The sequence below is a fragment of the Lutra lutra genome, chromosome 14, assembly GCF_902655055.1.
Source record: "Lutra lutra chromosome 14, mLutLut1.2, whole genome shotgun sequence".
Taxonomy (NCBI): domain Eukaryota; kingdom Metazoa; phylum Chordata; class Mammalia; order Carnivora; family Mustelidae; genus Lutra; species Lutra lutra.
In genome coordinates this window covers 9,273,100-9,417,278 of record NC_062291.1, presented here as the reverse complement: position 1 = coordinate 9,417,278, position 144,179 = coordinate 9,273,100, and the positions used below count along the sequence as shown (strand labels likewise).

The following is a 144,179-nucleotide window of genomic DNA, read 5'->3' as shown; positions in this document are numbered from 1 at the left end:
ATCAAATTCATTGTATACTGGCCTCTCAGTAGACTAGGTGCTGGCTCTTTGAGAGGAACTCTCCTCCCTAACGTTGACTCCTTACAGAAGTCTTACAACTTTGAAGTCTGGAAGAAATCAGAAGCAGAACATTCTGGTGTTATGGGAGATAGGAGGTACTACTTTGTGGTTTCTTATGTTTTTGACCCAGCAAAACTATATAGATCTCAACCAACAGTAATATGCATATATTTGCAAGGTCCTTAACTCAGCAGCCAATAAACTCACACCTTTCTACGAATACCATCCAAGGGCATAAATGTCTATGTTGCTCAAGGATTCTACAGAATTTTTTAAAGAACAGGCACTTTTAGATGTCTTCACCATTGTCGGATGATGTTAATTTTTCCATCACCGCCAAGCCTAGTACACACATTTTTAAGCTAAGGGTCTGAGGGTTATTTGGGCTTCCTAGCTATATTTTTCTTAGTAAGAAACAAAACAAAAGAATTCTACATTTTTAAAATGACACTTCCTCTGGAGCGCAGTACGGGCATGGGGCTGGGGCTTCAGGTACCTGGATTTCCTCAATGCTGTGGACAATGAACATGTCCTGCAGGTCCTCCATGGCGCCCTCCATCCAATTGTTGAAAGGAGCCGCTCGCTTGGCAAACTCCAGGTGAAGCTGATCAATGGTTTCTAGCAATTTCTCAGTTCTCTGGAGAGAAGTTAAACAGAGAAGCATTATCACGGATAAATACGAAAAATTCTCTCCAAAGATGGCAACACGGGTTCCAGAACAAACAACTGTTATCTGACATTTTGTTAATCACAATGCACTCATCATCAGCATATGTATACAAAAGATTAGCCAGTGTTCCGTGATTAGACTGAGACCTACAGGTCCCTGAAGTGGCTTCTGAATAAAAAAAAAAAAGATTTAATAACATCCAGAATAGCGTTGTTTTCAAAGGAGAGTACTCTGCTCCGTGCTACTTTTCTGAAAACAGACTCCATAGTGGGGATATAGTCACTGGCTTCCGGCTGACATAGGACCCTTAAGGTCAGCTCTGATTCCCCAACCATTCTAGGCAACAACACTCAACACACTGTCCTCCTCTTATAGATAACAGTGTGCAGAGAAGACACACACCTTTCCCAGAAGTCACCAACCTAAGTGAAGACAGAGGAACTACAGCTTAATGTTCTTAAATCCTACTTCAGGATCTAACACAGAGATCCCCCCCAGCCTCTCTGGGCATGTGGAAGCACATGGTTTCGAGCCCCGTAATCACCACCTGATACAAAATGGGTTTGTACCATAATCTTACTACCTCTGGATTCCTCTTTTCTTTTTTTTTAAATTCAAAAGTACGCTTCACTGAAAAAAATAAAAAGCATGCTTCACTGAAAAAAAAAAGTATGCTTCCCTGCTCTGTGGATAAATTATGGGACAAAGCTACCAACTTCGCATCTCCCACTTTCTCCTATTTTTCATATTCTCTGTGGTGGCTCCTCTCACGAGACAACCTGTTTTGCTTTAGACACAACATGCCACAGAAAAGCAGGGAAAATTAATAACAGGGACTCTAATTCAAGAGCCTCTGTGAAAAGATCTCATGTCAACAGGTGACTGACGGGAAGTCAGGTCACCAGGCTTCACCTCCAGGGCCTCCCTCCTCTTCTGAGTAAGCGTTCCCAGTCTGTCCCACTGGTCACAGATCTTCTGGCACCGATCGTTGACATTCACGGCGTCGTGATAGTCCAGTTCGCTGGGGGGAGTGAAAACAAAGATGAACTTTCCCTGATGTTATGAGGAAAATGGACACTGGCTCAAACAGATTTTTTCATTTTTAAGATCTGAGGAAAAAGTGGCAGAGTATTTCAGGGTTTTGTTAACTGTCACCATTGCAAACATGATCATTCATCTTGGACAGATTCCAGGAAGAATGAATAAAACTCTTGCTGGTCCAACGGTTTTCTATACAGTCAAAAATCCTGTCTTCTCTGTGCCCCAAGCTGACTTCATTGTGGCCCATCCCCAGAGTATTATTTTTAAGTGTCAGTGTACCTGTAAACAAAGCCAACCATCTGACCTGGAGGACAGGCCTGTGGGCCGCCCAAAGCCACAGCTACTGGAACAGCAAAGTGAGTCAAGGGGGAGGGAGGTATCAGCTTGCACCCCATCATGTCCTTGGCTCCCCTCGAAGGGCACTGGGCTTCAGGGCTGGGGTGGAGCGCCACGTCCAGAAGGGACACTGTGGCGGCATCTAGCTCTGCAGGGACCTTGAAAAACTAGCAGACCAGAGCCCTCCCTATTCTGGACAGAACTTCTGACTTGTCTAATGCCACTGGTGTGACGCCAAGAACAACACGATGCAAACCCTCTTTCCCCTCAAGCCCGGTCTATGCATCCTAATGGGATCTTTGTAAGGTGAACTTGGCATTCAAACAAATTCCCAACTAGAAGGTTCACCTCTTATCTCTGGGGACAAAAAGTTAAGATGAAAGCGAGAGGCTCACAGACCTTTAAAGACACCTTCAGGAGAGACTTCACACACAGTCCAAAGAGACAAGGCAAACTTTAAGGAAACTCCCTCCCACCCATCCTACCAGATCCATTCCCCTGAGGCTGATGCTTATTTATTTCTTCCATTGACTCTGAATTAAGGCAATGGTTGTTTACCATGTGCTTTTCTTTTCCTCTTAAATAATACTAACTTCTCAGGTCCTAAATGTTCTGCTAAATTGCTTCTGCTACTGAACAAAGGACGCACTCTGTGGTCGTGAGCTGAGGGTTTGTGCAGGGGGTAAAGCCTGTCCAGCTTACAAGCAGCTTTCCACATGCACAGAACCCTTCATGCGACTGAGCTGCTGTTAGCTTCTTGAGCTCCTTGGTATAACACCACCACCCCCTCGAAACAAAACATACCAACAACTCGAGCAGCCTTGATATACAAAGTGAAAAGGCTATGGCTCTTCAAAATGCAAATATCATGGAGAATAAAGACTTAAAGAATTAAAAACCACCAATAAAATCTTAAAAAAAAAAAAATGGGTGCCTGGGTGGCTCAGTAGGTTAAGCCTCTGCCTTCGGCTCAGGTCATGATCCCAGGGTCCTGGGATCGAGCCCATCAGGCTCTCTGCTCAGTGGGGAGCCTGCTTCCCCCCCCCCCCCTGCCTGCCTCTCTGCCTACTTGTGATCTCTCTGTATCAAAAAAATACATAAAATCTTAAAAAAAAAAAAGAATAAAAACCACCACCTGGGGTCCTTCTATGGACCCACAATGGAGACCACAACCCTCTCTTCCCCCCATCATTGCCTTTAGGGGTACATCCATTTCTCATCTCTAATTCATACAAAGTTCACACAGAGAGTTCTACAAATAGCTGCTCTCAAGGAGGGAAGGTTTGTGGAACTGGGCATACTGGGTTTTCCGCACTTGGCGAGCAGCACAAGCACTGTGATTTATTATTTTATTATTATTATTTATTATTTTATTATTTTGTTAAAAAACAAGGAAGGAATACATTAAGATGAACACAGATTTAAGTTTTGTATGTGGTGGCTCTTTGGATGGTGTGAAGAACGGACACCAGAGATACCAGGAAGATACCACAAAACTCCTTAAATTTTACGGACAACACTTAAAGCCATTCCGAACTATTCACTGGTTATAGAGCATTAAATAGCTTGAGTTTAGTTCATCCCTTACTTTAATTGCAGCTGTTAACAAGCAGTCACACCCCCAACATTCAAGAAGCGTGCTCTTGTAAAGACCACAAATCTGGAGTACAAATTGGATTATGAAGATCTCAAATGATTAAGGGTTTATTTACCAAGGCTAATATTTACCAAGGCTAAAAAAAGAATAGGATAGTCTTAAAAGAGGCCCTGTTAGTCTATGAGTTTGCTCTACCCAAAAGTGAACAACATGGAAGTCTGAAAATCTAACATAGGAAAGTAAATGTTTATGTTTCTAAAAATTATTCTGGGACAGTTATCCTTATGTGATTTTAGGCTCCGAAACTTCTGCAGGTATGTCTGTGATTACAATGACGGGGAAGGGAGTTGGGAATGAAATCGGTACTTATCCAAAGGGGGCAAGGGTCTTGAAAAAAGGCTTCGAGAAACTGCAGGGAGGTGTCTCCCCGGATGTAGGCCAGAGCCAGATGGTGCACCCGCCACAAGTGGGACCTGAGAACGCCCCCTGGGGCTTACACCAGCCTGGACTCTATCCATGCTGGTCCCTCCCATAAAACAGAGAGCATGCAAAAGAAACTGCGTGTATCAGATGACACAGAAAAAGCAGGGCCGTGGTATGCCCTCCTGGGAGGTAAGGCAGGCATTTCTGTTTGGTGTGTAGATGTTCTGTACCCCGACCTGGGAGAGGCAGCCTTTTCAAGCTGGACCCCAGCCCTCCGTGCTCATTTCTAACCCTCTTGGAAGCAAGCTGCCTGGGGTGGGGGTGGGGTGTGCTTGTGGATGGGAGGGCCTGGGAATTCTAGCCCATCCAGGGAAGCAAAGCAGACGTCTGTCTTTTGAGCTGCTTGGAAACACAGAGGCCTCCAGCTGCGTGCTTCCTAAACTGAGTACAGGTCAGCCTTGCCCTGCCTAGAAATGCTCTGGGGAAGCTCTCCAGGGGAATCCTTGCATTGTATCCATGGCCCGGGGGCTTGGCGGGCAGAGCCAGGCAGCCACATGGGAGCAGCAGCGCCTGCGGACGGCCGACAGCACCTACTTGAGCTCCTGTGCGATGGCTGCTATCTGCTCCACTCGGTCCTGGTGGGCGGCCAGGTCGCTCTCGAAGGCCTCATGCTTCCGCAGCAGGGCCCGGACCTCGGTGAGAGACGCCGACTCATAGTCCTTCTGCAGCAAGATCTGCTCTTTGCCTGCAAGGGTTGCAGAAGGGAGTATGAATACTCTGATGTCCCACATCAGCTTCCTGGCACCTGCAAAGTTCTCGCTGATGCTTCTGATTCCCAAGAACCAAGAGAAGGGGGAAAGACACAGTGGCTCAGGTGTCATGGGTTTCCAGGCTCTAACTATGCTAACGTTGCCCGAGTCCCTCTGTGTTCTAAAAGCTCGTGTCTACACATGGCCAGGGGGAGGGGAGAAGTACGTTGAGTCCAGGCTAAATAACAGATTTGCACTCCTCATAATCCCAAGTAACAAGTACCTGATTTTCCAGTGTGATGCTCAGTTAAGTTAGTAATTATTAGTTCACAAGAATTACCTGGGCTAGTTAGACAAGACAGTTGGGACTCTCTTAGGCTGCCCTCAGTTCAACCTTGACTCCAAATATCTTTTTTCTGGAAAGTATTTTCTGTGGTTAAATACAGCCTGCGGTTTCTTTCCTGACCATACTAGAAGTTTCTCTCTCTGAACCTCCACCTATTTCCCCACAAATATTTCTTTTTTTTTTTTTTTTTTTTAAGATTTTATTCACCTATCTGACAGACAGAGATTACAAGCAGGCAGAGAGGCAGGCAGAGAGAGAGGAGGAAGCAGGCTCCCTGCGGAGCAGAGAGCCCGATGTGTGGCTCGATCCCAGGACCCTGGGATCATGACCCAAGCCGAAGGCAGAGGCTTTAACCCACTGAGCCACCCAGGCGCCCCCCCCACAAATATTTCTGAATCAAGCAACTGCTGTGATTATAAACGGACTCACGTTTCTTCCTGGTTGATGACCTTTCAGAATTTAATTTTATGAAGCTGGAAATGGAAAGCAAGTGTTCGTACATTTAACAACAACAACATAGCACTTCCTGTGTGCCACATATGGATTTAAGTGCTTTATACTGTGAACTCATTACATCTTCATCCAAAGCCTATGTGAGAGGTGTTCCCGGTGTCCTCCTTTGAAGAGGACACTGGGGCACTGACACATGAGCTCATGCAAAGCGCTTAGCTGGGAAGTGTCAGAGGTGGGCCTCCGACCTGCGTGGCTGCAGACCCGAGCCTCTTGCCCTCTCGCTGGACAATATCAACGATCAAACACCACCAAAGCAAAAAGGAACCAAAGGATGAGGGGAACCTCCCTGACCTTCCTCAAAACAGATGATGTGGTGGGGAGAATGTTATGTTTCTCTACCTCAGCAAAGAGCAGGCAGGCAAAAAAATATATATATATATAGATACACAATCATAGTATCATAGCTGTGGAAAGAGATATGTTTGCATATCTGAGAGAAGTAGATAAACCTGAGTCAAATAAGGCAGCTAAGACTGTAGAAAACGATCCCTTGCATTCCTCCTTCCAGGCAGATTTTCTACATGGGAAATTCTGTTGCTTCGTGGCATTTAATATTAAACATTCTAGTGGCAGAAGTCAGCCTCTGGGCCTGGGCTGTCTGACCGACAGGGAATAAACAGATACTTGCGGATCGAATGGAACAAGAGTGGGGAAAGACAGGGGGAGGCCAGGACTTATGTAAGTAAGTGTGGGAAGAATGCATTTCGAGTGCCGTTTTGTGAAAAAGCACATTATCTGCTCCACTGGAAAAGAAGTCTCCCCACCCACCTCCTGAAGAAATTTAGGACTGGGACTGAAGTGCGGAGAGGGACGGGGACACCTGTGCCCACAAGTTCACCGACGGGGGTGTGTGGAGGCTGCACACTGTGGCTCTGTCCACGGCTCAACCCTGATGTTCTCGGAACCCAACCCCAGGCCAGTGCACTTGCCGTAAGCCCACGTTTCGTGCGTGGACGCCTTCTGCCTGAACTTCTCCGCCAGGTGCTCCACACGCTCCAGCCTCCGAATCTCATTCAGCAGCCACTCCTCGTAGCCCTTCTCGGCCTGCTCCAGCCTCTGCCAGGCTCCGGCAATGTCCTGGGGGCATTCAAGCACACACAAAGGCAGGTTTGTTATCTCCGGCCTTGGCTTTTCTACAAATCCCCTTTGCCAGGAGTCTGACAGGTTTTCTTTTGTGTTTTCATCTCCTTGCTTTCCTCTCACCCTGCCCCCAAATAACCACTCCACTGTTTTGGCTCTGGAAGGTCTTACTTAACAGTAGGGGAAGGAAGGGAAAACTGAAGGGGAAGAAATCAGAGGGGGAGACAAACCATGAGAGACTATGGAAATGTGGGAAAAAATCTGAGGGTTCCAGAGGGGAGGGGGATAGGGGGACAGGGTAGCCCAGCAATGGGTATTAAGGAGGCACATTTTGCATGGAGCACTGGGTGTTCTACGCAAACAATGAATCATGGAACACTCCATCAAAAGCTAACGATGTACTGTATGGTGACTAACATAATATAAAAAAAAAAAAAAAAAACCCAGGAAAAAATAATGTTAAATCTGCTCTCCATATACCCTAATAAATTTCTTTAAAAAAGAAAAGAAAGGTCTTACTTATTGCCAGGGCCTTTTTTTTTTTTTAAGATTTTATTTATTTATTTGACAGAGAGAAATCACAAGTAAGCAGAGAGGCAGGCAGAGAGAAAAGAGGAAGCAGGCTCCCTGCTGAGCAGAAAGCCCGATTCGGGGATCGAACCCAGGACCTGGGATCATGACCTGAGCCGAAGGCAGCGGCTCTAACCCACTGAGCCACCCAGGCGCCCTTGCCAGGGCCTTTTTAAAACTAATATGGTTTTTCTCATCAGTCAATAAATGCCTGATACTTGTCCAGATGTGCACAAAGGCTTAGAGGCTTTAATTTTCTGGCTTGCAAAAGATGACACCTCTAAGTGACTCAATTCAAATCAACCATCCAACCAGCCCGCCATCAACAACCAATTCCTGGATGCCAGCAAGAGACTTTTTTTTATAGAAGAATAAATGATACCTTTAAGATTCCCTGCCCCTGAGAGCTTGCACGAATGTGGGGGAGAAAAGAAACAAGGACAGTTGACCTTGAACAACAGGGGTTAGGAGCGCCAACCTCCCACACAGATGAAAGTCAGTGTACAAACTTTGACCCCCCCAAAACTTAACTACTAACAGCCCACTGTTGACCAGAGGCCTCACCGGTAATGTAGACAGTTGACTAACACATATGCTGTATGTCCTATGTGTTATACACCGTATTCTTATTCTAAACAAAATGCTATCAAGAAAATCAAAAGGAAAATATGCTTATAGCACTATCCTGTATTTACTGAAAAAAGTCCACATGTAAATGGACCCGTGCAGGTCAAATTCGTGTTGTTTGAGGGTCAACTGTAATGAAACAAGGTCACCACAGACAGTGATCAGCTGTGAGGTAAAGACAAAACGGGGTCAGGTGAGGCTGAGAGCCCCGCGTGGGGGTTCCTTCAGGTAGGTCACTTGGAGAAGATGCATCCGAGTCAAGTACCCCAGTTACGTGAGGAGGTGGGAGTGAGCGCTAACGCCTAAGGGGGACTGGCCTCGTAGGTGGAGAGCAGGACCGAAGGCAGGTGAGGCCACGTGGGGGTGAGGACACAGCAGCAGAGACCATCTGCAGGGGACAGAGGGGGTCAGATCACACGGGATCCTCTAGGCCAGGTTCACGGATCTGGATCTTAGTCTAAATACTCTGGAAAGTCATGAGAGGGTTTTGAGAAGGGGAGACACACTGTGGTTTCCGTTTTAAAAAGAGCCCAGCTACTGCTGTGAAGAGAGGGAATTTTAGGGCCTGTGAGGGGGACATGGTGGGGCCAGAGGGAGAGAGGGAGGGAGGGGGTGAAGGGAGAGAGAGAGAGAGGTGGCTCAGCAGACAGCGACACGTGCAGGTAGACGGCAGGCTCAGAGTGAAGACAGAAGCTGGATGCAGAGCCACCAGGACCACTGAGGCACTGCAGGCAAGAAGGTGATGGGAAGAAAGAATGTGGATACCACCTGGGCTTGGGGCGTCCGTAACTTAGGCAATGCCATTTGCTAAGACAAGCATGCCACAGCGGGCCTCAGGGATAGGTAGGGTCTGAAAGGCTCTGAGACGGCCCTGAGGCTACGCGAACCTGGGACTCGGGAACAAGTGGGAGCTGGAGACACAGGGGTGGGGAGGCACTGGCCTTGGGGGAGATCCCCTGGGAGTACAGGGTGCAGAAGAGGGTCTGCACCACGCTCAGGAGAGGTCTTCCCACGCACTGGGGTGGGGGTGGGTGGCAGAGGGAAGGACTCTGTGGGGTCGCAAGAAAACGGCACGGTTGAGAGTAGAGTTTTAGCAAACAGCATCGTTAAGGAGGTTCAAGTGACAGAGAATATGGAAATGAAAGTGACAGCCAAAATGTCACCACATACACACCCCTCCCCCAGAGCCAAACAGGAACGGTCTCCAGGGGGTACAAGCCAGGCCGTAGAGTGAAGAGTAAAAGGAATAAAGGAGCGGTGAGCGGCTGGCAAGGGCTGCCACCGGGACTCCTCCTGGATGTTCTGCTGCGAAGGGCAGCCGAGGGCCAGGACCACACGCTGCAAGCAGTAAGACAAGGTGGCAAGGTTTGCAATTCTCGAGTCCCAGGTAGAGGCGCAAGGGAGCCTGGAGAGAAGGGGAGCCTGCCGTGCGGGGAGGGAGACCCCTGTCGCACCAGGCCCTGGAGAGGTGACTGGTTAGAGAGAGCACATGATGACAGCTGCGGGAGGGGAGGGGAGGTGAGGCGGTAAAGGCCACTCTCGGTAGGGCACCACACCAGGAGCATCTGATGGGGAGAAAACATCCCAACTGATGCGGTAACGGGGCCCTCAACCTATCCACGCACTGGAAGGAGCTGGAGAAGTCAGTGTGGGCTTCTGGGCAGCCTGTCAGGGAGGAGGCTTTGGGAACCCTCGGGCCTGGGGGCGGGCACTCACCGACACCATCTTGCCCTCGGAGGGCATGAAGGCGGGCCGGTTGCTGATCCGCAGCTTGGTCTGCAGCGTGTTGAAGTTGATCTCCAGCTGGCACTTCTCCTGCACCTTGGGTGGCTTGTGCTTGCGCCGATAGTCCCGGAAGTCCTCCAGCTTCTTCTGCATGGCCTGCATGGTCTTCTCCGGGGTCCGGTTCTCCAGCCAGGGGATCGTGCGGCGGATCCACTCCAACAGCTGCCCCCAAAAGACAGAAATGCCGCTGAAGAGGCCAGCAAGCCGCCCCCCCCACCCCCAGGTGAAAAACAGAAGCACCCGACAGTTGGAATGGATGCCACCTAACATTCCTAAAATGACAGAGTATGAATAGAATACTCCGGACTGAGGGAAGAGGATAAAAAGGCATCTCTATGCACATGCGCTGGGGCATGAATGAAAACTTCCGTGTCCCCTGGACCCCACCCCACGGCCACTGGTGAGCACCCCCACGGTCCCACACACAGGTCGAAAACTGAAAGGCAGCACGAGTCATGTTCCACAAGAATGTGACAGTTACAGGAAACTCGGGGACCAGACATTAGCAAACAAATGCCGGATGGAGCTTTCAAATGAGAAACAAAAACCTGACATGGGATGGAAACTCAGCAAAGAATCGGGTTTAACTGAAAATGTAATTATATTTCAAATAAGCTCAAATCTCATGAGTCTACTGACCGGGAAGCTGTATTGCAAATCTGGGACTGACTCAATGCCAAAGTATATTTGAATTTATCATCTAGCTTTTGAGGAAATCCACGTGACAGAATTGAAAATGGTAGTGAATTCCTAAGAATGTAGTATATATGCTCCCTTCTCTCAAATCACGGTCAAGTTGAAAAGCCACTAAAAATTGACACTCGTGATTACTTGGAAAATTAGAGCACTTAAGAATAAAAATTCACTAAAATGGTGATACACCCAGCGTTGAAGGGTTTGAGGAGGATAAATGAAGGACCAGGAAAGAAAAGGAAGGACAGAATTACTAGGTGTCTGTCCTTTGGTCCTGGTTGTGCTTCTATCCTGATGTTGGTCCCTTTAATGGCAGCATTAAACAATGCTGCCAAACTGAATTTTCCCACAGCAGCTGTATGAAAACATAAACTCAATATCATCAGATTGGATTACTAATAACCAGTCCTTTGGAAGATTTATTCCAAGTATCCCGACACTTTTCCCAGGACAGACCAAGTATCAGCTAAATCGAGTCAGAGCAAAGACCATTTGGTCACTGACACGTGTCCCTGTAACTGAGTTCAGCCCAGAGAGGGTGTGGCTGTACCCTTCGCTCAGCCCAACCCTTGTACCAGGGAAGCAATGCAGCAGCAGTGACGAGACTGCTTGGTTGCTTTTTAGCTCTAATCAGAACAAAAAGAAAAGCAACGTGAAAAGTGCTCTTTTAACCAAGAATCTGGCTGAAGAGCTGCAGAAGGCATCGTGGACATTTGTGCTCAAACGCCTTGGACAGGGAGCTCTGTCTTCCCCACATTTCCCTCTAGACATTCATAAGACACGCACTCAACACTGAGCCGTGTCTCCCAATGGGCTGGGCCAGTTCCCAGGACGCTTAGCTGCTGCATGGATCAGGGCTTCTGAGGAATGGAGGGCACACGCTAGGTGAGGTCAGTGACCAATGAAGCAGGAAAAAAAAAAGTAATGCGGTGTCCCCTGGGGGCGCCTGACCCTGGAGGTGCAGCGCTGAGCACGGAATCACATCCCAGGCCTGCAAACGTGCAAACTACCTCTATGCTTTGGGGCGGTTGGGGAGCTCATCACAATGACTTTTGTGCCAATCAATATGTCGCTACGAGACAGGTAACCTCTGAGAAAAACTGTGTTTTCCCACTTTGATTCTGTCTGAGATGAAAAATGCAAAGAAAGAAAACACTGACAGCCAGTGTGTCCCCCTCCGTGCCTCTCCCTCTGGGTGGGAATGGACAGGACTGCCAGGCACCCACTTCCTTTACCTCACTCGCTAGCCTCTCATATTCTTCCATCAGCCTCTCATTCTCTTGATTCACAGCAAGAACCTTACATATCCTGTTAGCCGCTGTCTCAGCCTGTAAAACACAATAGGTGAACAGGACAGCTCTGTGGACAGGGACGCGCATGCACAAAATGGAACGTGGTGGGGCAGGAGAGGAGACGAGGAGATGGCGTGCTGATTCAAGGTTAGGGTGAAGGAAGACTGAGGGTATGGCTGTTGAACACTAGGAGTCATTTCACACCTTTTTTACACAGACTTACACGGCAGGCTGAATGTACTGTGGGGAATAACGGGGAGATACCATTAGTCTAAAACACAAGCTTCGTAAAACATCAAGCAAGTTAGTGACAGAATAAACAGGTCAAGGAAGCCGAAATCCCCCGTCCCTGAATGTCCACCTGAGCACTCTACTGACCTTGTGACTATGGGGTCAGAACTCTCTAGAGAACTTTGGAAATCAAAGCAAAAAAACAAAAACAAATGAACAAAAAAACTGGGTCCTTAATATATCTTGCCACTGCACCGAGTTCGCTGAAGCCCTCTTGTCTTGAAATGAATACACAGAACTTGCTAGAAGGGATCTTTCCACAGAGCTAAACTTGCTTTAAAATTTGTGTGACCTCCATGAGAAGTCACAGAGGTATATGGAATTCTCGGTCATCATTTCGTGAAGGGGAACTTGGGCCAGAAGTGGCAAAGTGCCCTGAACCACGACTGCATGATGAATTAAGAAGAGCAAACAGCTCCTCCTGGCCCCCAGCCCGTCTCAAAGCCTGGCCTCTAAAGCCCCATTTGCAGTTAGTGTCATTTGCTGGTGACAGGCATAGAGAAATCACAGAAATGACACATCCTGTGTTTTCCCCCTACCCCCACCAGTCCATCTGTTTTCTCTAAGTAGATTATGTGAAGGGGCAAGAGACAGTTGAGTAAGGAGAAAGCTGAGGGCCATTTGCCCACAACGTGTGTCTTAAGAAATGTGAATTTTTCTGAGGTTTTAACATCATTATCCTTTCACTGTTTCCATTAAATTAAGATTAGTTTTGAAAGATGTTAGAACAAATCACTGAACGGTGAAGGCAGTTTCTAGGCAAAGTAGAACAAGGGGCCCTGAGAAGATGCTCATCTGTCCTTGCCCAACCTCCCTGTCACTGTTCAATGACCGTGGCACCATTTTCCAGGCATTTTCTTCCTAAAGCACCAGTGTTTCCCACAATTAACTAATGAAATCAAAGCAGTATCTTAGAAGGAAGGAAGGATTTAAACAGCAACAAAACAACACTTCAGGAACTGTCTAAAGTTAAAGTTGTTAAGAAACACGAAGGAGTCACAGTTTGGAACTGGGCGTATTAGGTCATCACAACACACTCAGGAAGATTCCAAGGTAAGATGTGAAGCGCACGGACACACACCCAGATACACACACGCACACACACGCACACACAGCTAAAACCGGTGCCCCGGGCGGCACGGGCTGAGTACCTGCTCCGCGCCCGCAAACGCGTGGTAGAAGCAGGAAACGTAAGTCATGATAGCTCTTTCATCGGGTTTGGGAGTGTTCACAATGTCTGAAGGGAGGGAAGAAATAACACAGAAAACAAACACACATACAGATGAAGAGCAGAAACCAGGGTGAACAAAGGGAAGAACAGACCGCTCTCCACCGATCCATTTTCTGGGTGTGTCTGGGGCCCCTGGTCCTAAAGCTCGGGAAGGCTCTTGGGCCCAGGCGCAGTTTGTGAACACAAGGGCTTGAATGACTTGAGCCAGCAGGTTCTCTGGTTTGGTGTTTTGTTTTTTTTTTAAATAATCGGTCTGAGGGCTTTCTGGATCCCCCACCCCGTGATGAGCTTCTAAAAGTGCAGTCAAGGCACGAATACGGGGACTGCATGCTACGTATCTGGGCTCGTTATCACGTCCTAATGACTCGTGAGGCCCACGTCCGCTCATCTGTTGACCACATCAGGCCGCCTGCCACCGGTGCTCTGGGCCACCCATGTCACCTTGCAAGATGCTGGGAACCCTGGCGGAGCCCCAGGGCCCCCTCTCTCCTGCCCCTTCCCCACCCCACCTTCCTAACTGTATACTCTGTGGTTTGGCTCCTGGTGGGGGACAAGAGTCACTGGAGAGGACGTGGTTTTTAACTCCTTCTGTGCCTACTTACCTTGACATTTACAGAAATCACCAAGGTAACAAAACCTCTAAAGAGAAGGATAGACACGGCTTGTACTTATTGTGACTCTCGCTACGGTCTGTAGTAGCTGCCGAAACCACCAACAGGAAGAGAAAACAGGACCGTGTGAACACGCAACCTTTCTCCTTCCACCTTGGCGACAACACTGTTTGCTGAATTGCTTTTTAACTTTAAACTCGGTTCGGTCACTGGATAAAACACAGTTAAAAAGAGACCTTGTACTTCCCTAAGGGCAAAACCTAGCCATCGGGTTTTCAGAGGGCATGCCCAGAAAGGATGTGGGGGTTGTGTCACGGCATGGAATCTTCTGGAAAACACACATGAACGGCATACTACTGCATGGACAGAAAGTAAGATTCAAAGAAAACTAGACTAAAAAAGACAAATGACTGCCTCCTCAGAACCAGACAGGTCTCCTTACTCAGAGGAGAGGGGGAAAGAGAAAAACAATTGGAAAAAAAAAAAATTAAGACACAGAAGGTGAAGGGTGAGTGGTGATTCATGTTTTACATCCTCACCTTCTGTGCACCAGCAAAAGCATGATAGTAACAGGAAACATAAGTCATTATGGCTCTCTCATCAGGTCTGGCAGTATATACTAAATCTGTGTGGAGAAAAGAAGGTTAACTGCCCAGATGTTCTAGCACTCGCAGCCTTCGGCCAAGTGCTGCCTTGGAGAAGTCAAAGCAATGAATCTCCCCACCCCGCACCCCTCCCACACTTAGGCGGTTAAAACTTTGGCTCTAGTCAAAGAAGTCAGACCTACAAAGTCATTACTCTCTGGGTCCTTCTGAGAACTGCTAAACAGAAGGAGATGGTAGCAGATAAGGTCCCTAAACGGGCAAGGAGGTCACATCCACGGCCAGAATCGGAGCTCCGGAAGCCCACAGGATGCACTTGACAGGACATTCCCTGAGACTTTCTCCCGCTGCACACACACAGGGGGTCAACAGAGATCCCTTCTCTGAGTCCACACAGAACCTACACACCCAGGAACTTAAGCCTGGTGCTCACCTCAAGGAAAGGTTTGTGGAGGAAAACAGAGAAACAACATTCAGAACCTTTTAAAAGCACGGCAGACGGTTAAGAGGGAGACAAGTTTCTACAGTGTTTACTACAGGTAACAGGTCACGGCAGAGCGGCCCAAGGAGCCAGTCAAAAATCCCCACTGAGGGTTCAGGCCCCAACACAATGACAGCAGGCAGGAAGGCAATGATTAAGACCCAAGGGCGGGGGAAGCGAGGATAAAGAGGGTCACACGTGGGGGGACCTGCTGGGTAGTCCTGTCACAGTAAGTAAGCCCCACACCCAAGTCAGTCAAGTTCCTGACTGCTAGAAAATTCCTGTGAGAAATTACACAGAAAATATTATAGTATGTAAGCATTTTTCTGAACCATTTAAAAGGAATTAGACAAAAAAGGCAGAAGGGAGGAGAAAATGAAGGAGTACCGCACATCTCATCAGCCTGGAAGGAATCACAGGATGGACACATGCCCAGAGCAGGACTCAGAGGCTAAGGAAAAAATCTACTAAGACGCATGTCAGCAGGCCAGAGGAATAATGATGGTGACCCTGAACTCACCCTCAACTGCAGTGTATTAGGGAGGTATTAATTTACTAAATGTCTGTTTTCTCCTCTCTTTAGTATCCTAGCTACTAATTCGAGTGGATAAACTCTAGGTAGTTATTTACTCTATGGAAAGGTCAAAGGAGATGCCACACAAATTTAAACTTAGTTTAGAGAGGACAGACAGACAAAAAGGAAAGGGAACTGTTTATTCTATGCTGCTCCTCCATTATTTTTTTTTTTAAGGATTTTATTCATTTATTTGGCAGAGATAGATCACAAGTAGGCAGAGAGGCAGGCAGAGAGAGCGGGAGAAGCAGGCTCTCCACTGAGCAGAGAGCCCAATGCAGGGCTCGATCCCAGGACCCTGGGATCATGACCTGAGCCAATGGCAGAGGCTTAACCCACTGAGCCACCCAGATGCCCCAACTCCCCCATTATTTTATTGACTCTTTCCCTTTATAGGGTTTTTGAAAACCATCAATCTATTCGGAGGAGTGTATCCAAGTGTTAATGCCCAATAATACAGGTGTTTGTTAAAATGGTTAAATTAATGAATGGGTAAAATCAGAATCCTACTTTGAAGGTCACTGTTATGAGCTTCACTGTATCCCTCAAAAGGATATGTTGGGGTCCTAACCGCCACCCTGGTACCTGTGACCATGACCTCATTTGCAAGGCCTTTGTAGACAGAATCAAGTTAAAATGAGGTCCTGCTGAGAGAGGGAGGATCCTTCATCTAACATGACTGATGTCCTTACAAGAAAGAAAGAAAGAGATGTAGAGACAGAGAGGGGAGAGCAAGGCCATCTAAAGCCAAGGACCACATGGGGCTTTCTGAAGCTGGAAGAGACAAGGAAGGAACCTCCTCTACGGGCTCTGAATGAAGCATGGCCCTGCCAACAGCTTGGTTTCAGACTTACAGCCTCCAGAATCATAAGAGAATAAATTCCTGTTGCTTCAAGCCAACGAGTTTATGATAATTTATAATACAATCACCAGCAATAAGGAGGAACAGAAGACTGACAATGGATGATAATCAAGTTCTTTGCTTTTCCCCAATAATCCCAATTAGGGGAAGAAATGGACTGTGAGGGAATCATAGTATTAACAACAAACGCAGTAACCTAAGTTCCTTGAGGGCAGGACCCTGCCTGGTACATCTCATTCCCTCCCAAGGTACCTAGCCAAGGGTCTTGCGGCAGGCACTCTGTCTATGTCTGCTGAGTGGTAAGTGACTCACGAACAAGAGAAATGAACGGATGGTCTCCACATATCTGTGCTTTCTACGGCGGTGTGCCACAGAGCGACCCACACGAGTCTGTCACATACAGAGGGCACGCAAGTTATTTGAAACCAGTCCCCAGAGTGAGGGACGCCCAGCAGCAAAATGCTTAGACATTCCTGCAAATCTAACTAAACTAAATTTAATTCAGACCCAAAATGAAATGTGGAAGTTTGAGAGGTATGTGGACAGCTGAACGCTCCGTATTCTCTGTTTCGATTCTCTACCTTCTGGTTGGAAGGAAGGATGTTTTCCCTTGTGGAGTCCTGAGCACTTCCCAAGAAGACTTATTTGCTAAGCTTGTCTCCATGTGGTAAGAAAAATAACAGTGTGTTGTTACAAAAATAAAAATAGTTTTTCTTTGCAGATCACAAACCCAAGCATTCCGTTTCTTTGCCAAAGCTGAACTTTTTTACCAAATTCTTTTACTATAGTTTTGCTGGCGTGGTTTTGAGCAGGATTTTTTTTTTTAAGATTTATTTATTTGACAGACAGAGATCACAAGTAGGGAGAGAGGTGGGGGAGTGGGGGAGAAGCAGGATCCCCGCCGAGCAGAGAGCCCGACTCGGGGCTCGATCCCAGGACCCTGGGATCATGACCTGAGCCGAAGGCAGAGGCTTTAACCCACTGAGCCACCCAGGGGCCCCTTGAGCAGGATTTTTAAAAAGAATTCATGAACATGCTACAAATGAAATGCTCTTCACACTCCTGTGGCCAATGACAGAAACGTCTTCAGATTCCTAAGTACGTCAGATGTAATCTGCCTACAAAGTCTTATAAATCCCTACACACAGCCATGGCACGACTAGGCCACAGACTTTCCGCAAGTCAATAAAACACAATTTTCCTCTCACCTTCAGCATCCAGCATTTTAGGAATATCCAGGTGCTTCTCTGCAATTTCCATGGCCAGGTTGATATTTCCTATTGGGTCATCCTGCATGAAAAACAGCACAACCAGTGTTTGAAAATATCTTTCGAATAGGAGTTACGAGTAATGTGTTTGACACACCTCATTTCTAGGAGGAGACCTTTCCATGCACATAACCATTACAGTGTAAGTAATTTCCCTTTTTATCTTTTTCCAATCATGTCAAATATTTAGAGAAACACCAAAAATGATATGAACCCCACACAATGCATGCACACTCCAACTCATAAAATGTGAGCCCAAGGTTTACGAGGACAACGCTTTGCAGACGGGGGAAAGCTGTCACATATTTTCTCATGGGCTGGAAAGAATACTTCTTAGCTAATTTTCAACCTTTAAATGATTCCAGAAGAAATCATGAAACAGAAATTTTCCAGATCTGCAAGGTGATCATGGAGAATATTTAGTACGACGTTTTTGTTTTAAATATAAGAAAGCTGAGGCATAAAGAGAAGGAAATATGCTAGCTGGTGAAACTCCTGGGTCCCCAAAGAAGGTCATAAGATGGCTACAAAGAGTGAAAATTATGCTTCTAGGATGCCAAAGACTAAAATTGTGAATGAAAACTGTGAGGAAATTTTTGTTTTTAAGATTATGTCTATCTTCACTATGAAATTGGTTAAATATATATATTATATTTACATATATATGTGTGTGTGTGTGTACATACACACACACACACACACAGAAGAATAAAATAAATTTAATAAAATAAATTTAACCAGAGGTGTATAAGTGAAACACCAAAAAATTTAAAGACTCATTTAATATTTCTTATTTTGTTCCACTTAAGACATTACAGACCTGAAATGGGATGGGGATCTTTAAGACAGAAAATCAAACTGAAAACTAGGGTTAGTCCAGGGGTGGCTTTCATGAATTTTAACATCAAAGCCATTTAAACACCGTGGAACGTGCAATGCTTTGCCATGAATACATTTGAATAGGCTGAAGCAATTTTAAAAGAGCAGACCTTAAAAACACACTCACGAGGCTCAATGAAGAAACCCAAGTAAGTTTCCTGGCCTCGGAAAGTATACATTTCAGGCAAAACATTTTTTTCAAGTAAATGTTTTAACAAAGCACATAATCATTCCAACAAAAGAAGCCCTATCGTTAAAGCTTCTTTTTTCTTTTTTTTTTTAAGATTTTATTTATTTATTTAACAGAGAGAGAGAGAGAGATCACAAGTAGGCAGAGAGGCAGGCAGATGGAGAGGGGGAAGCAGACTCCCTGCTGAGCAGAGAACCCAATGTGGGGCTCGATCCCAGGACCCTGAGATCATAACCTGAGCTGAATGCAGGGGCTTACCCTCTGAGCCACCCAGGAACCCCTAAAAGAAGCCCTATCGTAATGTGAGCCTTACCTGCATAGTTTATGCATGTGTTTACAAAGCCAAATTACTGAGTAAAATTTTCCCTTTTGTTTTAAATGTATAAGAAAAATTTCAGCATTAAAAATAGATTGATTCTCAGAGGAGATGCAACATGGGGGGGTTAAGGGGGTAGGAGAAGAGTAAATGAAACAAGATGGGATTGGGAGGGAGAGAAACCATAAGTGACTCTTAATCTCACAAAACAAACTGAGGGTTGATGAGGGGAGGGGGGTTGGGAGAGGGGGGGTGGGGTTATGGACATTGGGGAGGGTATGTGCTATGGTGATTGCTGTGAAACGTATAAACCTGGCGATTCACAGACCTGTACCCCTGGGGATAAAAATATATTATATGTTAAAAAAAAATAAAATTAGGGGCGCCTGGGTGGCTCAGTGGGTTAAGCCTCTGCCTTCGGCTCAGGTCATGATCTCAGGGTCCTGGGATCGAGTCCACATTGGGCTCTCTGCTCAGCAGGGAGCCTGCTTCCTCCTCTCTCTCTCTCTGCCTCTCGCCTACTTGTGACCTCTCTCTCTGTCGAATAAATAAATAAAAAAATAAATAAAATTAAATTAAATCAAATTAAATTAAAAAAATAGATTGATTCTGACACTTTGTGAACACTATCTCATTTATACTGAGAGAGATAAAATGTGGCAGTGAAGTATTTTCTTGGCTCAGCTACTGGCCATGTGACCTTGGGCAGATTGCTGAATTCCATACTTTGTTCATCCGTAAAAGTGGGATGATAACAGTACCTACTTCATCAGTACGTTATATTTCACTGTGCACAGCAAAGAGAGAAGGAATATGCATGTATATGTAACATACACAGAATAATATGTATATATAACAAACACATTAGAACATGTACTAATATACATATTTAATATGTGTGATATACATATGTGTCATATGCATATGAGTACATACATACATATATAACAATATATTTATTTATAACAGCCTAATCGAGAGCTATGTAAATATTAATCGCTATTGCTCATTACTATCATTTTTCGCTCATCTTTGACAGCCAATTACCACAAGTCTGTTGACTATAGGTAATAAAAATCAACCATTTTAATGTGCTAACGAAACTAGTTCGATCTAGAACAATCCCTTCATTTTGCAAATGAGACAGAGATTCATTGAGAAAACATACACCACCTCCGTGTTTGAAGCGTTTTAAAGTAAGTCCAGAATAAGAGAATATGGGCTTTGAAAAGTTGAGGACCTCTGGCAACCTTGTGTTCCGGAACTGTGGGATTCACCTTCCCTACAAGTCAATTCTCCACGAGCTCCCCTGCAGTCATGGGAGACCAGCCAGCAGACAAGCAAGGAGCAAGTAATAACAACTGAAAACGGGGCCAAAGGGACCTCTTGCAATGACCATGCATAGCACACAGGGGAGGGCAGCATGCAGAACGGATTCCACACCATGACATGGGCACTCAAGAGAGCAGCCCACTGTGCACACCAGCAACCAGAAGGACCGGGGCCCTAACCACCACATGAGGCAATGTTTTCCGGGCAGGCAATGCCTTTAGTCCTAAATCCTGAGAGCACAGACTGTCTGCCACAAGGTTTAGGAGGGGCATGGACTTCTTTTTTTCATCACAGATTACATTTTTAAACTACTTTTCTGAAGAAAGAGTTCTGAGAATATTTGAAACTTGTACACTAAAGCTTAAGCTTAAAGAGAGAATTCAAATGTAGCGCTAAATTTTCTAAAGAGACCAAAACCAAAATTAATAACAAAACCCCTTTTCTTTTAAAAAAAAAAATGTTTTTAAGGGCGCCTGGGTGGCTCAGTGCGTTGAGTCTCTGCCTTCAGCTCAGGTCATGATCTCAGGGTCCTGGGATTGAGTCCCACATCGGGCTCTCTGCTCAGCAGGGAGCCTGCTTCCCTCTCTCTCTCTGCCTGCCTCTCTGGGGCTTGAACTCACAACCCCAAGATCAAAAGTCACGTGCTCTTCAGACTGGGCCATCAGGCACCCTCAAATGCTCTTTTCTAAAACTACAACTAATATCTTCTCTCAATCGCAAGATAATGGTAAAATGTCCCTCATGTGAGAAGTAAGTTCATCAGTTCTGAGTAAAAATGTCTGCAATTAAGTCCTTCAGAAAAGGGTAAAGAGAAATTAAAAAGAAGGCTTTGAGTATTTGAACTTTTCTTTTCCCCTCCCCCAGAAAAAGCCCGTATATCTTCCCTTTTCATATTTACAACCTGGGAATGTAAAATCGCTAAGAAACATAAATAAAAACCTTCAAAGTAAATCAAGCCAAATCGACAAATGTATCTTAATTTGGGCCAAAAGGGTGACTTGGCTTTGGGTCTTGTCCCACCCTATTTAATATTAGTAATTAATTATTAATCAAAGTATTTTCCTGGCTGCCTTTCCCGTCTGCACCATGTGCCAGGTGAGCTGGGAGACTCAGCTGGCGGTAAGCTGCGTGTTTGTTTGAGTTCAGTGCTGACATGCTCACTTTCAGGGTGACATGCTGAGAGACAGAGAGGATGTGGCATGCCAGGCCCCCAGAATGACCTTGTTAAGCTTTGAGTAGTCAATGAGGTCAGGCCGATGTCTGTGGATGAGTGCACAGAGTCCAAGGCCATCCTTCCAGCTGCGCCACGGTCAGGAAGAACAGGAATACATGTTAATGGAGAGAAAGCAGCAGCTTACGTCTTGGACAGACATAATCCTACAAGTGGTCCTTCCTGTCCTTCTGTCTGTCATGCCCACCCTTGCCCTGAGACTCCTCCCTATCTACTGGCCCAGTCCCGGTTCTGGGCTGGGAGAACCAGCGACACCCTCTTCTCACCCTGCCCTCCTCCCTGGTCAGCACCCTCCTGTCCCGATCCCTCCTCCCCATCTCCCACGAGGACCCTCCTGCAGGGTCTGCCCAAAAACCACACACAAGGACGTCTATCCTTAAATGTCCAGGACATACTTCCCCCTCAAGATCCTTCGTACACTTGAAAGTCCCTATGAGCTCCCAGGGACTCCTCTGTCTTCATAAGGTTCTTCACATGTTTTCAAAAAGGCAAAGACATGGTAGCACCCGAGGGACTCAGCAAGGAGGACCCGCACTCCTGGTCTGTCTCCCCAGAGACACTCACGCTAACTGTTCTCTAGACAACCCTGGGTTTTGAGCTTGCCAGAAGCGACCAGGGGTTCACTGAGGGCTGAGAGTGGGAGTTCTGCTCCCCAAAAGGTCAGGGGAAGAAAGAAACTCCAGGGGGCTACAGAGCTGAAGTGCTTGACCCTGTCTTGGGCAAAGGAGGAAAGGCGAGAAGGTCAATGAGAGGCAAGCTGACTTCCACACCTGCCTTCTCCTTTGGGGCTCCTCCTGTCCTCAAGACAGCGTGCTGTAGGGACAGAAAAGTCCTCTTTTCCACCTTTGTACACTCAAGGCCTGGCTCAGTGCCTGACACTTGGTAGACACTCTATAATATTTGTCCACCCAGGAGAACCTCCCCCATTTTCCCTTGTGGCTCCTGCTTGCCCTTCGTTTCCCTGATAATCCATGGTGGCTGAGGACCTATTTCTATTCCTGAGTAACCCACCAAACAGAGGGTGAAAATACAGCTCTTCTACTCTCAGAAGACGTGCATGAGGAGGAACACTGGGGCAAGTGATAAAATCACGCTCTGAGATTAAATTTAGACTCCATTCACGCACATTCCAGTCATTTTACAAATACAAGTTTCCTCCTTCTCTCGAACCCCAGCATACAAAGTTGGCCGAGGAAGTGTCTTTCTCTGCAGCACAGAGGGAGGCGCTGGGATATGGACAGTACGCAGACTCCGCCTCGATGTCCTTGCTGAGAAGCCACGCCTGCCGCTCCCGACAGCAGCAGGTGAAAGTCACGGTGAGATGCATGCCCACAACCCCCAAATAGTGAAGGCCCGTTCGAGGGCTGAGCAGTACTATGCTGTTTTACCAGCCCCTCAAAGCCACTGGATGGGTTCCCCAGAGGGATCTTAAGTATCAGAGATGCTACAGCCTTAGGTCCACTGCAGACATAAAACGTGCCTCAGACAGGAGCCGGAAGATAATAGCAGACATAACCACGGCTCTCCCAGGACTCCAGGAGAATCTAAGAAGCCCAGGGCCTTCCTTGCTTACCTGGTGTGGAAGTTCTGAATGTTCACATTTCTATAAGGAGCGGTTTTCCTTTGACACCAAAGCAGCAGACCTTCTTTGGCGGAGGTTTCTGTAATGACAGCCAAGAAACAGTGTCCACATGGAAATACTCAGTACTTAAGGCACCCAACTCCCAGGCTTGATAAGAGACCTCCCAGGGGGTGGACCACCAAACATATCATCTCTTCTTGTGATCTCTGCTGGGACCCTGCTCCCAGGGGCAGACTGCTGAGGACACCGAAGGGACTTGAAAAGGCCAGCACGGGGCAACCACAAGTTATGACACGATAAACACAAAACCAGACAGCGGGGATACTGGCAAAGAATTGTTTTTTAAAGTTTCGTTTAAAAACTTTCAAGTTTCTGGGGCACACCTGGGTGGCTCAGTCGGTTAAAGCCTCTGCCTCCGGCTCAGGTCATGATCTCAGGGTCCTGGGATCGAGCTCCGCATCAGGCTCTCTGCTCTGCGGGGAGCCTGCTTCCTCCTCCCTCTCTACCTGCCTCTCTGCCTACTTGTGATCTCTGTCTGTCAAATAAATAAATAAAATCTTTTTAAAAAATAAATAATAAAAATTTTCGAGTTTCGCTTAAAAATTACTACTATGCACTAGACTATGACTTCACTAACCTGTCATTTGATTCTCTTATCATCTTGGGTCAATGGGATGCACAGAGACCACCGTGTCTCAGATTTATTCCCTTACCCGCTGATTTGTATAATACCGAAAGGTTTTTATTAGTACGTTTCAGGTTTGGCCACTTGAGTTCTGAAGAAGTAGAAACAACAGCAGGCTCCCCCTGGTAGCACAAGGCAGGCCACTGAGGTCCCAGTTCCGACCCCCGCATTCCCCAGAGGCCATTCCTCCTCAGGCCACTCCGCCCAGGACTGACAGAGGGAGAGGCACTGGAGCCAGCCATTCCTGTGTGGGTGCGGCTCCTCTGAGACCCAAGGCTGAAGGGCTCCCCATCAGACCCTTCTCCCGGCAGACCTCCCTTCCCTTCTCCAGCACAGGTGTTGGCCAGGTGCCCTGGATGGCTCTCTCTTGGCCATTTCTGGTTCTTCATAGGCATTCCCCACCCCACCCCCAAAAAATCTCTGGCATGTCTGTTCTGGACTGAATGTGTTTCCCCCACCCCCAAATTCCTATGTGTTTTTTTAAAAATATTTTACTTATTTATTTATTTGAGAGAAAGAGAGAGAGAGGAAATGAGGAGAAAGAGTGTGAGGCGGGGAGGCTCAGAGGGAGAAGCAGACTCCCTGCTGAGCAGGGAGTCCAATGCAGGACTTGATCCCAGGACTCCAGGATCATGAACTGACCCACAGGTAGTTGCTTAACCAAATGAGCAACCTAGACTCCCCCTTCCCCAAATTCCTATGTTAAAGCCCTGACCTTATTTAGAGATGGAGCCTTTGGGAGGCAATTAAGCTTAGATGAGATCATGAGGGTGGTGCTCCCAGGATGGGAGTAGAGCCCTTCTGAGAAGAGAGCTCTTCCTCTCCCTCTGCCATGAAGGATGCAGCAAGAAAGTGGCCATTTACAAGCCAAAATGAAGGTCTTTAGCCAAAACAGACCATGCTGACAGCCTGATCTTGGATTTCCACCCTCTAGAACCATGAGAAAATAAATTTCTCTTGGTCAGGCCACCTGGTCTATGGTCTTCTGTTATGGCAGCTCAAGATGGCTAAGACAGTGTCTAATACCCTTCTGGCATCAGCTTCTTGGAGGGTCCCAAATTACCTGCATCCAAACATCTCCTCAAAACTGTTCCCCAAAATCTAGGATTCTGCATGTATTTAAGTGCTAACAATTTAGAAAAGCCCTATAAACATGTGGACTCTTAACTAACATTGGGCCCTGGCCTTCCATTTTAGTAAGGACTTCAAGTTGATTTTTTTTTCTGTAAAAAGTGTTCTGTAATTATTTATCTGAATTGCCCATTCTCATTCAGACTTTCCCGTGACCCATAACCCAGCTGAAATAAACACACTCCCAAAATTTCACGTGCTAAAGGAATCACTTGAACCACTCCTATTCATGTCTCTTCTCCAGAAAATCTTATTAAGAAAAACAACTGAACATTCTAAGACTTTATTCAAATATTAACTGGTAAAAATGTTGAAAAATGGAACTCCACACTGCCTGCCTTTGGGTCCCAACCAAAGTTACTAATAAGAAAAAGTACAATGGGGCACCTGAGTGGCTCAGTCATTAAGCATCTGTCTCTGGCTCAGGTCATGATCCCAGGGTCCTGGGCTTGAGCCCTGTATATGGCTCCCTGCTCAGCGGGAAGCCTGATTCTCCTCCTCCCACTCCTCCTGCTTGTGTTCCCCCTCTTGCTATATCTCTTTCTGTCAAATAAATAAAATATTTTTTAAAAAAGGAAAAAGTACATCAGGAGGAAATAATGCACTGTATTTTAGAAAGTTTAAGTGAAATTTAGGCTAGAAAGGCAAAGAGATGTAAAGCAGATCAACAGAATCTCATAAAGTTTAAATCTGCGTAATTTCATGGAGTTTTACCTAATTTATGTCTAAATATATCTGAACACTCTTATGCGATGAACGTCAACGTTTTCTCCTTATTTCATTGGCTAACCTAATCAAAAAGGACTCTCTCCCACCCCAATGCCATTGTCAGGTTTTCCTAACCAGGCCTATTATGTCCCTGGCAGCGGTACACCTCACTCCCAGCAAGGACAGCTTAAATCTGAAACATGGCCTTTTGGCACACACAGAATCGTTGATGTGAAAAGCACATTATAAGTAGGTACTGCCATTTATCATTCCATCACAAAACATGAGAGATGCACCAAGCAAACCCCATCCACGTACAACAGGACGGCCCTCATTAGCAGGTGTGTTCATCTCTCATTTTATTTCCTGGAAGAAATCCATCATTCTTCCAAAGGACACTGGCTCCTCAAAGAATTCAATCATAATAACAATGACTTTTTGCACATGCTACACATCATGAAAACAAACTAAGATCATCTTTCTAGAGACCTCCAGAAATTGAGTGAGATTATTGAGAAATGACTCCAAAAAAGTAAAACAATAAAGAAAACAAAAATGTAAGTCAGCCAACTACCTCCTGAAAAACATCTACTTGGAAGAGATCTAGGGACTTAGCTAATCATATTCCTACCTTTGAAAGTTTAACTTCTTAGTCTTTTGAAAAGCAGGTTAATGTATCTTTTTATTATGATAACTTCACAAAATACTTTGACATCTTATTTTCGACACATCAACAATCACTCTAGGGAAAATGAATAATGGATACCACACATAGCTACATTTGAAATAGAAGTAAATTCTAAATTAAACTATCACTAATTTGACATGTGTAACCCATCAGAAAAAACCCTGTAATAACCTCTGTAATATTTGTGGGAAAAGGATTCGTTAGACTAGCAAATGCAACTATGTGAATAAGCTTTTTAAAAATAGTATTTGTTCTTTAAGGTGAGCTCAGCTGTTTAAATATTTAAATTTGGAAGTATATGAAATTGGTAAAATTATCATAAATTACTGTTTTCTTAATAAAGCAAGAACTTAGAAGAAGCATCTTGTTATTTTCACTGGAATGAAATGAATGTATCTTTAAAAAAGCACATTGTATAAAAGTTTTCAAATTCAGACTTTATAAATTCTGAGCCTGAATTATTGAGATTTTAATATCATTGTATCTCACTTGGATATTTATTTATTTATTTTTTAAAGATTCTTTATTTATTTATTTGCCAGAGAGAGAGAGAGACAGCAAGAGAAGGAACACAACAGGGGGAGTAGGAGAGTGAGATGCAGGCTTCCAGCTGAGCAGGTAGCCCAAAGTGGGGCTGAATCCCTGAATCCCTGGGATCATGACCGAGCTGAAGGCAGAAGCCCACTAAGCCACCCAGGCGCCCCACAGTTGGATTTTTAGATGACACAAATGGGGCTTCCATGCCAGAAGGGAGTAATCTAAGTGGTCAGAAATTCCTTAAGGGTAAATGCTGTAGGCTTCATGCCATCTGGCACAACAGTAAGTAAATCACTGGTTTTTAACGTTTGATGGTTGAATAGTAACTAACATCACCTAAAAAGACCCGCATCAGAGGGTACTCTGTCCTGGGCAGAACTACAAACAATGTCCCCACCCTCACCGTTCAGGTTCCTGGGTTTCTGTTGGGTGACAAAGGTACAAGAGGTTGACAATGGTTGGACAATCCAGACCACCTTTAAGTAGGTTCTGCAGCTATACATTTTGTGATTTGAGGGCTAAATAGGCAAAGTTCTAATTTTAAGAATGTCAATTTGACACTTTTCAACAGTGCTGAATTCATCAAAATATTTAGGAGTACAGTGGGCGAAAAAGACTAAAGATTTTCATCTTCTGTGGCAGTGCCAAGGACTATGGTTCTATTATAGTGATGGAACAGTTGTTAGGCCCAAAGATACAATAACAATGGAGATTTTGTTAACAGAAAGACAGAAAGCTGTAGAGACAGACACAGAGACGGAGAAGGAAAGCAGGGACAGAGGCTGAATGAATGAACTCAGATTTCAACTGATTGCTTTTTTGCACCTGCAAGTCCATAGAACTGTTAGAGTTGGGAACCTATGAATATAATAAGCAATTAAAAGCCCCCCAAATGCTCATTTTAAAAAGCGACTTCTGTTCTGAACATGTGCTCATCTTTTCCAAAATGATTCCACCCCCATGAATGAAACAGTATTGCTGGGGTCTTTCCCATACAAATATAAAACCTGTGAAAACCCAACTCCCATATCTTCCATTAAATCATGGAAATGACTATTCAATTTTACAAGGTCTTATTTAAATTCTACTTTATAAATTCAATCTAGGAATGACTCCAAGTTCCTAATACAATCAGATTTTCAGCCGTGTCTTTTACCTTCAACTGAAATATCCTGAATAGCAAAGCGAAGGATGATGGTCCAGATCATACCCAGCGTCATCTTCACGTTGCCATCCACAATTTCTTTAGGAAAGAAACAACAACAACAAATTCGCATAAAGGTGACATCATCAGTGCATATATTTTTCCCACAGCTTGTATGTTTCCCATAAGTTTTGACTTCAGAGCTACTGGAAAAAAAAAAAATATATATATATGTATATAATGGAAAGACCAGTTCATGTTTTTATGTGTCACAGTGTGTCTAGTTATACAGTATTCATAACCAAATGTCTCTGGTTTAAATGAATTCTGAGTTAATAATAAGCATATATCTTGTAAATGCATAATCACTGAAAACAACCCGAGTTTCCAAAGCCCAAAGACTAGATGGGCCAAGGTTCTGAGTAGTCAGTTTCAGAGAACACGGGCTCATCTTCACCCTGATCCTTCCAGGGTGCCCCAGGTGGGGCAAGGTCATGGTACTTAGCTGTAAAAAAAAAAAACACAAGAAGCCGAGTCGTCTCAGCTCCTGCCACACTCACTGGGGCTCCCAATCTCCCCAAGAAAGAAGAGGTCACTTCCCTCCTACTAATTAGTTCTTCATAAGAGTCACCGGGAAGGTTAAGCTCTTTCCCACCCCAATAATCAGGCTTAAGAAGACAGCATTATATTTGACTCTATTCTTTACAAATAATCCTACAGCCTGGTCTGCCATTCATGCTACCTTTTCTTCTCATCTCTGTACCCCAGACCTTAGCAGACAGCCTGACACCATAAGATGGCAAGCACCATAAGTGCCAGGAGGAATTCGCCCAGCTACAGGCCCACCCACCTTCCACTGGGAGGTCAGTGTGGCAAGCCGGGTCATTCCTATCACCCCTCATTTACCTTCAGCCCCGATGGACACCAGTTTCACGCCTTTGCTGGCTATGTAATCCAAGGCTTTGTTGACATTAGCAATTTTGTGGAACCGCATTTTTCCTCGGTCAGGTTTGGGCAGCCTTTCTCCTGTCGGATGAAGAAAGAATAGCATGGACACAGAGAAAGTAACCCCTTGACAGGGAATCGAGACACCAAAATTCAGAGTCCATCCTTCCTTAAATGGAAATAAGTATATGACTGTTTCTGATGGGTCTCTGGTTTTTGTAAACCACAAACCAAAAAAACTTTTAAGACCAATGGACCAGTGCAGAGCCATATACTTTTCAGATCTGCTTGGGAGAGTCCGGTTTGGTCTACCAGCCCAACTTACAAAGGAGTCTAGAGAAAAGCTGGTTGGTAGCCCAGGAGCCTCTGGAGTTGCTGACTATTAGAGGAAATCAGGAGAGCCTGGTCCAAATAACAGCACTGGGTGCCAGGGCTCCTGGCAGACACCCGATTATGAAGATATATGGATCGGGGCACACTTGCCACCGCCCTTCTAGTCCCACTTCTTCAAGGGTGATCCCTTCTCTCATCCAAAGTCTAAACCAGCCAACTCAAATTCAGAGCAAAACATAACCCCTCTGGGATTTGAGCTCATGTTTTCAGCCTTATGGCAACATGTATCCTGGCTTTCTGCATGGAAGACCATGCCTGGGAGAGGCACCTGCTGGGCTTAGAGCAGAGAGAGGGCAGCACCGTGGGGAGTCGCATAAATGTCATTTTTTCCTTTTCTTATTCTGTTTCAAGGTAGATGGTGCAAATATTATTTTAATAGGTCAACTTTAAACAGCATTTACTCCTTTTTCAGAGCAGAAAAATAACTCCAGGCAGATTGCTCTTTGGAAAGGTGTTCTCTGCCAATAATACCGTGTTCTGGCCCAGCCAGGGTCAAAGGGCACGTCTGAGGCAGTCGTTTCTAAATAGATGCGTATAGAGCATCTATTTAGAATAGAATAATAGAATAATCTATCTAGAGCCCACACACAGATGCGTGGGGTGCAGCAGGACACCTGTACGTCTAAGACCAACCTGAGATGACTTCCAAAAGCAGCATGAGCTTAAGGCCATTCCTGAAGTCTTCCTCGATGTTCTCAATCTGGGTGCCGGCCTTCCTTAGGTGGGAATTACACCAGGCAGTGAAAGTCTGCAACGAGAACCAAGCACTGCTTGACACAGTCCCAAACCCATCAGGGCACCCCTCCACCCCATGCGGCCGACACTCAACTTCTTGCACACTCGAGACTGGAGCTCCCGGGGCCTTCTAGGGCAAGCACACAGACTTTGATGGAAAGGATGACTCGAGGCCTACGGTAAGATTTTAGTAGTTTCCCCTTTAGGGACCAAAAAAAAATCATTTATTTGATATACCAGCCTGAGGGATTTATGCCTTCAGCTTAAAAAGGTACCATGTTCACACCTATGCCCTGACCTTCTGAAAACCTATTTCGTAGGAGATACGGACTAAATGAGAGTGTGCTTATTTCCTGCACGCAAGAAAAATAAGCTTGCTTGCAGAATGGATGAATAAAGAATGCTTAAATAATGTTCATAATGGCTTACTTCAGAGTGGAGGGTGGGCGGTATTGTGTCGTGGAGAGGAAAGGAGAGGAGGGCCCCCAAACCACTCATTATCTACATCTTAGTTTATCCTGAATACGCAACAGTGTTAAGCTAGTAACTAAATCACTTAAACAAATTTGCAGTATAGTCAATCATTAAAAATAATGATAATAATAACAGTAATAAGCACCTCCTCCTGGCATATGCCAGGTCCTGGGCTAGACCCCGGATTTCAAAGCAGTTAGATAGAACCCGGCCATGGAAGGGATCCCAGTCCCGTCATGTTAACAAATCATGAAGACAGTCTTCAGTGGAAAGGTGGGCTGTATATCAAGAGGCATCCAAAGTCATTCTGTTTATTTTTCAAGCTGCTCTTAACTTGGTTTCCACTTGTGCCCTATTTCCTGCCAAAACCATTTTAGAAGGGCTTGCGCAGCAGCTGCTGGCTAAGAATGCAAATGTCCCCTTGGGTTGCAACAGCTGTGGGGCTCCAGAACAAAGTGCCCAGCATGTTACTCTGTGCGGAGACACACAAATAGGGTCTGTGTGACAGAGGAGAAAATGAATCCCTAAAAAATAGGTGGGTTCCGTGCAAGACCACAAAAAGATACTCTTTCCATACAAATGATTTTCCTGAGAAACAGAAAATTTTCAAATCCAACAGTCACTTATTTCAACAAAGATGCGATGGCATTAAGTATCAGAGCAAAAAGAGAATGTAGGCATTTTCTTGGACTTACAATAATTCATTTCACCCTGAGAGCCTAAAGGAATAATTATTTCTCCTAAAACACCACTAAACTTGAAACCATATGCTCTAGATCTACCTCCAGTTGCCATGGTAGCCCCTAGCCATGGGTGGCTATTTAGGTATAAACTAACTAAAATGAAAGGAAATGAAAAACCTTAGTTCCTCAGTTGCATAAGCTACTTTTCAAGTACTCAAAAGCCACCTGTAGCTGGGGGTTACTGAGCTGGACGGTGCCCAGATGGATCATTCAAGCAATACAGAAAGCTCAATGGGACAGCACTGTTCTAGAGAACCAAACTTTGGTGTTTGAAGCCAAGATTGTTAGGAAGAGTCTAACATTTTTTTTTATTTCAATATCAATTTTATCTATTTGCTCTTTGAATAGGCGATACATTTCCCTGGTTCAAGATTCAAGTGCCACGAAAAGGGAATAAAGTGAAAAGCGTCCCTCTCTTCCCATTCCCGGGTACCCAGTTCCCTTCTCCAGAGGAAACAAACATTCAGTTTTGCATGTATCTCTTCAAGGATCTTTGATAAGTACACAGATACACACTCTTTTTTTTTTTTTTTTGTCCTTTAACCCATATCAGAATATAGACATTGTCCTGCACCTGGATTTTTTTTTTTTTTTACCCACGTAAGAAATATAACCTAGAGCTCTTTCCATTTCCGCATAGATCATTCCTTTTGATGGCTGCATAGTATTCCACCATAGTACATATACTGTGCTGTATGTAACCAGCTCCCTGTGGATGGACATTTTGGTTGTTTCTAGACAGTTATCTATCAGTAAAACACATCCTAGGCCCGTTTCCAGCAACCAAAACGACTTTAAATGTGTTTGGGTTTTGCTTTTTTTTTTTAAACTGACAATACTGAGACTAATCACAGACCTAAACTTTTGGGAAAGGCACAAGAAAACAGGTTGTGATTTTTTAAAATGGAATTGACAGAAAAATAGAATGATATGAAATATTTAGAGAGTTGCCTTTATTTAGATTTGAATTTAAAAATGAGCAACTACTGCTGGTGCCAATTTCCTTATCTTGTCACCGTGTCACTTAAGTCCTTCATAATAAAAGTGTCAGAAACACTTCCGAATATAATCCCAAAGGTGCAAGCTTCCTGACCCCGTGATGAAACACTGGTGAAGTCTGTTTGATACAACCTTTTTATAGGTATACTCACAATGAAGGTAATATACCATAGGTAATTATCCCTTTGTGCAAATCCGGAGAATGAATTTAATCTAAAAGGTCAATTTATTTAGGTAAGTTTAATGAAGTGTCCCTATCTTTAATGAGCCCTTCTAAGAGCCAATAAAGGTGGTAACTACCAACTATACCCGACAGCGCTGGTATAATGGCTTTGCAAAGAGGCCGGTGCACTCTGAAAAGGAATTTTAAGCTTTATTAGAATGTTTAATTTTCAGTCTATCTACAGTTTTAATTACCATAGCCTATAGAGACTGTTCTTAGGCATTTCCAGTCATCCTGGGTTTCTGTGAAAAGCCTGCTAATTATACAGGAGACAAAGCCACAACAGCAAGGGCAAGACCCCACACATTTACCCGAAGGCTTCTCTGTGGCTAGCCTTGCTACTTGACAGCAATGTGGGAACTCAATCTTGGAGGACTAGCGTGGCCAGGAGGTAGGTCCACATGGTTTTAGAGCCAGGCTCCTAGGATCAAACCAAACTACCAAGCCAGATGTCCTTCCTAAGAGAAATGGTGCCCTATGAACTGGATACGCCCACCAAGGAGAGAGGCCACGGTGTCCACATGGCTCAGTCCCAGAAGCTGCTCAGTCACATGTGAGGTCCTCCAACTTCTTCTCCTGCTTCCTCTACCTCTCTTCTGGAGAAGAGCTCATTCCCTGCTCTTCTGCACCTAGTGATAAGACCCAATGCTTTCTGAAGCTCAAAAACAGGCATGTAAAAAAAAAGAAAAAAAAACCTTTGAGAGCCATACAAAGAGAACCAAGATGGGACACCACAGACCCATCTACAGATGTTCCTGACTTACGACGGTTGGACTTACAAGTTTTTGACCTCACAGTGGTGCGAAAGCCATTCCCAGTCAGTAGGAAACATACTTAGAATTCTGAATCTGGGTATTTTCCCAAGCTAAGCTGTGTGGTACGATTCTCTCTTGTGATGCTGGGCAGGGGCAGCAGCTCCCAAGCAGCCATGGGATCACGAGGGTCAACAACTTAGAAACTTACCAATATTCTGCACCCATACACAGCCCTTCTGTTTTTCACTTTAGGTACAGTATTCAATCATGGGACAATCAACACTTTATTATGAAAAAGGCTTTGTGTTAGATGCTCTTGCCCAACTGTAGCCTAACATCAGTGTTCTGAGCACGGTTAAGGGCGGCTGGGCTGGACTATGGCGTTCGGTAGGTTACATGGAGCCAATGTGTTTCTAACTTAAGATATTTTTAACTTACCATGGGGTTATCCAGATATAACTCCAAAGTCAGTTAAAGAAGATCTGTATCTCCAGAAGAGAAAGGCTGATATTTGTGGCTCTTACCACCTTCCAAAGAAGCTCACAAGAAAACGAAGGGAAAGGGTGTTCAAGACACATGTAGAAAAGATGGAAAGGCAGCGGAAGGCACTGTCTCCACGCGTATATTCCCCAAACAACAGGAGCAAATATCAGTATCTCTTCCTGAAACATAAGGAATCACAACCCGGGAGGCACTGGCCCAGATGGGTGGTCCTGCGGGAGCAGACTGGTCTCTAAGCCCATATAGACCCAACCTGGCCATGGCACCAAAATCTCTGTAAGCAACAGGGTACAAAGGAGAAGGGCCCAGAGATTAAGGTTTAACCCTTAACCTTTAAGGCTGTGTTCCCATGGCTTGTAGGCTTATAGTATTGTGTTTTCATGCAGGAAGTCTGTTTTCATGCAGGAAGTCTGAAGGACAATCAACTATCCTCAATCCCTTCACTGTTATATTCCTTAATCTAGTGGCCAAGAAAACATTCCTCAACACCCAAAACATGGCCAGTTGAGAACAACAGCAGTAGAAGGAGTTTCCCAGGATTATCAGCAAGAAGTGTTAGTCCTGTTCACTGGAAGGTGAGGCCATCCTCTTTCCTGAAGAACTTACTGGCAAAGTCCCTAGTCCACAAGAACGGTAAGCCTACTGCCGTTCTCAAAGTTAAATTCTCTGTGCGTGCTTAAGGGCAAAAAAAGTACTGTGTCTTTACTAATATGTTGAGATAAGCCTGTGCTACTGAATGATATACATTTGCATATGGTTTCTTTTTAAGTTAATTAACCCTATAGACCTAACAGCCTACACTGCAGACTTTTCCACGGACAAAAGGGAGAAAGGGTCTTTTAATCAAAATGATTAGTAACTGAGGTTATTTACATAACACAAGTTCATATCTCTACCTGGAAAGGATTATTACCCAGAAAAAGAAAAAAAAAATCAATCTTGAGTCTGATACAGTTGTCTGAACACAAGTTGGTTTCATGCTATCAGATAATTATTAATTCTTTCAGTAATAAGGTTCTAGGCCTGGTCTGTCTCCTCTAAGACTATCTGTTCAACTTAGTATTCTATTTTCTTCAAACCAAAAATACAGCAAGACAACATCTATAAACTCCCTTTATACTTTTTAAACTAGCTTTTCCTCTGATAATAATAACATGAAATATGAATTTCAGATCCCATTTCCTGAAATGGGTACTCAGAAAAGTTTGTGGGGTTTTCCTGAACAGAAGAGAATGGGGCGTGCTGAGGGCTACGACATTCGGGCACAGCCCACAGCATGAAGCTTGGAAGGTAGGAAGGTCTGAAGCAGCTCTCAGCTTTCAGGCCCACCAATGATAACACAGCATTATCTTTCAGGTCCAAAACAGTTTGGGGCACTGTCAAAGTGTTCTGTGATTTTGAGCTTGCTTTCGTTGGTCAGTAAAGGCATTGGGAGGCTCACCGTGTGATCCTGGCCTGAATCCTATGGGGAGGGATGAATGGGCCTCAGGAAAGGGGGAGGCCGAGCCTGGTCCAGCCTGCAGTCATGGCTCAGAACTCAGATTCTATTTCTGACTCTGACACCATGAAATTATTTGTCCTTCATGTCCTGACACTTTCCCAGCTACAGAAAAAAAAGGGCGGGGGATAATAATTGTTATCATCAATTCTATGAAACAGTTCAAAAGGTTATCAGGAGGAGAAGAACTATAAAAGCTGACCGGCCAACACTACCTATCACGTTGTTTCAGAACGCACTCTCACGTACAACTAGTGGAAGCCAGTCTGTGGTTTAAAGTTGATTGTAAAAATGCTCCATTTATTTTTCTATTTATAATAATCACTTTTAAGGGTATGTTATTTTCCACCTCATAGACTCCCAATCTGACAAGATTCCTTCTAATCACTTTCCTGGGTTTTTTGTTTTTTTTTTAAATATTTGGAAAGTAAGGAGGTAGGAAGCATCTAGAAAGCTGCACCCATTTATAGACTCTCTGGTTAAGGCAGAAGAGGAGGTCAGAGCTGTTCCTGGGAAGTAAATGTGATTTCGGCTTTAGTGTTTATAAAGGAGACACTCGGGGCACCTGGGTGGCTCAGGTGTTAAGTGTCTGCCTTCAGCTCAGTTCATGATCTCAGGGTCCTGGGATCAAGCCCCGCATCAGGCTCCCTGCTTGGGGGGGAGCCTGCTTCTCCCTCTCTCACCCCCCCTGCTTGTGTTCCCTCTCTCACTGTGTCTCTCTCTGTCAAATGAATAAATAAAATCTTTAAAAAAAAATAAAAATAGGGATGCCTGGGTGGCTCAGAGGGTTAAAGCCTCTGCCTTTGGCTCAGGTCATGATCCCAGGGACCTGGGATCGAGTCCCAAATGGGGCTTCACTGCTCAGCAGGGAGCCTGCTTCCCTTCCTCTCTCTCTGCCTGCCTCTCTGCCTACTTGTGATCTCTGTCTGTCAAATGAATTAATCAACTCTTTAAAAAAAATAAAAATAAATTAAAAAATAAAAATTAAAAGGAGATATGGCCGTCACAAAGAGCAGGGAGTTCTCTGCACAGGGAGGACAGAAAGTTCTGCCCCACATGGCTGGCAGAAGCAGAACTTTCTGTTTCACTACAAAGCTTCACAATCCCAGTCCCCTCAACCGAGAGACCCTGGTCCACGCGCCAGGTGAGGACACGCACTGGGTGATGCATACAACGGGGCCATAGCAGCATGGTCTTAAATATAAATATTCAGGCACACAGCCATCTTATAAAACCTTTCAGCAAGGTCTCTGGACCCAGAAGCCACTCTCAGTGAAGACTGCTCAACCTAATCTTCTGATCTGGAAAAAAATTCCACACCTTCAAGGCTGCCAAGTGCCCAAGTACACCTTTCAACTCCTCACACGACATTTTAAAAATTCAACCAGAGAGACAGAAGTATGGAAGCATGTAAGTGTCCACTCTAAGGATCCAGCATGTGTTACAACCAATGGTAAGATGTCTTGGAAGCCCATCTGGAGGCCTCATGCTCTCGTGAGTTGCGTAAGCAGGCATCTAAGTACACAGTGGGCAGCCCTTTTGTTCTCTGCCCACAAATCTCTGCCAAGTCTCCAGTATCCTGCTAGATCCCACGGCAGGTGACGGCTCAGTGTAGCGCCCCCGAAACACAGCCGCCCTAAAATCTGAGTCCTGGCTCTGTGACCCTGAAACACAGCCACCCTAAAATCTGAGTCCTGGCTCTGTGACCCGCTGAGGGCCCGATGTGGCCAAGTCAGCCCCTCTTTCCTGTGACTTGCTGCTCGCCCCAAGGAATGCACTGTGCACTTACCCCAGCTGGCTGACCGTGATGTCTGATAAATGAAAGAGAAAGCCAACTACTTCACAATACAGATGCGACAGAAACACAAAAGAACAGCAGTCGGTGGTAGCAATTCAAAGAAACTGGAAATGCTTTGGGGTTTAAATTAAAAGGGAATTAAATCATTGCATAGAAAAAAATACATAGCCTACAGTCACGACTTAAGGCTCCTGGAGCAAAAGAATATTCCACCTCCAATAACCAAGCATAAACATGCACATTTCATAAACCGTGGCAGGGCACAGACAGAAAGAGGAGACAAGAAGGTCTGAAATCCATGAATCCAGAAAGATGCCAGGTCTTCGTCTTTTCCTGATTCTCCCCCAAGCACTTCACACCACTGTTCACAGAACAAAGAGCATCAGTAGTGTACTGTGACTTCCTCAAGGAACAAAGTGTTCAGAGCATTAATTTTCGCCCATAGAAATATATTTTGTTCCTGTATTTTTTAAAAAGAACTTATTTGCATGAGGCCATTAGTATAAAGGGCTAACTCGGTTCAAAATACACTAAGTATAAAGAGCTTCAAAATTAACTTGTAAAAAAAGCAAATCCCATTACATTCCACTGCAAATGGCAAGCCCATGACTGGTTTCTTGGGCTTTCATTAGCCTGCAAACAAGTGTACATTTTAGGAATCAAAAAGCCGAAATGACCGCAGTAGCCTCTGATCCTGTCTTGGTCACATTTCTGTCACTCAAAGAACCCAGCATCCAGCCAGCATACCTGTAATTCACAGAGAGAGAACTAGTACCCATTTAAATTTTCAATACTTCAAATGGTGACAATTTCAGTCATGAATAAGTTGGAACCTCAACAGTATCAAAATTCTGTTTTAGAAAATTTTATTTATTTATTTATTTGAGAGACAGAGAGAGAGACTGAGAGTAGGGGAGGAGTAGAGAGTGAGGGACAAGCAGACTCCATTCAGAGCGCAGAGCCAGATGCTGGCCTTGATCCCAAGACCTTGAGACTGTGATCTGAGCTGAAATCAAGAGTCAGACGCTTAACCAACTGAGCCTCTGAGGCACCCCTAAAATGCCGCTTTTCACTTAACTTCTAGGGATACTCACAAATACCAACTTAATTATTCCGAGACCAAGGAAGAGGTGAAATTTAGAAGCAGCCCTCTTCTGTTGATTCACGCCCAACAAGTTCTGTCAGCAAGCAGGGCTCGGGGTCTCTTCCTACCCAAAGTTAGGACACCTCACAATCTCAAATTGCAGGGCAGGCGAGCCCAGGAACAACTCAAGGGGAGCTGTCACCGATGGAATCCTTGAAGGACTTGGTAGGAAAGTGGGAAAAGAGTGCCTTCAGAAAGACCTGGTGGGTGACGCCACCTGCACACTTCAAACATGCTGGCATAAGTGACACAGATGGAAGCAGGGGTCTTTGCTTTGCTCTGGAGAGTGCCTGGCACACAGTGGTGCTCAATAACTCTTTGTTGACTAGGATCTGATTTGTCAGACTTTCTGGGACAGAGTAAAGAAGATAACAGTCAAATTTTTTTTTTTTACTAAAAATATAAAAAAGATTGAGGAGTTGAAAAATCTATATCTGCTTTAAAAAAATCTGTATCTGCTCAAGTTCCAGGTTTTTAAAAATTATTATCATGTCAGACTTAACTACAGAATCCTTAAATGTTAAAATACACTCTGTAATCTTGCCAAAAAAATTAAAAAAAATCCTTGTGAAAAATAAAAGACAACCTCACGGCTGAGGGCATCTAAAAATAGAACCAGGCTAATGGATGATTCTTTAAGTGGATAGGTTAAAGATGGCTCTCCAGCACTTGAAAAGATAGTTCTATCCATGTCTGGCTTTAATCAGGAATTCTGAACCCTGAATTTTAGGCATCAGTCACCAGGCTCATAAGACCAACTACCATTTAGGTCCCGGGCTGTGAAGAACACATGAAGAAAGGCACTAAAAGCTCTTCAGACTCTCTAACAGGAGAAAAAAAAAATGCTTTTCAGGTTTTTTAACAAAGCCCAATCTTGCCCAGACTGATTCTGGCTTGAGGAATGGCCTCTCCGGTAATGTGGAATCAATCTCCTCCATACCTTCCAGAAAGGACAGAAGAGATTAAGGCTAGGGAATCTGGAAAGGTGTCACAACAGTTACATAAATATAAGCAAAAGCCCGGGCTTTGATGGGAAACCTGTTCATTGTCTACAGCATGCCTTCTATGCTGTTTCAAGACTCGTAAGTCATAGATAAAGAACAGTGCAAGTAATTCTTGCCTACAGACAAGAAATGCATTCTGTTGGGTACAGGGTCAATTCCTCCTCCCAGAGGGACCTTTGTGTCATTATTGCTAATCTATAAATGTGCCGATTCTTTGGATTTTTTTTTTTTAATTGCTTGAAACCCCTCTCCAGTTTGTTCTTCGCTAGTGAGTTAAATAACATCTTTAGCATGCGACTATTTGTGTGAGAGTCATGATTTTTACCTTCATGTCAGAATTGCCTTTTAATACTTTATTAGGATCTTTTTTCTAAAGAGAGGTCAACATTTGAATATGCTAAAGTATCCATTACTCCAATCTGAATGTTACTGATTTCAGGGAAGACGGATAGTAACTGACACACAAGAATGATACGGGAACTAACTGAAGTCTATCATTTGCTGATCTTAAGTTACAGTATGCTTCCCCCGTCCTGTGAAGATGACAACTGTTTTAAGTCTCGGCTTACTGGATTCCTTTTCTATGTCAAAGCCTCCATTTAAAGTCTAATACGTGTCCCCATGTTCCCTCTTATATGCATCACCATAAATAATATTGGATTTGGGCTGAATTATTTAGCACTCTTCTCTGTTTCATAAAGATCTTACATTTATCGAGAAGAAAAAGTATTTCCATCTGTTAATTTCCTCCCTGCTCAAGAAAATTTCCCACAAACATTTTATTACCACTTATTACTCACGCTCCCGATTCTTACTTCTTAGCCGCAATTACTCATTTCTTTGTCTCTATTATTCGCGAGGCGTGTGGAGCAACACAGCAAGGACGTCAAACCCTTCTCTGATCGGCTAAGATTCTCAGTGTTAGTTGCAACTCAAGCCCCCTCTACTTTCATTCCAAGGGGTGTTTTAAAATTCTTAAAACGGCGCCTGGGTGGCTCTGTCGGTTGGACATCTGACTCTTGGCGTCAGTTCAGGTCGTGGTCTCATGGGTGGTGGGATCTAGCCACGGGGCTCTGTGCTCAGCAGGGAGTCTGCTTAAAGAACCTCTCCCTCTGCCCCTCCCCCAACTTGTGCTGCTCTCTCTCACTCTCTCTCTCTCTCTCTCAAATAAATGAAGACATCTTTTTAAAAAAATCTTTGAAACAAAATTTTTACATAAAAATTTGTAGAGCTTATTTTAAAAACTTTTTGTTAAAAAAAAAAGTTCTAGCATTCCCTCTTCTAAAGGACAGTGAGCAAAGGATCTCAATGGAACTCTCCATTTTAACTGTTAAATGGGGTGGGGGGTGGAAAGAGGTTAGAAATATGCAGATTCTTCCCAAACTATTTTTGGGCTTGGCAGCATATGTTAAACTAACCAAATCAAATATCTTCAAAGTCTCAGTCATTTTTGCTCTAAAATGTTTAAAAAAAAAAAAAAAAGGAAGAAAGGCGGTAAGCTCAAAGAACCACAGGGAAGCTCTGGGTGCTCTGTCATCCAAGCTGAGAGCCGTCTGCAGGTCGTTGAGCCTGACTTAGGCACCAGCGGGGAGTTCTTTGGGATCACACCTGCCTCCCCCACACTGGCACGAGCTACATGGAGAATTCCTTTGAGGACTTTCTGGTAAGCAAGCATTTGGCTCCCCAACAAACAGCCTTACATATGATTGATCCTGAGCTATGCTTCCCAAAATAACTTGTTCCCTTGGAGCCTGGATAATTATGAACAAGAGGTGGCTCTATGACACGGCAGACCCAACTGTGGCTTGGTTTTAAGCAATAGCAACATTGATTATACTTTCAGGATTCTCTGCTTGAGGAGGGATTCAAGCTTTTCTTTAGAAAAGCAAACTGAGGGCGCCTGGGTGGCTCAGTGGGTTAAAGCCTCTGCCTTCGGCTCAGGTCATGGTCCCAGAGTCCTGGGATCGAGGCCCGCATCGGGCTCTCTGCTCAGCGGGGAGCCTGCTTCCTCCTCTCTCTCTGACTGCCTCTCTGCCTACTTGTGATCTATCTCTCTGTCAAATAAATAAATAAAATCTTTAAAAAAAAAAAAAAAAAGAAAAGCAAACTGACGTTTCCCTCCTGGGCCCGTCTCAGCAACTGGGGAAGCAGCTTGTACGACACGGACAGCAAAATAAATATTCTTTAATTCAAGTTCACCATACTGTTACTATTTTCAGGGACCCAAATAAATGGATGCCTACACAGAGGGAGTCAAGCATTCATTTAGAATGCAGCAGCTCCCTGTAATTCACCACATTCCCTGCGTTGGTATTTTGGACCAGAACACAGTTCTAAATCGGGAACAGACCCTGTCAGGTACGTCTACAGGTTTCCTCTTCATATGGGAAAAGCTCTGGTTAACAGAAGGGGCAAAAACAGGGAAACTGGGCATTCCCAAAGTTCTTGCTCACACCACACTGGAGGGAACCAGGCTGGGATTTCCTCCTTCAGAAAGTTCTTCCCTAGGGCTCATGCTGGTTGGAGAGCAGTCACAAAAGTACAGAATGAAGTCCTCATATCCTGAGACATTTCAGATAATTACATATTATAGTACAAAATTCATCAACATATGCTTCCATACTATAGCATAAAGTGCTCTAGGAGATAATATGGCCAAATGTGAATGTGAGTTTTCTCTAGACTGTGACTTTTAAAAATTTCTTATCCGTATTTTCTACAGGGAATGTGTACGCCTGATGCAAAATGTATCTTAAAAAAGTCACTCAGGGGTGCCTGGGTGGCTCAGTAGGTTAAAGCCTCTGACTTTGGCTCAGGTCATGATCCTAGGGTCCTGGGATAGAGCCCCACATTGGGCTCTCTGCTCAGCAGAGAGCCTGCTTCCCCCTCTCTCTCTCTGCCTGCCTCTCTGCTCCCTTGTGATCTCTCTCTCTGTCAAACAAATAAATAAAAATAAATAAATAAAATCTAAAAAGTGACTCAGGCAAGTATATACAATTTGTTAGCCCACTCTTTGGTCTTGGGGGTTATCTGTGACTATGTTAGCAAGTTTTACTTCATTTAATCCTCCACATTTCTCCCTGAAAAAAGAAAAACTACTTACATTGGATATAATTAAGCCACCCTAACTTCTGAAGTTAATCAATGAGGTGCTGCTTCAGGATTTTTTAAAGTTTCCCATTAACATCCCTATTTCGACATCGCATTTCAAAACCCTAATGAAGAAGGTACACACCGTCCAAGTTCTAGGATGGCAGAATAGAAATCCTTTGGAGTCTGTAATATCCAGTTACCAGTTACAGCAATAGAACCCACGGTCACACACCAGGTATTTCTGACAGCCTTTTTCCTGCTTCCTTACCAAGTCCTTAAAGGACTCTGACAGGGACAGCCCCACCAGTATCTGATACAAGGGCAATCTTGACAGTAAACATGAATTTATCACACAGCAAATATACTTACCACCACTTCACTCCCAGATTCCCAAGGGCCTGAACATTTTATTTATTTATTTATTTATTTATTTATTTATTTATTTATTTATTTAATAGAAAAGACAACCTGCCTGAAGAACAAAGTCAGATTTGACTTTGGTGACTGGTCTGCATATTTAAATAATGTTTACCTTTCATTTTTCAGACGGGCAAAACAAACATCCTTGAAGCACAGCACATAGTAATATCAAACTGTCTTAAGGAGACATCTATACAGTATTTATAAAACCATACAGATAGCATATCAGATAACAAAAGCATATGGCGGCATGCATTTCAGATGGGAACCTGGCCCACCAATGGGGTCGGTGGCCCGATGTCCCTCCACACACAGGGCTCACTCCCACAGCTCTCTGCAGGGCTTGGTCTCCTAAAGGATTAGGGAATTAAAACACTCAGACATTACTAGACTCTGGCATTTAAAGCTGCCAAACTATAAGAAATCTCACTTCACCAATATCTGCATTTTTTAAAGCTCAGAAATAGGCAAGTACTCTGAGAAAAGGCATTACTATATTATATATAAATCATTTGGTTCTCAACATTATTTTACCATTCTCTGAGGTTGCCATGGGTATGTCCTTGGAACAGAGTGACCACTGAGTTACTGTCTAAACTGCATGACTTCTGCGAGTCGAAGGAGAAGCGGTTTCTAATTTCCAGCCACAAGTGGGACCATCCTGGGCCGACCTGGATGCAAGGTCCCTACCTCTCACTCCACCTCCTCATATCCTTTCACGAAGAACAGAGGTGCTGAGAAATGAACACAGGGCACGCCTTAAATTTACACAATGCTGTATGACAATTATATCTCAACAAAGCTGGCGGGGAAATACAAGATAAATAAAATAAAATGGAATTTTTGCAAGGAATGAGAGGTGGCCTGGAGCTGCAGTGTGCATCCGGCTTCCTCCCATCACCCCAAGGACCACCCTAGAAATGGACACATGTAAGCAGGCAGGGGCCCAATCTGTATCTAAATAAAATCCCCGGAACCAGTCTTGGCAAGACCGCCCCTAAAAATAACCTTTCCCCAAGAACCCTTTAAATGTCTGTTCTCTCCTTCCTCCGGCTGTACTCTGGGGGTGGTGGAGGAATGAAGATGTACGAGTATCAAATTCAGCATCCTCAGACATTTTTCCCACCTCCTGTCTCAAATCCAAGCTCTCCGTCCCAAGTGGCAACAGCGGTGGTCGTAGGAACGGAGAGAGAACTAGACAGATAACCCTGAAAGAGGTTACAGGGTCACTTGATCAGATCAGTTTGCAGCAGGAGAGAGATACTGCCTACACATGGCACAAACCCTATCAGTAGTGACTTCATATGTGGCCACAAACTCCTGGCATTGAACCATTCCCATTTTCACAGGATGGGAAGAGGCTTTGCCTCCACCCAAAGTGCTTCGCACACTTCCCATCCTCTTCTTGTGGACAGCCTGAAATTCACCCTGATGACGGGGGTTATGGTCTTAAAAAGGTCACCTCTAAAACACAGGTGATCTCCAGAAAGGCAGGTGTTGGGAACCTTCCGTTTTTAGGAACAGATGATTATAATGTTAAGAATATGAGAAATCCTTAGGAGACTTTGGGGGTGAGGGGAGGTATACAAGTAGGGCAGAGGAGGGAGGAGGCCCAGATGGCCAGAGGGGTAGCAGGAAGTGTGGGATTTTAGGTGAAAAGAGAGGAGCTCCGAGGGGGAAGGAGACATTGTGCTTCATGCTGCTTTCTTTCAAAGTTGTGTTTATGGAATAAATCACTTGTTGAACATAAAAACTTTGTTTTTCCTCTTAGAAGTGGACAACCTTGGTGGCCATTTCACGGTATACTCACATATCAAAACATTCTGTATAGTTGAAATATATACAATTTATTATTTGTCAATTACACCTCAATAAAGCTGGGCAGGGGTAGAAGTGGACATTCCCTGTCCATGAAACAGGTTTTCCTTGGCCAGCTGGGTTCAGAAGTATTCACTGTGTTCTATAGTCTCTCGGCTCCTGTGTATGTTTGAAACTTTCCATACAAGGAAGTTATAGAACAGAAAAGTGGGATTTTTTTTTTTTTTTAATGTAAAGGAAAGGAGTCCTTGGTACGGCCACATCAGTGTTTAGGCTGAATCTCTGTGGACCCCAAATCTTAGAGAGAGCTGCTGTCCACTAAGACATCATGCCTATCCTAGAAGATGAATCTCATCTGTGCTCATGCCTCTTGGAGTCCCATTTGCTGGTTCCAACAGGGAGCTAACTCAAGAACTTAGGCATCCTGAATGAACTCTGGCTTCTTTTGGAACTGAGCCAACCAGACCAGAAGTTAAAATTCCAAAGCTACGCCCCTAATGGCATGTCCTACTAAACTCTGTTTAGAGGTTTAGTTGGCTTTTCCTGTGGTCCCTTTCCTCCTCCTGTGGCATTTCTGTTGAACACCCCAAATGCCATACAGCTTGACCTAGAGAAAACCTCTGAGTGACAATGTTCCCCATGTCTCAAAATTTAGTTCTCTCATTTCATCAGATCCCCCAATTGTACCCATTTAGGAATGAGAAATTCACAGGCACACACCCTTCCACAGCAACGGTCGGTGAGGGATAAGTGAGAAATTAGGAATACCGAATCCCGCGCTTCAGATCCAAGGTGTAGTTTATATGTTAAGTTTGGGCAGAAAGCAACAACAACAACAAAAACCCACAAAGTGTTCCATAGTTAAAAGTGCAACCTTCAAAGATAAGCAACTTGGCTCAAATTTCAGCTCTGCCGCTTGTGGACCAGAGGATGCAATAGAATATTACCACCAGCACATTTTACAAAGTTCCTATTGAGAGATAGAGCCGTGTCTTCGTACTTTGGAATTCTGTTCCAGCCACCTTTCCCCACCCGCAACAGCTCTTGGACAAATTACTTAAATTCCCTGGCTAAAAAAAGGAGGGTAATAACACTCAGCTCTCAAGACTGTTGTGAAGAGTGAATAAAATAGTACCTTTGGTTAAAACAGTGCCTGGTAATTCTCAATAAATTAGTTGCTCTGCCCCGTTACAGTGAATAGTTTGGGATACTAAGAATAACACGCCAAATCCCCTCCCCCTCTTTTTTCTTAATCCACTAGCAAAAATTCACATATGAAAATATCACTTTCACCGTCTTGTTGGAATTCTTTTTGTTTTGGTGTTATACCAAAAAAAATTTTTTCAAGTATCCTTCTGTCTCAGAATTTAACAAAAGAGATCAAAATATGCAATGAAGGGGCGCCTGGGTGGCTCAGTGGGTTAGGCCGCTGCCTTCGGCTCAGGTCATGATCTCAGGGTCCTGGGATCGAGCCCCGCATCGGGCTCTCTGCTCAGCAGGGAGCCTGCTTCCTCCTCTCTCTCTACCTGCCTCTCTGCCTGCTTGTGATCTCTCTCTGTCAAATAAATAAATAAAAATCTTTAAAAAAAATGCAATGAAATAATCAGCCACCTCCTATTTCGTAAAATTCCACTAATTGAATAGAAATTACACGGTGTGTAAGATATAAAATGCATGACTTGCATTTTTCCAACTAATGTCTCTCTCCCCACATCCCAGCCCAATCTCACTCTTACCCCTGCTGCCACTGAAAAATTTGTTTGTCTCAAAATAGAAAAATACTATCCTCTGTGGGTCATCTTTAAAATGATTACAATTCTGTATATGTCTTCTATCATCTGCATGACTGATGCTCTCCAACACCCAAAATACCAGTCATGTTTTCTAAAAACCTTAAAACAAAACATCTAAACGACAGCAATAATTTGTTTCATCTCCTTAACTTTTTAAATGATAATATGGGGAAAAAAAGGAAACCTATCTTGGAGTTAAATTCTACATTTAGTGTAAGATGAAACAAATTCTACTGTTTTTAGTAATCCTCAAAAATTTCCAATATAGTCTTCCTCAAGAAAGCCCATCATTGGCCCTTTCAACCGCAGAAGGGTTTTATGCCCCAGACCTGAACAAATCACCATTAATAATTTCTCGCAGCTTTTCACTTCCTTTGAAAGCGTAACTTATCTCAACGGCTAAAAGATATCCCATCCCATGTCGCCAAATCCCTGGGTTTCTCTTTCAGCAGTTACCCAATTCAAATGCCAGACTCAGACTGGCAAAGTTCCAGTGGAATACCACGGTGAGATTTCTCCAGGAAGAAAATCAAAGCCATCTCAACAGTTCGAGTGGTTCCAAGTCGTTTGAGGCAAGCACATCTTCACGTAGAGAAGCAATGCGTCCATGGGCAGGTAATATCACTGCTTCCTGTGGAAGTCCTCTTCTCTGAGATCCTCCATGTTCCCCTCCCCAAAGTTTCAACCACTGCCTATGAGCAGATAGCTTCTATGCCTGAACCTCCAGCTTGACCTTTCTCCTTGATATTTCCATTGGATAGCAAGCCCTCAATCCAAACCTCACATTTTTAACTAGGACAAAACCCCACAATCCCCACGCCCTTACTTTCCTAAATGAACACCAAAAGTGTTAGAGATAAGGCTAGAAATGATTAGAATTTAGCTTTATGGTCTGGCTACTGTATTGGTACTGGTCAAGGATCTCAGACATAGTGGGACATAGCAGTACCATAGTTTTATTGGGTTGAATGTAAGAAAAGTGCAATTTTTGGAGGTGAAAATGGTCAGCATCAAAGAGTTTCACGTGGGTAAACATAATATAAAATTTCTCAAAATTCTAATAAAGACCAATGACATTACCTAACTTCTAAATAATTATTTTCACATCCTATTTGATGATCATGAAATAAAAACTCTTTATGGCTCTAAAAGGTAGGATTTCTTGATTTGCCAATCTCAATTAAAAGACTCAATCACAGGTTCATACTAAATGTGGTTCTCATTTCCTCCAAATGACCTCATATTCACCTACTTGTCCATCTGGTCCTCAAAATTACTAAAAAAGGAGGGTTTTCCCCCCCAAGATTACATGTCTTTTAGTGAAAAGACTGTCACAGATACCACTACTAAGAGTCTATTTTCAATTTGCAATTATTCCTAGGGATTATAACTAACACTTCTACCTCCTAGCAAAAACAAATGAAGATAACTCAAAGTCACACTAACTTCTCAGTTTTGGACTTGGCACTCAGGTCAACTCCTTTCCGGAAATACACACACTCTTCCGAATCACCCATGAATATCTATTCTTTATTTTCTAATTCCACTACTATGAAGTGCAACAGGTTTTCCAAAAAAATTTTTACCATATTTTGTATATAAGAATCACACATTTAAATTTACTTATGTGAATCATTAATGTAATTTTTCTTTATTAAGTGGGTAAAGATTCTCAATCTGAGAAAAAAAATGGTCATTTCAAATCAAATTTAGCTGGCTAGAAATTCTGCTCATTAATATGGTGACATGTTATAATTTAAATAAATTTGCATGAATGAATTTTTATTTCAAAAATCTCTAAATTCCAATTTTTTAAAAATTAAGCAGCTTGTCTTTGAAGGCTCCGTTTTAGAATAAGAATTAAGTCAGATAACTCCATTCATTTTGAGGACTTGAGAAAAATACTTTTTTTTAAAACCACTACGGAACAGGCATGAATTGGAGTTAATACATATATAGCTCAAGGAGTTCTAAAGACTGTAAAAAAAAGTTTCTTAATTGTTACATTTAAATTTTTTAATTGTGCTAAACTAAACACTTTTCAGAAATAGGGCTCATAATTTTCTCATTCCAAAAATGAGTACAGAGTCTGAGCAGGCTCAGAGCTGGGCCTGGGGAACCAGAGAAGAGCGTCTGCTCATAGTCCTCTCCTCAGAAAGATCATGATGGCACCAGGGGACCATGTCCTAGAAGGCTGGCCTCTTGCAGGAGGGACTGCAGAATGGGTGGAGGAGGTTGGGGCTGGGTATAAGGCAAAGGGGTGAATCAAACATGGTGAGGGCCACTCTGTGGGATTGGACCTTGATCCTGCTGGGGCGGGAAATGGAATAGCAGACAGAGCTGGGATTGGACCTTGGCCCTGCTGGGGCGGGAAATGGAATAGCAGACAGAGCTTAGCTTGGACCTGGCCTCCCAGAGCACTGCAGGAGGTCTGAATTCTCTGCTGAAGGCAATAAAGAACCACAGAGGGACTTTAAGCAGGAAATACCATGAGTAGGCTTGTGCTCCATAAAGATCACTCCTGCCAGCATCATGGAGGAAAGCCTGAAGAGAAGCATAAGCCACGGAAGGGTGACAAAGTAGGAGGCCACCACCCTAACCCAGGCAGGAAACACAGAAACTCTGAAGACCTTAAAGTACATAATGGGATGAAGGGGCAGGGTCCAGAGGATTTTGGCAGGTGGCTCCACCAGAGTTGGGAGAGAGGGAGGCACCAAGAGTAAGTCCCAGGATCCCATTTGAGTGCCAAGGAGGAAGATGTCTCCAGTACCATGATGGCAAACCACATGGGAGAAGCATTTTGGAAATACTCTCTCCTTTCCTTCACCAGCCTAGTTGAACTGGGTGGCCCTCTCTGTGCTTTGCAATGACCTTTCTGTCTCTTGAACCTGACTATAAGCTCCTTAAGGCCTAAGGTCAACTCAATTCTCTATTCCTGGTCCCTAGCAGGCCCATTATAAATGTCAAATAAAAGAATGAATGGCCATGCCTATGCCCCACTACATCTTGCTCTTCAGTAGGGTGGCAGGTCAAAGCATCTTCCGGTTTCTGGCATGGAAAACTGTGGGGAGGAGGAGGGGTGCGTGTGCCACCACCACCCACCCCGCATGCCTGCATGCGCTCAGATACGTTGTTCGCATAAAAAATGTTCCAGACTGCTTTAGAAAGACCAATTCCTTGCACTCAAGATTTTCCTGCCTTTGGAATTTGTCTAGCACAGCAGTTAGCAAACGTTCCCCTTAATCTCTGCTTTCTGTTCTTTCTGGAAGAATCAGTACGGTTCCCAGGGAAACAGCGGTACAATTCTGACTGTCCTCCAACGTATTCCGTACCAACTCCTCTGCTCATCATGGCGGCTCCCCCACCCACTCGGGTCCTGCGCCTTTTCTGTAGGTGTCTCCCAGCTGCAGCAACTGACGGCGGCGTGTGCTGACAGCTTTCTGAAGCCGAGTTCATTAAGTTTCCCAGCTAAGAATTATATGTGTCCTCCCACTCTTGGAGAATCTTTGGAGTTCAACTTTCTACCACAGTGCCCTTGGCTGGAGGGGTGAGGCATGCTCCAGGATGTACCCCAGTGCCTTGGGGAGGGTCCAAAGACAAAGAGTGACTCTTCTGCCTCACGCCCCGTGCACGTATGATCAACTACAGCAACCCAAGTGCACTTAGAACAATGGTCCCTCCGGGGGCAGAGACTACTTAGGGCTCATACTAGATTCTGTCTGTCCATGCCTACCCACCAACATCCTTCCCTGGACATCAAAGGTCCCTTGGAACTCCTGCCCTCCCTTCCAGCTGTGGCCACAGGGACACACCACCCTCCCCTCTGCCATGGAGTGCACCCTCCTCCCCTCTCCCGGGCGCTGGATGACAGACATATCCTGTAAATGTGCAGCTTTCTCTCTCCTGGCCGGTGAATAGACTCTCCGCATCAGTTTGCTCATTTCTCGTCAATACTGCTGTCTTGAGTTTCCAGTCCACGAGCTCTCAGGGTGGGATCATGTCTGCTTAACTGGATTTATGAGCAGCCTGCCGTGGAATAGCACGGGGCCATTTAATACTTTTATAATCCCTCCTGACCACTCAAAAATTGATGCCTTCCTCGCCATTGCTCCTACCAGCCCCTGGTTCTAATCCTCACCACTCTGCCCAGCGGGTCCTATCTTGGGCTCCTGCCTGGGTCTCCCGGACTCAGGTCCTCACGCATCTGATTCTTCCTGCAAACAGTCTGCTTCTTTAAACACGGACCTCTGGAGCTCCAACACCTGCAGGGCTCCGCCCTCATCCTCGTCTCAGTCCACTGTAACCTGGGCCCTCTCTCTGCATCCCAGTCTCCATCAGGAGCTTCAGCCAAGCCCGTCTCCTTCTCTTTCTCCCTCAAGCACATCACAAACAGCAGACACCTGCAAGAACATGGAGCCTGGTGTCCCAGCCTGCCCACCCTTTAGACTCTCCCTCTCTGAGCTTGTCCCCTCAGCCCTTTGTCAGAGGGTGGTAAAGAGGGGCTAGGGAAGAGGGGAGAGCGGGTGCTTTCATGGCACTAAAGAGTGATGTGAACACTTATTATGGTGACATCCCACTTATCCACGCACCTCCCTACCCCCAAGAAACACAACAGTCGCTTCACTCCATTTCTCCAGCCAGGAATACGATTTTTGTCTCCTCTCTACTCAGCTAATGTTTAGTTACTACTGAAATTAAGGTCTGGCCCGAGTCCTACTTGCTCACAAAGCTACTTCTCATTGTCCCCACCCACGACAGCTTTCCTGATTTGACCTATAATTTCTGTTCTTTACACAACAATTAATATTAAGCCATGTATTATTTCCCTCCAGAGTCCAACAGTGTAAATCCTCTCTTTACAATACATCAGGATGAAGGGAAGCTGGTGATTTAATGGACATGGAGTTTCAGGCAATGGGAAAATTCAGGAGACGGATGGGTGATAGCATGATATTGTGAATGTGTTCACGTCACTGAATCGTACACCTAAGAATGGTGACAATGGTAAATTTTATGGAAAGTCTATTTGACCACACACATGAAACAGTACAGCAAAGCCACTAAGCAACAAGTCTGTGCCTCATCATCCCTCCCCAGTCCAGGTGTAGAGCTCACTACTGTTAATAAAAGTATTTGCTGCGTGAGGATAATAACATCTGAACATTTAGACTGTATGGAGCCCCTTCCACATAAACTGGTTTAACCGTTCGATCCTGAGAAACACAATGAGGTAAGAAAGGTATCGCTTACCTTTATTTTCTAGATACATGGACACGTGAAGGCTTAGGGACTTGACAACGGTCAGAGAGTACCAGTGAGGGCTGAGAGCCCTCTAGGTTTCACGAACCTGGAAATGGTCACCCGCTTTTTAGTAACTGCTCACCTTGTTGAAACACGTACCGCTTTCTCTCCCAGGAAAAATTCACGCAAAGGCAGATTTCCTGGTGCAGAGGAGAAGAGACTTCACTTTGCTCCCTTCCTCGGCAGGTACTCGCCATGGAACACTGGGCGGGGCAACCTCAGGTTCCCCGGCTCTCTAATTAACATGGACCCTGTGGGCAGCTGCTCCCACACATGTCTTTGGATGCTGCCTGATCCGACCCGGTGACATTTTAGCCTGGGTGACAGGATGAACAGGAGGTACTCTGAGGTGAGTGGTGAATCAGTCCATCTAGCTTCTGACTATGAAGAAGAACTTGACCTTCTCTAGGACTGATTAAAACTGGGGAGAACTCCAATGGGGGAATATACTAACCACTCCCTTATTCTCCCAAAAGCTGGTAAAAAAGTGTATTGATCATCCAGCCATATACAAGTTAAGGGTGTAAGGACCCCTCGTGTCACAAAGCACACAGTCATTTATTTCCTTAAAAGGCCTGTGCTAGCCTCCCAGAGCGGTGAAGGACAGCACCCCGTGCTTACAGAGATAGCACACATAGTCAGCATTGCTGTTCTGACAAGTCACCTCCTGATTAGGCTTCAGTCAAACTGAAGGTTGAATATGTTCCTTGGTTCCAAGAGGAGCTTTCTTCTAAATACCAAAGCTCGAGAAGTTTCAAAAGTCCACTGAAGACAGCCTCATTTACGTGAATGTAAATATCCCCATCCCCATTTACTAAACACCCCTGAAAGAGAAGGGGAGCACTCTGAAATCCTTGTATGCATACTTAATGGTAAAGTCAATGTCTTCTGAATTGCCTCCTTTTGGAAAAAGCATGAAGCTTCCTCAAGAAATTGAAAATGGAATTATCACAGGAACCAGAAATTTTATTTCTGAGTACAAAACCAAAAAAATTGAAAGCAAGGTCATGAGAAGATACTGGTACGCACACACTTACACCAGCATTATTCACCGTTGACAAAAGCAACCCAAGTGTCCATCTTCGGATAAACAGATAAGTAAGTGGTATGTACATAGAGTGGAATATCATTCAGCCTTAAAACAGAAGGAAATATTGACCCATGCCATAACATGGATGGACCCTGAAAACATTATGCTAAGTGAAATAAACCAGCCACAAAAGGACAAATACAGGAGGATTTCACGTACATGAGATCCCTAGAGGAGTCACATTCATAGAGACGCGAAGTAGCAGGGCCGTTGCCAGGGGCTGGGGAGAGGGGAGAATGTAAAGTTACTCTCTAATGAGTATACAGAGTTCAGTTTTCCATGATGGAAAAAGTTCTGGAGATTGGCCGCATAACACAGCAACGTGCAGTCCTTAACCTTAAAGAACGGCACACTTAAAAATGATTAAGATGGTACATTTTTTGTTACATGGATTTTGCCAATTTTTAAAAAATCAGCATCTAAGAAAAAGAAAAAAAAAAAAAGCACTATACTTTCACTAAGTCCTTCTGTAGCAAGGAATTCCACACCAGAGAGCAAGGATTACCACAGCCTATGAGACTCTCTGAACTGTGGATATAATTAGGCACCACATCCATTAAAATGCTACGGACGTCATCATGTGTTACCAACATCTGTTGACAGATCTCATACCCAGCATATCACTGAAACAGAGTGTGGAGAAGGTAGCCCACAATAGAAACAATGGTATTTTATCCTTGCCCTGTTCCAACAGTGTGTCTCATAGGACATAAATAGAGGCCACTCACTGCTCTTACTCTGAACTCACAGTTCAATATTATTTTATTGACTTGAGTAGGTGCTATACCAAAAGTAGAAACACAGTATGTTTTAGATCTGTTCAGATCTGTGTCCTAAGGCAGTGGGGTCCCCCCCCCCCCAGCATCTACAACACTCAATCTATCTTAAGGGGGAAAAAAAAATGAATTCTCACTTTAAACTTTCTAGCATTCTTTTGAACTGGGATTGGGAAGTATATACAGTTTTTAATAAAATATGTCAAGTGCTATACAATTACAATGATATATTCACACAGGAATTCTATTCAAAAATATTGTGAACATAATAAAAAAAACAAGAGGAGATAGATGTCAATGTGGTTTTTAGAAACTGACATTAGCTCTATCCTGATATTGTACTGTAGGAAAAAACAAAAACAAAAATAACAGAAACACTGTTTCTGTGATTAGACCTAAAAATGATGGGCAGAGTACCTGTCCAATGTCTTAGCTAATTTACGGTGTCTCATAAAAAAAAAAAAAAGGCAACCTTTGAAAGGAAGACTTAGGAGTTAAAAAAAAAACAAAACGTGAAAAATGTAGTAATCAAAACTTTAAAGAAAAACACTAATGCAGAAAGTTAAACTCACTTTAACTTCTTGCTGACTGATAATGCATCACTGACCCAGACGACATATTAATAATCCTCAGGCCATGTGTTTCTCTCCTGATGTCCTTTAAAAAACAGCAGGTCTGAAATGTTATTTTCCTTTGTAGACTCAACTTATATTTATCACTTCTGTCCTCTTGTTTCCAAGAAGGTGGGGATGGTGGAACTCTTAGGAAACTAAGGTGGAGAGGGAAATGTACCCAAATGAGAGCTTGAGAATAATAGTAGTAAATGGTATTTGACCAGAGAGGGTAGCCGACAAAAGAGAGATCTTGATGTAAAAATAATGCTCTGGTATTTGATAATTATCCAAATAGGGAGAGATTCTCGCAGCCAAGGCCGTTCATGGGGACAGAAGGATGTATCGCCCCACCGTCATATGCTAATTTACAGTGTCATACAGCACACCCACTCACAGGGGCATCTAGGAGAGCATTTCCCATGCACACATATGGTGGGCAGACCTTATTCACTTAAAAGCAGGTCCTTAGCAGGGAATTTCACTTTGCCCCACCCCCCAGAAAAATAGTGGGGGGAAAGTATAGGGCACCTCACTTTTGTCCTGACACTGTCATCATAAAGTTGGGTTAGCAGGTCTGGGCTGGCACGTCTGACTCCGCCAGGCTCTGTGCCCAGTCAAACAGGAGGTGGGATTTAGCCTCCTGGTGAGCATCCCCTACTTGTTCTAGCCAAGGGGATCAAGAAGAAACCTTGAAATAATGGAATATTCCATTGGGCCCCCAGAGAGCGCCTACCAAGAAGGGCAAGGAGCTTTCAGAGCTGGCTGACTCCCTCATCCCTGGGTGCTTACCTCCATGAACCATAAATAGAGTGTGAAATAATTATTACTTTATTGGTGAGTGCCTAGTGTTCCTACAGCATCTCTCTCTTAGGAGCCCAAAACATCTAAGAAATGATTTGCAATTCCTCTTTGGGGAGCCCTGTGGAAATCCCAATGACACTGATGTTCCCCTGACATCTTTTATTTGGGGAGAGAGGGGCGAGAGGCAAACGGAAACAGTGGTACAGGTAAAGTATAACTCCCGTGGCCAAGGTCACAGACTCAAGGGGTGAGGAGCGACCCGAGAGTCTTTCAGATTCCGATCTAACGCTGATTAAAGCAGATTCACACGTACACAGCACTGTTCCTCTTTTAACATTTTTCGTTCTGTGACTCTTACGTTACTTACACACGCGCGCACACACGCACACGCGCGCGCGCACAGACTGGACGCCCAATTTCGTGCCTGTCTCTGGAAGTGTTCTCCTTCCTAACGGGGCACCCGGGCTACGATGACACAGGACAACACGAAACCTCCACCACGCGCCCTCTCGCTAGTGCCCGCAGTCGGCGAGCCCGCGGGGGCTGGGACACACAGATACCGGGGCCGAGCCCGCAGGCAGCGGACACGGGCCCCTTGCTGACCTTCCTCTGCTGCTTCTCCCAGGCGGGGTCTAGGAGCAGGTCGCGGTCCCACTCCTCTTCCTGGATCATGTACTCGTCATCGTCATAGACGTAGTTGTACTGCACGCCGGGCTCTATCTGGTTCATGGCGCTCGGGTAGCCGGGGCTGCGGCGGGGCGCGCGGGGCTCGGACGGATTGATGGACTGACGGACGGGCGGGCGGAGAAGCGGCGGGGCCGGCGGGGCGCTCGGAGCTCGGCGGAGGCGCAGGCGGCAGACTGGCGGGCGCGGGGTGACCTTCGCGCGGCTCCTCTCGGGGCGGCACGCCTAGACGCTGGGTCGCGGGCGAAGCACCAGCTCAGGCGGCGAGCAGCTGCCGAGCGGCTTAATACCCGCGCCGCCGGTCACGTGGCCGCCCGGCCGCGCCCCCGCCCCGCCCTCCGTCCGCCTCCGCTCCCGCCGCTCGGAGCACGTGCGGGTGGGCTGGGGCTGGGGCTGGGGCGCGGGGTGGCTGGGGGTCCCCGCTCGCGCCGCTGCAGCAAGCCTCTTTGGTGGTGAGCTGAGCCTGCTTGCGCCAGCCCACGCCTCTCACTTACCCTTCTGGCTCGCGGTGGGCTTGGCTTGCCGGCACCTGAGTCGATTGCGGGGTTGGGGTGGCGGCGGGCGGAGGTGGGAGGAATGGATGTATGCGGTCCTGGGGAGGCCTCCACCTGCGACGCATCCAAGTTTTCCATATATCATTTGCATATTCAATTTTCCACATATTTCCATATATAACATGCACTTAAACCCCTGAAAAGTAAAGTTTGAAAGATACAGAATCCCTTCTTGTCCTCCCCTCCCCTAGGGAAATCAAGGCAAGAGACTTGGATCAACCATATTAAAACGTCAGGAACCAAACCAAAGGCGGGAAGTGTCATCTCTCACCTGCCAGTCATAAATTTAAAAGAACTGACAATGGTGGACAAGCAGCCAGCTTCGTGTTACACTTCCATCTCGCCGTGATACGTTTCACATAAGCATTTCCATCCCTGTGGTTTCGCTTAGCTGTTCCCTGTCAGTTATGCCGGGAAGGATCCAAAGCGCGGTCCTCAGCGACCGGTAGGTTGAATTCTTTTCATCACTTTATGGATTAAGCGCCTACTGTAATCCAGACACTGCTAGGCACGGGGGAATTCAGAGGCAAACTGCTAGGCAGGGCACTTGCCTTCTGAAGTTTAAGTCCAGATTGAATAAAAGTTGCCCACAGATGCTAAACAACTGTTTGTGGTTCAAGAGCTTTCAATTTGTTGACATGTTTCAAGCTGACACTATGCCTAGATTTATCATTGTTCCTTAGAATTCTGACATCGCTTAGTTTTATTCTTTTGAGCTTTTTGCAAAAAGACGTTGACAAATTAGTACACACTCTGCATTCACATTTTTAAAAACATACTCACTAGAACATGAGCTCCATGAGAGCAGGGATTTTGTATGTTCATAGCTGTAACTCCCGGCAACTAGAAGGATGTCTACTACAAATGAGGTGCTCAAATATTTGTTGAAAGAATAAGTACTCTTGGAAATAGTGATTGAGCTCATTTACGTGAATTAAATTTAAGATTTTAAATTTATATTTTGTATTAAAATCACACTCTCTGAATAAGTTTATCACTAAACTTTAACTATTAAAAACTGTATCAACAATTTTAAAAACTGTGAATCTTGGTCTTCAGAATTAATTGTGGGGACTTCAGGTAGCAGATGAGGTGAAATAAAAGGAAACAGATTTACCTTCCTTCCTGAAATAACTGGAACCTGGGGAACAAATACATAGGAAACAAAAATTTTCAAGACGTTGGTCACCAGGCAAAGAAGGATGATGATGAAAAGAAATAAACAACATGAGTACTGTGATTGTCCTAGTTTATTGCCTGGAGAAAGTTTCCAAGATGCAACCCAGGCATAGCTCAGTGGTCTCCCTAAAGGAAGTTCAGAGAGACAAGGCAGCTAGAGTTTGCAAGGCCAATTACAGAAGAGAGAGCTGCGAAGAGAGAGAACGCTGGATTTTCAGAGACTGCCCGTCTAGTCTGATCAATGAATGCATGGGAAAAAAAGTACCTGAAGCCAAGGGAAGAACCACCCAAAAGAACTAGAAGGAATGTTCTTTGGAAGCCCTAAGGGGCCTAGAATAGTTTCTGTTTCCCTTAGCCAGAGTGAAAAACTTCATCATTCACAGAGCATCAGATGGAGTATTCAGAGGTAGGGGGACATTACCCCTAAACTAAATTATATCACTCAATTATATCATTTACTGGACCTGCCTGAAAAAGCTCAAAAGAAACTCAAAAGGACCAAATGTTTATTTCTAAGTCATTTAACCATGTTCCAGAACAAATGTCAAAAATGCCTGTAGGAAGGGCACCTGGGTGGCTCAGTGGGTTACCTGTCCGACTCTTGATTTGGCTCAGGTCTTGTCTCAGGGTGAGATCGAGCCCCACATCTGACTCCATGCTCAGCGGGGTATCTGCTTGAGATTCTCTCTCTCTCCTTCCCTCTGTCCCACCCACTCTTTCTCTCAAATAAATAAATAAATCTTTTTTTTAAATGTCTATAGGAATACAAAAACATTCAACACTTAAACCAAAGTAAAATTTGCAATTTCTGGCACTTATCAAAGATTACCAGATGTGCAAAGAAGCAGGAAAGATCCATAATGAGGATATCACACAAAACTGACCCAGAATTGACACATAAGTAGGAAAGAACATTTAAAATAATTATAACTGGGGGCGCCTGGGTGGCTCAGTGGGTTAAGCCTCTGCCTTCGGCTCAGGTCATGATCTCAGGGTCCAGGGATGGAGCCTGCTTCCCTCTCTCTCTCTCTGCCTGCCTCTCTGCCTACTTGTGATCTCTGTCAATTAAATAAATAAAATATTTTTAAAAAGTAAAATAAAAAAATAATTATAACTGTATTCCAAATAATCAAATAGCTAGAGGAAAAATGTAACACATTAAGTAGAGATATGCAAGATTTTTTTTAAAGACCTAAATTTTTTTAAAGACCTAAATTTTCATCTAGAGATGAAAAGTGTACTATCTGAGCTTAAAAATACACCAAATGGAAAAAAAATTAAAATTAAAAATTAAAAACTCAAAATATACTGAACAGGTTTAATTATGGGGTAAACATCACATAAAAGATGAATGAGCTTGAAAACATAGCAATAGAAACAATCCAATATGAAACCCAGAGAGGAAAAGTCTTTTAAGAAATAAGCAGAGAATTAGTGAAGTGTGGGAAAACTTTAAGCTGCCTACTATCTATGTAATCGGAGTTCCTGAAGTGGGAGGACAGAAAAAAATATTTGAAGAAATAATAGCTTAAGTCAAGATATTAATAAGGAGACTTCTACTTCTGGCTCAGATGGAGTAAATGAGGCCTGGGATCACCTCTTCTGAAACAATAAAAAAAAAAGACAAAATATATGAAACAGTTGTTTTCAAGACACTGGACATGAAACAGTGAAGTATAGGAATCTAAAGAGATGTGAAATAAATGGGAAGAGTCCTCAAATGGCTTCAGTTTATAGCCTTGAGAGAGCCTGTAGGCCAGAACACTGAGGTAGGGTCTAGGGGACTCCCAGAGTTGAGGAGATGAAGCTGAGCATGGGCAGAAGTACAGCTAGTGTTCACAGGACAGGGTATCAGAGGGCAGAACACCCACAGAGAGCGAGCTCTGGAGACCTTCAGTGTCCCACTGAATATTTGGCAGAGCTCAGAGCAGAGCATGATTGTGAGGAAAACACCTACGACCAGGGAGACAGCATCTGAAAGGAGTAGGGGAACAGCACACAGCAGTCACACAAGGCCACGTGAGTGTCTGAGCCAACCGCAGGACTGCAAAAAAAGAAACAAAACAAAACAAAACAAAACAAAACCTCATAGTCTGCAGAGCAGTGAGTAGAGTACTTGGGAAGTTCTTGCTTCAGCAGTGTGGATTTAATTATTCCTAGGTTACTCCTAGTATGAGCATTGCTCTAACCCAAGTTAGCAAATCATGAAACAATCATAATGTCACAAAAGCAGGACCCAAAAGGATAAAAATGTTTCCAAGTAACTTGTTTCCAAGTGACCTGTTTCTGAGAAACTTAACTACATCACAGAACAAAAGCTCAAGAAGATTTATAGGAATACAAAAATATCCAGCACCCAACAAGATAAGAACGTATGACCTGGCAAGCAATCAAAAATTCCCACACATGAGACAGGCAGAAAAACATAACCCATGATAATGAGAATAACAATCAATCAAAACTGACCCAGGGTTGACAGAGAAGTTAGTTACCAGACAAGGACATTAAAACAGTTATCACACCTGCGTTCTGTTACATTCAAAAAGTTAAACAGAAACAAACGGTTGATTTTTTTTTTGAAGACTTGAATGAAACTTTTAGAGATTAAAACTACCGTACCCGAGATGAAGAATACACTGCATGGGATTAAGTGCAGATTAGACATTGCAGAAGAAAAGATTAGTGAATTTGAAAGCATAGAAATAGAAACTGTCCAAAATACAGACAGAAAAAAATAATCCAAAAGAATGAAAAGAGCGTCAGTGATATCGTTCGAGGGGTAATTCACCGTAGGTCCTGAGGATGCCTATATATTCTTGCCAGTACCCCAAAATTGTAGGACTCTGGCAATTTACCTGGGCCATTGCTCAAGATTCTATTTGTAATGAGCAACCTTGACAGATGAGGTAATGTCTACCCTTAAACAAAGAGCAGTGTTGCTGCTGCTTGCTATTAAAGTCATGAATCCCCAAGTTCAGTGTTCCTCTCTCATGAAACCCTCTATATGAGAAGGCTTCCATTATGGGCATCACTCTTGTGAAACTGGGGGATTATAGAAAACCACCAGGAGCAACTAGATAGATCATAGGGCCATAAACCAACTCTCAATAAAGTTAAAAGGATACAAGTCTTACAAAGTATGGTTTCAGACCACAATAGAATTAAATTAGAAATCAGTAGCCAAAGGATCTCTAGAAAATCCCCATATATTTAGAAATTCAGTAACCTCTAGGTAACCCCAAAATCAAAGGAGAAATTAAAAGCTGAAACTAGCATTTTAACTGAATAAAAATGAAAACACAATAGATCAGAAGTTGTAGGGTATCACTGAAACAATACTTAAGGGAAAATTTATAGCATTAAGTGTCTGTATCAAAAAAGAACAATCTTACATTAATGACCTCAAGCTTCTACCGTGAAAAAAAAATGCAGAGTAAACCTGAAGTAAGCCAAAGAAGGAAATAATAAAGATCAAAGTAGAAATCAAGAAAATACGTAAAACAGAAACCCAATAGAAGAAAATTAATAAAATCAGTAAGCCTACACCAAAACTCTCTCTAAAGAGATCAATTAAATTGATATTTAAGGCCACACTCATTGTTTAAAAAAAAACCACACACACACAGTTATCAACATCAGGAATGAAAGAGGTGATCTCATTACAGATTTTAGAGATATTAAAAGAATAATAGGTGAGGGTGCCTGGGTGGCTCAGTGGGTTAAAGCCTCTGCCTTCAGCTCAGGTCATGATCCCAGGGTCCTGGGATCGAGTCCCGCATAGGGCTCTCTGCTCAGCAGGGAGCCTGCTTCCTCCTCTCTCTCCCTCCCTCTCTGCCTACTTGTGATCTCTGTCTGTCAAATAAATAAATAAATAAAATCTTTAAAAAAAAAGAATAATAGGTGAATACTACAAACAACTATATGCCAATAAATTCAAAAGCTTAAAGGAAATCAACAAATTCCTTTAATGACATACACTATTAAAGGTCAGTCAAGAAGGCATAAAAATTCTGAATAGCCTTATATCTATTAAAAAAAACTCAATTGGTAGTTTAAAACTTCTCCCACCCCACCCCACCCCCAACACACATAAAATCTCTTAGGGCCATCTTGCCTTAGGGGCATCTTGCCTTGTGGTAAATTTTATCAAACATTTAAGAAAGAAATAATACCAATTAGGCACAACCAGGAAATTGATGAGAAGGGCCTGCTTTCCAATTTGTGCTATAAGACCAGTATTAGTCTGATACCAAAGATAGATAAAAACATCACAAGAAAGCTACAGATCAGTATCTCTCATGAAAATGAATGCAAAAATGCTTAAAAATTTTTAGCAAATTGGATCCATGATGATGAAGTAGAATTTATTCCAGGAAATTCAGGATCAGCTTAAATATTCAAATTTATCCATTTTTATTTATTTATTTTTTAACCAAAGGATAGTCAACATGCTATAGTATATTAGTTTCAGGTGTACAACATTTACATGATGAAATATTCACCACGGTAAGTGTAGTTGACCATGTGTGAAACATACAAAGTAATTGCAATATTACTGACTATATTCCCTGTACTATCCTTTACATCCTTTGACTTATTTATTTTAAAACTGAAGTTTGGGGACACCTGGATAGCTCAGTCAGTGGAGCATGCAATCCTTGATCGTGGGGTCATGAGTTCAGGTCCCATGTTGGCATGGAGTCTATTTTTTAAAAAAATTGGGGTGCCTGGGTGGCTCAGGCAGTTGACTCCACCTCTCAGTTTCAGCTCAGATCATGAGCTCAGGGTCGTGAGAGCCTCACCTCCAGTTCCATGCTCAGCACAGAGTCTGCTTAGAATTCTCCCTCTCTCCGTCTGCTCCTCCTCCCACTTGCTCTCTCTCTCTCTCAAATAAATAAGTCTTTTAAATAAATAAATAAATAAGTAAAATAAAAGACATTAAAAAAAAGAAAACTGGAGTTTATACCTCTTAATCCCCTTCATATATTTCACCTAAACCCACCCCCTTCTGTTCAGGCAACCATCAGTTTGTTTTTTATATTTATGACTCTGTCTCTATTTTGTTTTGATTTTAGATTCCATGTGTAAGTAAAATTATATGGTATTTGTCTTTCTCTGTCTGACTTATTTCACATAGCCTGATACCCACTAGGTCCATCCATGTTGTCATGAATAACAAGACTGCATCTTTTTTATGGTTGCATAATATTCCATTATATATATACAGCAAATATATATTCTCTCTCTCTCTCTCTCTATATATATATATAATATATATATATATAATATACATTGCACATCTTTATCCATTTATCTATCAATGGATATTTGTCTATCAATGGACACAACAAGGGTTGCTTCCATATCTTGTCTACTGCAGTGAACACAAGGGTACATGTGTCTTTTCAAATCAGCATTTTCATTTTCTTAAAATAAATACCCAGAAGTGGAATTGCTGGATTGTATGGTATTTTTTTTAATCTTTTTTTTTTTAAGATTTTATTTATTTACTTTACAGAGACAGAGAGATCACAAGTAGGCAGAGAGGCAGGCAGAGAAAGAGGAAGGGAAGCAGGCTCCCTGCTGAGCAGAGAGCCCAATGCGGGGCTCCATCCCAGGACCCTGAGACCATGACCTGAGCCGAAGGCAGCGGCTTAACCCACTGAGCCACCCAGGCGCCCCATGTTATTTTTTTTAAAAGATTTGATTTCTTTATTTGAGAGAGAGAGAGCACACAAGTGGAGGAAAGGGGCAAAGGAATAGGGAGAAGCAGACTCCCCACTGAGCAGGGGCCCCGGAAGAGGCCCTCTATCTTAGGACCCTAAGATCATGACCTGAGCCAAAGGCAGATGCTGAACTGACTGAGCCACATAGGCACCACTGGTATTTCTATTTTTAATTCAAAAATGGATCAATTTAATTCACCATCTTAGCAGACTCAAAAAGAGAAACCTCAATAAATATGAAAAAACATTTGACAAAGTCCAACATCCATTACCAATAAAACTCTACGTAAAATGAATTATATAGGAGCCTCCTGAACCTAGGAAAGGGCATTGAAAACCAAAAACAAAAAATCAAAACAACCATAGCTAACATCATACTTACTGTTAAAAAATTGAATGCTTTCCACCCTAAAATCAGAAACAAATCAAGAACAAAACAATTACGCCTGCTATCACAACTGCTATTCAACATTGCACTGGTAATTCTAGCCAGGGTAATCAGTCAGGAAACAACATACCCATCCAGATTGGAAAAGAAGAGGTAAAACAAACTGTTTATTCCCAATGATCATCTATGTAGAAAATTCAGTGAGTTTTTCAAAAAAGCCATTAGACTAAGAACTGAATTAATCAGTGTCATGGGATACAAGATACAATACAATAAATTGTATTCAGAAATCTCCAGACCCAACTGACTTTTTTAGAAAATTCTAACAAAATTTAAAAAAGAAATAACTCCAATCCTTCACAATCTCTTCCAGAAAATGGAAGAGGAAGGAACATTTCCCAGTTCATCTTATGAAGCCAGCATTACCTCAGTACCAAATCCAGGCAAAACAAAACAAGAAAAGAAAAAAGATAGAAAGAAAATTACAGACCAGTTTTCCTAGTTAACACAGATGCAAAACTCCTCAACAAAATATTAGCAAATTGAACTCAGGATTGTGGCAAAATAGCAAAAGTATTTACAAATCACATATCCAACCACAAACTTATACCCAAAAGTATATTAAAAATTCTGTGCAAAAGTAAGAAAATGAGCAAATCAGTGGAAAGACAGACAAAAGCCTTGAGCAGGTAATTCATCGACTAGGATAGATTAATGCAAACTAAGGGCATGGACAGATGCCCAGCATCAGTGGTCATCAGAAAGATGAAAATTAAAACCATGATGAGATACCACTACCCACCTATAAAATTATCCAAAATTAAGAAGTCTGAACATGTCAATTGCTGGCAGGGACATGGAGAAATTTGAATTCTCATACACTGTTGGTGGGAATATCAAATGTTACAACCACTTTGGAAAACAGTTTGGCAGTTTCTTAAAAAGTTAACCATATGCCTACTTATGACTCAGCCATTCCACTGAAGGTGTTTTTTTCAAGAGAAGGGAAAGCATGTGTCCATTCCAATGCTTGGACACAAATGTTCATAGCAGCTTTATTTGCAGTAACCCCAAACTGGAACTAGCCCCAATCTGCATCCATGGGAAAATGGATAAACATTGTGGTAAATTCATACATAGAATACTATTCAGCCATAAAAAGAAAAGAACTCTCTTAAAATCATTATGCTGAATGTAAAAAGTGGACACAAAAGAGTCTATAAAAGAGTCTTTGCCTATTTATGTAAACTTCTAGAAAACACAAGCTAGGGTGGGAAGGAAGATTACCAAGGGGAATAAGAAAACTTTCTGGGTGTTCAATGTGTTCATCACCTAGACTGCAATGATTGTGTCATGAGTGTACACATATATCAAAACGTAACAAATTGTATATTTTAAATATGCATAGTTTATCTAATGCCAATTATATTTCAATAAAATTGCTTTAAAACCTAACTGTGTGTTTCTCTGTTGCCTCAACAGTCTGTAATGGTTTGGTATCTGTTGATGATAGTTCTTTCAATACCTTACATGTTTTGAGTTTAATATTTGGCCTGTGTTTGGAGGCCCATCTAATGTGCCTTTTCCTCCAGGGGCCCCTGGGTGGCTGAGTCAGTTAAACATCTGACTTTGGCTCAGGGCGTGAAGTCAGGGTCCTGGGATCGAGCCCTGGGTCAGGCTCCCCACTCAACAGGGAGTCTGCTTCTCCTTTTGCCTCTCCCCCTGCTCATACTCTTTTTCTTTTCTCTCAAATTAATACAATCTTTAAAAAAATAAAATAAAATGTCTTTTCCTCTAAAACAACTTCTGCTAACTGCAGCCCAAAATGACTCACTTCTGCATTCTAGGTAACCGTTAGATACATAACTAACAAATACCGCCTGGAATCATAAATAATTATATATAATTTTACTGGATTATATACTCTCAGAAGTCTTATCTTATATAGTTTAGAATACCAATTCCACCTGATACAAAAAAAAAAAGTATCTGGTGGGTATCCATAATGTTTAAGAAACTAAAAAATAGAGTCAACACATTTAATTGCTTTGTACCAGAAACTACAGAGAATGTTTTGAGTGCTAACTAATTAAATTTCACAAAGACCGTATGTCTGAAGTAAGTGTAATCATCCTCATTCACACAAGAGAAAACCGTGGCTTAGAGAAATTAAGTGATTTGCCCAGGATGGTATGATGAATAGTTGGTAAAACCAGAAGTTGAAACCAGGACTGTTGCTAACCACTACTAGGTGATTAAGAGACCTTTTGATATCAACTAAACAGTGACAGAGCCCGAGTTAGAGGGCCTGGTTCCGTTCTCACTGGTCCCTGCTCAGGCCTTCTTTGAGGTCAACAAGGTGAACCCACATCCACCTTTCTCTCACCTCAAGCTAACGAAAAATCCCATGGCTCAAATGTCAGTCTCTCTCCCATCTCCAAATGTCCTTGACATGCGAAAGAATCCATATAACCTGCCAAAGATATTCAAACCTTGACTGTTTGCTTCCCTGCTGCCTTCCTCCTTCCACTGTATTAATAATAGTAAAGCCCTCCTATCATCTTTTCTTGGGCCCTTCTAGCCGCCTTTCCATTTTCCTGCTGCACTATAATCACACAATCCATGCTCCCCAAAGAAACTTAAATTGCTTATTTTAAAAGATTTATTATTTATTTATTTGAGACAGAGAGAGAGAGAGAGAGAGAGAGAGCAGGAACCAGAGGGGCAGAGGGAGAGAAAGAATCCCAAGACTCCCCACTGGACATGGAGCCCAACATGGAGCTCAATCCCATGACCTTGAGATCATGACCTGAGCCAAAACCAAGAGGTGGATGCTCAACTAACAGAACCACCCAGACATCCTTAAATTGATTTTATATTGATTGTGTAAGATAATAACTGACACTGTGAATTACTTGTTCTTTCTTTGAATACATATATTGAGGACATTTTGATATGTCTTTTTTTTTTAAAGATTTTTTTATTTATTTGACAGACAGAGATCACAAGTAGGCAGAGAGGCAAGCAGAGAGAGAGGAGAGAGAGGGAAGCAGGCTCCCCGCTGAGCAGAGAGCCCGATGCGGGGCTCAATCCCAGGACCCTGGGATCATGACCTGAGCTGAAGGCAGAGGCTTTAACCCACTGAGCCACCCAGGCGCCCCCATTTTGATATGTCTTAACAACTTTTAGATTCATGGAAACTGAGGAATTTCAGATCTATTAGATGTCAGCTAGTCCACCTTCCTAGTATAGGAATTCCTAGTATTCCTAGTATAGGAATCAACTGAAGAACATCATAAAAACTGTTTTTTAACTTGCTTACTTGCATTATTTCTAGAGCTGCAGGATGGCTGGGATGACCCAGAAGATAATTTTCGACTCCTAAATGAAATATTACCTCAAAAGTGACTCGCTTGGAGGTGATTCACCGAATCTTACATTTCAGAGATCTTCGCTTGTATGACCCTTTCGAAAACGTTATACCGAATTTTAAGTTCATAATTTTGTGTTCTTTTTTCTTAAGTAAGGCCCACCAAACTAAATAATCTGTTAGCCCCCGAACTCACCTTATATTTGGAAAAAGTGAGGTAGCCTCTACCCATCAGTAAGGCAATCTGTCTTCTGGAGCTCCAGAGAAGACGTTTAATCTGATCCCACACAATCAACTTCCAAATATTTTAAGACAATCAGCAATACACAGAAAATTTGTTTCTATTATCTCATGATTATAGATTGTTTTCCAGATTTTTCCGGATTAGTAGTATCTATTAAGGGCTTTTTATAAGATAAACTCTGGGGCAGTCTTGTTACATAAACTATCTCATTTAAATCTGCACATCTACCCAGGAGGGAAGAGCTACGATTCCTATTTTACGAATGAAGAGAGTGAGATTTGAAGAGGTTGAATAACACATCCAAGGTCACACAACAAACATGAAGCCGATTATTACAAAACCCACGGATTCAACAGCTATTTCATATTAGGTTCTTCATTTTTTCCTGAACACACTCCTGCCCGTATGTGCCTGTACGCAGGTATAGGCTTCTAAAGTGTGAATTCCATGCCACCTTTTTGGAAAGGATTTGTTACTACTTATCAAAAATTGTAAATGTACACTTTGACCCAGAAATTGCGGATTGTGGATTGGATTTTGTGGATTGACCCTAAAGACATGGACAAATGTCCCCGTGTAGGCAGCGGATGAAGGAACTCTAAATTTTGATGTCTGTGATTTAGAACTGAAAAGTTATTTTCAAAAGTGATTTCTTTGTGGAAGAAAATTACACATGTCTATAAAGTGTTTTGCGTTTAGAAGAAAACACTCCAAACTGTTCCTATCAGCGAACCACAGGGAACAGGTAAGGGGGGGTGGAAAGTTGCTGGTACTTCAACTATTAATTTCTCATAGTTTTGTACTGTTTGTTTTTTTACAATGAGTAGATGTTACATTTATAATAAATGATAGCTTTTATTACTCCAGCTGTGATCTCACCAGCTCAGAGAATAATACATCACCAAGAAGGGAACAGCACATCCATTAGTCCTGCTTAACTTTGCGTTTGATGTTTTGTCCGCCTACAGTGGGTTTCTATTGAACTTGCCATCAGTTAAGACACCTAGGTCTTTTTCACAGAACCCGAAAGCGGCGCAGGTAAAATTGCAAGAGATAAAAATCCATTCCATTTATTGTTATTTATTGTTAAGAACAGACTTAAGACAACAGGAAACCTTGGCATGTTCAACATTGGTTCGTGCACCAACCCACATCCTCTTTTTCTATGGATGGTGTTTACAGTGTTCTTGAGTTGCCCAAGGTTCAGAGTCCCTCAGGGAACTGAACAAGGACACGTGGGTGGTGTGCGGATACAGATATATTCATAAGGCTTCAGGGTACTTCAATTTGTTTGTTTTTCATAAACGTACATTTATAAATGTAATGCTTTTCCCTGACCTTACAGAAAATTGGTGTCGACAGATTGTTGTGGATCCTTTCAGAGTTCTGTATGATATTCACATGAGTATTCTTTTTTAAGCTACATAAACTGATATGCAACTTCTTTCTTGTTAAGACCATTAACACCGGATCTTGCCTATCTTCCTATGTTTTTCATGCAGATCATTCTTCCTAAAGGCAGTACTGTCTTGATGTTTATTTAACCTCTTGACCATTAGTCTTTGCGTGTATGTGGAAAAGGTAGAGAGGAGAAGGATATATGCCCTCCTGGAATTTCAGAGGACAAGGAATACTGGGAGTCCATCTGCTCAAAAATGTATGTCCCAAATATTCCCTAACTGGGGTCCATTTAGATGGATAGACTCTTCATGTAGGATGTAGATTTTGTTTCTAGAGATTACCTTCACATCACAGCCCAGAATGCACCTGGGCAGCGGCAGCCCTGTCTCAAGTGCTCCTGGAGGTCCCCTCCTGTTCTCTCAGTACACCAGGTTCTCGTCTCAAGTCCAAGGCTCCCCCCGCCAACCTAGACTGTTACTCCATCTCTTAGTAATCTGCCTCAGTCCCTTGCCCTTATTTGGGCGATGCCTTTGAACTCCCTACCTTCCATCTGACTCCACTCTCCCTATTGTCCATTTTGACAAATTCAAATCTTTAGGAGAAAGACCCTCTCCCTGCCAGACTTGCCCTTCAGAATCCATTCAATCCAGGTTAGCCCCAGGAGAGCGTTCTCGAACACTCATGGGGGTTGGGAGGGTTGATTGACCATTCACAAACATCCATTTGCCAATTATTTTATTCAGGCAATGTTCAAGATGGACTTGGTGAATTTGTGTTTCGGTTCTAGGAAGTTTGATGTAATTTGAACTTGTATAATGAGAACACTCAGGTGGGTGGGATGTAGGATGTTAGATAAAGGGCAGAGCACAGTCTTAGAAGGGAATGAGGAGGAAGCAAGAGAGGTAGGCCAAGACTTTTCCATGTTTTGTAATTTTAAGGGAACTTGGGTGGTGGCTGGAATAATTCCTCAAAAACTCTTTCATGCCACATTAAATACCATATTGACATATTTTTGGTGCCTTAGGGTGTCAATGTTTGAATTTTAGATATCAGAACTGAGATGGATTCTAACAATAACTTCTACTGCATGTCGAGGGCATGCAGAATGTAGATGTAGGCATGTACTAGGCATGTGCAAAGTGCATCACTAATACCAGATCTCATTATTCCTGGAATGTAGAACAGTCTCTGGCACATAGTAGACCATTAAAAAGATCGATTGTCAAATCAATGAGTAAATCAGCCCACAAATAGTAAATACTGAATTTAGGATTCAACCTATATCCATCTGATTTCAAACTTCTTTTTTTTTTTTGAAGATTTTATTTATTTGAGAGAAAGAGAGAGAACAAGAGAGACCACAAATGGGGTGAAGGCAGAGGGAGAAGCAGACTCCCTGCTGAGCAGAGGGCCCAATGTGGGATTCAATCCCAGGACTCAGGGATCATGACCTGAGCCGAAGGCTGATGCTTAACTGACTGAACCACCCAGGCTCTCTGATCTCAAACTTCTTAGCCACTGTGTTCTACTGCTTCTATCAAAGTCTTCTCTCAGTCTATCTCATTTTAGCTGGTTGATTCTGATCCAGGTTAATCAAATATCCTCTGATACAATTATTGAATTTAGTCTAGTGATTCTCCCCAAGAGAATCACTTGGGTTTCCTTAGAAACCCAAGACCAAAGAATTTACCAAACATGCGGTTGGGAAAGTAGGTTCAACTCCTGTTCTTGAATGTCCCAACTCCGTGGGCCACTGCAATTTAGGAATGCTCCAATATAACAAGAGAAGAATTTCTAGAATTATCTCTGAGTTGGCTCTACCTTAGCCAAACAATTTGGACAAAGCAGGTAAAAAAATTTCACATCTTTATTGAGCAAATTTTTTTTTAGCATGTCCTAAGTACCAAGGACCATGGACCATAGTAGGTGCTGGTGACATTAAGAAGAAAGCAAATGTCTGTCTTCCAAGGCGCTCACAGACTAAAGGGGAGAGGATCATCCAAGTGAAGGGCTACAGCAAATAATTCAAAAGCTGTAATGGAAATATGTACAAACATGTTGGTGTAGAGGAAGACAGGACTCCAGTCTGCTCAGGTGAGACAAGGCTGACTTTTCAGAGGTGGGGGTTGACCTGAGATGTGAAAGGTAAGCAGGAGTTTCCCAGGCACAGAAGCTGAGGTTGGTGTTTAGGAAGAAGGAACACTTGCAAAGGTAGAGAGGCCTGCCAGAGAGCTCTGAGCATGAGCGTCTAATGTCAGGCGGCAGGATGGGTTACGCGGGCCCACGAGCTGGTGCAAAACTGAAGAGGAGCCTTCTATACCGTGCTGCACAGTGAAGGTTTTTTCTCTCAGTCAGGAGAAGCTACCAGAGAATTTACTCAGGGGCTTGTCATTGGATCACCATGTTAGAAAGATCATTCCAGCAACAAAGGATATGGTGGCTAAGACAGTGACAATCGGGATGGCTCTTGGAGACATTTGGAAAGCAGAAGAAGATATTTTCATGGACTCAACAGAGGCAGAGGAAGAGAGGAATGCAGGCTTCCTCTTCGTCCCTGACTTGGTCAGTGGTGCGTGCACTAGCTCTTGAGACCACAGAGGAAGAGCAGTAGCAGGTATGGTGAAGGAGGGGAGAACATGGTGAGGTCATTTTGTAATGTCCAAAAGTCAGAGCCAACTTGTGATCTGGAGCCCAGGAGAGAGAGATCCAGGGAAGGAAGATTTGAGAAGCATCACTTTGGCACGGGTAGCTCATGGATAATGTCCTACTCGAGCGTGTTTGCCTAGGCGAGGTTCCATGACCAGGACAAAGTCTATTGGTAGGACCAACTTTCATTAGCGGCGATTCAGAATATTTACTGTTAGTTTGAATTTCATCAGGATATATGAGTCTACTGAACATACCAAAAGGCTTGTTGTCTCTCTGGCGGAAAGCCTGAAATTTTCCTCTTCTTTTGTCTTTTTCTGTATTGTGTACCTGGTGCTGAGCAACGTGGTTTCTTATTTTGGAGCATTCATACAAATATGCTTGCTTTCTGGAAAAATCATAAAATCCCTAGGAATTTTTACTTCCTTTAGCAAAAAGAAATCTTTAGTGCATCCATTACACTGTGTCTCTTTCTTGATCCCTCATAATGGCTCCTGAGAGTCTGAACAAAATTAAAAGTCAGCAGTGGAGGAGATGTAGGAAGACCACAACTGAGGAGCTATTAAAGCTTCCTCCCAGGAGACTAGGGTATAATAAGGACAGGAGGATGAGTTTCTGTTGTTTTTTCCATCACAAAAAGTAAGCCAAGTTCTGAGTCCCCCCTGTAAGGTACTCCTTAAGGCAACTCAGCTGACAATAAGACAGCATTATGAGGCTAAAGGCAATGCAATTTCCTCACTCGATGGAGTCTTAGAATCAGAAACTCGCTTCCAAGAGCAGGAAGAGTACATTCCCACTTGAAGTTTTATTTTTAGCACCACATTGTGCTTGGCTTAACTACTTTCGGTCTAAAGTTCTGCAGGAAGAGGGGGACCTGCTTCTTCTCCTTCTCTTGCAATATGGGAAGTAAAGGAGATACCGCTTTGAGAGAATCAGAGACAGTGGAATCTGGAGATCATGTCTAGCTCGCATGCTTCACAGATAAGGATACTGAGGCTGAGAGATTCAGGGGCCTGCCCCTGCTCTAACCATCACTATGGTCTGCAGAGGCAGGGGGCTGTGGCAGGAAAAAGCTTGTATTAGATCAGGCTGACCCAAGGTCCGTTCAGCGATAAGGCCTTGGGCAGCTTGAGTTACCTCTCGGAGCTAGATTTCAATACATACAGAAAATGAAAAGGCTGGGTTATAAAGTCTCTCTGGTCACTTCAAACTCTAGCATCCTGCAGGTACTCCTTTGTGGGTTGATTGGTTTTATTGGTTTAGGTATTTTATTTTATTTTAAAGATGTTATTTATTTATTTGAAAAGAGAGAGAGAGAGAGCACAAGCAGGGGGAGGGGCAGAAAGAGAAGCAGACTCCCCACTGAGCAGGAAGCCAAGGCAGGACTTGATCCCAGAACCCTGGGATCATGACCTGAGCCAAAAGCTGATGCTTAACTGACTGAGCCATCCAGGTGCCCCAGACAAGTGTTTCTTTTAAGATCAGAGGCGATGTTACCTGGTCGCTAGTCCAGGACACTTTAAACCACACTCTCCTGCCTCTCGCACCGTATAATTTCTTGTTCTTTTGCAAATATCGCCAAACCCCTGCTACTCAGCGTGGTCTGTCTTTTGTTGACCCACAGCTACATCTCACCTGGGGATGCCTCAGGCCCAACCCTAGGCAGATGGGACCTCTCAAATCAGAATCTGCATTTTAACAGGATGCACCACTGGTGTGTATGCACAATAAAGATCGAGAAGCCATGAGTGTGAACATTCTGGGCTACAGTTTCAATCATAAACCCTTTAATCTTATCAACCAGTGAATGTATTTAAACTAAAAATAAATAAATAAACTGGAGGTGGACATGAACAAGTTTCTTCCTATAAGGAACAAACTCACATCTCACATTGCCATGGCTTGAGAATTTATTTTTTTAATTTTATTTTTTGTAAATATTTCATTTATTTATTTCTCAGAGAGAGAACACAAGCAGGGGGAGTGGCAGGCTGAGGCAGAGGGAGTGGCAGGCTCCCTGCTGAGCAAGGAGCCTGATGCGGAACTTGATCCCAGGACCCTCAGATCATGACCTGAGCCAAAGGCAGATGATTAACAACTGAGCCACCCAGGTGCCCAGAGCTTGAGAATTTAGATGCAAGGCCAGCATTGTGTGATGCTGGACACTTTATTCTCCAAGCTTCAGCTTCCTTAGGGTTATACCTAGCATGCTTCCCCAGGAGTATTGGAGTATTATAAAGAACAAAGAATAAAAGATATGCAGGAAAAACTTCATGAATGTTTAGCATCATAGAGAAGCCACTTTTAAAAAAGGGGATAATCCTGACTCCACTGAGAATAGAAACGAGGTACTTATGAGAAGTTGATAGGATGTATTTTGTGTGCAGAGAAAGCATTGCCTGCATAGTGAAGTTTATGAGACAATGGGAAGGTCTCTTCCATCCACATCATTCTCCCCTCTGGGAAATGTCAAAATTTTTCTGATGGGGGCTGGAGATTGAGAGAAGTTCAATAAAATAAATTAATTAGAGGACTGGATGAAATATTTAAAAACATCTTTGTGTTATGCATTGATGAACTGGCAATAAGTTAAGACATGTCCAGAAAGCAAAACTAGTTGAAAGTAGGATCTATGAGAAGTGGTACTAACATCTAAAGGCAAATCTCCTCTTAAGGGCTTTTGCTAAAAAGGGAAGAAAAAAATGGGATTTCATGGGCATGCAGGAAGCACCGAAGACAAAGGATAATGTACACTCAATAGACTAAGTCAAATGCAAGACTCCTCCTCAAAAAGTTGAAACCCCAAAGGGCCATACAATCAGCAAATGAATTACTGGCTCATAGGGGAGTTCTATTTTTAATTTTTTGAGGATCCTCATACTGTTTTCCATAGTGGCTACACCAATTTACATTCCTACCAAGAGTGCACAATGTTCTCTTTTCTCCACATTCTTGCCAACACTTGTTGTTTCTTGTCCTCCTGATACTGGCCATTCTGGCTGCTGTGGGGTGACATCTTGCTGTGGTTTTAAATTTGCATTTCTCTGATGGTAAGTGATGTTGAGCACCTTTCCACAGTGGCCATCTGTATATCTTTGGAAAAATGTCTTTCCTCTGCTCATTTTTTAAAAAAATTATTTATTTTTAAAATTTATTTTCAGTGTTCCAGAATTCATTGTTTATGCACCACATCCAGTGCTCCATGCAATACATGCCCTCCACAATACCTACTACCAGGCTTACCCAACCTCCCACCCCCTCCCCTCTAAAACCCTCAGTTAGTTCCTCAGAGCCCACAGTCTCTCATGGTTCATCTCCCCCCTCCAATTTCCCCCAACTCCCTTCTCCTGTCCATCTCCCCATGTCCTCCTTGTTATTCCTTATGCTCCACAAATAAGCAAAACCATATGCTTGACTTACTTGACTTACTTGACTCAGCATAATGTCTTCCAGTCCCATCCATGTTGATACAAAAGTTGGGTATTTATCCTTTCTGATGGAGGCATAATACTCGATAGTGTATATGGACCATATCTTCTTTATCCATTCGTCCGTTGAAGGGCCTCTTGGTTCTTTCCATAGTTTGGCATCTGTGGCCATTGCTGCTATGTACATTGGGGTACAGATGGCCCTTCTTTTCACTACATCTGTATCTTTGGGGTAAATACCCAGTAGTGCAATTGCAGGGTCATAGGGAAACTCTATTTTTAATTTCTTAAGGAATCTCCACAAAATGTTTTCTTGGCTTTTGAGTTGTATGAATTCTTTATATATTTTGGACATTGATCCCCTATCAGTTACATGATTTAAAAATATTTTCTCCCATTCCATAAGTTGCCTTTTCCTTTTGTTAAGATGGAGGAAATTCACTTTCAATGTGAAATCACAAAAAGTGAAAAGTAAAGGATGGATGTCAGGAACTAAAGAATCTCAGATTTTCACCATATTTGCAAGTTAATAATCTAGCCTGGTTCAGTTTCATGCTGGCAGAAGACATGAGACCACTGGGTCAGAGATAAAGGACTTTATTACTCATAACAACAAAGTAACCAGAGTATCACCATTTTCACATCTGTTTTCTGAGTCTCAAATACCAGATTCTGCAAATATTAGAAAAAGGATCCAAAAGAAACTTTTTTTTTTAAAGATTTTATTTATTTATTTGACAGAGAGAGATCACAAGTAGATGGAGAGGCAGGCAGAGAAAGAGAGAGAGGGAAGCAGGCTCCCTGCTGAGCAGAGAGCCCAATGCGGGCCTCGATCCCAGGACCCTGAGATCATGACCTGAGCCGAAGGCAGCGGCTTAACCCACTGAGCCACCCAGGCGCCCCAAAAGAAACTTTTTAAAAAGTTTTCTTCCCTCTGTGTAAAGAAAAATTCAGATTTTCCCTACTGTATCTTTCTTTCCTGTGTGTTTCTTTACCTCTCACACAAAACACTTCACTTTTAACCTTTCTGGTCACCAATTGTGTGGCGGTTTTCCTTAACAAAAAACAAGTCTCCAACACCAGCTGGGTGTCCTCCAGTTGAACTCAATGCCAACACTATCTACCTGGAGATAGTATCAGATCCCACCGACTAAGGTCTCAGCCCCACAAGATTGCCCCCATCCCACACGCACACTTCAGATGCCAGTTGCAAATTTGGGTAATCACCTGTGCTTCTGAACAACCAGCTATAGATTGGAGGTTTCAGTGACCCCCCTCTCTGGATTTGACTAATTTGGTAGATTGGCTCACAGAACTCAGGGAAACACTTGGGTTTACCAGTTTATTAAAGGATGTAATAAAGTTTACACATGAAAAGCCAGATGAAGAGATACATACATAGGGGAGGTCTGGGAGGATTCCAAGCACAGGAGCTTCTATTCCCCATGTACATCACCCCCTCACCACCACCATTATGTGGATGTGCTTAAATATAGAAGCTCTCCAAACACTGTACTACTGGGATTTTATGGAGGCTTACACACATAAGCATGATTAATTATTAATTCTATTTCTAATCCCCCTGCTCTCTCTGGAGGGACTGAAATTGTGAGACTGAAATTGTAAACTTCCAATCATGTCTTGGTCTTTCTGGTGACCAGCCCCGATCTAGGAGCCCACCCAGAGTTGTCTCATTAGGACAACGGATGTTCCTAGTGCTCTTGCCACTTAGGAATTTATAAGAGTTTTAAAAGGCTTGTGTCAGGAATGGGGTTAAATACAAATATTAGAATAAGCTATGCTTCTAGTGTTCTTACCACTTAGGAAATTGCAAGGCTTTCAGGAGCTCTGTGCCAGGAACCCAGAGGAAGAAACGAATACATATATTTTATGTTATCTCACAATAATAAAGGAATATTATGAACAACTGCATGCCCCCCCCATCATCAATTTTGGTAACAATTGATGAAATCTCTTCTATGTCTATATACCATCAATGAACAATTACAAAATGTAATTTAAAGATAACATCAAAACTATAAACTACTGAGGGATGAATCTGACAAAAGTTATGTAAGACCTATACACTGAAAATTATAAAAGTTTATTTAAGAAGACCTAAATTAAAGGAGTGATATACTGTGCTCACAGGTCAGAAAACTCAATATTGTTAAGCTGTACTTTCTCCCTAAAATGATTTATAGATTCATCAAAAAATCATAGCAGATTTTTTGTCAAAGTTGAAAAAGTGATTTCAAAAATTACATAAAGAATCTATAATGGCCAAAACAAATTTGAAGAAGAAGTTGGAGAGTGTGACCTAATTTTGAGAATTTTCATAAAGTTGCAGTAAACAAAACAATGTAGTGTTGACATAATGACAGACAAATAGATCAAAGGGACAGGGTAGAAAGTTCCAAAAATAGACCCACATATAAAAAAGCAATTGATTTTTGACAAAGTTGCAAAAGTATGCAATGGAGAAAGGATAGCCTTGTCCAAAAATGGTGCTGGAACAATAAAATAATCATATGAAAAATAACCAAAGGAAAGTTTAAAAATAAAAAATATGAGAAAGAAAACTTGGGTCCATAACTTAAACACACATAAATATTAACTCAAAGTGGATTGTAGACCTAAATGTAAAACACAGAACCGATAATCAGTCCTTTGGTTAGACAAAGTTTTCTTAGATATAATACCAAAAGCATTGCCCACAAAAGGAAAAAAAAATGGATAAATTGGGTTTCATCAAAATTCCAAAATTCTGCCTTTCAAATGATGCTGTTAAAGGAATAAAAAGACAAACTGCACTCTGACAGAAAATATTTATGGATCGTATTTAGTGAAATCACTATATCTATATGTCCCAAAACTCAATAAGATGTAAAGATGTCCCAAAACTCAATAAGGAAATGGCCAATTCAATTGAAAAGTAGGCAATATATTTGAAAGACACGTCATCAATGAAAAATATGGAGGTGGCAAATAAGGACAGAAAAAGATGCATAACTTCAAGAATTATTAGGGAAATGCACACAAAAAATACAAAAAGATAACATTACATACTTATTTGAATGGCTAAAATTAAAAAAGACTTAATATACCAAGTGTTGGACAGTATATGGAAAAACTGGAACTTAGACACTGCTGATGGAAAATAGTTTGACAGTTTCTAAAAAGTTAAATATATGCCTACCATATGTTCCAATCAATCCACTCTTAGATATCTACTCAAGAGATATGAAAGCATATGTCCATACAAAGATTTATACATGAATTTCCATATTTGTAATAGACAAAAACTGAAAGTAAACTAAACGTCCATCACTAGGTGAAGGGATAAAATACTTGTGGTATATCTATAATAAAAAATTGCCCCCCAAAGACATCCTGACACCTGGATGGACGTTTACCTTATTTAGAGAAAAGGTCTTTGTATAAGATTACTTTAAGGATCCTGAGGTAAAGAGATAAGCCAGGATTATTCAGATGAGCCTTAAATACCATCATAAGTGACCTAATACAAGAGACATGCAGAGAAGGGAACCAGAAGAGGAGCAAGCCATGTGACCACACAGGCAGAGACTGCAGTGATGTGGTCACAAGGAAAGGAATGTAGACAGCCCCAGGAGCTGGAAAAGGCAAGGGACAATTTCACCCCTAGAGCCTGGCAAGAGTTGTCTCCCTGGATTTCAGTCTTTGAGCCTCCAGAACTGTGAAAGAATAAATTTCTGTGGTTTAAAGACATTTAGTGGCTTCATGTTACAGAAGTCCCAGGAAACTAATATACCTACAAAAGGCTGGTTTTCAGTAGAAAAGGGGTGAACACATGATCTGCACAAAATAGTGTGACTAAATCTCAAAATAATTATGCCAAGTGAAGGAAGCCAGGCAATAAAGACTAAATGCTGCATGATTCCATCTATATAAAGTTCTAGAAAATGCAGACTATGGTGACAGGGAGCAGATTGGTGTTTTTCTGGGGGATGGAGAAGGGCAGATATTGACAAGATATTACAAAGGGGCACCAGGAAACTTTGGGAGGTGATAGAGAAATTAATTTTCTTAATGGTGGTGATAGTTTTACAGGTACATGTATATGCAAATTTATCACATTTTGTATACATTATTATACATTAATTATGGTTCAGTAAAGTTTTTAAATAAAAACAAAACCAAAAAGTGGTCATCAATGGCTACTGTCCACAGCCACCAGGTACTGTCCACCTACTGTCCACAGGATCACACACCTTAAACACTGGTGTCAAAAAATCCCTACCAGTTAACTTCACAAGGATGTGAGCTCATGTTCAAAATTCACAAAACACATAAGGAATTAAGGCAGAAAAAAGAACTTTACACATAAAAATTTTTTAAAAGGTATCAAAATTAGACTCACTAACATTTCAGGTTCTGGAATTGTCAAAGTCAGGATACAAAACAAAATATGTCTGATATGTTTAAAAAATAAAAGATAATTAAAAATATGAGGAAGATACAAGGTCTATAAAAATAAGACTATTTGAAAATAATGAAATAAATTAGAACCTTTTAAAAAACCATATAATAATTGGAAATTAAAATCCAAAGTAATTTAACAACAGGTTAGACACAGCTAGAAATATACTATGGTAAGCCAAATAATATCCTCCCCAAAAATGTTTCTTTTCTTAATCCTTAGAACCTGTGAATATGTTATGGTATATACCAAAAGGAATTTTGCAAATGTAATTAAGGTTAAGGATGTTGAGATGAGATTATTCTGGATTCTTTGTGTGGCTCAGTGTAATCATGAGCCTTTAACAGTAAAAAGCCTTTCCCAGCTGAGGTCAGAGAGAGATGCAGCAGGAGAGAGGCAAGGGAGTTGTTAGGAGTGTCAAAGAGACTTGACCCACAGTTGTTAGCTTTGAAGACAGAAGAAAGTCACCATGAATCAAGGACCAAAGGCAGTTTCTAGAAGCTGAGAACAATCCCTAATTACCAGCCAGCAAGAAAGTGGGACTCTCAGTCCTACAGCCATAGGGAGTTCAGTTCTACCAATAATGTAAATAAGCTGGAAACAGAATCTACCATAGAGTCTCCAGAAAGGAACACAGTCCAGCTGACACCCTGATTTCAGTCTTCTGAGAGATGGGTGGAGAAAAACAGCCAAGCTCAATGGATTTCTCACCTATGGATTGGTGAAATAATAAATCTGTATTGTTCAAAGCCACTAAATTGTTATATTTTGCTATGGAAGAAAGAGAAAATGAATATAGATATTTTGAAAAGAAAATAAATAACCAGAGATCAATATGGAAAAAAAAATCTGGAAGATGGCACAGAGAGAAATAGCTAGAAAATATGAAAGAAAGTTTTAAAAATGTGGAGGAAAGTGTGAGGCGGTCTAAGTATTATCAGTAGGATTTATAGGAGAACAACAAAGAGAATGGGAAAGAAGCAATAGTCAAAGAAATAATTATGTAACATTGTCCCAAGTGATAAAAGATCCCCCTGAACAGATTCTGGAAATTTATTGACCCTCAAACAAGATAAAAGAAATGAATTCATACATAGACACATAGACCTTAGATCACCAAAGAGAAAGACACCTTAAGAGAAGTCAGTTAGAGGGCACCTGGGTGGCTCAGTCGGTTAAGCATCTGCCTTCATTTCAGGTCATGAACCCAGGGTCCAGGGATCAAATCCTGCATCAGACTCCCTACTCAGCAGGGGAGTCTGCTTCTTTCTTTGCCCCTGCTTGTGTGCTTTCCCTATCTCTCTCTCTCTCTCTCATCATTCTCTCTCAAATAAATAAATAAAATCTTTAAAAAGAGAGAGAGAGAGAGAAGTCAACTAGAAAACCCAGATAGACTACCACAAACAATCAATAATTAGGTTCACAATGACTTCTCAACAGCAACAGCAGAAGACAGGAGAAAAGTATGGTAAAGTGTTGAACCCATAACACTTCACAGTGTTATAAGAAAATTACCATCAACATAAATCATATTCAGCAAAACTGGCTTTGAGTAACTAAAGTAAATTAAAAACATTTTAGGGAAAGTAAAATTCTGAGATAATTTATCATCAATAGACCCTCACTTGAAGGATATTCTAAAAAATGTACTTCAGACTCAAGGAAAGGAAACTCAGTCAAAAGTTCTGAGAAACAAGAAAGCACACCCCAAAACATGACAAATATGCAGGTAATCTTTCAAAAAAAACTATGAGGGGCACCTGGGTGACTCAGTTGGGTAATTGTCCAACTCCTGATTTTGGCTCAAATAAAAATCTCAATTTCGTGAGATTGAGCCCCACATTGAGGTTTAAGATTCTCTTCCTCTTCCTCTACCCCTCCTCCTTCCAAATATAGACAGACAAAAGATAGTTTAAAAAAGAAAAAAAAACTACAAAACAAAAATAATAATGTCTTGAGGTTAAAAAAAACTACAAAACAAAAATAATAAGGTCTTGAGGTTAAAAAATACAATGGAATATCTGTATAAACTATAATAATAATTATATTATTGTAAGTACAGTAAGTTGAGTACCTGCAACAGAGACCATACATAACCAACAAAACCTAAAAATATTTACTATCCGGCCCTTCACAGAAAACATTTGCCAACCTCTGCCCTAAAAAAAAACCACAAACATAACTGGGACACTATTTCATTTTCCCTTTATAACCCCCAAATCATTTGATGTTACAAAGCTCCAATGTCACAAGAGAAATCAGTGCCAGAGCACTCGGACTATTTGTGTGAACACACAACCATGTTTCTGGAAAAATTCCAGACAGAAATGGGGACTTCCGTATTGAACATATTTTCCCATTATTGACATTTTACAAAATTTAAATGTGGAAATGTCTTGTTGATTAAAAGGAAACCAAATCTGTCACCCTTTACCCAGTAGGGCACCTACTATACAAAACAGAAACAGAAATAAAACAAACCAAAAAAGCAAAGCAAAAACAAACAAAAGCCTCCAAAGCCAAGAACCAAACAAACCACCCACAGAAGATAACAAGTGTTGGCAAGAATGTGGAGAAGTTGGAACCCCAGGGCACTGTTGATGGAAGTATAAAATGGTGCAGCTGCATGGTCGTTCTTCAAAAAATTAAATATAGAATTACCATAACATCCAGCAACATAGAACTACCATATTATTTGGTATATACCCCAAATAATTGAAAGCAGGGACTCAGAGGTATTTATTATACCTATGTTTATAGCAGCATTATTCGCAATAGCCAAGAGGTGGAAACAACCTCAGGTGTCCATTCACAGATGAATGGATAGGAAAAATGTGATATAGGGAGGACCAAGATGGCAGAGGAGTAGGAGACCTAATATCTTTGGGTCCCAGGAGTTCAGCAAAATAGTTATCAAACCATTCTGAACACCTACAAACTCAACAGGAGATTGAAGAGAAGAAGAGCAGCAATCCTAGGAACAGAGAAGCAACCACTTTCTAGAAGGTAGGACCCGCAGAGAAATGAATCTGAGACGATATTCGGGAAGATAGACCTTGAGGGGAGGGGTCCGCTCCTGGCAAGAGTTGGAACAGCAGAGAACAAAATTGGAACTTTTAGAAATCTGCTCATGGGGGGATGTCATTCCAGAGGCTAAGGGGGAGGGGAGGTGGAGCCCTCACAGGGACAGTGAGGTCTCAGGTCCCTCAGAGTCACAGAAAGACTGGGGGTGTCTGAAGGTGGCAGAGCTCCCAGGTATCACAGTGGGGGAAGCTGGCTACAGAGATGGAGCTGAGGAGTGAGCTCTCAGCTTGGGGTTACCTTAAACCATGATCTGAGGTACAGTCAGGCCACTGGTCTTCAAGCAGGGACCCAGGGAGACTCACCTTTGTCCTCTGGGGGAGTGGCACAGGAGCACAGCAGGAATCTGCTGGGTTTGGAGACTCTAAAAGGGGCTTTGCACCAGAGATAGAAATGCTCGGTCACCGGCTGGGTGAGCATGGAGCTCAGCCAGAGACCAGGGAGACGGGAGAGATTGACTGCTTTTCTCCAAGGGTGCATTGAGGAGCGGGGCACCAAGCTCTCGGCTCCTCCAGGCCAGAGATTGGGAGGCAGCCATTTTCATTCCTGTCCTCTGGAGCTCTACAGAAAGCATTCAGGGAACAAAAGCTCCCAAGAGTGAACCCAAGCAGATACTTAGCCTGGCCCCTGGCAAGGGTGGTACAATTTCACCTTGGGCAAAGACATTTGAGAATCACTGCCACAGACCCCCTCCCCCAGAAGATCAGCAAGAACATCTATTGAAGACCAACTTCACGGACAAATGCAAATTGTGGAATTCCAGAGGTAGGGGAAAGCAACACATAGAATTCATTTCCTTTTTCCTGTGATTCTTTAGTCTTTCAAAGTTAAATTTTTTTAATTTTATTTTTTTCTTACTCTATTTTTAAAAATTTTTTCCTCTTTCCTATTTTAACACCTTTTAACTATTTTATCTTATCAATACATTTTTTAAAATATTTTTAAATTTTCTTTGTTATAGTCATATTCTATCCCTTCATTGTATTTAGCCTTATTTTTGTGTATACATATAGGTTTCTCTTTCTTTAAAATTTTGGGATACAGTTTCTTCTAACAGATCAAAATATACCCAAAATCCAGCACATGGTTTTTTCTAGTCTCCAGTCTGATCACATTCTTTCCTTTATTTTTCTTTTTTCAACCAAGTTCTTATCAATTCCTTTTTTAGAATCTTTTTAGATTTTCATCTTAATAGTCGTATTCCATCCCTTCATTGTGTTTACCCTTATTTTTGTATACATACATGCATTTTTCTTTCTTTAAAATTTTGGGAGGCAGTTCTTCTAACAGACCAAAATACACCCAAAATCAAGTGTGTGGCTCTATTCTATTAGCCAGTGTAATATATATGTGTGTGTGTATGTATGTATGTACATATATACATATATATATATATTTTTTTAATTTTCTCCTCTCTTCTCTCCCCCTACCCCAGGTTTTGAGACTTTTCCAATTTGGTTAGTGTATATTTTTCTGGGATTGTTGCTACACTTTTAGTATTTTGTTCTCTCATTCATCTATTTGTATCTGGATAAAATGACAAGATGGAAAAACTTACCTCAAAAAAAAAAAAAAAGAACAAGACAGTATTGACTGCTAAAGACCTAATCAATATGGATATTAGTAAGATGTCAGATCTAGAGTTCAGAATGAAGATTATCAAGGAGCTAGCCAGGCTCAAAAAGCATGAAAGATACTAGAGAATCCCTTTCTGGAGAAATAAAATCCTTTTCTGGAGAAATAAAAGAACTAAAATCTAGCCAAGTTGAAATTTAAAAAGCTATTAATAAGGTGTAATAAAAAATGGAGGCTCTTACTGCTAGGATAAATGAGGCAGAAGAGAGAATTATGATATAGAAGACCAAATGGTGGAGAATAAAGAAGCTGAGCAAAAGGGAGACAAACAACTACTGGACCATGGGAAGAAATCAAGAGATAAGTGATACCATAAGATGAAACAGTATTAGAATAATTGGGATCCCAGAAGAAGAAGAAAGAAAGAGGAGGCAGAAGGTATATTGGAGCAAATTATAGCAGAGAATTTATCTAATTTGGTGAAGGGAACAAGCATCAAAATTCAGGAGGAGCAGAGAATCCCCCTCAAAATCAATAAAAATAGGTCCACTCCCCATCATCCAATAGTAAAACTTACAAGTCTCAGTGACAAAAAGAAAATCCTGAAAGCAGCTCAGGAAAGAGGTCTATAACATACAGTGGTAGAAATATTCTACTGGCAGCAGACCTATCCACAGAGACCTGGCAGGCCAGAAAGGACTGGCATTATATATATAGAGTGCTAAACAAGAAAAATATGCAGCCAAGAATACTATATCCAGCTAGGCTGTCACTGAAAATACAAGGAGAGATAAAAAGCTTCCAGACAAACAAAAACTAAAAGAATTTCCAAACACCAAACCAGCCATACAGGAAATATTGAAAGAGCCCTCTAAACAAAGAGAGAGCCTAAAAGTAACAGACCAGAAAGGAACAGAAACAATATACAGAAACAGTCACTTTATAGGCAATACAATGGCACTAAATTCATACAGCAACAATAACACGATAATAATAGGGGATTCTAACACACCCCTCACTGAAATGGAAAGATCGTCTAGACAAAAGAACAACAAGGAAATAAAAGTTTTAAATGACATACTGGACCAGATGTACATCGTAGGTATATTCAGAACATTCCATCCCAAAGCAATAGAATACCCATTCTTCTCTACTGCACATGGAACATTCTCCAGAACAGATCACATCCTGGATCACAAATCAGGTCTCAACCAGGACCAAAAGATTGGGATCACTCCCTTCATGTTTTCAGACCACAGTAATTTGAAACTAGGACTCAATCACAGGAGTAAAGTTGGAAAAACTCAAATACACGGATGCTAAAGAGCATCCTACTAAAGAATAAATGGGTCAACCAGGAAATTAAAGAAGAATTGAAAAAACTCATGGAAACAAATGAAAATGAAAACACAACTGTTCAAAATCTTTGGGACACAGCAAAGGTGGTCCTGAGAAGAATGCATGTAGCAATACAAGCCTTTCTCAAGAAATAAGAAAGATTTCAAGTACACCCTAACCCTACACCTAAAGGAGCTGGAGAAAGAACAGCAAAGAAAGACTAAACCCAGCAGGAGAGGAGAAATAATAAAGATCAGAGCAGAAATCAATGAAATAGAAACTGAAAGAACAGTAGACCAAATCAACGAAACTAGGGGCTGGTTCTTTGAAAGAATTAATAAGATTGATAAAACCCTGGCCAGACTTATCAAAAAGAAAAGAGAAAGGACCCAAATTAATCATAAATGGAAGAGGAGAGATTGCAACCAACACCAAAGAAATACAATTATAAGAACATATTATGAGCAACTATACACCAGCAAATTTGACAATCTGGAAGAAATGGATTCACTCCTAGAGACATATAAACTACCAAAATTTAACCAGCAAGAAATAGAAAACCTGAACAGACCCATACCAGTAAGGAGATTGAAGCAGTCATCAAAAATCTCCCAATAAATAAGAGCCCAGGGCCAGATGGCTTCCCAGGGGAATTCTACCAAACATTTAAAGAAGAATTAATTCCTATTCTCCTGAAACTGTTCCAAAGAAAAAAAAAAAAACAGAAGTGGAAGGAAAACTTCCAAACTCATTTTATGAGTCCAGCATTACTTTGATGCCAAAACCAAAGACCCCATCAAAAAGGATAATTACAGACCAATATCCTAGATGAACATGGATGCAAAAATTCTCACCAAAATACTAGCCAGTAGGATCCAACAGTACATTAAAAGAATTATTCACCACAACCAAGTGGGATTTATTCCTAGGCTGCAAGGTTGGTTCAACATCCACAAATCAATCATGTGATACAATACATCAGTAAAAGAAAGAACAAGAACCATATGATACTTTCAATAGATGCTGGAAAGCATTTGACAAAGTAAAGCATCCTTTCTTTTTTTTTTTTAAAGATTTTATTTATTTATTTATTTGACAGAGAGAGATCACAAGCAGGCAGAGAGGCAGGCAGAGAGAGAGGAGGAAGCAGGCTCCCTGCTGAGCAGAGAGCCCGATGCGGGGCTCGATCCCAGGACCCTGAGATCATGACCTGAGCCGAAGGCAGCGGCTTAACCCACTGAGCCACCCAGGCGCCCCGTAAAGCATCCTTTCTTGATCAGAAGTCTTCATAGTGTTGGGATAGAGGGTACAGACCTTAATATTATCAAAGCCATCTATGAAAAAGCCACAGCAGGGGCACCTTTCTGTTTTCTGCTGAGGCTAGGACTTCTAGTACTATGTTGAACAACAGTGGTGATAGTGGACAGCCCTGCTGTGTTCCTGACCTTAGCGGAAAAGCTCTCAGTTTTTCCCCATTGAGGATAATATTCACTATGGCTTTTTCTTTCTTTCTTTCTTTTTCTTTCTTTCTTTTTTAACAGCAAGACAGAAGAAAGAGAAATTAAGAAGTTGATCCCATTTACAATTGCAACCCAAACCATCAGATACCTAGGAACAAACCTAATCAAAGAGGCAAAGAATCTGTATTCAGAAGGCAATAAAGTACTCATGAAAGAAATGGAGGAAGACACAAAGAAATGGAAAATTTTCCATGCTTATGGATTGGAAGAACAAATATTGTGAAAATGTCTATGCTACCTAAAGCAATCTACACATTTAATGCAATCCTTACCATAATACCATCCATTTTTTTCAAGGAAATGGAAGAAATAATCCTAAAATTTATATGGAACCAGAAAAGACCCCGAATAGCCAGAGGAATATTGCAAAAGAAAGCCAAAGCTGGTGGCATCACAATTCCAGACTTCAAACTATCTTATAAATCTGTCATCATCAAGACAGCATGGTACTGGCACAAAAACAGACACATAGATCAATGGAACAGAATAAAGAGCCCAGAAATGGACCCTCAACTCTATGGTCAACTAATCTTTGACAAAGCAGGAAAGAATGTCCAATAGAAAAAAGACAGTCTCTTCAACAAATGGTGTTGAGAAAATTGGACAGCCACATGCAAAAGAATGAAACTTGACCATTCCTTACACCACATACAAAAATAGACTCAAAATGGTTGAAAGAACCTCAATGTGTGACAGGAATCCATCAAAATACTTGAGGAGAACACAGGCAGGAAACTCTTCAACCTCAGCTGCAGCAATTTCTTCCTAGACACACCACCAAAGGCAAGGGAAGCAAAGGCAAAAATGAACTATTGGGACTTCAAGATCAAAAGCTTGGGCCACCTGGGTGGCTCAGTGGGTTAAGCCTCTGCCTTTGGCTCAGGTCATGATCTCGGGATCCTGGGATCAAGCCCGCATCAGGCTCTCTGCTCAGCAGGGAGCCTGCTTCCCCCTCTCTCTCTGCCTGCCTCTCTGCCTACTTGTGATCTTTCTCTCTGTCAAATAAATAAAATAAAATCTTAAAAAAAGGGGCACCTGGGTGGCTCAGTGGGTTAAAGCCACTGCCTTCGGCTCAGGTCATGATCTCAGGGTCCTGGGATTGAGCCCCGCATCGGGCTCTCTGCTCAGCAGGGAGCCTGCTTCCTCCTCTCTCTCTGCCTGCCTCTCTGCCTGCCTCTCTGCCTACTTGTGTTCCTTGTCAAATAAATAAATAAAATCTTTAAAAAAAAATCTTAAAAAAAAAAGATCAAAAGCTTTTGCACAGCAAAGGAAACAGTCAACAAAACCAAAAGACAACCGACAGAATGGGAGAAGATATTTGCGAATGACATATCAGATAAAGGGCTAGTCTCCTAAATCTATATAGAACTTATCAAACTTAAGAACAAATAATCCAATCAAGAAATGGGCAGAAGATATGAACAGACATTTCTGCAAAGAAGACATCCAAATGCCCAACAGACACATGAAAATTGCTCTACATCACTCGGCATCAGGGAAATACAAATCAAAACCACAGTGAGATACCACCTCACACCAGTCAGAATGACTAAAATGAACAAGTCAGGAAACGACAGATGTTGGTGAAGATGCAGAGAAAGAGGAACCCTCCTACACTGTTGGTAGGAATGCAAGCTGCTGCAGCCACTCTGGAAAACAGTAAGGAGGTTCCTCAAAAAGTTGGAAATAGAGCTATCCTCCAACCTAGCAATCGCACTACTGGGTATTTACACTAAAGATACAAATGTAGTGATCTGAAGGGGCACGTGCACCCAAATGTTTATAGCAGCAAAGTCCACAATAGCCAAACTATGGAAAGAACCTAGATGTCCATCAGCAGATGAATGGATAAAGAAGATGTGGTGTATATATATATATACAGTGGAACACTATGCAGCCATCAAAACACCCAAATTTTGCCATATGCAATGATGTGGATGGAACTAGAGGGTATTATGCTAAGCGAAATAAGTCAGTCAGAGAAAAACAATTATCATATGATCTCTCTGATATAAGGAATTTGAGAAGCAGGGCGGCGGGTTCTTGGGAAGTAGGGAGAGAAAAAAAATGGAACAAGATGGGACCAGGGAGGGAGATAAACCAAAAGAGACTCTTAATCTCAGGAAACAAACTGAGGGTTGCTGGGATGGCTCGGGGTGGGGACAGGGAGGGATAGTGTGGCTGGGTGATAAACACTGGGGAGAGTATGTGATATGGTGAATGCTGTGAAATGGGTAAGCCTGATGATTCACACACCTGTACCCCTGAAGCAAATAACACATTATATGTTAATAAAAAATAATAATAATTCCATTATCATCAGAGAAAAAAAGAAAATGTGATATATATTATATATAATTATGTGTTATTTATATATTATAATTTTTTATTATTATTACTCCTTAAAAAGGAAAGAATATTATTCATCCTTAAAATGGGAAGAAATTCTGACACATACTACAACAAAGGTTACTTTGAAGATATTATGTTAAGTGTAATAAGTTAGAGACAAAGAACAAATACTCTATGATTCCATTTATATGAAGTACCTAGAACCATCAAATTCACAGAGAAAATAGAGTGGTGGCGGCCAGGGCCTGATGGAGAAGGGAATGAGTGAATTGTTTAGTAGGTCAGGTCTGGCAGATGGATGGTAGTCATAGAGGCACAGTGATGTGAAGGTATTGAATGCCACTGAATCGTACACTTAAAAATGGTTAAAATGGTATAATTTATGTCATATATATTTTACTACAAAAAAAAGAAAATCAGAGACACCTGGGTGTCCCAGTCAGTTAAGGATCTGCCTTCAGCTCAGGTCATGATCTCAGGGTCCTGAGATCCAGTCCCACATCAGGCTACCTGCTCAGCTCCCTGCTTCTCCCTCTCCCACTGCCCCTGCTTCTGTTCCCCCTCTCTCTGTGAGTCTCTCTCTGTTAAATAAATAAAATCTTTTTTAAAAAAATCAGGGTGAAACTTAAAGGCATGGCAATAATAGCGTGTGACTCAGAAACAGGTGCTTGGCACTGTAGCGACTAAGTCCCTTGCATCCTCCAGGAGGAAGATTAGGATGTTGTATAACTCTAGAAGCTGTTAACTTATTTTTATTTATTTATTTATTTACTTATTTAGAGAGAGAAAGATTGAGCAGGGCAGAGGAGACGCAGAGGGAGAGAGATAAGCAGACTCCCCACGGAGTGTGGAGCCCGTCCCTGGGCTCAATCCCATGACCGTGAGATCATGACCTGAGCTGAAATCAAGAGACTGACACTTAATCCACTGAGCCACCCAGGTGCCCCTAGAAGACGTTAACTTATATATCGTGTTTTAATTTGCATGTAGAAAGTAGGAAAACAATGTATACCTTCTAGAGTAGTAAAGAGTAAAAATTGGATTGAGGGGAAAAATACTTTATCCATAAAGAGGTGAGAAAAAAAGGGAGGGAAGTAGAAAAATAGAACACATTAAAGCACATTAAACACATAAAACACATTAAAGCAAAGTTGAATGTTGAGGGAAAGAGTCCAGGAGGGAGGAGAAGAGCAATGATTCCAGGAAAGAATGGGAAATGGGGCAGGGTCTCTCGGGAGAGGGGTTGCCGAGCACACGTGGAAGGGACAGGGTCTCCACTAAGGAGGAGGGACCAGAGAGAAGACGTGCACAGATGCAGGTTGGCTTGTGGGCTTGGTCCCTGGAGGAAGAGGCATTCACCTCTGATGGCTCTTGGAGTCACCATTGAAGTAAAGGGAGCAAGGACATCAGCCCAGAGTGAGAGGAACGGTTGGCGGTGTGAGAGGTCCCAGAAGCTCTGCCTACAGGGCTCCTGGGTGGCTCAGCTGGTTAAGCATCTGACTTTTGGTTTCAGCTCAGGTCATGATCTAGGGTCGTGAGATCAAGCCCCAACTGGGCTCTTCTCAGCATAGAGTCTGCTTGGATTCTTTCCCTCTTCCTCCCCCTCTGCCCCTCCCCACACTCGAGCTCTCTCTCTCTCTCTCAAATAAATGAATAAACAAAATCTTAAAAAAAAAAAAGTGCTCTCCAGAAAGGGCAAAAATACTAGAAATGGAACCAGGAACAAACACACTCCTTCACATTTGTGTCTCTTTTCCTAGAGGACCTCTTCCAGATCATAGAGACACAACTCCCACTGAGCCTGACTCAAAATGATAAAATGGGACACAAAAGCTTCCATTTCATTTTTGCTTCTTACTTTGCAAATATCCCTGTTGAATTAAGTCGTGGAATTTTATGGGAGCTTGGTATCAGGGAACTTAGAGGAAATTGGAGAGCATGTTTACAGATGAGAAAGTCCCAGAAGTATTAATCCAATTTTCTTCCCCAAACCTCTGCTTTATTAATTTTATTTACAAAGAAGACTGTAGTAATACAAGATGATGCGCCATTCGCATTTCAGGATTTTTCTTATTGAGTGGAAACTTAAAATTAAATTTATCATTTTAACCATTTTTTTAGAGTGCAGTTCAATGGCATTAAGTATATCACTGCTGTCCATCTCCAGAACTTTTTCATCTTCCCAAACTGGAGCTCTGTATCCATTAAACATGATGAAAATAGAGGTCATTTTAACCCACACATTGATTGGCTCAACACCGTCATGGGTGTAACAGCCTCATCTTAGGTCCCCTGGAAGTGTCCCACAGTTATTTCTAGAAAATTTTAGGCGGTAATCCTCATGGGCTCACAGAGCGATTTGCTCACTTCCCTTCCCCACAGTGCCGGCCTGACCTTCCTTGCCACTTGTCCAAAGAAGGACCCCGGAAGCTGCTTTCGGTGATTGTCCAATAGTAGGGCACCAAGCCTAGAGCCCAAATGCTTCCAGGACTTGGGATGTCAGGGTACGGTCAGGGTCTGTGCAGAAGACAGGAGATGGACTTTCTTGTCAATCCTCCCACTTGGAACATCACTGAGCTCTGCTTGAACCTCAACTCTCTGTTCCTGAAGAATTCTTCGAAATTCTAGGCTTCATACTCCTGCTCAAAACCCCTTCACCAGCCTGAGTTTATAAACATCCTTTCCATCCTCTTTCTCTCATGCTCCCTCCTGAACCACAGCTTCTTCTGTCCACCTCCATTATAAAACACAATGTCCGCTGGCATATTAGTTGAGGCAAACTGATGTGTGCTCGACTATGTCTGTATGTGTGTATGTTTGGGTGGGGGAGGTGGAGGATGGAGATGGGGAGAGAGATGCCAAAAATGCCCCCATCATACCTAAATCGCCCTTAGGACCAGTTGCATTAGGTTTTCAGAACTTTATCTCCAAGGGCAAGATAAATCAATTTAGGTTTTCTAGGACATGGTCTTGAAGAGCTCCTGAAGCTCTCTAAGTTTTTAGAAAACTAAAGGCCAATAGCTGTCACTTCCATTGCAGGCAACATTATTCTGTTTTTATATTGTTTCCTTCACTGTAAAGCTAAATGGTGTTTTTGGCTCTATGATTGTTTTCAATAGCACTATACTCTAATGTTAGAAAATTCCATATCTGTGGAATGAAATACAAAATTACAGACTATTAGGACATGAATACACCTTTAGAGATCTACAGTACAATCCCCCAATTTTACAGACAAAGAAAATGTAGCCAAGTGATTCAGGTGACTTTACTCATTTATTTTTCTTCATTTTTAGATTTCAGTATAATTATGGCATAGCATTATGTTACCTTCAGGAGGACACTATAGTGAGTGAACAATCCTATACACCTAAGTATACTCTTACTACCCTTCACCAATTTCAGCCATCCCCTCTTCCACCTCCTCTCTGGTAACCTGGTTTTGGTGACTTTAAACCAAGGTCATATAGCTGGTCTTTTGACACAAATCAAATATTCTCCTTAGTACATCATGGTGTTATCTAAATTTCACATCTTTTATGTGAAAGCAGTGTTTCTCAACCAATTTTTTCATTATTACTCCCTCATCCGAGACTTTTTTAGTCTTTTTCCTCCATTGATATTGAAATATAAGAGATAATCTGTATATCTGTTTTTAATTTTATTTTGTTTTATTTTATTTTATTTAAGAGAAGGTACACATGTACAAGCAGGCGGAGGGGCAAAGGGTGAGGGGAAGGGGCAAAGGGAGGCGGAGAGAGAGAATCTCAAGGAGACTTCCTGCTGAGCTCAGAGCCCTGATGACATGGGGCTCAATCTCATGACCCTGAGATCATGACTTGAGCCAAAATCAAGAGGCCAGCACTTAACTGACTGAACCACCCAGAAGCCCCTCTGTGTCCATTTATATACTCTATATGTATCTTCTGTGCTCTCTTCATAAAAAGGGTACAATGTTTTTCACCTCTTCACTGACAATGTAGGTATTAAAGTGATACAGAGTGAGATAAGGATGTGATTCTAAAAGCGCCATCACCAAAAACAAATGGAAAACCTGTTTTATGTCAGAACACTTGCAGCTGCAAGTAATAGAAAATCTAACTAGAAGTTGTTTAAACAATAAGGAAAACGTATATTCCACATAACAAGAAATGCAGAGGTAGGATCCTTTATTCTTCATTAATCCTTTATCCTACTGTAAGTTTATATAATTTCTTAGTTAATAGATTTATTTTTGAGCAGTTTTACAGAAAAATTGTGCTGAAAGTACAGAGAGTTCCCATCTATTCCCTCACCTAAGCCCCTAATGGTTACCCCTATTATTTGTTTTTTTTTTTTAAGATTTTATTTATTTATTCGACAGAGAAAGAGAAATCACAAACAAGCAGAGTCAGGCAGAGGGGGAAGGGGAAGCAGCCTCCCTGCTGTGCAGAGAGCCCAAAGTGGAGCTCCATCCCAGGACCCTGAGATTATGACCTGAGCCAAAGGTCCAACCCCCTGAGCCACCCAGGCGCCCCTGTTTGTTTTTTGTTTGTTTGTTTGTTTTTTCTATTTTATTTTTTTCTGTGTTTATTTATTTACTTATTTATCTTATTTTCAGCGTAACAGTATTCATTGTTTTTGCCCCACACCCAGTGCTCCATGCAATACGTGCCATCCACAATACCCACCACCTGGTTCCCCCAACCTCCCACCCCCCCGCCCCTTCAAAACCCTCAGGTTGTTTTTCAGAGTCCATAGTCTCTCATGGTTCACCTCCCCTTCCAGTTTCCCTCAACTCCCTTCTCCTCTCCATCTTGCCATGTCCTCCATGTTATTTGTTATGCTCCGCAAATAAGTGAAACTCTATGATAATTGACTCTCTCTGCTTGACTTATTTCACTCAGCATAATCTCTTCCAGTCCCATCCATGTTGCTACAAAAGTTGGGTATTCATCCTTTCTGATGGAGGCATAATACTCCATAGTGTATATGGACCACATCTTCCTTATGCATTCGTCCGTTGAAGGGCATCTTGGTTCTTTCCACAGTTTGGCGACCGTGGCCATTGCTGCTATAAACATTGGGGTACAGATGGCCCTTCTTTTGACTACATCTGTATCTTTGGGGTAAATACCCAGTAGTGCAATTGCAGGGTCATAGGGAAGCTCTATTTTTAATTTCTTGAGGAATCTCCACACTGTTCTCCAAAGTGGTTTCACCAACTTGCATTCCACCAACAGTGTAAGAGGGTTCCCCTTTCTCCACATCCTCTCCAACACACGTTGTTTCCTGTCTTGCTAATTTTGGCCATTCTAACTGGTGTAAGGTGGCCTCTGTTTGTTTTTATCACTTTATTTTATTTTATATTTTCAACATGGTAAGTATACTCCTTAATCCCCATCCCCTATTTCCCCCATCCCCCACCCACCTCCCCTCTGGTGACCATCAGTGTGTTCTCTGTAGTTAGGAGTCTGTTTCTTGGTTTATCCCTTTCTCTCTCTCTTTTTCCTTGCTCCTGTTTTGTTTCTTAAATTCCACATATGCATGAAATCATATAGTATTTGTCTTTCTCTGCCTGACTTATTTCCCTTAGCATTATACTCTCTAGCTCTATCCCTGTTATTGCAAATGGCAAGATTTCATTCTTTTTATGACTGAGTAATATTCCTCTGTGTGTGTGTGTGTGTGTGTGTGTGTGTGTGTGTGGTACCACTCCATTATCCACTCATCCATTGGTGGACACTTGGGCTGCTTCCACAACTTGGCTATTGTAAATACTGCTGCAATAAATATAGGGTTATATGTATTCCTTTGAGTTTGTGTTTTTGTATTGTTTTGGTAAATACCCAGTAGGGTCATTACTGAATTATAGGGTGGTCCTATTGTTAAGTTTTTTAGGAGCATCCATAATGTTTTCCAGAGTGGCTACACCAGTTTGCATTCCTACCAACAGTGCATGAGGGTTTCCCTTTCTCTCTCTCTCTCTCTTTTATTTTTTAATTAATTCATTTTATTTAAATTCAACCAATTAATATATAGCATATTATTCATTTCAGAGGTAGAATTCAGGGATTCATCAGTCTTATACAACATGAGGGTTCTCCTTTCTCCACATCCTCACCCACACTTTGTTGTTTCTTGTGTTTTTTATTTTAACCATTCTGACAGGTGTGAGGTGATATCTCATTGTGGTTTTGATTTGGATTTCCCAGACGATCACTGATGTTGAGCTTTTCTTTATGTGTCTATTGGCCATCTGTATATCTTAAAGAAATGTCTGTTCAGTGGTACCTGGGTGGCTCTGTCGGTTAAGCATCTGCCTTCCACTCAGGTCATGATCCCAGGGTCCTGGGATCGAGCCCTGCATCAGGCTCCATGCTCAGTGGGAACTTGCTTCTCCCTCTCCCTCTGCTGCGCCCCCTGTTTATGCTCTCTCTCTGTCAAATAAATTAACTAATTAAAAAAAAGTCTGTTCTTGTCTTCTGCCCATTTTTTAACTGGATTATTTGTGTCTTAGATATTAAGTCATATCAGTTCTTTATATATTTTGGATATGAAATCTTTACCTAGTATGTCATTTGCAAATACCTCCTCACAGATACCTAGATATTAACATCCTGCATTGGTGTGGTTCATTTGTTACCATTGATGCACTGATATTAACACATTATTATTAATTAAAATCCATAATTGACATTTGGGATCACACTTAGTATTGTATATTCTATGAGCTGTGACAAATGGATAATGACGGGGCGCCTGGGTGGCTCAATGGGTTAAGCCGCTGCCTTCGGCTCAGGTCATGATCTCAGGGTCCTGGGATCGAGCCCCGCATCGGGCTCTCTGCTCAGCAGGGAGCCTGCTTCCTCCTCTCTCTCTGCCTGCCTCTCTGCCTGCTTGTGATCTCTCTCTGTCAAATAAGTAAATAAAATCTTAAAAAAAAAAAACAAAAACAAAAACAAAAAACAAATGGATAATGACATGTAGTCACCATCACAGTATCATATTGAATAGTTTCACTGCCCTAAAAATGTCCCATACAGGGCGCCTGGGTGGCTCAGATGGTTGGGCCTCTGCTTTCGGCTCAGTTCATGATCCCAGGGTCCTGGGATTGAGTCCCGCATCAGTCTCCTTGCTCAGCGGGGAACATGCTTCTCCCTCTCCCTCTGCTGCTCTTCCTGCTTGTGCTCTCTCTCTGTCAAATAAATAAGTAAAATCTTTTTTAAAATGCCCCATACTCCACCTATTCATCTCTCTCTCTCTGCAAACCCCTGTCAGGTCCTGATCTCTATACTGTCTCAATCGTTCTGCCCTTTCCAGAATGCCATACAGTCAGAGTCATACAGCACACAGCCTTTTCACATCAGCTTCTTTTACTAAGCAATATGCATTTAAGATTTCTTCATGTCTTCTCATGACTTGATAGCTCCATTCTTTTTATCACCAAATAATATTCTATTGCCTGGATGTACCACCATGTGTTTATCCATTCACCAACCAAAGGACATCTGACTCGCCTCCAAGTTTTGGCAAATATGAATAAAACTGCCCAAAATATCCATAAGTAAGTTTTCATGTGGACGTAAGTTTTTAAATCATTTGGGTAAATACCAAACGCTACTGCTGGATCATATGTTAAGAGTGTATTGAGTTTGGTAAAACACTCCCAAAGGTGTGTTTAGATTTGCAAATCTTCCAGAGTGACTGCGCCACTTTGCCTCCCCACCAGTAATGAACGAGAGTTCCTGGTCCAGATCCTCATCAGCATTTGGTGTGGTCGGTGCTTTGGATTTTAGCTATGCTAACAGATATGTGGTGGTATCTCATTATTATTTTAATTTGCAATTCCCTGATGACATATGATGTAAAACATCTTTTCACCTGCGTATTTGCCATGTATACTTTCTTCCTTGAGGTGTCCAGATATTTTGCTCATTTTTAAGTTGGGTTGTTTCTTTTCCTATGGTTGGGGTTTTTTAAATTATTAACGTATAATATATTATTTGTTTCAGGGGTACAGGTCCATGATTCATCAGTTTTACACAACACACAGCATTCACCACAACACATACCTAACCCAATGTCTGTCACCCAGCCACACCATCCCCACTCCCCACCCTCCATCAACCCTCAGTTTATTTCCTGAGATTAAGAGTCTCTTATGGTTTGTCTCCCTCTCTGGTTTTGTCTTGTTTCATTCTTTCCCCTATTCCCCTATGATCTTCTTCCTTGTTTCTTAAATTCCACATATCAGGGAGATCATATGATCATATGATCATAATTCATCATATGATAATTGTCTTTCTCTGGTTGACTTATTTTGCTTAGCATAATATCCTCCAGTTCCATCCATGTCATTGCAAGATTTCATTTTTTGATGGTTGCATAATATTCCATTGCATATATAGATATAGATATATAGATATACACATATATAGAGATATAAATATAGATAGTATATATAAACCATGTCTTCTTTATCCATTCATCTCTTGTTAGACATCTGAGCTCTCTCTATAGTTTGGCTATTGTGGACACTGCTACTATAAACATTTATTGTTGAGTTTTAAGTGTTCTTGGTACACTTCGGATAGCAGTCCTTTGTCAGGTATGTCTTTTGCAAACATTTTCTCCCAGTCTGTGGTTTGTCCTTTCATTCTTAGAAATTTTTTTGATTTGAATGAAGTCTTATTTATATCTCCCCCGCCACCCACGGGTTGACTTTTGGTGTTGTATTTAAAAACTTACCACCAAACCCAAGGTCATGTGGATTTTCTCTTGCTATCTTCTAGCAACTTCATACATTTACATTGTACATTTTGGTCTATGATGAAATCTGTTTTTATTATTATTATTATTATTATTACTCTCCAAAGATTCCCACTTTAATTATTGGATTGCTGACTATTCTTCATTTTACACTCTAAATTGCTCTCTGAAAATTGGGTTTTCCTCTTATTTTCTATTCCACATGTTTCCTTTCCATAAGTATTTTTCCTACAACAATCCTTTTGCAACATTTGTAACTTCTTTAATCATGAGCATATTATGCAATTAGTAAGATTCCTCATCTACAAATAAGGGGAATAAGTCAGGCCCTCAAAGAAACTAACTTAGTATGTATCTAGCTCATGATGTATTATCCAATCCATTTGAAAGTGTGCATCTGAAAAACTGTGAGGATTCAGAACGGTCCCTCAAATGGAACATTCAGAGAAAGCATGGGGCTCTAAGTCCGCTCGAGCTGGTACCATGCTATTAATGAAGCTTCCCTTGCCCTTTGCAGCCTAACACACATGGTGACAGGTGGGGAAACTACAAATAGCCTTGGCCTAAGAATGGAAAAAATGATAAGCTGGGGCGAAGGCTTTGAAAGTGACTTAACTTAATGACAGGAATGCAAGGGGCAGACCTGACCATACAGAAGAGTGTGTTACAGGTCTCCAAAAAAACCTTCGAGTATGGAGGACTTTGGTTGCAGCCCACTCTCAGGCTAGCTGCTTAGACAAGGATAGTAAACCACAAGCCTCCATTCTGGGGTGGTGCTGAGATCCACGAGTCCGTACACTGGGTCTCATAAATACCAGCTTCTCAAAAACAGCACAGCCCTCCAGCAGCCTTTGTCATTACACCAGACTGCACCACTTTGAACTGTGTGTTTCCTGGGCTGATCACACTGTGCTGGTTAGCACTGGTTTTGATGCCATGGGAGGGTGCAGAGCAGCTTAGCTCACCTGTCAGCTGGATCATATTACCTGAAGGCCAAGTTAAAGGCCATGGGTAGGGGATTTAAGAGCTCTGGGTTTTAATCCCAGCTCCACTTGTCGACTCATTGAAAACTTTTGGCATTTCGATTTCCTCATCTTTAAAATTGGGATATGAGCTGGCTTTACTGGGAAGATGACTATGAGTAATTAATGAAATAGACCACTTGGTGCTCTATAAATTACTCCACGGACGAACACGTGAACTCTATGCCTCATTCCCCTTCACCCTGCCCTTAATTTCCTCATACCATGAGATGGTTAGCCACATGACCCCCAGGATGAGTTCCATTCCAAAATCCAACATTTCAGTCATTGCGACCCAATACATGGCGGTGGTTCTCGAACTTGTGCAAGAGACAGAATCACCTGGAGACGCTGCTAAAACACAGATCGGGGCCCCAAATGGGCCCTGCTAACAAGTTCCCAGATTTTGCTGATGCTGCTCTCCAGGGGACCTCACGCCTGAGAACCACTAGCTGGTGGCAGTTGAAAAAACTCTGGCCCAAAGAGAGTTGGTGAATAAAGCTTACAGGTTGTCTGGGCCACTTCCTGGGTATCTGTGCAGTCTCATGAGCCTCCCCACTCCCCTCAGAAGGGTCTCATGGTGGGTTAATGTCCTGCTATCACCAACCACTTAAAATTCTTCATTTTTGAACAAGAAACCCTGTAATTTAATTTTGCACTGGGTCCCCTAAATTTTGTAGCTGGTTTTGTTCACAGTGTGAGTTTTGCAAGGAAACTTTGGATGAATGAACAAAGGTCATTTTGGAAAGCCACTACTAAGAATATGAAACAAGCTTGCTCAGAAATTTTTCTTTTAGGGGCACCTGGGTGGCTCAGTCGGTTAAGCATCTACCTTCGGCTCGGGTCATGATCCCAGGGTCCTGGGATTGAGCCCTACGTCAGGCTCCCTTCTCAGTGCGGAGTCTACCTCTCCCTCTGCTCCTCCCCCAACTTGTACATGCTCTCCCTCTCAAATAAATAAATACATAAATACATAAATAAATAGCAATTGTTCTTTTAGTTACAAGCATTTTGCCAGTCTGCTAATCCAGCTAGCAGAAGTTAGCAGGGAAGCCCTCAGACTTGTGCACAAGTGGTCAAGGTGAGGTCCAGTGTCATCCCTCTGCTCTTAAAGCTTCTCCAGTTCATTTGCTCCCTCTTCTCTGCACACTCAGCACACGGGGCTTTCCTCACTCCTCTAGGCAGAAATGCACTAACAGGATCTAGCAGGAATGTCTATACACAGAAGAATCCCTTCAAGGAGAAAGCAAAATTATTATGTGAATATACCTTTTTTTTGAGAATAGAGGACTTCACCCTTTGAATCATGGCATGCAAGAGCGCTGTCTACCCAGCCTGTCTCTCAGACTGTGCTGCCACCTGATCTTACGCCTCAGAGGAGAGATCCTATAGGCCCTTCGCTAAAAGCTAGCCCGAGTGAAACCAATGACACAACCAAGCCAAATGTTAGCAGAGTCAGAGCTAGGGAAGCAAAATGAAGACACCCACTTCTTTTTTTAGGATGGGATTTCCTACACTGGCATACCTCTTGACATGCTTTCCTTTTGGTCAGAGCTGATAATAGTACTAGGGTTTTATATAGTGCTGTAGCTGTACGTGTCAACAGCATAGGGAAGTGTAAAGCCAAAACTCCATTTGTTTTGTTTCCCTAGGATAACTGATACTTAACCAATAGAAACATGCAACCTGAACAGGTTTTTCCAGGAAAACAAAAAGAAGGGGAAACTGGAAGAACCATGGCCTACACTGAGATTTTATCAGACTGTCTGAGAATGGTTCTCGGTCTCTAGGTGGTAGCCAGGGGACATGTGAAGACACCCACCGAGAGTGGAGTGATTCCGCCAATGTTGAGATACTAGTTGTGGTGAGGAGTGACTGGAAGGATGAGACATTAGCAGACTAGAAATGAAGGGACTAATTAGCCTTTATCTAGCATGGAAAAGACACTTTAAAAATACCAGTAGGTTAACCTTCTTTTGCTCTGAAGGACTTATACCCAGGCCCCCATTGTTTGTATACAGGGAGACTTTTGGTGTCATTTTTAAAAGAAAGCCTCTTCCTCATGACACTTTGCAGCTGTAGGTCAGGAAATGCCGTCATCAGCTGGTCAGCTGGTGGTGCACTGAGGTGAATGGCCCTCCTTGGAGCCTTGCAGCCATGACTTAGGCAGAGGCTCCCACTAAGGATCCAGGGTCTCAAGGATTTTGACAGATGTGTCTTTAACTATTTTCTCCTTGGGGGTGACATCAACAGCTCATTGTCAAGGACTAATATTTATTGCATATTAACCTTTGTATAGCTGTGAAATAAGGACTCAAAAGAGCATAGAATCACTGTTAATCATTACTTCCTCAGGGCTCCTGGGTGGCTCAGTCAGTTAAGTGTCTGTCTTTGGCTCAGTTCATGATCCTGGGGTCCTGGGATGGAGCCCTGAATCAGGCTCCCTGCTCAGCGGGGAATCTGATTCTCCCTCTCCCTCCACCCCTCCCTCCACTCATGCTTTCTCTCTTTCTCTCTCTCATACACATGCTCTCTGTCTCTCTTTCTCTCAAATAAATAAAATCTTTAAAAAAAAAAGTCATTACTTCCTTTCAGGATGATTGTGGGATCCTACCCACTTTCTGTGGAAAACAAACAATCTCACCCAGACTCACCTTCCCAAAGAGCAGCACCACACATGTCACCTCCTCCATTCCAAAGCTTTCTGTGGTTACCATCATTGGCCTAATTCACCACAACCCTTTATCCTATGGTCCTTTTCACATGGAAGAGCCACAGTTTGTGGCAACTCACACACACCAAACAGATCTCAAGATTTGTTGGATCTGCTCTGATGCTTTTCTACTTGTTGCTTTTGCTCCTGCGACTCACTCCACACATCTCACCTGCATTCACCAACATCCAGTTAGTCCTTAGAGCCCAGATGAAGCTATGGAACCACATGGAGTCTGTCCTGATCACCTCCAATCAGATAGAATTACTCATCCGGCCATTGAGAAACACCTCTCTTGACGCTTATCTTTCTCTACATAGTAGTACAGAGATCCATATTCTGGCTGTACTTTACCTATTGTATCTTGCCAAAGATAATCAATTCTTTGAAAGGCAAAAACTATCTAGCTTCTCTTCATCTCTCCTGGTTGGTCGGTGACTTGCCAACTTCTGCAGGTGGCAGACTACTATTTTGCAGAATGCCATTCTCTTTGGGAAGACCATGATGTGTTTACCCATTAATCAAAAATTCAACACACATTTATTGAGTGCTGAACTGGGCTAGGCCTTGATACCTACTATTATATTCAATTCCCTTACCAAAACCAAGGCAATTTGACTAAAAGGAAAGATAATTTTATTTAACAGGTACAATATAAAAATTATAACAATATGAACATAACAAAGGCAAGCAGAAAAGCCTTTCTCAATATAGTTTCTTGTCTTTATTTATTTACTAAACTTTATTCATTTTGCCTTTGGTCAACTCAAGTTCTTAAGTTGTTTTTTTTTTCTCTTAAGATTTTATTTTTAAACAATCTCCACACCCAATGTGGGGAGCAAACCCACAACTCTGAGATCGAGAGTCACATGCTGACCCAGCCAGGTGCCCTGCCAAGTTCTTAAGTTTAAAGAAAATTATAAAAAACTAAAGTTGAGAAAATTCTATTTGCTGAATTACCATTTTCTGAAAGTTAAAAAACAGTCACCCTTCTCTGAATTTTCCAGCAGAACACCTAAATTCAGCATGTGGAGCAACAGGGTTTTGGCAGGAGCATAGACTGAGAACCACTTCAGGAGGCAGGTTCTACATGATATTTGTGGAGAATATAAGATGCTTTCCAGAAGAAGGTGACCAAAAATAGAAGCCAGAATCAAAATTTAATCAAACCAAGTCATAAGAGGATTAAAAACTGTATCAGCATGCCTATACTTGGGTAAGATGTATTACCCAAGCCAACAAGATATTACTTTGGTTCCATCCAAGAGTTGGCTTTTATTCTACAGCAGACGGATAGTTGAACACACCATTCACCTCTGAAGTTTTGTGCTTTTCAAAAGTGTCTAAACATAATGACCACTAACAGCATCACTTGTGTCAAAGATATACAAACTCCAGAAAGGTAAATCTGACCACAGGGTCAATTCTGAATCCTCTTGTCCTGTAAGAGTTTTGTCTCCTCCTAGTGAGAACTTGATACATTTCTTCCATTTAAGGTTCTTAGGTGGCAACAGCTTCTAAACTCAAAGGCAGATCTCTGTGCACAGGAGAGATGTCCCACATCCCTGCCAAAGGGAGAATTCTCACAAATGTGCCCATTGCCTGTTGCCACCATTGGACAGAATATTAGAAAAAACCAAAGACAAGGCTTGTGTACAGCTCCTGAGAGAATAAAAGCAAATTCTATCTTCCAGTTCTCCCAGAGGAAATGTTTAACATGTTAGGAGAGCCGGAAAATGAATTTGTGCTATCAGATGGGAGCCAGAGGAATGTAGCCATGTTCAAGTCAAATCAAGGCTGTATCTGCTATTTTCAAAAGAATCGAAACAAGAATCTAAATCCTAAAATCACATTGATTTGGGGAAATCACATCTTCATTGGTTCGTAGGGAGTAAATAAAATTTTAATTTCTTAATGTCTTTGATACCAGGGATAATTGATATCTGGAAACATGTCTTCCTTACGCAACTCATTAGAATGATGTTTAAAATATCAGGTAACCAAATTGCTGTCTCATTGTGTCACCTGCTGATTTTAAAATGCTCTTATATTCTGACCCAAAGGGTTAGCTGAGGTTACCAGAAGAATGTTGAATCTGTTCTGTGTCATCTCTGTGCCAACCAGATTCTGCCCTTGTCTCTGGGAGCTGAGGAGCCAAAAGGAGAAGAACGAGATTTTGCATACAGCTTTTCAAGAGATCATTATCTCATCCTAACATACTGCTGGAGATGAAATGAAAATTGCAGTTCTATATTTTTTATGTGAAAGAAACACTACTGTGTGGTTCTGTTGTTTTCATAAACAAACATTAAAAAAAAAAATCTGGCAGCAACATTGCAGAAGGAAGGGAGAGTGAAAAGCGTAGCCAGATAAGCAGCATGAAGAATGCTCCTCGGGATGCCTGGATGGCTCGTCAGTTAAGTGTCTGCCTTCGGCTCAGGTCATGATCCCAGGGTCTGGAATCGAGTCCCACTTCGGGCTCCTTGCTTGGCGGGGACGAGGCTTCTCCCTCTGCCTGCTGCTCCTCCTGTTTGGGATCTCTCTCTCTCTCTCTCTCCCTCTCTCTCTGACAAATAAATAAAATCTTAAAAAAAAGAAAAGAAAGAAAGAATCCTTCTCTACCATCATCTGCTTCTCTACTATCATCTGCATCCATAGTCATTTCTTCATGGTGCAACCAGAAAATTTGTTGTTCACACTTGGATACGTTGGAAGTGAAGGGGAAGGCTGTAAATAGTTGTGCTAGGGACAAGTACCCTACCGATTGGTCATGCCTTACTCACAGACATTGTGTTCCATGTTGGAGATCCAGTAGGGCCAAAAATGTAATTTCTTCCACAGAAGGCTGAAATTTAGTTGAGGAGATAAGATATTTACAGCAAAGAAATACACCACAAGGCAGCTAAATTGGGTGCACTGACAATAAGAAGGTCTTCTTTTTTTTCTTTACTATTTCCTTTCTCTAATACCAAATTATAGGCAAAAGACAGTTCTACTTCAGGTCAAGATATATCTCAGATCTGATTTTGGGAAGGCCCTGCCATGCCCCAAACCCTGGGGTGTGGAGTGGTTCTGAAATCCAGTCCTTCTTTTCCTCTGAAGGACTTGTACCCAGGGGCCCATTGCTTGTATACAGGGAGATTTTTGTATAATTTACAAAAGAGATCCTCTCCCTCAGGACGCTTTGCAGCCAATAATCAGGAGAAGTCATCATTGGCAGGTCAGGTGGTGGTGTCCTGAATTGAATGACCCTCCTTGGAGCCGTGCTGCCATGACTCAGTCAGCCTTTAGACACAGGCCTCCACTAAGCATCCAGGGTCTCAGGGATTTTGACTGATGACCACACAAAGAAGCTGGTGGTGAGAAAGAGAGGGCAAAGCTCTGTGGGTGGGCCATCGTCCTATGGTAGATTCTCATGTAAACCAGTCAGCATCATTCACTTCCATGCTTTGAACCCATCTTGTTCCAGGATACATACAGGGAGAAGGAACCAAGCATGAATGCTGGATGGATCAGGCACCTGGATGAAGGGAGGGTAAATGCACGGAAGGCTGGCTCTCTTCCCTCAGTACGTCACTGGAATTGGCAAAGATAGGGTATTTGAAACAGTCTGCAAGGACGGGAGATGTCCATCTTTTGCCCTTCTCTTGAGTATGCTCATCTAGTGAACAAGAGTCATCCTTTCTGGAAAGCCATGAGAGAGAGACAGAGAGAGAGAGAGAGATTGAGCACTTAATTATGCATGTACACAGTCTCATTGTCTAGACTCTAGAAGGACCCCCAGCCTGGCTACTCAGCATACATCTACGTCTAGGAATAAAAGTCAGAAACTAAGTTTTTCAGAATATGGAATATGGTGAGTTTGTATTATACAAGTTGCATCTGAAAGAGAGAACCAGGTAATTGGAAACTGAAAGTGGAGACAAAGAGGATGAGTGTGGATTCGGGTAGATCCCCCCCACATTCTATCACATGAGGAGGAAATGCTGCCCGTCTTCTACGTCCCTCATCCCTTCCCATACAGTGTGTCTGTCTTGGGCCCCAAGGTGGTCTCTGTCACTCGGGAGATTCTCCACACTTGAGGAACAGGGTCTGGGGAAAGTCACTGCGGGTATCACATCTCCCTCCCACCACACACACATTCCTGCCCTCTTCTTCACACACGCACACACACACACACGCACACACACACACTTTATAACAGTGAAACAATGAAGAGCAAATATTAAAGCCATCTTAAGGAAAATAATAAGGCACAAGAGGAAGTGAAGAATGTGAGTGGGACAAGAAAGAGGATGAGGCAGGCTGGTTCCTCAGCGTCCAGTTCTACCCTAAGACACCCACCAAAGACTAGAACTCAGGACAATAGTAATCCCTAATGATTGGATGCCTGTTTTCAGACATTATTTTCACACATGAGATTCCTTCAGGATGATTGTCGATGTTCACGGAAAGTGGCCGTATTCCCTGCTCCTCCGCTTTGTGGGGGACTGGATCCCAAAGGAGTTATAAGTTTCCCAGGGGCCAGGACCAAAAGCAAGAGATTTTTTGTTTAAACTAAGTGGGAGACAGAGGCCCAAGGTAGAAAGAACCCTGAATTCCACATGCTGTCATGAGCTGAAAATGGAGATGAACACCAATCCAGAAAAGTCTGAATCGGAGACAAAGTGCTAAGAGTTTGGAACCAGAGTCATGCGCAAAAGTCATGTGCAAAAGCAGCTGAGGCTCAGACCAGGAGAGGTCGATCTGAGCTATTGCCTGAAAGCCGCTGGTCCTGGAAGATTTGGTTCTCCAGGTAGCGTTGTGTGGGAAGGTCACCGTTCCCAGGGTGTGGGGTTTGGCTGGGGCGTGGGGAAGGGGAGAATGGCCCTGGAGCTCAATGATGCTGTCTAAGCTGGTTTTCCCACTCCACCATCCGAAAAGGCCACATGCTTGGCCCCTCCCAGGTCTAATATGGCTGCCTCAGCTCCAGGCATTCAAAGCAAGGAGGAGAGGGAGGGGTGATGCTGGCACGGTTTTCTCTCTCACCAGTACCTTTCATTAAGGAAAAAAATGCTTTCTCTGAAACAGCTCCCACCCACTTCCTTTTATGTCTCAGTGGGGAGAACAAAGACGCATGGACCCTTCTGGTTATAAAGTTGGCCAGGAAAGCAAATATCTGCTTGCTTATTTGTTTGCTTGTTTTCCCCAATTTCTGTAGGGAGGCAGACAAGGGGATGGGGATTGGAAACAGCTATTGGTTCCCAGAGCTCCTCTGCAGGAGTGCCAAGGCACAAGTTACTGCGCAGAAAGAGTGGCCCATCAGAGAAGCTGGCTGCTGGCTTCTGGCCCCAAATCTGTCCTCTGTTCACTTCCACGAGCTCACATGCATGGTGAGCTCACATGCATGGGTTCTTACACTTTCTGGCCTCAAGACCCCTTTATGCTCTCGTAAAAATTGAATAATCATAAAGAACTTCTCTTTATCAAGCTTGGATCTATTAATATTTGCCATGTTCGGGATTGAAATTGAGAAATTTTAAGAGTATTTCTTAATTCACTTTATTTGGGGTGGGGGGTTGAATCATATATAGTTCTTTTTTTTAATTTTTATTTATTTTTTTAATTTCAGTGTTCCAGAATTCGTTGTTTATGCACCACATCCAGTGCTTAATTCACCTTAAAATAACCTTAACAGATTGCCTGGGTGGCTCAGTTGGTTAAGCAGCTGCCTTCACCTCAGGTCATGATCCCAGGGGCCTGGGATCAAGTCCCACATCGGGCTCCCTGCTCAGTGGGGAACCTGTTCCTCCTTCTCACTCTGCTCCTCCCCTGGCTTGTGCTCTTTCCCACTCACTCTCTCTCTCAATTAAATAAAATAATAAACACAAATTTTTTAAAAATAAAATAACAATAACAAACCCTGCATATGAATATAGATTAAAGATAAATTTTTATGAGACATAACTAGTTCCAAAAAAAAATAGTAGATACAGTGGAATTGCTTTGCATTTTCATATATCTCTTTGTTATGTGTCTTAATAGAAGACAAGTGGATTTTCTTATCTGCTCCTGCAATCTGTTTCATTATTTCACATCATAAAGTTCTGGGAAAACTTGAATGTATGCTTGCAAGAAGATGAATGTGCCAAAGGCAAATGCTGCCCTAGTATTATTATAAAATGAGTTTTTGCCTCACAGATTCCCCAAAAGGATCTCAGGATCACTTTGAGAACAAGTACAGTGCAGACATGATCATTAACCTCAAGTTAGTCAACAAAGAGTATCTGTCTTGGTTCCCATTTCCAATTTTGAGCTTTGCCTTTTATTTACATAACTAAATGGCCAATTCAAGTGTTAATCTCAGAACTAAGAAATAGGCTTCTCCTCACTTCCCTGTAATTCTTCTTATAATTCTTACCAAACAGAAAACTACCAGCAGTTTTGAAAACACTGGCTCATTTTGGTTTCCCTCATATGCATTTGTATTTCCAAAGTCATAGAGTGTTTTCAATCATGACTCAAACCAATGAAGTCTATGCTTCTCCTCTTCCCAGAAGTATCTGCAAGAAGGAAGGGTTCTCCTGGGCACAGAGCTCGGGAAAGAGGTGGCAATGAGTGGAATGATGGGATGTGGAAGGATGCTTCCATTTCTACCTTCAGGCTTTTGCTCCAGGCTCCTTTGATGTACGCCTAGGCAGCCAGCCCCGTTCTATGGGGATTATGGAAGGCATGGTTGATGACATCCAAATTCACACTCTAAATCTTTGGCAGCTCCAAGAATTAAACCTAAGACTCCCAGTCAACTGTTGTCAACATTTAATTATGTGCACCTCATTCTTTTTATACTCTTCATCCTCTTTGGCTCTTCCTTGTAACTGTGTGAAAGTTCACAGGGCAGCCCTGGGGGAGCCAATGTTGGGGAGGGAGGCCATTGGCTATCTCCCAATGTGATCTTTCCTAAGTGCTTCGAGGTTAATTCTGAAATGTCAGGACCACTGTGGGCAAATAGCAGAAAAAGCTAGAGAGGCTCTCTGTTGGCATCTAAGGCATGTGCTGCTGGTGTACGGAAGAGGCATCAGTGTTCACAGGTGGGATACAAAATCACCCCAGGAAGCTTTTTCAAAGTGCAAATGCTGGTTCCTTCCCCGGCCCGTGGAGCCAGATCTCTCCTCACCCCTCCCACCCCCCAGCCTGGTTGGAAATCACTGATCTAGGCTGTTAGGAAAGAGCTTTATTAAATTTAAATTTAGCAGGCCAGGTTGTGAATAACCCTATCTCTGTTTCTGAGAAACAACTGTTTACTATTCTAACACTGCAGAAACCTGGCAACCAGCTAAGGGAGGACTGGCAGACCTCAGCTCACAGAGCCTTAGGTGCAGCTGCTCTGGAAGGGACCCCTGCCCTCAGCACTCCCACCTGCCCAGCCTGGTGTTCAAGTTAGAAGGGGCACACAACCTGGGACTGCTCAGCACCAAAACGGGCAGCAGGGACCTATTTCTGATGATCCTGGGGATTATTCTGAAAGGAAATTCCACAGAGCCCATGTATCGCTCACAAAGTATTTTGTTCCAGAGCTTTCTTTCTTTGTCCCTCTGATTCTATTTCTGTATTTCCCTCTATGTTTATGGATCTGGGACTGAAGGACAATCACATGAAAGCGACTGTCCTAAAGCGATGTTCCTGGGTGGAAAAATGGATTGCTTACAGTCCCTGCCACCACGGATGGGATGACAGTCTGGGTGAGACTGTGGAAGGATTCACAGGGTCACTGGGGCTCTTGCTTTTCAGAGTGGGAACTTTTAGTCTGCTGCCACTTACTCCAGGGAAAATGGGATGTGGGTCACAGCTGCGTGAATACTGTGGCCAAATCTGTTGCCAAATGCTGCAAACCCGCTTTGCTCATCCCTTCTTTTTGAAACATTGACTGCAGGAAAAGCCCTCTGTGTTGACCGCCTTCTAAATCGCACACACACACACACACACACACACACACAGCACGTGACACTTGGTATTGGCGTTGGAGCGCACTGGACAGGAGGGACAAAACAGTCCCGGTCTGTGCACCAGTGACACAGACATTCCATGCCCCGTGATGCTCACAGCTAAAATGAGCCTCTAGAACCTGGATGGAATGGAAAGTGATGACGCAGGACGCCTGGGCAAAATGGTAACCTCAGCTGACGTTCACGGCTAGCACGACACAACCTAAATGCATGGGGGTTAGGTGCTTATGACGGCATCACAGACAGAATGTTCTGAAGTTGGGTGTTCTTTCCAACTTGAAGCGTCTAGTCTACTGAGGCTACTGGTTATGAGACAATAAAATAAAGCTTGCAAACTTAATCAGTATTCGATGGGGGAAACATGCTCTGGAAGAGAATAGAGTGTGTGAATTTAGGGGGTGAGGATGTTTTGGCCAAGTGTGTCCAAACACATCTCTTTCATGGTTGTCTTTTACATTTTGGTTCAGCAGACTGTACACTGTGGGTCAACAAATACCTAATACCCATGACCCAGGCACTGTGCTAGAATCAGACAAATATACAAAGAGTAACAGACATGGAACATGACCTAAAGAGGATTGCAAGCAAGCAGGAAAGGACATGCACATAAAGATTTATTTTACTTGTACATATTTAAAAATAGATTTCTCCAGCTCAGTGTCTCAGAGTTGTGGCTACCGTACCTTCTAGTAAGTAGGTTACATATATACATGAATAAATCATATACATGTGAGTAAGGTGATTTTTAAAAATTTTTTAAAAGATTTTTATTTATGTATTCGACAGACAGAGATCACAAGTAGGCAGAGAGGCAGAGAGAGAGAAGGGGAAGCAGGAGAGAGCCTGACTCGGGGCTCAATCCCAGGCCCCTGAGATAATGACCTGAGCCGAAGGCAGAGGCTTAACTCACTGAGCCACCCAGACGCCCTGATTTTTTAAAATTTTTATTTATATTCCAGTTAGTTAACATACAACATAACATTAGTTTCAGGTATACAATATAGTGATTCAACACATAACTCAGTGCTCATCACAGCAAATGGACTCCTTGATCCTCATCCCCCATCCCCCACTCCCCTCCCCTCTGGTAGCCATCAGTTTGTTCTCTTGTTAAAACTCTGTTTCTTGGTTTGCCTCTCTCTCTCTCTCTCTTTTTCCTCCCCTTTGCTCATTTGTTTTCTTTCTTAAATTCCACATATGAGTGAAATCATATGGTATTTGTCTTTTTCTGTCTGACTTATTTCACTTAGTGTAATACCTTTTAGGTCCATACATTTTGCCCCAAATGGGAAGATCTCAATCCTTTTTATGCCTGAGTAATAGTCCCTTGTGTATATATACCACATATTCTTTATCCATTCATCTACTGATAAACACTTGGGCTGTTTCCATAATTTGGTTATTATAGATAATGCTGCTCTAGAGTAGGGTGATTTTTTTTTAAACCAAGTCTTTTTTTATTTTATTTATTTATTTGTCAGAGAAAGAAAGAGAGAAAGAGAGCATAAGCAGGGGGAGCAGCAGGCAGAGAGAGAAGCAGGCTCCCCCCTGAGCAAAGAGCCCAATGTGGGACTCAATCCCAGGACCCTGGGACCATGACCTGAGTCAAAGGCAGTAGCTAAACCAACGAGCCACCCAGACACCCCAGAGAGATGATGTCTTAATGGATGATTCTGTAAGGTAAGTATACAATCCTCTCTTATTCCACAGCAAATTCTACAGGGAGAGCCGAAAGGAAGAAACTATAACTCACCATTTATACATTTGTGGCTTTCTGCAACTAAATGGTTGGTTTTCCACACCATGCCCCCCAACTCATCCTGGATCTGGGGAGGGAGGATATGCAAATTTGGGAAATTCACTGAGTCAAAGATACATGAGGGGATTTCCTTGGCTGTTGACTCTACCAGAAAAGTGAAAACAAGACATGTGAATTTTGCTAAGAACATGATCAAGTATAAGATTTTTCCAAGACAGAAAGTACTTCAATGTTTCAACTTAATGAAAAAATACTGGTGTTTTATAACCGAATCATTTTCATATGTTAAACCTTTTAAAATATCTGCAAGTGTTACTTTTACCTAATGTTATTCATTTATAAGGTTTTAATAATTAAACTGACTCCATCAAAAATTAAATTCAATGTTTATTCTTCTGATCCAAGAGCATGGAATGGTCTTCCATCTTTTTGTGTCTTCTTCAATTTCTTTCATGAGTGTTCTGTAGTTCCTTGAGTACAGATCCTTTACCTCTTTGGTTAGGTTTGTTCCCAGGTATCTTATGGTTCTTGGTGCTATAGTAAATGGAATCGATTCTCTAATTTCCCTTTCTGTATTTTCATTGTTAGTGTATAAGAAAGCCACTGATTTCTGTACATTGACTTTGTATCCTGCCACGTTACTGAATTGCTGTATGAGTTCTAGTAGTTTGGGGGTGGAGTCTTTTGGGTTTTCCATATAAAGAATCATGTCATCTGCAAAGAGAAAGAGTTTGACTTCTTCATTGCCAATTTGGATACCTTTTATTTCTCTTTGTTGTCTGATTGCTGTTGCTAGGACTTCTAATACTATGTTGAACAAGAGTGGTGAGAGTGGGCATCCTTGTCATGTTCCTGATCTCAGCGGGAAGGCTGCGAGCTTTTTCCCATTGAGGATGATATTTGCTGTGGGTCTTTCATAGATAGATTTTATGAGGTTCAGGAATGTTCCTTCTATCCCTATACTTTGAAGCGTTTTAATCAGGAACGGATGCTGGATTTTGTCAAATGCTTTTTCTGCATCAATTGAGAGGACCATGTGGTTCTTATCTCTTCTCTTATTAATTTGTTCTATCACATTGATTGATTTGGGAATGTTGAACCATCCTTGTAGCCCAGGAATGAATCCCACCTGGTCATGGTGGATAATGGAATGCAAGTTGGTGCAGCCACTTTGGAGAACAGTGTGGAGATTCCTCAAGAAATTAAAAATAGAGCTTCCCTATGACCCTGCAATTGCACTACTGGGTATTTACCCCAAAGATACAGATGTAGTCAAAAGAAGGGCCATCTGTACCTCAATGTTTATAGCAGCAATGGCCACGGTCGCCAAACTGTGGAAAGAACCAAGGTGCCCTTCAACGGACGAATGCATAAGGAAGATGTGGTCCATATACACTATGGAATATTATGCCTCCATCAGAAAGGATGAATACCCAACTTTTGTAGCAACGTGGATGGGACTGGAAGAGATTATGCTGAGTGAAATAAGTCAAGCAGAGAGAGTCAATTATCATATGGTTTCACTTATTTGTGGAGCCTAACAAATAGCATGGAGGACAAGGGGAGTTAGAAAGGAGAAGGGAGTTGAGGGAAATTGGAAGGGGAGGTGAACCATGAGAGACTATGGACTCTGAAAAACAATCTGAGGGGTTTGAAGCAGCGGGGGGTGGGAGGTTGGGGGAACCAGGTGGTGGGTATTGGAGAGGGGACAGATGGCATGGAGCACTGGCTGTGGTGCAAAAACAAGGAATACTGTTATGCTGAAAAAAAAATTATATAAAAAATTAAATTCAAACAGCTACTTATAATAATGGAATGAGATGGTGGTGGAGAAGGGGAGTGTGCAATCCAAAATCTTTATCATGCAGTTTTAGAAAAATAATGTATAGAAGCAAATCTTTTCTGGAAGTTTGGAGAAAAGGCTTAAAAGCAAATTCAAAATATGTTCTTTAAGCTTCTTAATATATTTTTTTAAAAGAAAATGACTAGCAAGCTTTTCTCTAATTTATACTCTCTTGGTCATACCTCATGGGGGCCATTCTTTCTACTAAAGGCCAATGCCATTCTTGGAGGAGCCTGTCAGAACCTCAGAAGTCACTGTGGTAGAACAGCCTAGAATCCGCTGTCAGGATGCTCCTGTCATATACTGCTCATCCTGGCTTGCAGTAGAGACAGAAGTGCTTGATGTCCAAAGTTAGGACTCTCTCACAGCACAGTTTGCTCTATTTCCACAATGCCTATAAGATAAAGTATAAATCCCACTATGACCCTGTGCCTTTTATAACCTAACACCCTTCTTCCCCTGGCTGTATCTGGCCTCCCTTCTTCCTGCTCTCCCCCACCACACGTTCAAGCTACCATTCTACTTCTAACTTCACTCATGTTCTTTCTCGTGTTTGGAGTGGTTGCCCTTCCCCTCTTACCCATTTGATACATGTTCTCCTCCTCTTACCTCCTACCCATTTGCTACTCATTCTTCAAGAAACAACTAAAATGTTCTCTGTTAGTCTCCATGACCATATTCTCCCTCTCCCTCCAGGCAAAAATATTGCTCCCTAACCAGAATTTCCATTCTTCTCCTATACCCTCTATGAGAGCATTTGTCACATATTTAAGTTTTTGTGTATGCTTTATCTTCCTCCACACACAGTGTGCTTCAGAGGAAGCTTTTGGAAGGCCAAAGAACATATCTGAACCATCTTTAATGTCCGAGGAACTAGTGTGTGGTAAACTGCTCTGTTTGACGAACAGTCAAATATATGACACATCATTTATCAGTTCTATGATGGAGGTGTATTATAGATTACTTGTTAAACAAAAACAACTTTACACCTACCACATTCTGGAAACGACTCTAGACACCAAAGCTTAAGCCCCATACAAGTGGCAGGTAAGGTACCTATAGTCATGGACATCCCATGGTAGGAAATGGGCAAATATGCAAGTAAAGAGATAAATGAATACGATCATTTTAGAGGGTCTTCAATTCTGTGAATGAAATACAGCAGGCGGATGAGATAGAGTGGCAGGGGGCATACTTTACACTGAGGGGCCAGAGAAGGCCATTCTGAGGAAATCTTAGTAACTTTTACTCTAAGACTGAGTCATAGGAAGGCAATGGTGAACAGCTGGGAATGTTCCAGACAGGGAACAGCCATTCCACAGCCCAAGGTAAGAGTGAGCGTGTCATGTTCAAGAAGCTGAAGTTAGTGTTGCTGGAGAAAAGGGAGTTCTGTGGACTGAATTATGTCCCCCAAATTCATCTGTGGAGGCCCTAACTCTCAATGTGCTGCTATTTAGAGATGGGGCCTTTGGGAGTTAATTAGGTTTATACGAGTTTGTGAAAATGGGGTCCTCACGATGGGATCAGTGCCCTTATAAGAAGAGACATGTGAGGGGCACCTGGGTGGTTCAGTGGGTTAAAGCCTCTGCCTTTGGCTCGGGTCATGATCCCAGGGTCCTGGGATTGAGCCCCGCATCAGGCTCTCTGCTCAGCAGGGAGCCTGCTTCCCCCTCTCTCTCTGCCTTCCTCTCTGCCTACTTGTGATCTCTCTTTGTCAAATAAATAAATAAAATCCTTTTAAAAATTTAAAAAAAGGAAAGAAAAAGAAGCATGCGAGATCTTGTGTGTTTTGTCTCTGCCATGTGAGGACACAGTGAGCAGGCTGCCATCTGCAAAGCAGGAAGAGAATCCTCACCAGAAAATGAACTGTGCAAGCACCTTAATCTTGGCCTTCCAGTCTCCAGATCTGTGAGAGAGTACATTTTTGTTTGTTTAAGCTGCCCAGCCTATGCTATTCGTTATGGCAAACCAAGCTGACTAACACAGGGGATAATACCAGAAAAAGTAAGAATAGCAGGCAGGGAAACAGATCTTTTAGAGCCTCATGCACTGGGGTAAGGAATGTACAAACTTCGTGACCTTCTGTGTGCTGGCTAGTGGTAGGTACTTCAGCTGTCTCTTGCTGCCTAGACACCATCCTAAAACTTAGTGTTTCACAACAACTATCACCATTTATTTGCTCATGATTTTGTAAGTTGGGCAAGGCTTGGTGGGGACAACTTGACTCTACTCTGTGAGGTGTTGGCTGAGGTCATGCATGCAGTTGCACTCAGCTGGGGCCTTGCCTCAAGCTAGAACAAAAAGACAGCTTCCCTGCTTACATGTTAGGGACCATACACCTCAGCCACGGCAGCTGGGATGGATGGGGATTGGCTGGGTCTTTCACTGGCCATGTGATTTCTCATGATTTAGTAGTCTATCCTGATCTCTTCTTTAGCAACTTGATCCCAAGAGGGTGAAAGCAGAAGCTACAATTCCTCATAAGTTTTGTGACTGGAAGTCTAAGAATGTCATTTCTACCACATCTGCCTATATCAAAGGAAGGCAATTAGATTTTACTTCTTGATGAGATAAGTGGCACACATGGATGGGTAAATTGTTGGCACAAATCTTCAGGACTCATCCATTATCATCCTCCATCTGGCCACAATGATTCACTTCTCCCCAATACTCTTCAGAGTCTCATCCAATTATGGTACGAGGCTTGAAGTCTACTATCTTGTGGTTTGCTTCAGATCTGGATGTAGAAGAGGCCCTTCAGACATGACTCCTCTTGCTTTAGATATCCATGGATTATATGTTATCTATGTCCCCTACATCTAATATCTAATAATGAAACAGAGATAGTTGCTATTTCTGATACACAACAGTCACTGGTCCATAGCAATTATGAAATCCATCCAAAACGTATCATGAGCTCCCTCGACTCCAGTGCAGGACTGAAAGAGCACAAGAAGGTCCTCATTTATGGCCCCATTCTCCTGTCTGCATGTGGCTTCCTGATCCTGTATTTCCCATTGCTCTTGGTTCCACCCTCTGAGCTCGTGACTCTGCCCTCTGTGTCATCTTCCCTTTTTCATGGTGATTGAGCTGGTTCTGCTTTCAGCCTTCATCTCATCCAAAGAAAGTGGAGCTCCAAAGTCTCATTCCATTTTGAACTGTCTTAGTCACCTTTAATCTAAACTGGTACAATTCTTTTAAACTCTTTGTGGGCTCTCATTTATCAAATTACAATCCCTTTCATTAAACAAAAACCACATTCACAATTCTTTCCAAGACAACCTCCTCTCCATTTGGGGCTATAAGTCAGGGTGCTGTGGAGTAATGTTCTTAAGTTTCCCAGAAATCTCAACAAAGGGATGTGGGAGGGCATCACCTTATAGCTTTATGAGACATTAACAAAGGGTCTTAGAGAAATTCTTGTCTTTATCTTGATCCTAAGGCCGTGTTTAACTAGTAATACCCTGGATTTCATCTTTGTCCTGAGACTATTCTCATTTTAAGAATCTTCTGGAGGTGCCTGGGTAGCTTAGTCATTTGAGCACCTGACTCTTGATTTCAACTCAGGTCATGATCTCAGGATCATGAGTTCGGGTCCTGTGTGGGGCTCTGTGCTCAGTGGGAAGTCTGCTTGAAGATTCTCTCCCTCTATCTCTATTCCCTTCTGCCTGCTTGTGCTCTCTCACTAAATAAATAAATAAAATAAAAAAGAATCTTTTGTTCATCTGGACATGTTGAAAATAAGAAATAGTTTCACCTCCTAACTCATCAATTCCTGGATCAGAAATACATCCCCTAACTTGTGCTTGAAACTGAATCATTCCCTCTTTAGCTCATCTCTCTCTTTCCTTTCTTTATCACAGACAGTTAAAATAAGTCAGTTGGCACTTTCCACATTCCACTAGAAAATCTCTTTGGCAAGCTTGACAAATACATTAGGTACATGTGTTAGCTTAGTACATTTTGCCCCTCTGTAGCACACACTGTCCTTTCTCCAGCTGTCAGGGTGGTTCCTTCATTGCTCTTCCAGCCTCCATCATGGTCTTATCACCACTCCTATGGTCCCCACCTGTCTGAAACCATAGCCAACAGCATGCATGTTAGGTTTTTTGTTACAGCAGCAGTCCATTTTCAGGTACTCATTTCTGTAGCAGTTACTATTGATGCATGACAAAACAGCCCCAAACCTAATGATTCAAAACAACTGTTGTTTATTATTTCTCACAATTCTGTGAGAATTGTGAGGGTTGAACGAGCAATTCTTCTGCTCTCCAAGTTGTTGGCCAGATCTCACTTTTGTGTCTGTATTCAGCTTGTAGACTCAGTTTCCTGGAGAGAAGACTTCTTTCATATGCCTGGGGCCTTGGGCTGACCATTCTCCTTCATGTAGCCTCTCTCTCCATGTGGCATTTCATCCCCCAGGGCCTCTCCATGTGGCCTCTCTTTCCAGCAGAATAGTCAGGACTGCCTTGCTGTATGGCTGCTGGGTTCCAAGAAAGCCAAGTGCAAACTACCAGGCACGTCATCACTGCTTTTTGACTCTACTGGTCAAAGAAAGTCCCAGAACCAACACTGATTCTAGGAGAAGAAAAACAGATGGGAGGAGCATGCACAGATGGAAGAAATTGTTAGTAGCCATATTTATAGAAACAACTCCCTCATCAGGTCCAGCCTCCCCTCTGCATCCCTCTTATTCCCTCCCCTAAGGCCTTGCAGAATTCTGAGCTTCTCTGGTGAGGACTCAGGAACTCCTCTGAGTTCCTTTTGATGCAGGTTTCAGCTCTGACTTTGATCCCTGGTTTGCATTCATAGGTTTCTATGTTGCTCCTAATGTGACAACTTTAGCTTGAACTCTGTCACGGATATGGTAACTAAATCTCTTTCTTGCTCTTGTTGAGGTGAAAAAGGCTATTATTATGAATAGCTAATATGTATGAAACCCATTCTCAGTACCAAGCAAACGTTGAGAGCATTTCATTATTTCTGAATTGCAAATAAAGAAACTGAGATCCAGAAGGGTTAGTTAGGTGGCCCAAGGTGGCAAATGGCATGCCAGGGACTGGAGCCTAGGTTCTTTGGGTTAAAAGGGGCACCTGGGTGACACAGTCGGTTAAGTGTCCAACTCTTGGTTTTGGCTCATGTCATGATCTCAGGGTCTTGAGATCACGCCCATTGGACACTTTGCTGAGTGCAGAGTCTGCTCGAGATTCTCTCTCTCCCTCTCCTTCTGCCCCTGACCCCCCTGCACTCTCTTTCAAATAAATAAATAAATCTTGGGGGCTAAAAAAAGCTGTCTGCATAATTCCAAATCTCTACTTCTCTTTTCCTGAACTGTGGTACTGTAACTCCTGTCAATTCCCCTCATCTATATTAGGTTCTAATTCCTCACCCCCTCCCCAGGGTTAGGGCCCTGCTATGTCCTAAGATGTTTCCTAATGCTGGTTCTGTGTTTTCTTTCTTTTTTAAAAAATTAAATACATACTTTGTTGAGATATATTATACATACAGAAAAGTATAGTGTATAGCTTGAAGACTTTTTTTTACAAGATGTACTTACTACTCAAACCAAGAAATAGAACATTACCACTCTCCCAGAAACCCTCATGGCTGTTCTCAGTTACTAGCTCTGCTCCACAAAGATAACTATTACTATTGTTTCCTTTATTATAGATTAATTTTGACTATTTTTGAACTTTACGTAGTTAGAATTCTGTGTATTTTTTTACCTTGGCTCCTTTCTGCTTGACATTCATAAAAGAATCAGTCATATTACTATGTGTAACAGTGGCTTATTTATTTTCATTTTTTTAAAGATTTTTTGAGAGAAAGAGTATAAGCAGGAGGGGCAGAGGGAGAGGGAGAATCTCAAACGGACTCTGTGCTGAGCAGGGAGCCTGATGCGGGGCTCAATCCCACAACCTTGAGATCATGACCTGAGCCAAAACCAAGAGTTAGGTGCTTAACCAACTGTGCCACCCAGGCACCTCTTCATTTTTGTTTCTTCATGGTGTTCCATTGTACGACCATGCCACAATGTATGTGTCTCTTCTTCAGTTGATAAACATCTGGATTGTTCCTATGGTAAGCTATTACAGATAATGCTGCAGCAAACATTCTTGGACAAGCCTTTTGGGCACACGTAGCTGTTGAGCTTATACCTGAGATTTCTGCAATTACAAAAGAACAACTTTATAAAGCATTGGTACCAATTTTCACTTCCACCAGCAGCATAAGAGAATTTCAGTTGTTCCACATCGTTACCAACACCTGGCATGGCCGGTCCTTTTAGGCTTAACCCTACTGGCGGTGTGTAGTAAGATCTCGCTGCAGCTGAATTCGACCACAGGCTGCAAACGTGTTTATATGTTTATTAGACATTCAGATGTTGTCTTTTTTGAAGTGAGTATTAAAGTCTTTTGCGTTGTCTTTCTTTTCCATTGGAAACAGTTCCTTAAATATTCAGTTCCTTAAATATTAAACACTTGTCCGATAGACCTATCGCAAATATTTTCTCTATTCTTTGGCTTGCTTTTGCACAGTCTTAATTGTGTTTTTCAACAAACTTTTTTTTAAGTATCACTACTCCTAGGTGGCCAGTTGCTAAACTACTTCCCCTCCTGGGGGTCACAATATTTCCTCTACGCCCTCTCTAATGCTACCAACAAGGACAACGTCTCTTGTTGGCTACACTGAATACCCTCAGAGTTCAGTGCATCTGTTCCTGTCCTTCCAGAAGCTTGCTCCATCCCAGTAGCAGATCTGGTTCGAAGTTCTGGCACTTTCCTGTCTTCTCAGGCTCCTTGCAGTTAACTAGCTGTGCCCAATTGTGTTCTGAAGAAGAGTTCAGGGTGTCCAAACAATTGACTTAAACATGAACTTTAGAACCCATCACACTGTGCATTGGGGGAGTCCTAGGTACTCTATTTCCTTCTGTCTTAGTCACTTAGGATCAAATACCATTTCTAGCTGAAGGGAACTAGAACATTACAACCATGGTTATGGATCACCCAAGATACCTCTGCAATTTAGTGCCAGGTCCCTAATCTGTGAAAGAAATTATGCTATGAGAAAATGAAACCCTTAAGCCAAATTGAGAAATTCAGCAAATAATTATTGAGTGCCTGATATATGTCATCACTGTTCTAAACACTACAGAAATAGCAAATGAAAAAAGAAGACACCACCCCATGCACACATGGCACTTATGTTTTAGATGGAGAAATGAGTAGCACACAAGCTAAGTAAGACCTCTAGCATGTTAGTAGTGCTAAGGAAAGGAGGAAGGAGTGTCATGACAGTGGCAGTGGGTTGATAGTTTTAGACAAGATTTCTAGATAAGGGATCACTGAAAAGGTGACATTATAGCAAAAACCAGAAAAAGAAAGAGAGTCAAGATGATACTTGGGGGGAGGAACATTTATGACAGCAAGTGCAAAGATCCTGAGGTCAAAGTATATCTCTTGTGTAAAAAAAAAACCAGAGAGTATCAAAAAGGCAATAGCTGGAGGTGAGAGAGAAAAGCAGAGAGAAGTAAGAGAAGAGGTCAAATAGGTATAAGATGGGTAAGCTTTATAGGTCATTGACTTACAGTATGACGTAGGCCTATACTAATTTGGGATAGTGCTGCTCAGATGCCAAGTTCACTGTGTGTTTAGATAGTGAGGTGGTTGTAATTTAAGAGTTGTTAAGAACATCTTAATGCAGCCCTGAGGGAAAAGAAGGAAGAGCCATGGGAAGGGAAGGGCTGGGATCCATACTTAAAGACCAGGGGCTTCGCTGGCTGGGGGGGTCGGGCACTGAGATCCTGAGTCCACAGAGACAAGAAGATTCAGGGAAAGGCAAAAATGTGGGAGGCTGTCAACAAACCAAGACACAGAGGTTCAACTGAGTTTGGCTGACTTCCAGAAGACAATTAATAAATGAGAAGATGGCTGAGATCACACTGAGAGATCTTACTGGCTCACAGCTCATTATTCAAGAGTCAACTTCTTTCCAGTGTCACCCTGCTTCAGGGTCATTCTCTACTACTTTAAGTTATTGTTTTCCATATTTTGAATATGTTTTTCATATTTTCATATATTTGTTTTTCATATTTTCATATTTCAAAATATGTTTTCCATATTTTGTGAAGATTTTATAAATCTAATCTGTAAAAAAAATAGTCCATCTTAACTACTAAGTACTAGAAGTGAGACTTCTTTTATTATTATTTTTTTTAATTCATGGTGTTGTCTGTCATCTTCAGCAACTCCAACTTGCTAGACATATTTTGTTAGTTCTGACTTATACTCTTCTTTTTGGCTAGTCTATCTTCCTTCTTCCCCTTCCTTCCTTTCTTCCTTCCTTCCTTTCTTCCTTCCTTCCTTTCCTCCTTTCTTTCTCCCTTCCTTCCTTCCTTCTTTCAGAGAGAGAGAGAGTGCAGATTCCATGCTGAGTGTGGAGCCCAACACGGGGCTTGATCCCAGGACACTGAGATCATGACCTGAGCCAAAATCAAGAGTTGACCACTTAACCAACTGAGCCATCCAGGTGCCCCTGACTAGTATTTTTTTTTAATAAAATGTATTTTTCTCTGTTGACTCGTTAGAACTCTGATTTTATGTTGAATTGACGAAGTTGTTAGTGATCCTTCGTATAATAAAAGTTGAGGTATCTCTACTCCTGTGGGCTGGCAATGTGAAGCAGGCAGGTGAACAGTGATGCAGATCACACAGTCTTTCTGTTCTCTCTTTCTTCTTACTTTCAGAGGCTCAGGATAAGTGAAGACTCAGGGCATCATTGATACGTACCAAGGTTACTGCAAACTTAGTGGTTCAAAACAACATTCATTAACTGCATCACACTTCCTGTGGGTCAGGAATCCAGGAACAGCTAGCCTGGTCATCCACTTCTGCATTTTATAAACCTTCAATCAAGGGGTAAGCTGGGGCAGTCGGTGGGCACTCATCCAAACTGAACTGGGGAAGGATCTGCATCCAAGCTCATTGGATTGTTGGCAACATTCAGTTCTTTTTTTTTTTTTTTAAGATTTTATTTATTTATTTATTTGTCAGAGAGAAAGAGAGAGCAAGTGCACACAAGCAGGCAGAGGCAGAGAGAGAAGCATGCTCCCTGCTGAGCAGAGAACTCCATGCAGGACTCGATCCCAGGACCCTGGGATCATGACCTGAGCCAAAGGCAGATGCTTAACTGAGCCACCCAGGCATCCCTCAACATTCAGTTCTTGGTGGGCTGTTGGACTGAGGGTCCCAGTTTCTTTCTAGCTGTCCACAGGAGGCTGCTTTCAGTTCCTTGCCATGTGGGTCTTCCCCCTAATCACTTGTTTCCTCAGAGTCAGCACGAGAGTCTTCCGATGAGACTGGTGTTACGGTTGTATGCAATGGAATCACATACAAGTTTTTCACCTTTGCCGTGTTCCATGGGTTAGAGTCAAGCCCCAAGCCTCAACCACACGAAAAGGAGATTTGGATAAAGGCATGAATGCTAGTACAGGGGCTGTGGGGCCACTTTACAGTCTGTCTGCTGTAAGTTTCTTTGTGACATGTTGGGGCCAGGAACACTAAACATACTCAAGAATTCAAGGTCAACCTACCATCAGAGGGGGCACACATTTTGGCAGGACCTGGTCTTCCCAGGAGCCTCTCCTTCGTGTTTCACACAGGAATTTCCCGATGTTATCCGCCTCCCTTCCCTGGCACCCAAAGACAGCTCAACCTTATAGAGGAAAAAGGTTCTACTTCTCCTCACTGTTGCCACAACTCTCTGGACCAGGTGAGGTATAGATTGTAAGGTCACAGATGAGCCTCACTTGGGTGACACATATCCAGAACTCCTTCTTGCATACATTTTTTTTTTTTTAAACACATGGTATGTCTTCCACAGCCTAAATGTTTGGAAAGTACTTAAATACATTATGATACCCATACATTAGAGTACCCTCAAATTATGTAGCTACTAAACAGAGATTTTAGCGTGGAAAAATATTCCAGGAGGTGGAGAAAACAGCTTAAATAACAGTAGCTATTTCAAAATTGATTCCTTTTAAATATATGCATCTATGTGTGTAAATGTTAAAAGTGATTCTCTCTAGGTGGGTAGGATAATGGGTGATTTTATGTGTCTTCCTTTAACTTAGCTGTATAACAAAATATAACAAAATGTATTGCTTTTGTAATAAAGGGCTAAGATTTAGAAGTTTTCTGCTTTTTGTATCTTAAGTGTTGTTAGGTCCCCCAATAATGGGTCCGTGATTAAAGGAGCAAGACTGATATAAAGCGAAAGTCAAGCAAAGCTTTATTCCGCCCAAGTATCAAGAATCAGACCGAACGTTCGGGGCCATGCCTCTTTCAGAGAGGGCGACCTCTCTCTGCTTCACAGACTAGCTTTTAAGGGCAAAGGCCATGTGGTTGGGCCTGGCCACGCACAGGTGGCCAATGAAATTGTAACACACAGAGAAAGCTGAACAGTTATGTTAGGTCACACATAAGTGACCAATTGAATTACAATTTACCCTCGTAGATATTTGAGCCACCCTATCACCTTGGTCAGAACTGGCGCCCAAAAGGTGCCCAAAGGGTGGGGCCCATATTCCTTGGTAACTAGGGAGACAGTATGGGCCTCCCCACTGATCGGATGTCTCTACCTGGCCTGACCCACCCTTGTATTTGGGCTTTGTTACCTGGGACTGGTTTCTGGGACTTGTTTTTAAGTAAGTCCCCTGGGGGAAGGGCGGCAGGGACAGTTTAAGTTTTAAACAACAAAATTATTGTTTAACCGGATGGAAGTGTTCTGGCTAAATAGGTCCTTACAGTATGATCTGTCTGCAATGAAGGACCTGGGTTCTTTATCTCTGTATTTCTATCCCCCAGCATAACTCCCTTGGACATATTAAGTTCTTAATGGATTTTTTAAAAGATTTTATTTATTTGAGAGAGAGAGAACGCATGAGTGGGGAAAGGGACAAAGAGAGAGGGAGCACACTCCCCGCTGAGCAGGGAGCCCAATGAGGGGCTCCATCCCAGGACCCCGAGATCATAACCTGAGTCACCCAGGCACCCCACGTTCTTAATGTTTTCTAAACAAATACATGGATTTCAGAATATTTGAAACTAACATCAAGATATTCTATGGGACTATGCAAACAACGTTAATTTATATACTTCGTTACAAATAAAACACAAACAAAATCTCCCAAACCTTTGCTCTGTTTTTTCTAAGAAACCAACTCCACTCACCTGCCCCAGTGAATCAACTATTCTAGGAGGTAAGTGTGGCAGACCTCATGGCTATTGGTAAAGGATGGCTTAGACAAGTGAAATTTACAGATAATCAAGTATTTCTTGTTTTATTCTATAGTTCAAACTGTCTTCCCTGATAGAACTTTGGAAAAGAGTACTAATATGTAGAAAAATCGATGGAGTTGCCATTACACTTCCCGCTTTGGATCACCACTAGAAGAGGTGGCCATGAGCACTCAACCCGGTTTTGATCTTCCGGATGGAGAATGAGGAAAAATAATGAACCAAACTCGTAACACTTGAAATAGTGGGAATTTACTGTACATAACCCTTTGGTATTTTGTTTACTTCATCCAAAATAAACTGTTAGTAACCAGGAGTGTGTGGGTAAGGGATTTTTTCCCAAGAATACTGAATGGTAGCATATCACAATATGTTCATAAACTGTTATGTCCGCATTGCCTTTTCATGCTTACATCATTTTTAAGGCTAAGGAGGAAAATACAATTTGAACCTTATTTTCTGGAGGAGAATATTGGAGCACTGAAAGAGCCTGAAGAAATGTTACAATGTTATTGGGAAATTCAGGCCCATTAAATCATAGAAATTGATGTTTTTGATCAATCTATCTGCATTAAGTGTGGCTGAGCTCTTTTCACCCCTCTTTATCGGTTTCCTGATCCCTAAAAAAATAAAACAACACATAACAGGTAGTTGGTCTTTTCATTTTCCCCCCATAATTTCAATATTTCATGATGGTTAGCTCAGTTTCCTCCTTTTAGCCCACTCTGCCCAGCAAATGTTTTCAGGTACACTCAGATGAGCAACAAAGCCATCCACCATCATGACGCTACCCAGAGTTCACTGGTGTATTTCATCTCGTTGGGTTTTCCTTTATGCTTGTAGGTTCAGCCTCAATCCTGTCTAGGTTCAGACAACTGCTCCATTTTCCTCCATGTGCCGTTTTAACAAAACAAACAAACATACAAAACAAACAACAACAACAAAACCCTGGAGAGCCTGCCATGTGCTGGACACTATGCTAACCTCTTGCTGAAGGATGGGATGGAAAAAGAAAAGCAAGCAGATAGCCCAGTTACAGCAGCTCCTTTCCTGTGCCCAGATGAGTGATTTCATTTCTCTCTCATTCTGCAGCATACCTTCTTCCCCTACCTTTTCCCATGAAGTCCCTGCTTGGAAGTCCCCTGCCTTTTTGTACCTGCTGCTCCAAAATATGAGATCCTACCCGGCAAAATGGCGGCCAGTCTATTTCCCTCCTTTCTCTCTTTTCTTGTCTTTTGGTCTCCTTTCCTTCTTTATTAAAGTTCATTTTTCCTTCAGAAAGGTCAAAATCCGATTTGACTTCTCCACCAACAAGTGTTCTCACAAATCAATCTGAGGTTTCACTCTTCTTTGAGGAGTACCTAGAATTGAATATTATTCCCAGGAAAAAATGTTCAGTAAGTACTCTTTCAGGTTATATTGGCTTCCAAATTTTCTTTAAAAATTTTTTTTCTGTTGTCAAAGATAAACATTCTTTTGACGAAATGAGAGAACACGAGGAAATATAGAGAAGAAAACGGAGATCAGAGGCTCACCCTCCAGAGCAAATGTTAATGTTTGCACACATTTTTTTCAAGATCTTATTCTATGCATCTGTGATTGCATATAAAATATTTGTGTTTACTGAATGGGTATAATTGGAGATACACATTTGTTGTACTTCTTTTTCTTTTTTTTTAAATATTTTATTTATTTATTTGACAGAGATCACCAGTAGGTAGAAGCAGGCAAAGAGAGAGGGGGAAGCAGGCTCCCCGCCAAGCAGAGAGCCCAATGCGGGGCTCGATCCCAGGACCCTGGGATCATGACCTGAGCCAAAGGCCAAGGCTTTTACCCACTGAGCCACCCAGGTGCCCCTGTACTTCTTTTTATTTAGCATAGTGATGTGGCATTTTCTGACATTACTAAATATTCTTTTTTTTTAAAGATTTTATGTATTTATTTTATAGAGAGAGACACAATGACAGAGGGAACACAAGCAGGGGGAGTGAGAGAGGGAGAAGCAGTCTTCCCCGCTGAGCAGGGAGCCCGATGTGGAGCTCGATCCCAGGACCCTTGGATCATGACCTGAGCTGAAGGCAGACACTTAACCAACTGAGCCACCCATGTGCCCCTAAATATTATTTTAAACACAGTATTTTTTTAAAAATTTTTAAAAGATTTTATTTATTTAACAGAGAGAGATCACAAGTAGGCAAAGAGGCAGGTAGAGAGAGAGGAAGGGAAGCAGGCTCCCCAGTGAGCAGAGAGCCCGATGCAGTGCTCAATCCCAGGACCCAGGACCCTGCCTTCTGAGCTGAAGGCAGAGGCTTTAACCCACTGAGCCACCCAGACACCCCTAAACATAGTATTTTTAAAGCCTGAATTACTTTCAGACGTTACCCTTCATTTATTAATTGAATAATTATGTGCACCAATAATTATGGGCACTCCTAAAGACTGGAATAGTTTAGAAACCATCTAAGGAAACCTAATACATATATGTGGGGATATATACACCAATGTGCTAGTTGCAGGATTTTTCGATGGTTAAAAATTGGAGTCAGTCTAAATGGCCATCATAATGGGAATTGTTAAATAAATTAGGTTATCTTAGTACCAAGAAATATGAGGCTACAGTTGGAAAAAATGTCCATGATATACCGTTCAGTGGAAAAAGCAAGTTATAGAACAATATATAGGGTTTGATCCCAATTTTATTAAAAAGGATGATGCAGTTGGTTGACCCTCCGACTCTTGGTTTCAGTTCAGGTCATGGTCCCAGGGTTGTGGGATCGGAGCCCCTTACATAAGGGCCCTGCATTCATCGGGGAATCTGCTTGAGATTCTCTCTCTCTCTCTCCCTCTCCCTCTCCCTCTCCTTCTGTCCCTCCCCCTTGTGCTTTCTCTCTAAAATAAATAAGTCTTTAAAATATATATATATGTATATTTACTTAAATGTTTATAGAAAAATGTGTTGAGATTTATTTAAATGCTTGTTAAGAAATGTGTAGAAATGGTATGCACCATCTATAGTTTAAATTTTTGAATCTCCTAAAATTAAACTTAAGCATGTGGGAAAAGTTAATAGTGCTCTTAATTTTTAGGTAAACAAAAATGTCATGTATTTTATCTGACATAATGGAGAACAGTGGTCCTATGCATCCTGAATACCAAAACGGCACTAAAAATAACGACTATTGGAATAAAGCTATCTCAGATATTGTAAGAACAGATGAGGAAACACGAGAGGAAATTCCTCTGTACTTTGGGAAAAGATTTGTGTGCTCTATTGGAAAGTCTGGGTCTTCTGTGTAACTGTGGATCCTAGTTAGTTTTAATCCTGCTTTTGCGGATTAATGGCTAGGGAAGTGGTCAGGATTGGTCGTGTAAGTGAAGCATGGTAACTGAAAAGGAATATTTCTATGATGATTATGATGGTAAATACTGAAAAAAGTCTTGAGGAGGATACATCGTTGCTCAAGAGGCTCAGAAATTTATTTGCCTGATAGAAGCAGGAAATCATACATTTTATTTACTTCCCTGAGAAACAGGAGATTTGACTCGATCCGCAGAAAGCCAGGCATTCTGGTAAAGGTCTCTCAAGGACTTCTTTAGTAGAAAAAGCACCCAACTGGGATTTTAAAAACCTGGAATCTGGTACTATCTTTTTTCCTAGCCATTTGAGTGATTTGAAAAAAAATTACTTCACTTATCTGAGGCTCAGATTTTTCTTCCCTCACTAAAAGAATGGTAAAAAATAATGCATTGTCATTGTAAAAATTTTAAGCAATATTTAGTATATAAAGTCAAAGTGTACTTTGTCTCACTTTCCAGGTCTGCTTCACAGTGGAACTGCTGTTAAAAATTTGGTGTACATTACTCTACACATTCCCCTATAAGCACTTAAATATATATATTTTAGTAAAAATGGGATCCAACTCTATATATTGTCCTATAACTTGCTTTTTCCACTAAACAGTATATCATGGACACTCTTTCCAACTGTACCCTTAAAGCTAAGAGACAGAGCTATCCTAATTTATTTAACAAGTCCCATTACGATAGGCATTTAGACTGACCTCAATTTTTAACCACCTAAAAATCCTACGACAAACGCATTGGTACATATATCTCCGTGTACATGTATCAAGTTTCTTTAGGATAGCTTTCTAAAAATGGAACTGCTGAGTTTTACATATTTCGGATTTGTGTAGTGGTACCAAACTACCCTCCAAAAACATACCACCTGATCTTTCCCCCAACGGAGTATGAGAATGCTCCTTTCACACCCCTTTGTCAACACTGAATGCCATAACCTTTTCACATCCTGCCAATCTGATCAGTGAGCATGGAATCTTTTTTTTTTTTTTTTTTTTTTTTTTTTTAAAGATTTTATTTATTCATTTGACAGAGAGAGATCACAAGTAGATGGAGAGGCAGGCAGAGAGAGAGAGAGAGAGAGGGAAGCAGGCTCCCCGCCGAGCAAAGAGCCCGATGCGGGACTCAATCCCAGGACACCGAGATCATGACCTGAGCCGAAGGCAGCGGCTTAACCCACTGAGCCACTCAGGCGCCCCAGTGAGCATGGAATCTTATTGAAACTTTCTTTTTTTTTTTTTTTTAAGATTTTATTTATTTGACAGAGAGAGTACAAGAAGGGGGAGCGCCAGGCAGAGGGACAGGGAGAAGCAGGCTTCCCACCAAGCAAGGCATCCGACATGGGCCTTGATCCCAGGACGCTGGGATCATGACCTGAGCCAAAGGCAGTCGCTTAACCCACTGAGCAACCCAGGTGCCCTTGCTAAAATTTTCTTAAGCTACAGTATAGAGCTGGGTTGCATGATTTCCAAGGACACTTGGGTTCTAAAATGCTACATGTGGAAAACAAAACTGCTTTGTCTAAAGACATACATGTGAGGTTTCATAATGGATTTTTCTGGGCCATTTCTGACCCTTCTGCAAAAGTAGAATGCACAGTCCTGAGAGTTTCTGCTGAGAATTCCAGAGGTGGTAGGACATCTAGTTAGAGTTAGATGATCAACCTCATCTGAAAGGAAGGAAGACAAATATGGCTATTTTCAACAATTTTAACTAAAAGGGAAAAAACAGAGGAACAAAAAACAAAACAAAACAAAATAAACAAAACCCAGAACAAAAGGCTAAAAACATAAACCTTCCTTCAGTATTGCATGTAACAGAACAAGGACAAAAGGACAAAATATAGCATTTGGGGTGGGGAGGGGGCATCTGGGTGGCTCGGTAGGTTAAATGTCTGCCTTTGGGTCAGGTCATGATCTTGGTGTCTTGGGGTCCTGGGTTCGAGCCCCAAGTGAGGCTCAACAGGGAGTTTGCTTTTCCCTCTTCCTCTGCCCCATCCCTCTCCATCCCGCTCATGATTTCTCTCTTTCTCAAAATAAATAAATAAAATCTTTAAAATGAAATAAAATATAGCGTTTAGCAGGGACTCTGTAACTATCAATAATAACTCCACTGATGAAACTTTCTCCATTCATGTCTTCTTTCTGGCTAAATCTACTTAAATATGTAGATTCTATGCTAACGTTAACATAACTTTCAGTTTCAGCCCTAGGGGGAAAAAAAGACGATGACAGAGCAGTGGAAAATCTACCAGGGGAAGGTTAGTTTGATTGATGTGACCTTCTGGCTGCAGCACTCAATTGTTCCATTAAGAGCTACAGTGTCTTTTCTGTAGCAATTCAGAAACCATCTCCTAGAGTTAGGGCGCTAGTGAGTTTCCCCAAGCTCCAAATGTAGTAAAGGCTAAGGTCTTAATTACCTACCATTGGTTTTTTTGTTTGGTTGGTTGTTTGGTGATTCCTTTCCCATAGCCCTTTTTACTTCATAAAATCCTTGTGCACTTTTAAATCTTTCAGCTTTTAAAATTCCAATCAATTATACTCCAAGAATGGAGGAAACAATTTCTCAATGGCATCTGTAGGGACAATTATTAAAATGTTAACATAACCCCAGGACTGAACAATTGCAGTTGATCTCCTAGGGGTCTCCGCAGCCAGTGGAGACCCTTTTGACCCAACCTCCACTGGAGTCCAGAGTCACCACCTACAACGTCTCTGCCCTTTAGAGCAGATTTGTCTCAGAACGTCTCCCATATCTGACCTCAATCTCTGGATTCCACCTCCTTCCTTGCCTTTTTCCCTCCAGCACAACCCATGTTCCACTTAGACTGACAGCTACCCAAATGATTGGTTTTCATATCTGTGCTTTTTCATGGGTGGTCCCCTTGTCCAGAAGGACTTGTCCCCCAGCATGTCATCCCCTTGTCTCTATTCGACCTTTCAAGATACAGCTCGATTGTCAGCTTTTCTGAGAAAAGGAACTCTCCAGGGAAAGCTGACCCCTTCGTGCCCTCAATCTCTGGTCTCCTGCCTGTTAAACAGAATGGCAGAGGCTATTTTAAAAGGCTGTCTTCTTTATTGGACTCTGCTATTGCTTCCTGCTGGCTAAATCCAGACCCTCTGAATTGGTCATTTTTCCAGCATTTATCAAAGGGTGGGACATACTGTAGAGAAACTCTAATGTTAATTGAAGTGACTTGAATTGCATGACATAAAGGCAAATCTGATATTACTTGGAAATTCAATTTATTGGTGATCTTGGCATAAGTTCCAACAAAGCATCGTCAAAGAAGGGACACTCACCAAATGCACAAACTACTAATGATCCCTGTCTGTGGCACAGCGATCCCAAGGTCCTGATTGGAAGGTGGTATGAGAAAGATTTCGTTCTGTTATTTCTATTGTGTTCTTTGTCCTTCCTGTACACTAGCCACGGCTCCCTAAAGATTCTGAGACCTTCTGAAATGTTTGGAAGCACCTTCAATGAAGAGACAAGACTAACAACATGTGTGAAGTGTAATGTGACTCTCTTTGTTAGCGTTCATTTAATTAATTTTTTAAAGGTATAACGTCCTCTTTCTTTTTTTTTTTTTTAAGATTTTATTTATTTATTTGACAGAGAGAAATCACAAGTAAGCAGAGAGGCAGGCAGAGAGAGAGGAGGAAGCAGGCTCCCCGCTGAGCAGAAAGCCGGACGTGGGGCTCGAACCCAGGACCTGGGATCATGACCTGAGCCGAAGTCAGCGGCCCATCCCACTGAGCCACCCAGGCGCCCCTAACGTCCTCTTTCCAACCTTCAAAATGTTCAAATAATTTTGACCTGACTGATTTTGGAAATACATTTCACCTTTACCTAACAATTCAAAACAATTGCCTTATACATAAATATATCATCCTTTAATTCTAAGATTCTTTAACGTCTACAATTATAGTTTTAGCCTATAATTGTTATAATTACATTGACTTTTACAGGCAGATCCTCCGAGATACATAATGAAAAATTTCCCAATGTCTGCATAAGAATATTAAACAGAGTGAATTCATTTCATTACTCCCTCTGTTGTAGAAACCTAACTCCTCAAACTGAATGTCTTCTTTTTTTTTAATTTTTTATTTCTTTTCAGCGTGACGGTATTCACTGTTTTTGCACTGCACCCAGTGCTCCATGCAATCTGTGCCCTCTCTAATACCCACTACCTGGTTCCCCCAACCTCCCACCCCGTGCCCCTTCAAAACCCTCAGATTGTTTTTCAGAGTCCATAGTCTCTCATGGTTCACCTCCCCTTCCAATTTCCCTCAACTCCCTTCTCCTCTCTTTAAAAAAGTATGTTCTTTGTTCTGAGGCAAGAGAAAAGTCTTTAAAATAGCAAAACCCCAAATACTCATTGTGTTTAAATAGGTGTTAGTATATTATCTCTAATTAGCCATACAAAGTTATTTATGGAAAAAAATGCTGACTATACTTGTTAAGGTTTAAATATTACAGGCCGATTTAAAATGGAAAATACCACGTAAAAATGATTGGTATGCATAGATAAATCGGAAAAAGATCTTGATTATTTCTGCTTAAAACTACCAAAGTATAGTTTTCAAAAGTTTATATTTAAAATACATTCTTACATGAACTGAATTTACTTTTCATTATATATAACTGTACATTTAAAGATCCACCATTTCACACGATAAAGTGATAACAGTCTGTTTATGGCTGTGGAATGTTGGATTGTTAACAGGCATCCAGAAATGGAATTACTAAGTTAATGAGTATGAACATATTTTGAGTTCCTGTGCATATTTCCAAATTAGTTCGGAAAGGGTGACACCACTTTACAGTATCATTGGTAATGCATGAAAATATGAATTAAAATCTGCTTTTTTGAGGAATAAATGTTACTTTCATAAAATTTTGCTAATTTAGTAGGTATGAGGTGCATTATTCTAATCTACATTTGTTTACTTTCTAACAAAGTTGAATATGTTCCCATAAATTTGACAGATTTTGTGTGTGTGAATCATTTGGTTATGTTTTCCAGCTACCTTGCCATCGAAATCTTAGTGTTTTTCTCATTATTATTATGAGCTGTGTGTTATGTATATATATAATATTATCCTTTTATCTTCTGCATTTGTTGTAAAGAACATCTTCTATATTTATGTATATTTGTTTTTTCATTATGTTGCTTGTCTTTTGTTTATGCATTATTTAAAAAAGCATCAGGGCACCTGGGTGGCTTAGTCAGTTAAGCGCCTGACTCTTGATTTGGCTCAGGTCATGATCTTAGGGTCGTGGGATGGAGCCCCGAGTCAGGCTCCACGCTCAGCAGAGAGTCTGCTTTTCTCCCTCTCCCTCCCTTCCCCTCTCACACCTCTCTGTAGAGTGAGAGTACTCTCACTCTACAGAGAGAGTACCCCCTCTGTGTACTCTCTCTCTCTAAAATAAAAAAATAAGTCTTTAAAATAATTTTTTTTAAAAAGCATCAGATATTTGAATTTATAGTATATCTGCTGATCTTTCCCTCTAATAATTGTTTTCTGAAGCATCTGGGAAGTTCTCTCTCACATCATCCCTCAAGTTGTTAAATAAGGAATTCCAGGGCTCCTGGGTGGCTCAGTGGGTTAAAGCCTCTTCTTTCAGCTCAGGTCATGATCCCAGGATCCTGGGATCGAGCCCCACATTGGGCTCTCTGCTCCATTGGAGAGCCTGCTTCCTCCTCTCTCTCCCTGCCTGCCTCTCTTGCCTACTTGTAGTCTCTGTCAAATAAATAAATAAAATCTTAAAAAAAAAAAAAAGGAATTCCATTTTCTGTTTCTTCCACTAGTTGAGTTTTTATATAATATTTTTAGCATTTTGATTATGATAAGACTTAGTGTCTTTTTCTTCCTGTTTCTTGTGTGGGTGTTTATTGAGCTCCCCGAATCTATAGATTCATCATTTGTCATCAAATTTGGGAAATGTCCAGCCATTATCTCTTCAAATTTTTTTTCTGTCTGCCCCTGCTTTTGGGGATTCCAACTGCAAATAAATCCATCCACTTCAGGTTGTGTCATAATCTAGTGGTACTTTGTTCATTTCAAAAAACAATTCTCTGTGGGTGTTTTGTTTTACGTAGTTTCTATTCCTATGCTTTAGAGTTTACTAACCTTTTCTTCAGTGACATCTACTTTGCCATTGCTCCCATTCAGTGGATTTTTCATCTTACACATCACAGTTTTCTGGTCTTATAGTTCAATGTGAGTTTAAAAAAAAAAAACCTATGTCTCTATTAACTTTTTGAACATATAGGATGTAGTTATAATAATTGATGATTGTCTTTGTCTGGTAATTCCAAGGTCTATGTGAGTTCTGGGTCTGTTTCAATTGATGTTTCTTCATTATGTGTCCTATTTTCTTCCTTTTTGTGGGCCTCATCTTTTTTTTTTTCAATACCAGGTATTGTGAAAATTACCTTGTTGGGTGGTGGTGGGTGGTTGTTGGGTGGTGGATATTTTTGTATTCCTTTAGACATTATTGAGTTTTACTCTGGAATGTAGCTAGGTCACTTGCCATCAGTTCTCTCTGTCATGTCTTGCTGTGTTGGGTGGCGCTGGGCAGTGCTTACGTCCAGCCAGTTGCTCCAATTACGCCACTTCTCAGGCAAGACTCTCCTGTGTACTCTACCCAGTCACGGGGCTTTCATCTCACTGGGAGGAATAGGCTCTATTCTTGGTGCTGTGTGAATGTGGGCAGTGTTCCCTCTAATCCCTTCAGATGGTTCTTTCTTCATCTTTAGCAAACTAGCAAACTCTGACCAGTACTCAACGGGGAATCCCTGCAGATCTCCACAGCTCTCTCACACTCTCTCTCTCTCTCCTTTCTCTCTCCGAGGGTCTCTCTTCGTCAGTAAACTTTAGCCACCTCGCTCTCCCAGACTCTTAGCTTCTCATCTTCAACTCAGAGAATCCACTGTGCTCGCCTGGGTTTCACCTCCCAGGTTTCCTGTCCTCAGTCTCTGGCCAGGAAACTCTCCCAAGATGGTACACTGGGACAACGATGGGGCCACTTCTTTTTTATCACGTCTCTCTGAGATCACTGGTAACTTAGTTGCCTGATGCACAGTGTTTTAAAAACCATTGTTTTGCTTGGAGCACTGGGTGTGGTGCATAAACAATGCATTCTGGAACACTGAAAAGAAATAAAAAATAAATAAATAAAAATTTAAAAAAAATTGTTTCTTACATTTTGTCCATGCTTTGGTTGTTTCCAGTGGGAGTGTTACTATAGTCCCTGATTACTCCATTCTGTTCAGAACTATGATTTCTTTAGGTATTCTGCAATTAATTCTTGTGTATGGATTGAGGTGAATATCTATTTTGATTTTTTTTACTCCACCCAAATTACCTACCCTAACATCAACTCTAGTGAATATTTTCTTTCTTGTCTTTGATATTTACCTTGTGCTATATATTGGGGTACATTTCTGCATTAGCTCTTTGGTACTATGGATCTATTACTCATTTTTTTGCCCCAGAGCTATACTCTTTTATCTGGAGCTTCTTTGTCATATATTTTTAATACCTGATAACGCTAATCTACCTTATTATATTCTTCCCTTTGAGAATTTTTATTTTATTTTTTTAAGTTTTTTTTTTTAAAGATCTTATTTATTTATTTGACAGACAGAGATCACAAGTAGGCAGAGAGGCAGGCAGAGAGAGAGAGAGGAGGAAGCAGGCTCCCTGCCAAGCAGAGAGCCTGATGTGGGGCTCAATCCCAGGACCCTGGGATCATGACCTGAGCTGAAGGCAGAGGCTTTAACCCACTGAGCCACCCAGGCGCCCCACCCTCTGAGAATTTTTTAAATGTATTCTGTTATACTTATTCTTTTACATCCATTCGGGAAACATTTTGTCAAATCTTTAAAACCATTCTGGGATTTTTCTTAAGACTGAATTATATATATAAATTAACTTGGAGATGACACATAGACATTTTATATAATATTTGTCTTCTTATCCAGGAGTGTAATATACCTATCAATCTTTACTACTCACTCAAATGAGTTAATTTTTCAGAAGTTTTTATTGTTTCTTCACAAAGATCTTCTATATTTCTCTCTCAAGTACTTAGTGTTTCTGTTTCAGATAAAAAGCTATGGACAGGAGTGCCTGGGTGGCTCAGTAGGTTGGGCCTCTGGCTTCAGCTCAGGTCATGATCTCAGGGTCCTGGGATCAAGCCCTGCTTCGTCCAGCTCTCTGCTCAGCAGGGAGTCTCCTGCTTCCCCTTCTCTCTCTCTGCCTGCCTCTTGGCCTACTTGCAATTTCTCGCTCTGTCAAATATATAAAATCTTAAAAAAAAAAAAAACCTACGGACATCACATGCATGTAGTGTGTGTCTGTGTGCTTATACCCGTGCCTACTTAGTTTCCTATATTCCATACTATATCCATGTGTCTCTAGAACTGAGTCCTTGGCTTCTCTAAGTATTTAATCATATTACTGGGAAATAATGGTATTTTCTCTTCTTTATTTGCAATACTTAAATAACCCACATTAAACTAAACTGGTTTATTGAGTCTTGAAACTAGATACAGCATAGTTATACTACAAAAAAAGTATTAGTCTGGCTCCCATATAGAACTGAAAATAAGCTGAAATCTTCAGAGAAGTCTTTTAAGAATACCAAAGGGAGGAGGGGCGCCTGGGTGGCTCAGTGGGTTAAAGCCTCTGCCTTCCACTCAGGTCATGATCTTGGGGTCCTGGGATTGAGCCCTGCATCAGGCTCTCTGCTCAGCAGGGAGCCTGCTTCCTCTTCTCTCTCTGCCTGCCTCTCTGTCTACTTGTGATCTTTCTCTCTCTGTGTCCAATAAATAAATAAAGTCTTTAAAAAAGAAAAAAGAATACCAAAGGGAGGCTCTCTGCTCCTCTCCATTGGACAAATAGGGGCATCTTCTGGTGCAGTGCCAGCCACCTCCCCGAGACACGATGGTGAGGGTTGGAGTAAACGGATTTGGCTATGTTGAACACCATGTTGTCAGGGCTGCTTTTTATTCAGGCTAAAGTGGATATTGTCCACCAATGACCCCTTCATTGACCTCAACATATTCCAGTATGATTCCACCCATGGCAAGTTCAATGGCACAGTCAAGGCTGCGAACAGGGAAACTTGTCCTCAACAGAAACTCCAACTCCAACTCCTAGGAGTGAGATCTTGCCGACATCAAATGGAGTGATGCTGGTGCTCAGTGTTTTGTGGAGTCCACTGTGGTCTTCACCACCATGGAGAAGGCTGGGCCTCACTTGAAGGGTGGGGCCAACAGGGTCATCATCTCTGCCCCTTCTGCTGATGCCTGCATGTTTGTGATGGGCGTGAACCATGAGAAGTATGACAACTCCCTCAAGGTCGTTAGCAATGTCTCCTGCACCACCAACTCCTTGGCCCCTCTGGCCAAGGTCATCCATGACAATTTTAGCATCATGGAAGGACTCATGACCACAGTCCATGCCATCACTGACACTCAGATGACCATGGATGGCCCCTCTGGGAAGTTCAAGGGGCTGTCCAGAGCATCGTCCCTGTTTCTACTGACACCAAGGAGGTAGATGAGGTCATCTGTAAGCTGAATGGGAAGCTCACTGGCATGGCCCTTGTGTCCCCACCCCTGACCTGTCAGTGGTGGATCTGACCTGCCGCCTGGATAAAGCTGCCATGTATGATGACATAAAGAAGGTGGTGAAGCAGGCATCAGAGAGTCCCCTTGAGGGCATGCTGGGCTCCATTGAGGACCAGGCTTGTCTCCTGTGACTTCAAGAGGGGCCCTCTACTCTTCCACCTTCGGTGCTGGGTCTGGCATTGCTCTCAGCGACCACTGTGTCAAGCTTGTTTCCCGGTAGGTCAATTACTTTGGCTACAGCAACAGGGTGGTAGACCTTCTGTTTCATGTGGCCTCCAAGGAGTAATAGCCTCCTGGACCACCAGCCCCAGTGAGAGCAAGAGGAAAAGAGGGGCCCTCAGCTGCTGTAGAGTTCTCACCCCAACTCATCCCCAACATGCTGAGAATCTCCTGACCTCTACTACACAGTTTTCTTCCCAGACCCCTGAAGAAGGGAGGAGGTCTCAGAAAGCCCTACCTTGTCATGTACCATCAATAAAGTATACTTGACCCAGCCAAAAAAAGAAGAATACCAAAAGGAGAATACAAATGTAACACAAAGGAAACGTCTAAAATTTTTTTCTCTGGTTACTTCCTATCCAATACCATCTCACACACGGAGCTGCTCTTTTCTTCAATTTATCGCCCAACCTCTTCTCTATGCCCTAATTCTCCAAAGCCAACTCACAGAGAGCTGAATCCTTCCCCTTCATACCAATCATCTAAACTTTCCTGGATTTTCCCATAACTCTTTGTCATTATGTTTCTATTAATTTCACCTTGCTGGTTTTCCTAGGTCTCTACTTCACCACCCAGTTCTCTACTTCTCTGGGACCCTATTCAACACAAAAATCTCCCCCTAGGAAACATTCAATGGAAATTAACTTAGAATGTGGTGGGGCGGGAGAAAGGGATTCAAGGCACTCATACCTACAGTTTCGTGTGTTTGTTAAACAGATGACCGCGTAATTCTCATTTACTACGAAAATCTAAACGTTTTCTTTTTTTTTTTTTTAAAGATTTTTTTTATTTATTTGACAGAGAGAAATCACAAGTAGGCAGAGAGGCAGGCAGAGAGAGAGGAGGAAGCAGGCTCCCTGCTGAGCAGAAAGCCCGATGTGGGGCTCAAACCCAGGACCTGGGATCATGACCTGAGCCGAAGGCAGCGGCTTAACCCACTGAGCCACCCAGGCACCCCTAAACGTTTTCAAATCCTGTGGGTCTCTAAATGTTTAAAGGCCTTCCTTTTATTGCCTTTAATAATATATCGAAAATTACATGAACCAATGTTTATATAATTTTATACAATTTTCAAATTTAAAAAGTTCGAAAGCTGCTGCTTCACGTTTCCTGGGGATACTGTTTAATGCCTTCTGGGGTCAGGAAAATGCTTCAGTGCCATCTGCTGGTTCCTAGAGCTATATCAGGTACTTATTCTAATTGCTTGCCAAATCCTTTTTTTTTTTTTTTTTTTTTTTTTCCTTTATATTCCCGGTTCTCCTCGACTGCATTTCAAAATAACCAGAAAAATAATTGCCATTTCCAGTGACAGGACCACAAGTATTCAAATTAATAACAATGTAATAACCTTGCCTGGGACAAAATATGAAGAACAAATATTTAACTTCTCGGTTTATTGAACTAATCATGTATTTGTTGCCACTAGACTAAAGTGTAAATTTCACATGCTGAATTGACATTGCTCATTACATACATCTTATTTCATTTCTCACCAATGGATATATTTTCAGGTAGATAGTGTCCCATGTGTTGTGATATATGATGCAAATAATGTACAAACAAAAAAAATTGGAAGCTTCTGAATAACTTACTTTTATTACTTTAAGAATATTTTTAAGTCATTCCTATAACAATACTACTTTCATTTACTTACATTTGATATACATTTCTTGAACAGAAAGGAGATACATACAGAGACAGTTTACACATATATGTTCAGCCAATAAATATTTACTGTCAACCACACCCCAGGCATGTTACTTCACAGCAGGGATTTAGAAGTAAGCATGAGAAAGCCCTAATTTCAAGACCATCCTTGGGCTGGGGTAAGATCTGCTCCCTACATATCACAAACACATTTTTAAATTTTGCTTAAAAATGTGGGAGGTGGGGGGCCTGGGTGGCTCAGGGGGTTAAGCCTCTGCCTTCTGCTCAGGTCATGATCTTAGGGTCCTGGGATCAAGCCCCTCATAGGGCTCTCTGCTCAGCAGGGAGTCTGCTTCCCCCCTCTCTCTGCCTGCCTTTCTGCCTACTTCTGACCTCTCTTTCTCTGTGTGTCAAATAAATAAATAAAATTAAAAAAAAAAGTGGGAGGCTGGGACGCCTGGGTGGCTCAGTCATTAAACGGCTGCCTTCGGCTCAGGTCATGATCCTAGGATCCTGGAATTGAGTCCTGCATCAGGCTCCCTGTTCAGCGGGAAGACTGTCCCTCTCCCACTCCCCCTACTTGTATTCCCTCTCTCATTGTCTTTCTCTCTCTCTCTCTCTCTCTCTCTGTCAAATAAGTAAATAAAAATCTTTTTTAAAAAAATGTGGAGGCTGTCTCTCAAAATCTGCCTTTTAGCCCTGCTGTGGCATAACCTGTGAGCTTAAAAATCCAATCTCTGATTTGTGTGTTTAAGCGTCAGGGAAACGGGTCTTTTGTCCTGTGTCCCCAACTAAAAGAAAACTCTGTTTGAATGCAGGGAAGACTTATGAGTTGTACTGCTTCTGGACCCTGTGTCAGAGTGTAAGGAAGATTTGTATGTAAAAGGGCTTAGGCAAGAAAGAAAAGACAAAGTAATTAACTTGTCATGTTCTTCCTTCCAGACTGCATGAACATAATAGACTTCTGCATAATGAAGTGTTATTTCTAAGTAGTTCCAAACGTACCTTGTTGTTTCCTTTTGTTTTCCACTTCATGGGTCTGGATGTACTCATGAACCAGCAAATATTCTCAACAATTGGATATGGTAGCTCAAGACTGTTTACAGTATTAAATAATTCATATGACACATAAATTTGAAAAAAGGTAGAAATAAATGTAACATGAATGAAGGGTAATACAGATTCTATACATTGGCAACTAGAGGGACATTGAATGACAAGCTTCTGAATATTCAACTCACAATTTTTTTGTGCAAAAAATTTTTCTATTTATTTATTTATTTATTTGACAGAGAGAGAGAGAGAGAGAGAAAGAGAGAACATGAGCAGGGGAAGGGGAAGAGGGAGAGAGAGGCACAAGTATACTGCCCACTGAGCAGGGAGCACAAGAGGGGGCTCCATCCTAGGAGATCACAAGTAGGCAGAGAGGCAGGCAGAGAGAGGGGGGAAGCAGGCTCCCTGCTGCGCAGAGAGCCTGATGTGGGGCTCGATCCCAGGAGCCTGGGATCATGACCTGAGCCGAAGGCAGAGGCTTTAATCCACTGAGCCACCCAGGTGCCCCCAACTTTTAAATAATTAGGGGAACCTGGATGGCTCAGTCAGCTGAGCATCTCACTTTGGCTCGGGTCATGATCCCAGGGTCCTGGATCAAGCCCCACATGGGGCTTCTTGCTCATCAGGGGAGTCTGCTTCTCCCTCTTTCTCTGCCTTCCACTCCCCCTGCTTGTGTGCTCACTCACTCTCTCTCTCTGTCAAATAAATAAATAAATAAAATCTTTTAAAAAATAAATATTTAGACCAATGGTAGGTGGGTCTCTATTTGCACACTTGCCCAGCTTCCACCATCTGAGGAGCAGATTTCATTGCAGCCTGTATGAAGACAGTATTCAAGAGAGGGGACACAAGAAATAAATAGGCAAGCAAATCAGATTGTTCTAGATAGTCATAAATGCCATGGAGAAAATACAAGCTTAGTCTGTTTGATGGATAGAAAGATGATCTGTTGTGACCAGAGTGGAGTGAAGGTCAAGATCAGTCCTATCTGAGGTGATCTCCATTTTGTCAAGACTTTTCATTCAGGTCTCTGCTCAAATGTCGCCTCCTCAGAGAGTCCTTCTCCAACCACTCAAACTAATGATGCCTTTTCTTGGTCCCCCCTAACATATGGCTTTGTAGTAGTGTCATTATAGTACTTACCACATTACTTGATGCTTTTCTGGTTTTCAATTTGTTTACTGCTTGTCTCTTTCTGGTGGAATGTAGGTTCCATGTTCACCACTATATGCCTAGCCTGGCATAAAGTACACATGGAATGAATCAAAGTATTAATACTGAGGATTAAAGGGGGTAGGGTGAAGGAGGGAGGATAGCCTTTAAAAAACAACTTACCCAGGGTGCCTGGGTGCCTCAGTGGGTTAAGCCTCTGCCTTCGCTTGGGTCATAATCTCAGGGTCCTGGGACAGAGCCCCGAATAGGGCTCTGTGCTCAGGGGGGATCCTGCTTCCCCTTCTCTCTCTGCCTGCCTCTCTGCCTACTTGTGATCTCTCTCTGTCAAATAAATAAATAAAATCTTTAAAAAAAACAACTTATTCATTCAAATCACTCTTAGAAACTGTAGGGTGGAATAGAGTCCTTGCCTCAAACAGTGATTGAATTGAGGAACAGAATTCATCACTCTACTGTAATGATATCCCTCATCAGATGAAAGAGCATATGGTGAAAATACCATCTCTAAAAACCATGTTTATCCTTGCATCAAGAAATATTTATCAGCTACAGCTGAAGTTGTGGATTTAATGAATGTAAAGTAGTGAAAGCCATGAAAAGGATTCTTAGACAACTGATATTTTAAATTCGAATAACAACTGAGAAAGTAAGTTTGCTCTGGTCCTCAATTGAATAATCAAACCAGGAGATAGGCATATAATCACAAAAACCAAGGAGGAGATAATCAAAACACAATCAGAAATATATCTAAAAATTCTTCTAAAATGGAGGAAAAGATGTAATTCAAGATCATGGTATTTTTAAAAATAAACCCATATTTTATATATATTACATATATAAAATGCCTATACAAACACATAAATATATGTATATATAAAATGAGTCTCTGACTTGTTTTCTTTCCTAGTTTACTTTCAAAATAAAATTCAACATGGCACCGTATACCGTTGGAGCTGACATAGAAAGGCATAAAATATTTCAAAATGGAGCAAGCAAGACTAGCTAAGCCTAGTTCTTTTAAACAGGGTGGAAAGACCATGAAGGAGGAGACATTTATGAACATCCTCAATGGAGGAACCATGAACTTTTTTTTTTTTTTTGGACAGAGCGAGATCACAAGCAGGTGGTGGGGGGGCGGGCGGGGTGGGGGAGCAGGCTCCCTGCTGAGCAGAGAGCCCGATGTGGGACTCGATCCCAGGACCCTGAGATCATGACCTGAGCCGAAGGCAGAGGCTTAACCCACTGAGCCACCCAGGTGCCCAGGAACCACGAACTTTTTGCCAGCTGCAAGCCCTCAGCCTCGACTTAATTCCCTCATCATCATGACACCTGAGTCTTTCAAATTCTTCACTTTAAAAGGAGGCAACTTGATTTGACAAATTTCAACCCTTCATTTATCTATTACTCCAATCAAGCCCAATTAACATACTTTCAATTCCTATTTTGCATAGAGGACCTAAAAGATAACAGCACTCATGACCTTTCAACTTTACATCTCTCTCCCCTCCTTGTCTTCCGCAGAGCACGTTCAAGTTCCTACCTGAATCTGTCTCCTGGATTGCAATTCTCATTGCCCAAATAAATGCCTGTTTGTGCGACTTCTCAGTGAATTATTTCTTGGTTGACAAAGAGTTGAACCAAACACCTGTAGCACTTTTCTTTTTATTTTCGTTTTTATAAAGCTTTAAAATATATATTCAGGGGGCGCCTGGGTGGCTCAGTGGGTTAAACCCTCTGCCTTCCGCTCAGGTCATGATCCCAGGGTCCTAGGATCAAGCCCCGCATTGAGCTCTCTGCTGAGCAAGGAGCCTGCTTCCCTTCCTCTCTCTCTGCCTGCCTCTCTGCCTACTTGTGATCTCTGTCTGTCAAATAAATAAAATCCTTTTAAAAAAAAATATTTTTTTTCAGGATTTTTAAGTGAAAAAGCAAATTTGTCTTGTAGATAAAATGGTACTGATTTTTCATTTCTTACTACTCTTTAACTTCTCCCTAAGCTGATTGCTCTTATAGAGGTAAAATTCCCTTAATACATAGGACAAAACAATCTGAGAGATGTGTTTGTGTGGGTAAAGTAGATACCACCAGAATTTTTAAAAATCTTGTTATCCTCTTAAGGCAATTAACACCACATGAAAAAGGAGATTATTAACTATCTGTAGGAATAACTGAAGAGATTTTTAGGTTGTTCTGAATGTTGCTGAAGTAAAACAAGAACAAAAGACTGTGTTAAAAGCAGAGAATATGCATTGAGTATAGAAGCAGAGAGCCCCCAAATCTGTAACTGTTTCCAACAAGCTGCAGGGAAGAGGGTTATTGAAAGACTAACACCCTGTCACCGAAAAGTTCCATTTTCTGAGAGAAATGAATGCATCCAGAACAGGTATAGGATATCCAACACTCCTGCGCCCTGGGTAGCTTCTTGGAGAGAAGCCCCCATCTGTAGCACATACCACACTGCTTTGGGAATAGATGGTGGTATACCCATATGGGACACTCTTCAGCAACATTTATCTTGAATGATGCCAAGACCCAGCGGTTGCCGGGGGCTTGGAGTGGGAATGGGTATCACAGCAAAGGGGCAGGAGGGAACTTTGAGGGGCCACGGAAACTCTGTGTCTGTGTCTTGACTGGGGAGATAGTTACATCTTCATATGTTAAAACTCGTAGAACTGTTGAACTGAGGTGGTTAGTGCGATTGGTAAGTTGTATCTCAA

The 144,179-nt window shown here is 42.3% G+C and overlaps 1 protein-coding gene and 1 pseudogene across 1 annotated transcript in view; one reads left to right on the top strand and one right to left on the bottom strand.

The window, feature by feature from the left end:
- ACTN2 (actinin alpha 2) overlaps nucleotides 1-55,997 on the bottom strand; it is a 66,159-nt gene extending 10,162 nt beyond the window's left edge. The window contains exons 1-14 of the mRNA XM_047701787.1: nucleotides 55,647-55,997; nucleotides 30,097-30,211; nucleotides 29,032-29,151; nucleotides 28,138-28,224; nucleotides 23,224-23,311; nucleotides 21,640-21,718; nucleotides 17,643-17,724; nucleotides 13,225-13,310; nucleotides 11,726-11,818; nucleotides 9,729-9,959; nucleotides 6,665-6,812; nucleotides 4,722-4,872; nucleotides 1,643-1,751; nucleotides 557-697 (exon numbers count right to left, since the gene is read on the bottom strand). Of these exons, the coding sequence (XP_047557743.1) occupies nucleotides 557-697; nucleotides 1,643-1,751; nucleotides 4,722-4,872; nucleotides 6,665-6,812; nucleotides 9,729-9,959; nucleotides 11,726-11,818; nucleotides 13,225-13,310; nucleotides 17,643-17,724; nucleotides 21,640-21,718; nucleotides 23,224-23,311; nucleotides 28,138-28,224; nucleotides 29,032-29,151; nucleotides 30,097-30,211; nucleotides 55,647-55,772 (1,656 nt within the window). The 5' untranslated portion in view covers nucleotides 55,773-55,997. The remainder of the gene's footprint in view (nucleotides 1-556; nucleotides 698-1,642; nucleotides 1,752-4,721; nucleotides 4,873-6,664; nucleotides 6,813-9,728; nucleotides 9,960-11,725; nucleotides 11,819-13,224; nucleotides 13,311-17,642; nucleotides 17,725-21,639; nucleotides 21,719-23,223; nucleotides 23,312-28,137; nucleotides 28,225-29,031; nucleotides 29,152-30,096; nucleotides 30,212-55,646) is intronic.
- A 15,052-nt stretch (nucleotides 55,998-71,049) lies between these two features.
- On the top strand, nucleotides 71,050-137,659 carry LOC125085056 (glyceraldehyde-3-phosphate dehydrogenase-like; annotated as a pseudogene).
- The last annotated feature ends 6,520 nt before the right edge of the window (nucleotides 137,660-144,179 follow it).